Below are 144,179 nucleotides of genomic sequence, written 5' to 3' on the forward strand. Positions count from 1 at the left end.
CATATTGCAATTCGTTTTGGTCATCTGATGACTTTTAAAGTTCAGATATTGCTCATTCATCTTAAATAGTCCCCTGACGCATGAATCTATTCTCTGTGTTGGAGTCCTTGCATCCTTCCGCGCTGAAACCCCACATTCATAGGTCAATTTATAACTATCTGTGAGTGTCTTATGTTCCTCTAAGTGAGGGAGCAAAACGCTTCTGCGCATGTCTAATGCACGAGGTAATCTTGCTGTTGACAACTGAGATACTGCTTTTCCAAGGAGAAAGTTCGCAGGAGAAGACCTGAAACTAGTATTAGTAGTAGGCATATTCAGTTATTCGTTCGGCTGAAATGAAAAAAGGACTTGAGCGACCACTAAATACGATTTCATTAAGCTCAAATTTTACGCAGCAGTTACATTACCCTGGAGGATAAGAATAAGGTGTGTCGAGCAACGACTAGAACAGATTCAGTTTTTACAATGCTAATGTGGATTTATGTATGTAGATTTATGTATCAGGAAGTCGTTTCTGAAAGTATTTGTATGGAGCGTAGCCATGTATGGAAGTGAAACATGGACGATAAATAGTTTGGACAAGAAGAGAATAGAAGCTTTCGAAATGTGGTGCTACAGAAGAATGCTGAAGATTAGATGGGTAGATCACATAACTAACGAGGAGGTATTGAATAGGATTGGAGAGAAGAGAAGTTTGTGGCACAACTTGACTAGAAGAAGGGATCGGTTGGTAGGACATGTTCTGAGGCATCAAGGGATCACAAATTTAGCATTGGAGGGCAGCGTGGAGGGTAAAAATCGTAGAGGGAGGCCAAGAGACGAATACACTAAGCAGATTCAGAAGGATGTAGGTTGCAGTAGGTACTGGGAGATGAAGAGGCTTGCACAGGATAGAGTGGCATGGAGAGCTGCATCAAACCAGTCTCAGGACTGAAGACAACAACAACAATGTGGACCTCACTGACGTTACAGTTATCTACAGTATAAGGAAGTACTCTTACTGACTGAAAGCAACTGTACAATTATTTAGTTAAGATGTTGTGATACGACGTGTATTTGGCCTTTAGTACGATGTGTGTCCGGCCGCTGTAGCCGACCAGCGAGCTGTTACTCGCCAGACCACTGTTGCCAACTACGAGGATATGTCAAATATTATCCGCAAAGTAGTTATAAAATTTTACTGTAATCAAATCGGAAACTTACAAGAACATCATTTTTCGACATAGCCTCCTTGCGTTTCAAAGCACTTGGTCCATCGTTGTACAAGCTTCCTGACGCCCTCATAAATAGAAGGTTCTCGGTTGAGCTGCGAGCCAGGAATGCGCCGCTTCTTTCACTGTTTCGTCCGAAGCAAATCGACGGCCCCTTAATGACTGTTTGAATGGACCAAACAAGTGATAATCAGAAGGGGCCAGATCGGGACTATATGGAGGATTTTGGTAGTACTGCCGTTTCCGCATGCTTTCTTTATTTGTTGTTATATTTTTGCAATTTGCAAGCTACTAGGATAGTTTCGTTATCGCTGCCGTGCTGTTAATCATGGCTGCTCCTCTGTCTATTTGCACCAACGAAGAGCAACGTTCAGTGAGCCGTTTTTTGTGGTCGGAAGGCGTATCAGGGGCCGAAACTCATCGAAGACTTTTCTTACAGTACGGGAAAAGCTTCTTGCCACAAGGGAGTGTCTACGAATCGATTGAAAAATTCCGAAATGGTCACACAAGTGTTACGAACGATGAAGGAGCCGGACGACCGTTTACCGCCACAGATGGAGAACCATTGAGCGTTCACGTTAAATGATTCTCTTGGACAGACGATTAACTATTGACGAAGTGGCACATCGTCTGCAAATTAGTCGCGGTTCTGACTACGAAATCATCCACAACAGACTTGGGTTTCATAAAGTTTGTGCAAGATGGGTCCCAAAACAACTCACAAAGTCGCATAAACGAAGGCGCTTGGACATCTGCAAGAAATATTTGGATCGCTACTTCTTAGACTTCTTAGACAGGGTCATTAGTGGTGACGAAACATGGCTCCATCATTACGAGCCTGAGAGTAAACGGCAGAGTATGGAATGGAAACATCCAAATTCGCCGTGCAAGAAAAAGTTCAAGAGCCGACCGTCCGCCAAGAAAACTGATGCTTACGGTTTTTTGGGACGCACAAGGTCCAGTACTGGAACATTATGGGGAAAGGGGCACAACAATAAAAAGTGTACGATATAGTGAGATGCTTACTGCTAGGCTAAAGCCTTCAGTTCGAAGCAAATGGCGAGGATTGCTGTCAGAATGTGTTGTGTTGTTGCACGACAATGCCCGTCCGCGTGCTGCTGCCCTCACTGCTGAAACACTCCAGGAACTCAAATTTGAAGTACTGGATCATCCTCCATTTACTCCCAATCTTGCCCCTTCTCATTATCACTTGTTTGGTCCACTCAAACTGGCATTAAGGGGCCGACGATTTGCCTCGGGCGAAGCAGTGGAGGAAGCGGTGCATTCCTGGCTCGCAGCTCAACCGAGAACCTTCGACGTGATGGTGCATCCGTAACATGACGTGATCACCAGTTTTCTGCAGCAATTCCGGTGGAAACTGAGCAACGTATATTGGACTTCAGATCAGTTCAAGACCCAGCGTGTCCATGGTAAACACGTTCTTTTAGATATCCCCAGAGCCAATAGTCACATATACTCATATCACGTGATCTTGCAGGGCATGTGTCTGGAAAACCCCTGGGAGGTAACACGTTAGTGGAAGGCAGCGTTAAGCAGATCTTCTGTCTCCATAGGGTATTGCCTGGTCGGATGTAATAAACTTCGATCCGTGCCAGAAGCCGAAGTGCAAATTCAGAATGTTGCTGCGGATCATGACTTTTCAGTTCCTACACCGTCTGGAACTTTTACGAGCACCAGTGTAAATATAGACCTCAAAACTTACCGTGTATTGATCGTGAGATGTAAAAATCTCGCGATGGTGCTTGAGTGCAAGCACTGTTCGGGGCAAGTGCTGCATGGTCATTTAAAGCAACAGCAACTCTTCAGTGACTTCCACCACGATAGGACGCCTTCCTCTTTCATGGGCACCAGCAAGCTCATTCGTGTTTTTCAATTTCATTATCATCTTCTTCAGACCATTTGATAACATCGGGCGTCTCCTCAGACCTGTCAACCAGCGAGGCTCTCTCCATGTAGCACTTCAATCGCTGCCGTCCACTTAAAACAGTTTCACTAACAGCGGTCGGTATCTCTACTCGATAGCCATAGTGTTCATTCACGTTATGGCTGTCAAATAACGGTGTCGATGTCTTACTGTCATACAAAATGTGTACAGCAGTAGATCTACAACTGGTGACCAAAATTGTAACTAATTTCTTCTAGTGTAACTCGGTTCCGCATTAACGCATTAGCATCCCTACAAATATCATTGACATACGGCAATTACGATCCACACTGGTCCTTCGTGAGTAGCTGCGCTTTAATTATAACCACCCGGTAGATGTATATACACCGCAGATGCCTACTAACAAGTTTCAAGATCCGATATTAAATGAGGAATCTAGAAATTTACTACATTTTCCTACGTATCGCTCCCATAGCGACCGCAGATACTGGATTAGACTAATCACAGGGATATTTAAGCAACCATTCTTCCCACTTTATTTTTTTTATTTACACGTCTAGTTCCGTAGGACCAAATTGAGGAGCAAATCTCCAAGTTCATGGAACGTGTCAGTACATGAAATTACAACATAAAAGTAATAACAGATAAAAGTAAATGTTCATGAACCCGAAAAAAGTCAGTCCATAGGTTTAAGTACACGTAATCAACAATACAACAAGAATAAGCTTCATTTTTCAAGGAATTCCTCGACAGAATAGAAGGAGGGACCCACGAGGAAACTCTTCAGTTTCTATTTACAAGCTCGTGAATTACTGCTAAGATTTTTGGATTCGAGTGGTAGCTTATTGAAAATGGATGCCGCAGTATACTGCACACCTTTTTGTACTATAGTTAAGGAAGTCCGATCCAAATGCAAGTTTGATTTCTGCCGAGTATTAACCGAGTGAAAGCTGCTTATTCTTGGGGATAAGCTAATGCTGGTAACAAGAAACGACAGTAAGAAATATATGTATTGAGAGGCCAATGTCAAAATATCTAGGCTCGTGAACGGGGGTCGACCAGAGGTTCGTGAATTTACACCACTTACTGCCTGAACCGCCCGTTTCTGAGCCAAAAATATCCTTTTAGATTGAGAAAAGCTACCCCAAAATATAATAACATACGACATAAGCGAATGAAAATAAGCAAAGTAGACTAATTTTAGTGTCGAACGATCACTCACTTTTGATACCGTTCGAATAGTAAAAATGGCAGTATTAAGCCTTTGAACAGGATCCTGAATGTGGGCTTTCCATGACAGCTTATTATCTATCTGAACACCTAGAAATGTGAACTGTTCAGTTTCACTAATCATATGCCCATTCTGTGAAATTAAAACGTCTGGTTTTGTTGAATTGTGGGTTAGAAACTGTAAACATTGAGTCTTTTTGTGATTTAGCGTTTATTTTCTACAAGCCTTGAACTTAGGGCATGTACTGCACTATTTGAAACCGAGCCAGTGTTGCGCACAACATCCTTTACTGCCAAGCTAGTCTCATCAGCAAATAGAAATATTTTAGAGTTACCCTTAATACTAGATGGCATATCATTTATATAAATAAGGAACAGTAGTGGCTCCAACACTGATCCCTGGGGCATCCCCCCCCCCCCCCCACTTGACAGTACCCCACTCAGATCCACATCACCGTCTTTGTCGACATTGTGAATAATGACCTTTTACTGCCTGTTGCTAAAGTAAGAGGTGAACCAATTGTGAGGTACTCCCCGTATTCTGTAATGGTCCAACTTCTGGAGCGATACTTTGTGATCAACACAATCAAATGCCTTAGTTAAATCAAAAAATATTTCAAGCTTTCGAAACCTTTTGTTTAGTCCATCCAATACCTCACAGAGAAACGAGAATATAACATTTTCATTTCTTAAACGACTTCTAAAGCCGAACTGTACATTTGATAGCAAATCGTGTGATATAAAATAATCAATTATCCTTACAGTCACAGCCTTTTCAATAACTTTTGCAAACACTGATGGCTTAGAAACAGGTCTAAAATTATTTAAATTATCCCTTTCTCCTTTTTTATAAAGCGGCTTTACTACCGAGTACTTTAATCGTTCAAGAAACTGATAATTCCTAAAGGAAAAATTACAAATATGGCTAAGTACAGGGCTAACATGTGCAGCATAGTACTTATATATTCTGTTAGACACTCCATCATAACCATGAGAGTTCTTAGTCTTCAGTGATTTAATTATTGACTCCATCTCCCTCTTGTCTGTATCACAGAGGAGTATTTCAGACATCAATCTCGGAAAGGCATTTGCCAAGAAAGTTATATGATCCCCTGTAGAAACTAAATTTTTATTTAATTCACCAGCAACGCACAGAAAATGATTGTTAAATATTGTACATATATCAGATTTATCAGAGACTCGGATGAAACGAAGAAGCCCAGTACGTAATATAGTGGGAAGTACCCTCTGACATTCATTGGTTTGCAGAATACGGATGCAGATGTAAAAGTAAATAATTCTAAAGTCTTTGTAGCATTATTACGTCAGCACAATGGCTCGTCATGTGTGAAACAGTGCAAGCCCTCGTGAGGTGTGTTGGTTGTTTTGCATTCTTATCAAACAAGGTTCACACAAACTGTCGTTTCCCCAGTTACCGCCCATTGTACGTAGGGACTGCAGAAAGTAAGTTACACATGCCGTTCCACGCTACGACCATTGCGCAACAAGAATGACGCGAAGTCAGAAGACAGCACATCGTCCGAGTTTCCAGCAGACACAGTTCTGCTGTGGTGCGGGAACCAGGTGCGTCAGTGTGGGAGTGACATGGTGCGACAGCTGGAAACGTACACTAGAGTCTAAGTACGCGGGACAGTGCGAATCGTCTAAATCGCACACAAATTCACCGTGAAATTCTGGCGACATGTGCGCCATATTCTGTGTCGCAAGCAGCAGAAGTAAAATGATGTCAACAGTTTCACCGAGGCCTCAGAGACGTGGGTGAGGCTGATCGAGAAGTCAAGATCTAGCACCTTACGATTTCCATCTTTTCGGAAAGAGATTTTCCAGCGATAAGGATGCTGACACAGCCGTTCTCGAATGCGTCCTTGATCAAGGAGCGGATCAGTAGAACGTTACGACCGTTGGTTACAGAGACCTGGTGACTACGTCGGAAAATTGTGTAATGTATCTGTGTCACTCACATTGAAATTTAGTGTAGCAGTCAATGAAAGTTACTTGACCTGTCACATTAATGTGTAACTCGCGCATTTTTTTTCTTTTTTTGCGGATGTAGCCAATAACTGTTCGAAATGTTCTTTGACGTCGTCGTTGATGAGAAGATTTCTTTAACTTTTGCCTAGACATATTCATTGTGCTTACCTTAGACATCTTGTGTTACTGAAGAAGGAATTTTATGTTGATAACAGGAGCCGTAAATGGTCACCATATTGACTGACAGTTTATATGAAATGTGTCTTACGTTTGGTTGTGCCTATTGTTGGATGAATTGTTTGATACAGGTATTAACAACTGAACCTAAGAATGCCTTTAGTTTTAACTCATTCTTCCTAACTAAAATCAGGACTAAAATGAAGTTAGTGGAACGTGGTTTTTGAAGCTTCTTAAGCAAGAACAATTTTAACAGTAAATCTTTGTGATATTCTTTCTTTTTAATTTAGCTGTTTAGCAGTTTCTTTCTTTGTTCAGGGAGGACTTAAAGTACGTCGACTGAACTGCACTCCTTCGATCAAAGAAATCTCTGGAATATGTTGTAATATCTTATTTCTCTATTAGACCTTTCCTCTGCACACCATATGATGAAAACTTCCTTCTCGGAAGAGCTACAGCACTGTTCCTAAGTTAAGAAAGAGTATTTTCCTGAACATGTCGTATTATTTGTTTTATGTTTCACTTCGACACTTCGTGAGCAGTTTACTGCATGGTCTCATGTATATCATTCGTTTTATGCACTGATAACAGGTTTACTACATGGTCGACTGAACGACGTGCGTTCCACGGCGAGGCGCGCCGTTCGTTGACGAATTTGAAGGGGGCCTGCAGCGCGGCCAATGAGCATGAAATAGCTCTGCGCATGCGCGGCGCTCGGTCGCGCGAGCCGGGTTAAAAACACTGCCAGCACGCTCCGCGTGCGTAGTGAAACTGTTCCAGCATCGAAGCAGCATCAGCAGTCGACACCAAGATGGCCGAGAAGAACTTGACAGCCGTCCTGTACAAGGCCAACGACTTGAGGCTGGTGAGTACTAGCCCAGTTGCTGTGGATCCGTACAGAGTCGAACGGCGGTAGTTGCAGTCGTTATATTGATCCCGGGGAGGGGTTGCGCTTCCTCTGTCTCTGTCGCCGTCGCTGCCACCTGCTATGTGCTTAGCATTCGGCGTTCCTCTCTGTCTACTGACGATCATATGTGTCTGTCTTGTAGAAGTAGGAGTGCAGTGTTCGCGTGCCACGCTGGTACCAGCGTAATCGCACGTCGTAAACAGCGTAGAGAAAACATGTACAGTACACGTGTTTCTGTCGTCCACTTTATTCGCAAGATTTTACAACTTTTCTCCATACAGAGGGTTTTAAAATCGTAAAGTGCCTTATAAGTATTTTAGAAGCAAACGAATACTAAGTTTAAGTAAAAATCGTGTTTTCATTTAATACCGTTGTACATTCCGATTGATTGGTGTGAGCACTTTTGCTTCTGCATATATTTCACTCGGACTGTCAGTTATTGTTGGCCGAAAAGATAAGTATCATTTAGAAAGACCGTAACATTTCGTAGAATACCGAAAAATTTAGTCTGTTTTCGGATTAGATTCTACAATTTGCGCTACCGTTTATGCGATAGAAGCGCACATCACTCGTGTTATTAGTGTGGTAGACAATTCGAATCACTGTTTCTTTAAAGCTGTTGCGAGAAAACATAAGTTTTGCTCCTGTAATAATAGTTTATCAATCAAACAATACATAAACCGAATGTAAATTTTGTGTCGAGAATTTGACTTTCTTCATTCAGAGAGACAAGAGAATAAGACATATGGTCTTCCGCTAACATTCTCTTGTGTTTTTAAATTCAAAGGAACTGCTACATACTATTGAGACAAGTTTAAGAACATAAAGAAGTGTAGACCTAAAACATCCTTCAACCACACCAGAATATTTTTCCAGTTGCCCAGAGTGATTTGCGACACGTATGCGATGGAGAGGGGGAATCCCCGTGCTGTCGTGTCTTAATGTCTGTGAAGCTGAATAAAACATCTGATCAGCGCGTCCCCATTTATTATTTTCTTATTCGTAAGTATGTAAACGTTGGATATAAATTTACATATTTCATCGTTCTAACCCGTCAAGCATTTATAGTAAATGCAATGAGGACGACGACAGAAAACACATTTTATACTGAAAAATCTCTCAAAGTAGAAAAGGAGAAGGCAAAAGTAAACCTGTTCTTACTATGACAAGGACGCCTGCCCAGCCAAGAGTGCTACACAATTTATTAATGACGGCAAATCCAAAAAATCAAGTTATTGAGCGAATTGTTAATGTTCACTGTTTGAACAATCAGCTGGCTGTATTAGAATTACACTGTAGCCACCTGAAATGTAGCTTGATGACAGGCGTAATATTGCTATAGGCGAAAATAGAAAAATACTTGCAATGTTTAGCTTGATATTCCAGAAGCTGGCTGTTACATTACTGCCAAATATATAGTTAAGTTACATCATTTCTATGTCTCATCATCTATGTATCATCACCTTGCCATGTAAAACGAAATATGAATATACTGTTACAGAATATCTAGTGTGTCAATGTGTTTGCTTGGGTTTATATCATAGAATAAATACAAGGATTCAGGATTCGAATCCAGTGCACTTTAATATAACATTCCTCTCTGGCATTGTTATGATACTTTGATAAATATGACGAAATGAACTATGATTTCGTTTCCGCGTTAAATTAAGCTTCCCCACACAAACTGGCTCGATTACCCTATTCGTGGGTTGGGAAAAAGCAAGGACATACAATCTCCATTGGAACAATTCGTGTAGTTAAGCTTCGTTGCACTCAGGTCAATCATGGCATTAATAACAGCTTTCCTTACGTAGTATAGACTTGTCAGCACTGAGGAAGTGGAGCATATAGAATAATTTAAGACTCTATGCACAGAAAACATCTTCAGAATATAAGCGAAACATTCAGAATAATTCATAGATCAGTTTCAAATTATTGAGACATCCCTAACATCACGCATTTTAAGACAGCAGTTCTAAAACCACTAACATTTACCCCAGTTACACTAATGGCCATTTGTGCAGTCTCGTTTCACCGTCTACAATCTCGTTCTTCTTATTATCCAATATTCTCTCTGTGGAACGAGATATTACTTACTGAATTGTGTTGTAACACTACATTATTTGGCGAATTCCATTGCTCTCCCATAGCAACTGTGAATACGTCGGTTTACCGTAGTTAAAAGGTACACTTCATTCAGTAAGCTTCTGTGTGGTTTTATCACTGCAAGAACACGAGATGGCTATCCGTAACTATTGCACTAACTCATTTTGTCCTCCCAATCACACATCCATTATTTTTCTGTACGCATACTTCACTCTACTTGTTCATAAAAGAACAAAAAATTTCGATGATTCAATAGACCATTAATCGTCAGGTCCTATCCATTAATCTGCATACTATACTGTCCGACTCTTTCGATGGAATGCTAACCGTTCACTAAATATTAAATTTGAATTCATTCACCAATGAAGTGGTAGAAAGCCGCAGTACTGCCTTATACTCTTCGTAAGATGACTTTTCCTATTGGTCTAATGTAGCTTTAAAAATACGAAGTAAATGGGAAGACGCATAAGATTAAAGATATGCACGATTTTATTTCATCTGATTGGACGAGTGTTTGTTTCAGTTTGGTGCAAAACAATCACAACAACATCTAAATTTCCAAGTCTGTGGTTTTTGCCACGAATATTCATCTGTGGAGAAATGCCAAAGTACGGTACTTGTTATCTGTGGGCGAATACACTGCGTTAACGTAATACACTTACATCCCACTTGCATTATGGTTGTACAGGGCGCTGATGAATGCAGTGGAGTGCCTTCAGATTCACAGCTAACGTATTGGAGCTGTTGGCGAGATACACGAATCCCTTACTCGTGGAGTGCGAGTACGTATTGTTTACCCGCGGAAGTGCGCGCCAAAGACAGCAGCGACCTTGGGTCTCAAGGAAAAGGTGCTACCGCTACGAGAGCCTCGTGGCGAAGTGACGAAGCCGTCGGCTTACCAATCGTGCCAAAGAAGCGAGGATGATTCTAGTGAAGTTTGACGTTGCCCGAAAGATATGTTATTTGTTTATTCTGCTTCACAACACACCCAGCGAATGCCACGTAAAACAGATTAAGCCGAAAACGAGTACAGTACCAAATTGTACGGCTGTTGACAGGAATGGCGTTCTGAGTCCGTGTAAAAGGTGTGTTGCTTGTGGTGATGAGCCAAGAAGAAGAGGTTGTGGCAGCACATCATCTGCTTCTTTCCATTAACATAAGAGGGTGGGGGCATCAAAATTAGCGTTTGGGATCCTACTAGAAGATCACAAGGAATCCCTGAGAAACTGCGGCGAGCATTCGGATGTCAGCTACGATTTTGTAGCGCAGGTTGGTGAAAATTGAAGTAAATCATCATCTCACCTCCCCTGTTCGTCCTTTTTATTCACTACGGATGTTAGAGCAGAGCTCAGAATGGAAAACCTAGAGTGTATAATAGCGACCATGGGTACGGAGGCGGGGTTTTTCATAGGAGATGAAACCTTCGGCAAGCTCAATGAATTAAGGGAACTGTAAGAAAAATGTGATGATACGATGGAGGTTTCTTCCTTTCATTATGTCTAGATATCGAGGTGGTGCAGGTATTAAAACATGGGGCTGCTCCTCAGGAAGGTACTGTATCAGCCATTCCGATTTCGGAGATTTACATATAGCATGAAATGAAAGACGGCAAGACCAGCATCATGGCAGAAACACCAATTTTGTAGGATAGTGTGATTGAGGAATCCATTGAAACAAAGATGGTGGCAACATAATGAACTAGGACAGATCCTTCGAATTTAAACAAGACCTGGTCTCCCGCACTCAATTTATTAAGATCTCCCCGACCATCTTATCCAGCAGAGGAGGATATGCGTTTCACGGAATAACAGCGCGGGCTCAGAAAAAAGAGAAGCATTACAAAGGACGTACCAGGTGCCGGAAGTCGAACTTAGTTGTAAGTAATCAGTAATCAAATAAAAAGTATCAGGCACCCCTGTGCAATGCGGGATTGACCAGTGAACAGTGATCAGGCAGAGCTCCTGTACAGTAGGCTGGAAGTATAATGGTTGTCAAAAGAGAAATAGTGGAATGTGTCGGGCAGTAATGCTCAATGACTGCGAAGGTGGTATAGGCATTGGATGTCGCCTGAGTAACTAACCTCTCAGGGACATTTCAGTTAATCTAAAGTTCTCAAAGTCAATTATTAGTGATGTGATTGTGAAGTGGAAACGCTAAGGAACAACCACCGTGAAAACAGATCAACCAGGCCTCATGTACTGACCGACAGGGTGTACTGCGGGAGGATAGTTGTAAAAGATCGCGTGAATAAGCGGAAAAAATCACTTTTGAGTTCAAAATGCTACTAGCAACCCAGATAGTGCAATGACCGTGTGTAAGGAGTTAAAAAAGAAAAGGATGGAGTGGTCACACGTTTCTGCAGTCTGTGTTAAGCGACCCTTGAGATGATGTTGAGAGCGACACCACTGGACAGTGAAAGACTGGAAACTAATTACATAGAGTTATGAATGACGCTATGCCCTGTGGCAATTCGATGTATGGGTTTGGCTTTGGCGAAAGCTTTGAGGACGTTACCTGTCAGAGCATGTAGTACCAACAGTGAAACACAGACAAAGTGGTGTTAATGCATGGTAATGTTTTCGTCGTTAGGGTGTGATCGTCGTCTTGCGCTTTTAGAAAATGCTGAATGTGGAAGGATAAAACATTTCGCAGCATTTTGTCCTCCCAAGGCAAGTGGACGCTACAGTCACCTGGTGTCGCTCCAATAAAATGGCCCTCAATGCCGCCAAAACCATGGCCATGTATTTCGCTAAGCGGCGCCCTGTACTCCGAAACAAGATCTCAGTCGTGGGCGTCCGGGTCCCGTGGGCCCAAGCTACCAAGTATCTCGGGGTCTGGTTGGATAAGAAACTTCTCTTCCATCGCCACGCAGAATACACCGTCCATAAAGGGTTTAAGTTGACAAAGGCTTTGTACCTGCTCTTCTCCAGCCGAGAGCTGTGGCTGTGGCTGTATCACTGCATTGTCCTACCCTCTGCGTGGGCTACGATTAGTAAGTCCCGGATGCTGACGCACTAACGCCTACAGAGTAAAGTTCTCTGGTGGAGTCTTCACGCCCCTCCACTCACCAGGATTGTCACACTGCATGAGGAGACAAATACAGCCCCCCATCTCAAGACGACCATTCGCCGTAAGGCTCGCCAACTGCACACAAAAGTGGACTGCCTCGGTGAGACAACCGCTGGACTCCAAACCATCGGCACTATAGTTCCACGGCGCTGGCACCAACACCCCTTTCCGCTCGCCATTCTGGAGGACTCGGATTCGGGATCTGACTGACGATAGGCGCAATACGACCACGTTTTTCTGCCTGTTTCGTACAGTCACTAGCAGTGGTCTGTTCACGTCCAGCCACTTTTCTCCTTGACCATCGAGTTGGCGCATTACTGGACCCCTCCTCTGTCCTTCCATCGTCGGAGGGTGGCACGAACTTAAAGCTCCACCACCACACCTTCAACGTGCTATGCTCGGCTGTTATTCAGCCGTTGCTTTGAATCTCCTCTTACTTGTCCACCGAGACAGTTGGACCGGATCTGGACCGGTTATGCTGTGTATTAGTAACCGGAAAAAAAGTAGTGCATACAGTAGAGGAACAGTTCGGAGACGATGCTCGTTTGTATCAGCGTGACGGTGCACATTGTCAACTGTGAGGTCTGTGTACAGTGACATTTCTAAAATGGGCTGGACTGTTTAGAGTCCCGACGTGACCCTAATGGAAAACATGTGGGATGACTTAGGACGTCAATTTCTCTCCAGACCCCAGCATGCATCGTTGCTACCTTCTTTGGTTCACGCTCTTGACGAAGAATGCGCTGTCGTTTCTCCGCAACATTCAGACACCACACTGAAAGTGCCCTCAACAGAGTTGAACCCATCATAAAGACGAAGATTGAACACCCCTCATATTAAGGTCATCTGATAGGTGTCTGGGTACTACTGATCAGACATTGTATCAGCGCGACACCACCAGTAGTCCAGGCAAAGAGTATACGTAACAGCTTGCAGCACCTCAAGAAGACTGTATCAGTCGTTGAAATATTATACCCGAAAGCACAGCATTAATCATACGAGAGAGAACCTGAGAGATCACATCTAACAGAATTTCTCGAGGGACTTAAATGCGACTCTTTTGGCAGTGATGTTTCGTCGTTATTAGGAAAAACTAGCTCCTAAATTTAAAGAAACAGCAAAAAAATGGTTCAAATGGCTCTGAGCACTATGTGACTTAACATCTATGGTCATCAGTCCCCTAGAACTTAGAACTACTTAAACCTAACTAACCTAAGGACAGCACAGAACACCCAGCCATCACGAGGCAGAGAAAACCCTGACCCCGCCGGGAATCGAACCCGGGAACCCGGGCGTGGGAAGCGAGAACGCTACCGCACGACCACGAGATGCGGGCAAAGAAACAGCAAGCGAGAAAGATTGTGCTACAATAGCACACTGAGATGATAAAAGTGAAGTCGATATGCACACATACTGCTGGCGGTAGTATCGCGTTCATAAGGTATAAAAGGGCAGTGCATTGGCGGAACTGCCATTTATACCCAGGTGATCAATATGAAAAGCTTTCCGACGTGATTATGGCCGCACGACGGGAATTAAGACTTTGAACGCGGAATGGTAGTTGGAGCTAGGCGCGTGGTACATTCCATTTCGGAAATCGTTTGGGAACTGAATATTTCGAGATTCACAGTGTCAAGAGTGTGCCGAGAATACCAAGTTTCAGGCATTACCTCTCACCTCGGACAACGCAGTGGTCGACGGGCTCAGCTTAACGACCAAGAACAGCGGCTTTCGCGTAAAGTTGTCAGTGCTAACAGAGAAGCACACTGCGTGAAATGACGGGAGAAATCAATGTGGGACGTACGATGAACGAATCTGTTAGGACGTGCGGCGAAATGTGACGTTAATCGGCTATGGCAGCAGACGACCGACGCGAGTGCCTTTGCTAACAGCACATCGCCTGCAGCTCCTCTCCTGGGTTCGTGATCACATCAGTTGCACCCTAGGCGACTGGAAAACCTTTTCCTGGTCAGATGAGACCCGATTACAATTGGTAAGAGCTGAGGGTAGGGTTCGAGTTAGGCGCTGACCCCACGAAGCCATGGACCCAGGTTGTGAACAAGGCACTGTGCAATCTGGTTGTGGGTCCTTAATGGTGTGGGCTCTGTTTGCATGGTGTGGACCGTGTCCTCTGGTCCAATAGAATCGGTCATTAGCTGGAAGTAGTTACGTTCGGCTACTTGGAGAAAACTCGTAGCCATTCATGAACTTCATGTTACCAAATAAAGATGGAATTTTTTGTTGATGACAATGCACCCAGTCACTGGGCCACAATGGCTCGCAGTTGGTTCGAAGGCCATTTTGTGGAATTTGAGCGAATGATCTAGCCATCCAGATCGCCGACATGAGTTCCATCGAAGGGGGCGTAACCGAGAGGTTAGTTTGTGTATAAAATCCGGTACTGGTAATACTTTCGCATTTATGAACGGTTGTAGAGACAGCATGGTTCAACACTTCTGCAAGGGACCTCTACCGTCTTGAGTCCATGCCACGTCGAATTGCTGCACTACGCCGAGCAAAAGGGGGGAGGGGGGGGGTCCGATACGGTATTAGGAGGTATCCGATGACTTTTGTCCCCTCATTGTGTTTCGCGCGTATAGTTAATGGGAATAAGAAAAGATAGATTGTGGTAAGTACAGAGGCATATAGACAGTCGTGTTTCCCTGAGTGGCTTGGACAGAAAATTGCTAATATTTGTACGAAGTATCGGCCAGCACGCAGAATATAAAAGTAGAAGTAGAGGTTCTCTGTCTCGTCACTAGGGCAGCAAATTGTTTATCTGCGTTGTAACTGCCGGCGCTGAGGCTCGTTCTAATTGGCCGGCCTTGAACGCCAGAGCGTCTGCCGGTAATCAGGCGACCACTTACGTAAGCGGCGAGCCCGCTGTAGGGTCATGTGCCCGGGGTCAGGAGAGTCCCGCCCCCCCCAATCCCGCGAATAGCACACTCAGATAACGAGGCCGTGCGCACTTTAGTGGGCAATGAGGGGCAAGCAGCGGCTCTGTTGACAGAGCTGTTGGCTAAACAGTAAGCTGACGCCCTGTCCGATAAGCGCCGCCGGAATAACACCATCGTTCCAGGGTTATCAGCGGATAACGCAGTGTTGGTTCCAGCGCTTAATTACTCCACGAGGCTCGTAGTGGCTTTCAGTATTCTAAACAATTCCGCCAGATGGAGTGGCGTGAACTTCAGAAACAAGTTGCCCCACTGCTCATTTCCGTAATTATCCACAGAGAAGGAACACCGAACAAGTATTCATCTGTCATCCACATGACACAGATGCACCCACTACGCTAACGAAAGGAGCGATACTGTACCTCGCACACCGTGTTTACCAGGGGTGTTTCAAATCAGCTCTTTCATAAACCGATTTTCCAATTCCAGTTCTGGTTCATCATGTACGCTGTCCAGTATCGGTTCTGGCTGCTGGATCTCAATTTTCACGATCTGTATTAGGTTGTATACCGGGTGGTTTTCGCTAAATGGGGACCAACTGCAGGACGTGATCCCTGAGAGGATCATCATCATCCTGAACAGTTTCGAGCCCCAGGCTGGGTGTGTTTGCAACATAAGCAGACCATCTAGTCATGTTTTCTCACCATATTTCTGTGTTCACTCTGGTCCAGCCCTCGCCTCATTTTTCAACACATCCCTCCACATCTTTCAGCTATTTACCCCTTGGACTTCCTCTGTGTCGTTTCCATCGCATCTCTATTTCATGTATCTCCTTGGGAATCCTCTTGTTTTCCATTCTCTTTACATGCACGTACCATCTTAAGCTGGCTCTGAGCACTATGGGACTGAACATCTGAGGTCATCAGTCCCCTAGAACTTAGAACTACTTAAACCTAAGGACATAACACACATCCACGCCCGAAGCAGGATTCGAACCTGCGACTGTAGCGGTCGCGCGGTTCCAGACTGAAGCGCCTAGAATCGCTCTGCCATTCTGGCCGGCCCATCTTAAGCGGTGATATTGCTATTCTGCTCTCTCAGAAGACCAACCCAGCTTGTGGCAGATGGGAACACCGCAAAGTAGGGCGTGGTCTACAGGGGTGAAGTCCAATGAGGACTTCGAGTAACCGGGGATGGGTACGGTAGCTGTGAACGCCCAGTAGGAACTCCGAAAAGTGGCGGCTGATGGGGCCCTGACGAGGCTGTGATAGGCCTAGGTAGCCAACAGTGAGTCAACAACCAGCTTTCAACAAGGAAACTATCCTCAGAAAGGGTGAATATAAGATAACGACAATGAGAGGATAGAAAGGGTGAATATAAGATAACGACAATGAGAGGATGACGAGCAAAAAGTCATACTGGAATTTGTCCGAAAATTTGTTCCAGGCAATGTACATCCACTTGAAGGTGGAGATGAATGAACTTCGACAGTGTAGGTTTCGATTACTGAAAGCACACTTGAGGAGACTCCAGACAACTTGGAACGTTTTGTCGGAACTAATGTTTTAGCTCCACACTTCAGAGAGCATTGTAATGGAGCACCATCATGCCGTAGGTATATTACCCATCGTACTTTTTTCAGAAATGGCACTCCAGGCTATCACTCCTAGTTGTCGAGGCGTATGGCGAGCGACTGTCAGATTGGTAGCTCACTGCTGTCCAGGGCGTCTCCCGATACGTCACCGAGCGAGGTGGCACAGTGGCTAGCACACTGGACTCACGTTCTGGAGGACGGCTGTTCAGTCCCGCGTCCGGCCATCCTGATTTAGGTTTTCCGTGATTTCCCTAAATCGCTCCAGGCAAATGCCGTTATGGTTCCTTTGAAAGGGCATTGCCGGCTACCTTCCCCGTTCTTCCCTAATCCAGTGACCTCGCTGTCTGGTCTCCTCCTCCAAAAAACTTAACCACAACCCACTTACGTCTTCGCAAGTCATTGGGGCTCAGCTCGAAGCTGGACTTATCACAGAGAACAATTCTAGTTCAGTCAATGAGATTCCAGGCTGAAGACCTGTCTGGAGATGCTCTTGACAGCTGTGAGATCCCAACCTGACTGCCGCCTGCCATACAGCTCGCCAACCAGTAATGATGATCTAGGGTGCTAGTCTATTTCATAGCAGGACCCTTTAGTTGTCATCCGCAGCACCCTTTCAGCACAACGGTACGTCGACGATAGTTTACGCCCCGTTGCCCTTCATGGAAAGCCACCCTGGGCTTACATTTCAGCAAGATAATGTCCGCCTGTACCCAGCAAGAGTTTCTAGTGTGTCTTAGTATTTGCCAAACCCTACCTTCGCCAACAAGGTCGCCGGATCTCTTGCCAATTTAGAACGTTTGGATGCCTTATGGTCAGGACCCACTAACGAGCTCAGGATTTTGCCGACCCAACGCACCACTTGGACGGAATTTGGCACTATATCCCTCAGGAGAAAACCCAACAATCTTATTAGTCAACTCTTATTAACTGCTTGCAAGAGGGCCACAGGTGGACCAACGTTTTACTGACTTGCTCGGTATGTGAATCTCTTTTTCTTGAATTAATCATTCAGCTCTTCTAAAATTTGAATACTTTTTCGTCTGTAGGCATACATCATATCTAACAATTTCTGTAGCTTTCAGATAATGCCTTCGTGATGCGTCGTTTATTTTGTTTTAGAGTATATTTCCAGAGGTCAAAGACCAAAATCATCGGTTTACTGGGGATGAACACGAGAGCTTTTGACCTACAATATGTCACTTTACCACTTCTTTCTGTCTTTGCTTCCTATCTGTTTCTTCGTTGTTTTCTTTCTTCATTTCTGTGGGGACATCCCATGATATCTCTCATATTCCACCGATAAAACCTTTGCTCAGCTTTTTAATACAGAGTCCCATACCGCACAAGATGAACTACCGTGCCTTCAATGATATCTCGGAAAACTAATTCCAACAGCAGTGTGTGCCACTAACAGCAAAAAGTACGAGGCGTGTTTTTTAAGTAAGTAGCGTTTTGAAATTAAAAAAAGACCTGCTAAGATATCTCAATAATTTTATTTTCACATGAAAGCCTGTACCTTAATCTACGCACTGACGCCATTACAGTCTGATTCTTCCTTGTTTGTGTACTGATTGTGTAAGATGCCTCCGATAATCGCCGACAGTGAAGTAGGGGGTGTTATTAGATTTCATAGTGTCAAAGGCCTAAAAGCGATCGATATTCGTCATAAGATCTGTACAGTTTACGGAGAAAACATAATGAATGATGGAAAGGTAAGAAAGTAGCTGAGAGCATTTAAAGGTGGCCTCACAAATGTGCATGGTGAACAACGGAGTGGACGTCCTTCGGTCGTTAATGAAAGTTTGGTGCAGGAAGTGGACAATAAGGTGAGATAAAACAGACGCTTTACGATTTCCTCCTTACGGGATGACTTTCCTAATGTTTCTCGTAGTGTTTTGTATGGAATTTTTACCGAGCACTCGAATTACCGAAAATTGTGCGCCGTTGGGTACCGAAAATGTTGATGGATGAGCACAAGTCCAAACTTTTAGACAGTGCATTGACTTTCCTTGAGCGGAACCATAACTACGGTGATGATTTCTTAAGCCAAATATTTACGGGCGATTAAATATGGGTGGCCTACGTCACACCAGAATAAAAGCAACAGTCCATTGAAGTTGAGCAGGGACATCGTTTTGCTGCAAGACAATGCCCGTCTGCATTTGGCGAATCAGACGAAAGATCTTATCACATCTTTTCTATGGGAAACTCTAGATCATCCTCCGTACAGCCCCAATCTTGCGCCTAGTGACTACCATCTGTTCCTGCACTTGAAGAAACACCTGGGCGGTCAGCGTCTTTAAGACAATGACGATGTCAAAACAGTGGTGATGCAGTGGTAAACAAGTCAGGCGGCAGACTTCTATGAGGAGGGTATTCAAAAACTGGTACAACGTTATGACAAGTGCCTCAATATTGACGGAAATTATGTAGAAAAGTAGATTAAGGCACTGGCTTTCATGTAAAAATAAAATTGTTGAGATATCTTAGCACGTCCTTTATTTCTTTTTAAAATTTCAAAACGTTACTTATTTAAAAAACACGCCTCGTAATTCATATGATTTAATAATAAATCAGCCAGATAAATGGCGTTCTAATGACGACAAATGAGTACAGTTTTCTAACACCAAAACTAGTCCACTCTGCACCGATCTACTACGCCCGGCGGGATCAGTGATTTTCTCTGCCTCGTGATGGCTGGGTGTTGTGTGATGTCCTTAGGTTAGTTAGGTTTAAGTAGTCCTAAGTTCTAGGGGACTGATGACCTCAGATGTTAAGTCCCATAGTGCTCAGAGCCATTTGAACTACTACGCCTCACTGTGTTCCACCAGCAAAGCATTGTCTGCTTTCTCTTTAGCTCCCTATTTCACAACTCTCACTACACTCCCATCACAGAAAGGTTCGCTTAAAGAACTAAAACGGTATTTACAAAACAAGACTTTCATCCAAAACACTGACAGTGGATTGAGAATCGGTGCACCGGCCTGACATTCCAAATGAGGTATGATCAAAAACTGGCTGGTTTACATTTCGCATCGCCTATTGAACTGTTACTAGATGGTTTCTTTTATTCAACGTAGCCACAGTTACGTCCTTTTATAGTCTTAATCAGTATAAGTTTACCATCTACTTCATATAAAAAGAATGCAATTTTCAATCTCGAATTACTTTCATTTAATGATGATAAACTACGTTTTCCATAGACTGTACATTCTCACAGGAAAAAAAATTATCTTGCCTCTTTCTTTGAATATCGCGTGGCATTTACCAAGACCGTAAGTACGGCACGTGGATGGATTAAAAAAAACTTTCTTGATAAGGATACTGCGGCAGACTTTTAGGAATTTACGGAGTAAGTTGTCTAACTGTCTGGCAGGACACTTGAAGAGTTTATTCAAATAGTATTGAAATGACCTAAATATTTACTAAGAAACAAGAAAAATTATATTGTTTGCTTCCGTTATATTAACGTGCGTGATTTTCCGCCTCACACACAAAATATTAATTACAGATGTTCTCTGAAAAGACATAACATCTAACCTCTGAAAAACTTGTCGGATTTTGAAAACCTTCCCTACGATCATGTAAAAAGCAAAAATGTTAAGTAGGACACACGTTCCTGGTGTTTTAAAGTACTCTGAAATAAATATTCAGGGAGGTGTTTCCTATCTACTTCTGTTTACATGGTCTGTCAAACACTGACGTAAAATTCAGTTAATGTCTTAAAATAATTTAATATGCCCCCTCCTCCCACCAATGGGATAACACTAAGTACACAATACAATACGCACCACTCACTTTCCGGAAGAAAAAACAAGTCATGCAATACACAGTGGTAAGATCGTTTACATGGGATAAAATAGAAAAGCTGATGAGAGTTGACAAAGTGAAGCGTAAGAAGCTACAACGTCGCTCTGTAGATAATTCAGCAGAGAGAACGTCTCATTCGCAAACTTGCTATACCCTCATCAACTTCTACAAGAAAATAGAGAGATCTAATTGGTTGAAATTATACGCTCTGACTTATTTGTGACCAGCTTTTAGATAACTGATGGGAAATGTTTTTTAACAAACGTGATCGAAGCTGTTGTTGTTGTGGTCTTCAGTCCTGAGACTGGTTTCATGCAGCTCTCCATGCTACTCTATCCTGTGCAAGCTTCTTCATCTCCCAGTATCTACTGCAATCTACATCCTTCTGAATCTGCTTAGAGTATTCATCTCTTGGTCTCCCTCTACGATTTTTACCCTCCACACTGCCCTCCAATACTAAATTGGTGATCCCTTGGTGCCTCAGAACATGTCCTACCAAGCGATGCCTTCTTCTGGTCAAGTTGTTCCACAAACTTCTCTTCTCCCCAATCATATTCATTACTTCCTCATTAGTTATGTGATCTACCCATCTAATCTTCAGCATTCTTCTGTAGCACCACATTTCGAAAGCTTCTGTTCTCTTCTTGTCCAAACTATTTATCGTCCATGTTTCACTTCCATACATGGCTACACTCCATACAAATACTTTCAGAAATGACTTCCTGACACTTAAATCTATACTCGATGTTAACAAATTTCTCTTCTTCAGAAACGCTTTCCTTCCCATTGCCAGTCTAGATCGAAGCTATATAATGCTTAATTAAAATAAACTGACAATGCAGCAGATATGCTGGTGGGTTTAGCGGGGTGGGAGGTGGGGAGGGGGGAGGTTGGGGAGAGAGACAGGGTGGAAAGTGTAGGGAAGGGCAAAGCACTTAATCGACAGTATCCTCAATTTTCTATATGGCAGAACTGATGACTGGAATTGCGTGACGATAAGTGGTGCATATTTTATTATAAAACTTACTAAATAATATATTTTGTACGACGGACTGACAGGATATTACATAAAAATTTAGTTGTAGATAACACTAATGAAGGAGGCAGCAAATTGAAATGACACAATTTTAATCTTCGGATATATATTTCAACAAAGAATAATGTACGTTGAAAACAAATTACGTAATGTAAGAGGTCAATTTACAGACTGACCTGAACGTATTACAGTATTGTGCTGGGCACGACGGATCGCAGATACGTGCTCGTGCTGTTAGTATGTGTTGGTGTAGCCTTGTGTTTAATGAAACTGAAACCTTATCCTCTCCTCTCATTTCCTGCCGTGGAACAGGAAAAAGTTTCGTGGGTAGCGAACGTCATTGGACGGACAACGGACACACCAGCAAAGTTTGAGCCTTCTTGCTATGTTTGTCGTCAACGTGAGAATAGTTTCTGTTCAAATGGCTCTGAGTACCATGGGACTTAACATCTATGGTCATCAGTCCCCTAGAACTTAGAACTACTTAAACCTAACTAACCTAAGGACATCACACACATCCATGCCCGAGGCAGGATTCGAACCTGCGACCGTAGCAGTCACGCGGCTCCGGACTGAAGTGCCTAGAACCGCACGGCTACCGCGGCCGGCATAGTTTCTGTCCTCGTCCTCTCATGCATTTCGTTTCGCTAGCATACACTCACTTACATGGCGGGCTAAAAATCAGAGATACTGCCAAGGAAAGATAAGACTGAAACTGATAGTGAATAGAAATTATACTAAGGGAGCTAAACTTGTGTAGCCAGGCACTGGTAATAAAATTGTATATATAATTTAAAATAATGTACAATACAGTCAAGTATCTTATTTACTACACCATCTCGTATACTTTTCAAATATGCGGTACTGCATTACGATCACCTCTTCCATAGTTACTTCAGTGACTTTCTGTACCCACCTAACACTGAAACATTGGTTATTCGTTGACAATGTCAATGGGAGATAACCGATCTGTTGATTTAAAACGTGTTGTTAAAAATGTCAGGATCACAGATTTTCTTTATTGATTAGCAGTATCGGCGCACTGTCGAGTCAGCTTCAGATCAATCTAACAATATTTTAGACTGATATATGAAACTATCAGCCTCGACTGCAGTAATGAATCCAACCTTTACCTAGGTTTCAGCCCAACTAATTGAGCCTTCTTCAGAAGATAAACCTGATTCTGTAATGTGTCTACGAGGGCGGGGTCTAGAAATAAAACTAAAACAGCCTGAATGGGCGTCTACACCATGCTCTCGTAGACATATTATAGAATCAGGTTTATCTTCTGAAGAAGACTCAGTTACTTGCGCTGAAACCTAGGTAATGATTGGTTTCATTACCGCAATCGAGGCTGATAGATTCTTATATGTCAGATTATCACAATTGCTGACTGGGCTGCAATGTTGAAAGTACAAAGTTTTAGACTGATAATAAAGATGGCTCGGCAGAGGGCCGAAACCGGCAATCAATAAAGAAAATTTGCGATTTAACATACGATTTTTATCCATACATATTTGAAACAATGGTGGTCAGCATTATAACAGCCACCGCGCCACACGACACTGGATTCGCTCACGCAGAATTATGTACAAAGGACCGATATGCCCCACTGTAATGGCGTCATACGAAGGTTGAGAAAATGTGTGTGAATTTCTAAGTGACCAGACTGCTGAGGTCATCGGTCCCTAGTCTTAACTTAAACTAACTTATGCTAAGAACAACACTTATACCCATGCCCGAGGGAGGACTCGAACCTCCGGCGGGAGGGGCCGCGCAGTCCGTGACATGGCGCCCGAGACCGCTCGGCCACTCCGCACGGTCATACGTAGGTCAGAACAACAAAATAATTGACAAGCGAGCACAGTTGAGCATGGAAGGGAGCTTTGACTGTTAGCCATTTTCCATGTGTGCAGTCCGGCTGCTGCTAGCTTCCGACATTTGCTTCAGACTTTCACCACGGAAGAGAGAGACCCCACTAAAAGGTTTTTCAATGAAACTGGAACTTTTCTCTATGTTATACTTTATTTACAACCGAAAGAAATCATTGCACGAAAATTATATCGTGGGAGATTCATCTCAAAAACTGCCTTTGCGACAACGCACAACTATGCGTTTATGCCCGTCACCCGTCTGCCCTGGCAGACGATCGAGTGCTGCGGCAGATGACGAGTTGTCCGACAAAAAACCGCATAGCGAACTGTATGCATACGAGGACAAGAGTCTTCTCTATTGCTCGCCTCTTTGCCGCTGCTGGTGGTATTATTCCGCAAAACATGCTATATGATGGGTTCCCAACTGTCGGCACTTCCCGCGCAGTCGCCGAGCTTTCCACATGATGAGTGCAGCGATTTAATGTTGATTTACTGTTACGTCTATGTTTGTTATTTCATTATCAGAACTTAACGACTTGCCGTGGTGTTACCAGATAGGCTCACGGCGCTTGAAGGCATCAATAATGAGTCGGTTATGTGTGTCTGTAAGGCGATCAACATTGCACGTTCCCGCGACGCCAGGGAGAATCATTAGGCGAGATTGATACCATACTTCAGAGCAGCATGATTCAGCGGCTACCCCACCGAGAGTGTAGTATCCGCCTTACAGAGCCCGTTATATTAAAAACGAGTGCGGCAAAACCCGCCATCCAAACCACAGCGGCACCACACGTGTGGCCGTTAAAGACTGTAATCCCAAATATGATGAGATTAGCTTCACTTACGCTACTACCGTTCGACTGCTCTTCCAAGTCCTTTGCTGTCTCTGACAGAATTACAATGTCATCGTCGAACCTCAAAGTTTTTATTTCTTCTCCATGGATTTCAATCCCTACTCAGAATTTTTCTTTTGTTTCCTTCACTGCTTGCTCAATATACAAATTGAATAACATTGGGGAGAGGCTACAGCCCTGTCTGACTCCCTTCCCAACTGATGCTTCCCTTTCATGTCCCTTGACTCTTATAACTGCGATCTGGTTTCTGTACAAATTGTAAATAGCCTTTCGCTCCCTGTATTTTACCCCTGCCACCTTCAGAATTTGAAGGAGAGTATTTCAGTCAGCATTGTCAAAAGCTTTCTCTAAGTCTACAAATGCTAGAAACGTAGGTTTGCCATTCCTTAATCTATCTTCTAAGATAAGTCGTAGGGTCACTAATGCTTCACGTGTTCCGATATTTCTACGGAATCCAAACTGATCTTCCCCGAGGTCGACTTCTACTAGTTTTTCCATACGTCTGTAGAGAATTCGCATTGGTATTTTGCAGCCGTGACTTACTAAACTGATAGTTCGGTAATTTTCGCAACTCTCAACACCTGCTTTCTTTGGGATTGGAATTATTATATTCTTCTTGAAGTCTGAGGATATTTCGCCTGTCTCATACATCTTGCTCATCAGATGGTAGAGTTTCTTCAGCACTGGCTCTCCCAAGGCTGTAAGTAGTTCTATTGGAATGTTGTCTACTCCCGGGGCATTGTTTCGACTCAGGTCTTTCAGTGCTCTGTCAAACTCTTCACGCAGTATCGTATCTCCCATTTCATCTTCTTCTACATCCTCTACCATTTCCATAATATTGTCCTCAAGTACATCGCCCTCTATATACTCCTTCCACCTTTCTACGAGGATAATGGAATGTAGTCAAATTAAGTCGGGTGATGCTGAGAGAATCAGATTAAGAAATGAGACACTTAAAGTAGTAAAGGAGTTTTGTTAGTTGGGGAGCCAAATAACTGACGATGATCGAAGTAGAGAGGAGCGTTTCTGAAGAAGAGAAATTTGTCAACATCGAGTATAGATTTAAGTATCAGGAAGTCGTTTCTGAACGTATTTGTATGGAGTGTAGCCATGTATGGAAGTGGAACTTGGACGATAAATAGTTTGGACAAGAAGAGAATAGAAGCTTTCGAAATTTGGTGCTACATAAGAATGCTGAAGATAAGATGGGTAGATTACATAACTAATGAGGAGGTATTGAATAGGATTGGGTGGAAGAGGAGTTTGTGGCACATCTTGACTAGAAGAAGGAATTGGTTGGTAGGATATGTTCTGAGGCATCAATGGATCACCAATTTAATATTGGAGGGCAGCGTGGAGGGTAAAAATCGTAGAGGGAGACGAAGAGATGAATACACTAAGCAGATTCAGAATGATGTAGATTGCAGTAGGTACTGGGAGATGAAGAAGCTTGCACAGGATAGAGTAGCATGGAGAGCTGCATGAAACCAGTCTCAGGACTGAAGACCACTACGACAACAACGGTACTACCTCAAGTCCATATTTTTTTTTTTATTTTGCTTTGATTACTGTGGCAGATTAGCCTCGTTTACCACACCTCAACAACATTAAAAATGTTTGTCCTGTTGTTTTGAAAAGCTGTGTGAACTGATTCCTCACACTCTCGTGTGAACTCGTAACGCCTTCATGAATGGTGAGGATTACCGGACCGACTCGACTGAGAGTGTTTGTTGGTGGACATTTTCATGGAAAGGTACCTTTGTAAATGAGTTCTGTTGTTATTGAGCCTCTTAACGCTCCAATAACGGAAGTGTCTAGTGTCAAGACGTTTTTTCTCACGTTGTTCCCATGCTCTACGCGTTCATTTGATGCTCCAAGCCTAGAAAACTCGCGGCATCCGCCAGTCGTGCTCAGTGGACACAATTATCCACACCTTAATTGTTGCACGCTCATTGGCTCCTATGATTGTTCCCAGCAAGAAGTATCATTTCGGTGTCTGCACGATGTCAGTCCTGTTGTAGCGATCTGCGATTTGATGTTGCTACGATCGTATGCCCAGTAAGATAACGCGCTATTTCTTATGTCACGTTAACCAGTGTATTTTGTTAAATACTTATATTGCGGCCATTGTTGACCTTGATCATGTTGTAGTTGTAGTTAACTATTACATTGCCAGTAGTTAGTAATAATGATTTTAACACTATATTCCTGGATCGAATCATTCTGAATATCCATTTTACCTCCAAGGCAGATCCCATAACAATGCTTCATTCGTGCTCCTTAATTTTAAGTCATCTCCTTATAACCCGCCATACAAATGCGTCGCCGGCCGGAGTGGCCGAGCGTTTCTAAGCACTACAGTCTGGAACCGCGCGACCGCTACGGTCACAGGTTCGAATCCTGCCTCGGGCATGAATGTGTGTGGTGTCCTTAGGTTAGTTAGGTTTAAGAAAATGTGTGTGATATCTTATGGGACTTAACTGCTAAGGTCATCAGTCCCTAAGCTTACACACTATTTAACCTTAATTATCCTAAAGACAAACACGCACACCCATGCCCGAGGGAGGACTCGAACCTCCGCCGGGACCAGCCGCCCAGTCCATGACTGCAGCGCCTCGGACCGCTCGGCTAATCCCGCGCGGCAGTTAGGTTTAAATAGTTCTAAGTTCTAGGGGTCTGATGACCTCAGACGTTAAGTCCCATAGTGCTCAGAGCCATTTGAACAATTTTATAAATGCGTCCGCAAACTGTTGTTTTCACTACTTCACTAAGGTTTATCTCATAATTTCCGTTTTGCAAAAAACGTCGCTAGAAACAAGATAAAAGTGGGAAAATAAAAGAACCGAACGATCTGATTGCATAAGTTAGAAAATTAACGTAACGAAGTCATTAACCGGTTGCTGTTTGTGTTGCAGGAAGAGTGGCCAATCCCGGAGCCGAAGGAAAATGGTGAGTCTCTATCTTCTCTATATAAAAAATTTATGTCGCGTTCTCGTGTCCGTCTGTATACGCAGGCTAATCTGATGAATTGCTGTAAGGAATTGGAGCTGATTTTTGGCTAATAAATACATTGATTCACGAGAAAGGTTTTTATACATAATTTATAAATATTTCCTACAAATTGTCTGAATTACGATGAATAAAAGTTAAGTTGTAAAAACAATGCCATTGCCACCTAGTGAACAACTGCCATAAAACGAGAAAACGGTAGTGCCTCGAGAACGCAGCAAGAGGGGTCTAATTCGCATCTGTTGTAGAGGGCTAGTAGTAGAGTGTGGTTGGAAACCGACGGTTGTCGAATCGAATCCTAGCTAGGTCTCTTTTTTTTTTTCTCACGCCACCTTTTAACCTAACATTCTTCCCTGAATCATGTGGATGTACATATTTCGAAATTTTTTTAATTTTATTTACACGTCAAGCTCCGTAGGACCAAATTGAAGAGCAAATCTCCAAGGTCATGCAACGTGTCAGTACATTAAATTACAACATAGAAGTAATAACAGATAAAAGTAAATGTTCATGAACCTTAAAAAGAGCCAGTCCATAAGCTTAAGTAAACGCTATCAGTAATACAATAAGAATAAGCTTAATTTTGCAAGGAACTCGTCGACAGAATAGGAGTTACCAATGAGGAAACTCGTCAGTTTCGATTTGAAAGCGCGTGGATTACTACTAAGATTTTTGAATTCGAGTGGCAGCTTATTGAAAATGGATGCAGCAGTTCACTGCACACCTTTTTGCACAAGAGTTAAGGAAGTCCGATCCAAATGCAGCTTTGATTTCTGCCGAGTATTAACCGAGTGAAAGCTGCTTATTCTTTGGAATAAACTAACATTGGTAAGAAGAAACGACAATGAGGAATATACATAATGAGAGGCCAATGTCAAAATACCCAGACTCGTAAACAGAGGTCGACAAGAGGTTCGTGAATTCACACCACTTATTGCCCGGACAGCCCGTTTCTGAGCCAAAAATATCCATTTAGAATGGGAAGTTACCCCAAAATATACTACCATACGACATAAGCTAATGGAAATAAGCAAAGTAGACTAATTTTCGTGTCGAACGATCACTCACTTCTGATACCGTTCGAATAGTAAAAATGGCAGTATTAAGTCTTTGAACAAGATCCTGAACGTGGCGTTTCCACTAAAGCTTACTATCTATCTGAACACCTAGTAATTTGAACTGTTCAGTTTCACTAATCATATGCCCGTTCTTTGAAATGAAAACGTAAGGTTTTGTTGAATTGTGTGTTAAAAACTGTAAAAACTGAGTCTTACTGTGATTTAGCGTTAGTTTATTTTCTACAAGCCGTGAACTTAAGTCATGTACTGCACTGTTTGAAACCGAACCAATGTTGCACACAACATCCTTTACTACTAAGTTAGTCTCATCAGCAAACAGAAATGTTTTAGAGTTGTCCGTAATACTAGAGGGCATATCATTTATATAAATAACGAACAGGAGTGACGACAATTTCAGAATTCCAGTTTCTGCTTCCGTCAGATAAGCAATCGCAACTTTCACTTTTAGCTGCAGACTCTTCGACCAATGAGTAGTGAATTTCTAACCTTTTGAACTGTCCTTATAAATATGACCAATAAGCAAAACATACCCACATCTGATATGAGACTAACAATTTGAAATAATCAAATATTTTTATAAATAGAGTACATACAATCGTTTAAGAATAACTTTACAGCGAAAAAAAAAAAAAACGTGAATCCAAACTATGTTGTGATTAATTTTAATTTTTTTCTACAAGTCACAAATAACTTCAGCAACTTTGCTCTATTTACATACAGTACGTTCTTTCACCAGCACAGCAAATGACTCAAGTTTCAGCTTTCTGCCTTCCTTCAATAAAATTTAGATGTGGACATAATTCTATGCGTAGTACGGCGGAAGTAGTCTGCAAAAATGAGTCTGTAACAAAAATTGCGGCAATGGGTCTCACCAGTTCATCACAGGGCGTACTGAGCTTCACAAGAGCAGTATTGTAACACCAGCTAAACACGTAGTCCATGCGCGTTTTTTTTCTTATTTTCTTGTTTTATTTGTGCCACGTCAGCCAGCCTCCGATACATAGTGAATCACGCCCACGCACACACACCCACGATTCGCATTCAATATTTACATTGATTATAGAGCATCACTTTCGTCACGATGTGCCCCCAGAATTGCTTTGGGATCGACAGTTCGATATGCAACACTTTACATTCATGCCTGCAGACAGATCTCCTGCCTTGCGCTGCTTACATCGCGTAAGTTATACGAATTCGATGATACTTTTCACTTAACGTTTTTCTCTGAAATTTAGTCTCACATCTATGGAGTGGACCCCTAAGCAAACTACGCTACGCCACACAAGTCATCTAGACGTCTGGCCGTATATACGCAATGCGTTTTCGTGCGAAGGCGGGCCGGGTTGCTAGAAAATATTAAAATCCAAAATCATTAAAAAATGGATTTTATGAAGGCACCAATATGAATGTGAGGGATGTGGGTGTCGCTTTTGTTCGTTTTTAGGGTTCGTACCTCAGTTGGTAAAAACGGAAGCATTATAGGATCCCTTTGTTGTCCATCCGCGTGTCTGTCTGACCGATCTTCTGCACCCTTTCTCTCAGGAACAGGTAAACATATCAAGCTGAAGTTTGTCACATACTAAGATCTACGACCTGTTGGCAGAGTAAAAAAATTGAAGCTTCTAAGTCAATGCAGTCAAAAGATACGGTCATTTGTCACACATGTTGATACTTAAAAACTCACTCTTCATAACCTATGGGTACTTCCCGTTGAACTATAATCATGAAATTTGGCAAGAAGCAATGTTTCACAGAACAAGATATGAAGAAAAAAAAAACAGAAAATTGTTAATTTGTTGTTACAGAACGCGAAAACGTATTTCTTTTGTCATTTGTTGCTCGACTTCAAACTTAAAATTGAAGCATTCTCGAAACTTTTAGAATCCCCGGGACGGATATCTTGCCAGTATCAAGATCGATAACAGGCAAAAAACCTACAGTTCCTCGATTCTCAGGACAGATGAACTGCCTATGTACGTAATGAAGTTTGTACGGAACCGTCAAAGCGAGAGTCCAATATTCTTACTGGACAATTTATCTTCTATTTCTCACTCCAGTGAACACAGCCTTTTCACGATTGTCATCTCTGAATTACGTTTGCATCATTTCTAAACATTTCGTTTCTCCAGTGATTTGCTTATCAGATGCAATCTCAACAGGAGATACTTGAAAGAGGGTCGCTTATCTGAGACTTTGTCTGCTGCGTATGATGATGAAATCGTTACTTATGTTTCAAAATGCTGTGATCTGTTGGTTACAGATGAGAGGCTGCGTAAGCCTTTCTTAATCTTTTTGCCTCTTGTGCCAGGGGTTTCCGTTATTTTATCAGATACGTATGTTACATAAGTAAAGCGCCTCTCATGGTTGAGCTAATTACTGCTGAATTCATAATCTGTAACACCGCAGCCTATATGGAAAGCTAATCGAACTTCCCGTATTTCGCTAATCTTGTGAACCTTGGTTTGTGTTATAGAGGGCCGGCCGATGTGGCCGAGCGGTTCTAGGCGCTTCAGTCCGGAACCACGCTGCTGCTATGGTCGCTGGTTCGAATCCTGCCTCGGGCATGGATGTGTGTGATGTCCTTAAGTTAGTTAGGTTTAAGTAGTTCTAAGTCTAGGGGACTGATAACCTCATATGTTAAGTCCAGTAGTGGCAGCAGAAAGGGCATCCGGCGACCCCTTTCCACTAACCTTGCCAAAACCGTTCCTAACAATGCCGACCCTCCGCCAGCATGGGACATGGCACCAGTGAAAGAAAGAAAGTGTACTTTACTGCTGAATAATTCCATCTATGCAACAGCGGATTCGGAAATCACTATTAAAATAGACCAAAATAGCTTGTTCCAAGGACTCGTCAGATGCGCATCTTCATTACATGGATCTGACGATAGGGACCTGAACTACAAAATATTTGTTACTCGAAACTCTTATGTCTAAACGTTTTAGTCTGACTATCACAGTTTCAAACAATCAAGTGCAAGTTTAATCCAAATCATACCAACTACCCTCTCTCCCCCTATCCTCCTTTGTCCTTTGTTAACTGACTTTCGTCGTCCACCTTTTTTTAATCCTACTCAATCCTCATTGTAGCTTCCCAGTTCACACATCTATTTTCCTCCAGAGCCTCGTTTCGATAGCTGAACTTTGCTTAACCACAGTAGAAAGTAAAGTGTAAAGTTAGAATGCAGCGCTAACCAGCGAAAGTAGGACAAAACTACAAAAATTTTAATGGCATTACGTGCATGGGTGCTTTGACGACGAATTAAAAACCACTCGGTTCCCGTAATCAGAGCTAAGTTTCCGAAATATATTGCGGTTATTGAATATCAATTTTAGTAATTTATTATGACTGATTTTGTTTTAAAACTGACTGAAAACTTGAGACTTAACGTATACGTGAAGAATTTCTCAATAGGTTTTGACATTTTGTTTGCCTAAGAAATTCACACTTCAGCTGCTACTTGGCATTGTCTTCATCGCCAGACATAAACAACTCCTCGCTTTTCGCAGACGTCAGTTGCTTGCTGTAGAACTTAGCACGTTACAAGCTTTCTAGAGGAGATAAACTATGTTCTGAACATTTAAGAGCAGTTGCCACATCTATAAACAACAAAGGAAGGACATAATTAGGGAATTTCGCTAAGGTGCAGAATTTTTTTAAATCTGAACCGCGTAGTGAAGACAATGTGCACAATATAGTTTCTGGAAGCACACATTGTTTACAATAACAATAGACATTATTTACTGCAAAGCTCACGTTTTCTATTAATAATGTTCATAATTTATTATTAGACAGACCTGGGTGCCATGTGAGACCAATTGAGGAGCTACTTGACTGAGAAGTAACGGCCTCGGTCATGAAAACTAACAACGACTGGGGGGAGCGGTGTGCTGAGTACATGTCCATCCATGTACGCATCTAGTGAGGCCTAGCGTTGAGGGTGACACGGCGGTCGGTCGGTACTGTTGGGCCTTCCGAGTCCTGTTTGGCCGGAGTGTTTATTATATAGAGGAAATAACCATGAGTTTATTGATAGAACCACATCGGAGTTTGCTTGAACTGATGTTATGGAAACGACATAATAACAAAATCAAAATGGTCCAACGAATTTTTTAATCTTGCCTCTACCGGATACCTGCACAGTGTCAGCTGGTTTGGAGTACCCAATTGCAGACAAATCTGACGGTTACCTGGAATCGTAGCCAGCCGTCAATCAATCCATCTTTCAGTGGTTTAGGGCAAGAAATCCTATTACTTACCTTCACTTTGGGTATGTACCCTTCATAACAGAATGACATACATGCGTCCAAAGTTCTCGGGTGTACTGCCGGAGGCAATCGCCGAAAGTCTAAAGATATTTCGGCGAACAACGTTCCGCCATCGTCAGATAGTACCTTCGACGATTGCATCCGGCAGTACACACGAGAATCTTGGAAGTATCAAATAGACCGGGAAAGCCCCAGATCGCAGAATGACATATAGTTTTTAAGTTTACAGCTATAGTCAAACTGACCGATGGAGTTTTTGCAGTACCCTTTGAATCTAGCTCAGCTGAATTTCATTCGGAAAGCAGGTGAAAGAAGCACAGTAAAAATTTAATCCCGCCAGAAATGTGCATAAGCAGATATTGCAGTCGTGGTCGCAGATATAAAGACCCGTGAAGAAAAGTAGGAAGTAGTGGAATAGAGTGCACAAAAGTAGGACTTTATGTCTTTGGACTTAAAACAAAAGTTACAGGCCTCGTCCCACTCTAAGACATTTGTCCAAATAGAGTGGAACATTTTCAGAAGGAAGTATATGTTTTTGATTTTACGCATGCAGAATTCCGCTGTGGTACGGTTTTACAGGTGAATCACATTTTCGAGTGAAACAGCGCGACAACTGCAAACGTACTCCAAAGTTGAAGTTGGCCGGACAGTAAGAGTCTTGTGGGGAAAACGTATAAATTGCACACAGGTTTCCCAACGAAGAGGACGTTCACACTGCGGTACTCAAATGGCTCCATGACCACGGAACGGCTTGCTTTCGTCGCGGAATTGGACGACTGGTAGAACTTTCCGACCATTGTTAGAGATTCGGTGATCCTGTAGTAACGTATCCGTGACGCTGTGAAGCGTAGTGGTGCATTTAATAAAATTTACTTGGAGTGCCATAATAATGTGTAACTTAACTTTCTGGAGACCCCTCGGATGAAGGCATTTTTGACGCCTAGGGACATAAAATCGTTCAGTGAAGACGAAAGGGCAAACAAACTTCGTAGTGAACTGTGAAAATTACGCATAAGTAATGGAATGTGTATGCCTTTACTACACAGATTGCCGTATTAACGTCATTGTTGTAGCAAATAAAGTGGACTTTCGTTTCTTTTTTTCTAATGATAAATGGGAAAATGCAGAAAAAATTCAGTTTAGTAGTGATTAAGGGAGGCAGAAAAGGCAGGGTGGGGTGGTGGGGGAGGGGGTGGGGTGGGGGGGGGGGAGTGTCCCATCTTTGTCTTGGGACGTTTTTTCGCAACGATAAGTCAGGAATATCATTGTAAGATTCACGGTATACAGCCATATGCAATTCTTTTATACACAGTTCTCGTCAGTTATTTGCAGCGTTAGATTCTCCTGACATATAATTGCTTGTTGATCTGATATAATTTCTTGCTAAGAGGTCTGGTTTGTCTTGAAATTATTACGCTACTAATTCTGCACTGAGGCTCGGCGGGTAGATTGACTACGTGGGCAAACAGTCTGTAACTGCAAATGTAATCCGTTCTTGCGCCGCATTACTGAACTGAAATCCACTGCCACATTTGATCAAACCGCTGACAGCATAGGCGTCCGCATGGGGAGGGGGGGGGGAGGGGGGGGAGGACAACAATAGGGGACACACGATAGTGATATCGAGGATGATCCGTAATAGTGTGGGCAGGTATTATGTTTACCACTCGAACACCTCTTCGTGCAACTGTACTGTTAAATCGGCAAGGTTAACTGCTGTCAGGTATCCCGACGAGATATTGGGACCTAACGTGCGGTTGTTGCGAGCTGCTGCGGGCCCACACTTCGTATTTCTGGACGATAATGCCCGACCTCACAGAGCACGCGTGTTTTCTTGGAAACAGAAGATACTGCACGCATGGCGTGGCCTGCTCGTTCCCCCGATTTCAATCCCATACAGCATGTCTGGTAAGCACTTGGAACACGGGTTGCATCACGCCAGCACCCACCATCCACTCTCTGACTTGCGAGCAGCGTTACAGGAAAAATGTACGTTATTGCTTCAACATGAGATTGATGACATGATTCACAGCATGCCCCGTCGTTTGCCATGCCTGTATTGCTGCCAGAGGTGGACAAACCCCGTATTCAGCGCATTAACCAGTAGTCGGAATGTGTGTGTAAATACATTAAGTTGGAAAAAACAAAGAACATTTTTGTCTATTGTTATGCATGTTGCAGCTGTTTACGTTCTGTATTCTCTATATGGTTTCTGCTTTCACATGATTATACTATTTTGTCGCAAAGTAAACGCAAAATTGCAAAATTTCGGCTTGTTGCTATAATTTTGAACACCAGTGTATCTTCTGACGAGATGTTTTCTGTACGATTATGTAAGACTAGACGTGGTCTCATGATTGTTTAGAGCTTGTTTCAGACGGGTTATGAGTGAGGCGAAATTGTTTATCTGGTCTGTGTTGATTTCACTCAAAACAGGTAATTAATTTGGAAGGGGCTGTGGGACTTCCTCGATCTCCAGAAACTCCAGAAATTAAGAGCACACTCGAGTTGCACTGTTCAAAATTAAATCCGACCTTGCATAACACATTAAGACAGCACTAAAATACATGACGTTGTTTGTTGCATTACAAAATGTGATAGAGAGTTTGCATTGATTTTTTTTTGTTGTTGTTAATTCTTCTCTACGTTGTCAACATGCAGTTCCTCCCATCTTTTCTTGACCTTCCGAATGCGTTGATTGTAAAAGTCTGCAGATTTTGCCTTGAAATCACATTTCCACTTCATTAATGGTGTTATCTATTCGTCAAATCGACGACCACAAGTGGATTCTTCATTTCTCGGAACAATAAAAGTAACTTGGCTCGAGATGGGAGGAATAAGGCGGACGCTGCGAGATCTCAACGCCATATACCTTCATTTTATCAACTGAAACGTCAGCTAGTGCGGTGTCAGCTACACGACGAACGCCGCCGGAGAGCATACGCGGCGTTTCTTAATCAGAGCTTCTCGTAACTTGTCCAGAAGATTGCTCCAGTATCTGCCAGCGATGGTTTGACCCTTGGCAAAATAAAATGTGAGGATGGATCCACGACAGTCCCAAAAAACTAAAAGCATGAGCATCCCCAGCTGACTTAGCATTTGGCTCATCTGTCAGGGACACGTAACCAATTTGGAGATTTCTTTTCCACCTCGCAGTAGTGCCATAAGATAGGCAATCATTTCCATAAACAGCTGACATCTCATCACGGATTTCTCGGGCACTGGTAGCTTTCAAATGCAGGAACTTAAACACACCTCCATTTTACACCTCAGCTAAATTTCGCACTCCCTGTAACAAAAAAGGACACAATTAATTGAAATTTTGAACATCATGCCCTGGGCGATCGATGATAATATTGATAAAATTTTATCAAAATAACGTAATAATGTCGGGGAGATAATTATAACTTAAATATGTCCCCTCGTATGTCCAGTGATGTGTTTGTTTGTACTGATTCAGGTATTTTGTCGCCGTTCTTGTCAGTAGTATCAATTAACTTGTAGCATCGACACAACGTATCAGCTAGTGGTTCAGAAAGGCTCCATATTTCTCTCTGATTCGATTTCCAGAGCAGATTTTTTTTTCAATTCTAACATACCTTCTAAGTAAATTGGTAGCGTGACAATGATTTGCTATTGTTTGCCATTATTATTCGTTTGTGGAAGCGGTTTTACATCCTTCTAATGATTTCTTTATGGTGTTGCACTTCCCTCTGCCCAGCGGTGTAGAATCTTGCCGAGCTCATGACGGCTATTGCGTTCGTGACGACATTTACCATTTTTCCCAGAAAGAAGTAAACACCATCTCCCTGCGAAGTAAAAGCAAAGTCTCGTGGAAATTGACGTTTCTGCCTAGGCAGATCACTGTTAGATGGGTACGATGTGGCAGTACATAAAGTGTGTGTGTGTGTGTGTGTGTGTGTGTGTGTGTGAGAGAGAGAGAGAGAGAGAGAGAGAGAGAGAGAGAGAGAGAGAGAGAGTGCGTGTGAGAGTGAGAGTGTGAGTGTGTGTGAGAGTAATATAAGACAACGGTTTTAGTTACAAATGCTCTTACCTTTCGCTTAGAGGTGCATGTACTTAATATATCATTTTTCCGCTGAGCTGACTCCACCTATGGAGTGCGACCTTCATACTCACATACGACGGCATAACCTGTTTATTTTGGTTCGAAACGTGTTACGGAAAAAGTTTTCTTTTGGGGTAGGAATAAGTGAGAATCAGACAAATGTGATGAAAGGGTGGATGACGCATCAAATCATACATCAAAGCCCTCTGTCTGCCAATCATAAAAAGACCTCTGTGAGCAAGTACACAGTACAGAAAAAAGATAATGTTACTTGTTCAAACAAGGCTTCTTCGTTTGTATTTTTCCCTTAAGTCAGAAAGGACAATTATTATTGGTAAACTATATGACAAATTCCCATGATCACAGAAAACACTAGACTTTCCGTTTTCGGTTGTTGAAATTTACTCCTCCTCCTTTGATGTGGGCCACAGCTCCATGATTGCATTTTCGCTTCTCGTACCACATACGTACCAATACCATCCTCACTGTCAAATCCTTGCAGGATAATCGGCTTAATTCTTTTTAAAGAGCCCTAAATAGTGCTGAGAATTCAGTTTCGCATTTGCTATTGGTCAGTATCCAACAATTATGGCACCTGCAGGGGCTTTACAAAAATGTGGAAACACACAAAACACATTACCATTTCTAACACGGTGTAGGAAAGGCGTTGACATTTAAAAACAGCTTCCAGTAGTCTCGGAGTGATAAATATAGGTCCTCTACGGTTTTAAATCGAGTCCTATAGCATTCTTTCAGCAAAATAGTGCCAAGTTCAAGTAGCAATGATGGAGTTCGATTGCGATCACATGCTCTTCTCTCCAAGGTAGACCACAAAGGTTCAATAATATTGAGAACTGGTCATTGTTGCGGCTAGGGGAGATATGACAAGTCATTCTCATGTTCACAAAACCAGTCCTGGACGATGTGAGCTGTATGAACAGGGGCCGTGCAATTATTGGAACGCATCATCAGTTGTACCGTATTATGGACCAGATGAGCCAAAACGGTCACATAATTCTTGGCAGTAATAAGACGTTGCACAGTAAAAATAGGACTCATGGAATACCTCGATCTGGGGTGCTCTGTCACCCAACCCCCGCCATGTTCCATCGTTTGGACGTAAACTCGGCTAGAAGTTGTAAACTGAATGAAAGAAGGCCATCCGTCCAAATTACTTTCTTCCATTACTCCACAGTCCACGTTTTATGGCTTCTCCATCACGTTTTCTTGTTAAGGTATGACCAATTCCATCACTGATGACTGGTTTTGGAAAAACAGCTCGCCCTGCGTATGGAATCCTTTCGTGTTGTTTTTGTGCTGACAGAGTTCTAGAGTGCGACATTCAGTTCTGGAGTAACTTTTGCAGCTATCGTTCCCTTATTTATCTTCACAATTTTCTTCAGCGACTGTGTGTCGCCATCATTCAGCACGCACTTTCGACTGCGTTGTGACTTGGGGACGATGTTTTTCCGCTTTCGATCTTCGAAATGGTGCCTCTTGAAACATCAAACACTTCCAGCCCCCTTGTTTACGGAAGCACGCACTATATGAGCTTAACAGTTTGCCAACGTCCGATATAGAGCACTCATAACCACACAAATACTGTTCTGAACACTTTCTACACAACGCATTGAATACATTTCACAGCTGCCGTTCGTGGTCATTTACAACAGTGCAACCTACAGACTTGATTAGCATCTGCATTCACTGTATGTTCAAGCTTGCTTTCCTCGCGGTTTTTCGATGTTTTTCTCAAAACTCTGTAGCTGCCTGAGGCCGATGTATCTCGTAGTTAGTTTTCGTGTAAAATACGCCACACTCTTTCTTCTGATACGCCTGTAACGTCAGTTATTTCATACACCTTTAGTCGCCGATCGTCCAATACCAAATCGTACGTTTCTTAAGTTTTTTCATCAAGGGGTATTGTTTTGTAACATTTTCAAAGTGGATGAAATTTGGAAATTTGTGTTAAGTTCTATGGGACCAAACTGCTGAGGTCGTCGGTCTCTAGGCTTACACATTACTTAATCTAACTTAACCTAACTTACGCTAAGGACAACACACACACACACACACACACACACACACACACACACACACACACACACATACACCCATGCCCAAGGGACGACACTAAAGTGGATCAATTCTTAACTGAAGTACGGTCACGTTTCAGTCTGACAGCTGTCTTAAGGATTGAAAGTGGAGTAGACTCCTAATAAACCTTATCAAACTTGAGCTGAAGTTGCGGTGACAGTAAACCGCCTGTAGCCAAAATTTTGTGACAAGCATTATTACAATTTATGGATATCGACGAAACACACGCGACATGACTGCTTGAAGATGTCATATTCACCTGACTATTGCGTATAGCTTAGGTAGGTTAAATCATACTTGATTTTCGCAATATGTACCATGACAACAAAGCTCTAATGACCAGCGTCGTCTCTGTGGCAGATCGAGAAACATTCACCTAGCCCTCATGATAACACAGTTCATTCGTGAAACACATTATTAGTACCCGCACATTTCATCAAAGACTAATGGAGTAAACTACCCCGATACATCGTTCAGATTCTTCACATCATTTACTGTCTACTTGTGTGTTTTCTCATAAATTGACAAATTAACCTAAACAGCGAGGATCACACACACACACGCACACGAAACAGTCCTCAGTAAATGTACCTACTACACTGTCGTGGAAATGATCACGATAGTAGATAAGATGTAAATGGATCGTGTTCCCTTAAGTGTGGAGAGGGTTACACGCCCATCAGATTCTTTTACTTCTGCGTTATCTGCGCCAAAATGTTTCTGGTAAATGCCTGATTTCACCTGTTCTTTACAGTTGGCGTAATGAAAGATGTTGTAATCAAACATAAATGAACGTTTATACTAAATGGAAATTTCCCCAGGGTCATTGCTTAAAGCACCTTCTCGCGATAACGCACAATGCTACCGTTCGATGCTGATGTGAGAATAGTGCTCGAGCTGCTTTTTGCGTTATCAGCGATACCTTGGCACAGATTACAGAAGTACTTTCGTGTCACACGATCGTCACACCCCGAAATAATCTGCATAGTAAGTAAATGTTACTTTTCTTCGATAACAGCTCTTCCAGTCGCCAGATAACAACACATAGACATTAAGAATTTGCTTGTCCGTACATGTTGTCTTAATACAGATACCTGTATCGGATTCAGTGCGTTTTATTGGCACTTAAAATCTCATTAACTATGCAATTTTTTAGACTCTTTTAATTAACGAAAAACCAACTTTTCGATGCGGTGGAGAAATTTCTTAAAATGATATAGATTCTGAAGTATACACAGGTTTCCATACTTGGACGAGGCGGGGAGACTCGCAAAAACAGCATTGCGTAGGGATAATCTGGAGTAGATCTCAAGAAAGTGGCGAATATTGCAGTGTTGGTGAACGCCACTGCATATCCATAAATAATAATAAGAAACCAACAGCGCTGCTAATTCACTTGGAAAATTTTTACTTAACGCACATTGGCGTGTTTCAGTGATTAATCTGTGTTGGGAAGGGAGAGAAGACAACCAACATAACTGTGGGGAAATATGGAAAATGTAAAGTTACTTACCAGTAACTTTTTTAAACAGTTACAAATTTTATGTACAGTTGTTTTACGGAGAAAAAAGTGTATCAAACTCTGTCCGTTACCCCGTCAACATTCTGAATTTTTAGGAGCAAAGATTGTGGAAAAGTGAGTTATGAAATAAACATTGTTGCAATCAAAAACGGTGTTGGGTTTAGTTAGATTTCACACTAAACATAAGGAGTAAACTCCCAAGAGTAGTGACCCCGACGTGATCAAGAAAACATGATAGAAAATGAAGACTATAGATACTCCTAACAAAAACGCTACAGCTCTAGGAAAAGTTGACATAGACTACGACGGTATGAAATTGCCGCCATTATGTGTTTGGAAACCCGAAATCTGTTTGTTTTTACCAAGGTGAAGGGCAATTTCTTATCGCCTGGCATAACAAATGAAACTGCACAGTTTAGTTGTTTACGTAGTCAAGTCACATTGTGACCATCTCCTATGTTCGACATTAGCGTGCAAAAACTGCTCACAGAACGCAGGTGGCAGCACTAGTAATGGAGGATATGTGAAGTGTGTGTGGAGTGGGCGTGTGAGGGAAGGGGGGGGGGGGGGGGGAGGAGCCGGGGGAAACATTACAGTCGCTGTCGTAATGCAGAAACGGAGTGATACGTCTGATGTGCAAAAGGGCATGATCGGTTTCTTTTGGGTGAGGGGTGGAAGTTTGTAAACTGTTCGCATGCCGCCCTGGGAACGTGTATTGTACTCGGCAAAATGGTGCTACCCAAAACCGGCGCCGAGACAGCTGTGATGCATCATGGGCCGTAGATGACAGGGGTGAACAATGGCTGTCGAGATGTGTACGGGGACATAGACAGGCTACTGTTGAGCAACTGACCACCCAGATGAACCAAAGGGCTGCCAACAGTGCCTCCTCAACGAGCGTTCAGCGAACGCTGATCCTCTGCTTCAGGCTTCTGGTTCATGCATCCATGCTGACAGTTATTCATCAGCAGTGAAGGCTGTATTTTTGCACACCAATATGGCAAGTGGACGTTCACTGAGTGGCGAATGACGACCTTTCCAGATGAATCAAGTTTTTTGTTCCACCTGACAGATGGCCATTGGCATGTAAACGAGGGAACGTTATGGTCTGGAGAATGTTTTTGTCATACTGGAATGAATCAACACAATGCCTCTATCCTTGGGGACCAAATCCATCCCTACATGCAGTTTGTTTTTCTCTCGGCACGATGGCACCTACCAGCAGGACAATGCAGTGTGTCACGCACCTCATACTGCACATGCATGGTTCGAAGAGCACCAGGATGAATGTATTTCCCTGGCCAACAAACTTCCCGATTTTAATCCAATCGACAGTATGTTGGACTACCTTCCATGGGACCCTTCGCACCTTGGACCCTCAACCGAAAAACTTAGTGCAGCTAGTAACAGCACTGGAGCCGGCATGGCTTCACATTTGTTAGTACCTTCCAGGACCCCACTGACTCTCTTCCTGGAGTTTTCGCTGCGGTCCGCGCTGCAACAGGTGATTATTCAGACTTTTGACAGGTGGTCACATTAATATGTCTGGACAGGGTATTAGCGCAACTGGAGCAACGATTTCGTGTAAACGTATGGGATTTTTCTGCTAGTTCCGAGTGAGTCAAATTAATATTCCTTTGCTACAGAGAGACTCTAAACAGTATTCTGGAGAATGCTGTTGTTGTGGTCTTCACTCCTGAGTCTGGTTTGATGCAGCGCTCAATGCTACTCTATCCTGTGCAAGCTTCTTCATCTCCCAGTACCTATTGCTACCTACATTCTCCTGAATCTGCTTAGTGTATTCATCTCTTGGTTTCCCTCTATGATTTTTACCCTCCACGCTACCCTCCAATACTAAATTGATGATCCCTTGATGCCTCAGAACATTTCCTACCAAACCGATCCCTTCTTCTAGTCAAGTTGTGCCACAAACTCCTCTTCTCCCCAATTCTATTCAATACCTCCTCATTAGTTATGTGACCTACCCGTCTAATCTTCAGCATTCTTCTGTAGCATCACATTTCGAAAGCTTCTGTTCTCTTCTTGTCTAAACTATTTATCGTCCACATTTCACTTCCATACATGACTACACTCCATACAAGTACTTTCAGAAATGACTTCTTGACACTTAAATCTATACTCGATGTTAACAAATTTCTCTTCTTCAGAGAGGCTTTCCTTGCCATTGCCAGTCTACATTTTATATCCTCTCTAGAACTGCAATTAGATGAAATGAAACCAGTTTAACTTTCGTTAAAAATGAAACGAGGTTATACGGGAAAAATGTCAATAAAATATTTTGAAAACTTCATTGTCAGACTAACTTCTCAGCCATATTTTAACTTTTTCTGAAGAAGGTGTAGATAAATTGGCTTTCATGACAGTCTGAGTGATGGGCGTACGATCAGTTAATGAAGTTCAGTCAGTTCCATCACAGAAGTTGTCATCAGCTACAAGTTCTTTGTTACAGTTAGATGAGTTGTGCGTTTGAATCGATAGACAAGAAAGTCAATTAAGAAACACAATGAGAAAGAACACTGTTACTGCCATTTTCCTTTTGGCACTGATTGCAAGCCAAAATAATGTGTCCAGCGTTGCTATCGGAAAAATGGGGTGAACGGGAATGTTTTACCACAGATGTTGTTACATGACGGCAATAATCGCTTGTCTGTTGAAGATAATACTGCAGAGCTCTTGTTAGTGGTAGCCAGCGGAGCAGATGTGTGCCCTACCAGTAACAAAACGATGTTAAGGATAAAGCGGGTGCATAGAAACTGTTTGCAGCAAATAGGTCTCCAATTCCAGTCTGTGGCTTAAAGTTGCTGAATACTGACCTCAGATTAAGACGTTATTGTCAGTGGTCATTATCAGGTACGGTACGCCTATTTTCGCCATAATTTTCACATCGTCGTCGATGTTAAAAACAAAATGTTATTAACAACACTTATTTGGAAACGAAAGGGAATGTAACCTTTATTGAAACAGCTGATTCGCTTAATTTATTTCATATCTGCTGCGACTTTTCCGAAATTTTAAAGAAATTTCTTTGAGTTAACGAAACCCCATGTCGAGCTAAAAGAAGTGAAACAGTGTGTTCAGCATTATATCTCAGTATCTAGTGGCTCTCTAGCCTTCTGCAAGTCTCGTAGATTAGATCCTCACAAACTGTATGTTGCGGAAGAAGAAATCTAGTAAATATGAAGTCACTACATTACTCATCGATCTAAACCGCAGTGTGCCTGTCTTCTAAATGTGGCCACTAAACCAGAGGGCCACTGGCGTGTTTGTGGTGACTGTCGCCGTCTAATTGACTGTACCCTCCCAGATATCTATTCATTTTCACGAATAGGTATCAGCATGGTCCGTCATGGCAAGAAAATATACATATATATATATAAAAAAAGTTTTGCATCACCTCGGTTCCGAGAGTTCCAAAACCTGTACAGAAAATTGGAATAGAGATCAACATAAACATAATTTCCGCCCTTTTTGTTGCTCATGGAAACCACACGTTGCATGTTGTACCTCCATACAGCGAGACCTTCAGAGGTGGTGGTCCAGATTGCTGCACACACAGGTACCTCTCATACCCAGTAGCACGTTCTCTTGCATTGATGCATGCCTGTATTCGTCATGGCATACTATCCACAAGTTCATCAAGGCACTGTTGGTCCAGATTGTCCCACTCCTTAACGGGGATTCGGCGTATATCCCTCAGAGTGTTTGGTGGGGCACGTCGTCCATAGACAGCCCTTTTCAATCCATCCCAGGTATGTACTCTAGGATTCATGCTTGGAGAACATGCTGGCTACTCTAGTCGAGCGATATCGTTAGCCTGAAGGGAGTCATTCACAAGATGTGCACGATGGAGGAGCGAATTGTCTTCCATGAAGACGAATGCCTCGCCAATATGCTGCCTATATGGTTGCACTATCAGTCGGAGGATGGCATTCACATATCGTACAGCTATTACGGCCCCTTCCATGACCACCATCGGTGTACGCCAGCCCCACATAATGCCACCCCAAATCAGCAGGGAACCTCCACCGTGGTGCACTCGCTGGACAGTGTGTCTAAAGCGTTCAGCCTGACTGGGTTGCCTCCAAACACGTCTCTGACGATTGTCTGGTTGAAGGCATATGCGACACTTATCTGTGACGATACCATGATGCCAATCCTGAGCGGCCCATCTGCACTGCACTGCATGGTGTCGTGGTTGCAAAGATGGACCTCGCCATGGACGTCGGGAGTGAAGTTGCACATCTTGCAGCCTATTGCGCACATTTGAGTTATAGCACAACGTCCTGTGGCTGCACGAAAAGCATTATTAAACATGGTGGCGTTGCTGTCAGGGTTCCTCCGAGCCATAATCCGGAGACAGCGGGCACCCACTGCACTAGTAGTTCATGGGTGGCCTGAGCGAGGCATGTCATCGACTGTTCGTGTCTCTCTGTATCTAGTCCATGTCTGAACAACATCGCTTTCGTTCACTCTGAGATGCCTGGACACTTCACTTGTTGAGAACACTTCGTGACAACAAAGTAACAATGCAGTCACGATCGAACCATGGTATTGACCATCTAGGCATGGTTGAACTACAGAAAACATGAGCCGTGTACCTCCTTCCTGGTGAAACGACTGGAACTGATCGGCTGTCGGACCTCCTCCGTCTAATATCTAATAGGGCTGCTCATGCATGATTGTTTACATCTTTGGTTGGGTTTAGTGACATCTCTGAACAGTCAGAGGGACTGTATCTGTGATACAATATCCACAGAGAGAGTCTACTTTCAAGAGTTCTGGGAACTGGGTTTACCCAAAACTTTTTTTGACATGTGTATTATATTTTGGAAGTTAGATTTCTGAAAAGCGTATTATCAGAGCTCACTTGAGGAAGATGATGAACAAACAGCTGCAATTACAACTCCGCTTACCCTCTAAGAATTTAGTTTCATAGCATTAAAATTAAGCAAATTTAAAAGTTGAGCTTTCTGGTTATAGGTAGGCCAATTGGCTCAGCTGAATGCTGTGTCTCCTCTGCCAGTGGCGTTGTTGGGTACAGTATGGAAGGGCATGTGGTCACCACACCACTCTCCCAATGATTTTCAGGCTCTTGACCTCTGAACTGCTACTAATGGGTTGAGTACGTCCTCAGTTGCCCTCACAAGGCTGGAACCATCCCATCCCAGTCTGACCACAAAGAAAAACTCCCTGGTAGCACCAGAAATCGAACCCAAATCCTCCACATGGCACTCAGCCATGCTGACTTCTCAGCTGTGGAGATGAATGAAGCCATAGAAAACATGCTGTGCAAAACCAAGCTCTTCTATATGACTATTGGAAGGCAAGAAAGAAAAATATCAAAATACACATTGACTAGATACCAGAGCAACAGAACAATTTGAAACATGTGGGGAATATATAGCCTGAACTTCCGTACTAAATTTCCCAAGTGTGGAGCATGGACTTGCTTGCATTGTTTGTGGATGCAACAAACTTTGTGTCAGGAGCAGCCTTACAACAGAAACACTATGGAATCTGGAAGCCTTTTTGCTCCTTTTCAATTTTTTCACTTGGCCGTAATAATTATTTAATTCATGATTAAGAAATACTCAGTATTTACTTGTTATCTATAAAATGTTGGATATCTCTTGCAAGGAACAACATTTTCTGTATACACAGAGCTTACGCATTCAACCAGATGAATGAAAAGGCTTCAGCAGTGTGACTAAATCATCTCCAGTATATTTGTGAGTTCATTACTGATTTTCATCTTGATTCATGGTTCTTTACCACAAGACACAAGATAAACTAAATGTCATTTCTATTGATTGACTGAAGCCAGCTCATTTTCTTCCATACAAAGATATAAGATCAAGCTGTGTGTGAAATGTCCTGCCCAGCTGGCAGGCATAATTGATGGTACCCATACATGATGTTGGGGAGTAATGTGGGAATACAGGAAATGTAAACAGTGGCTAAAAAGTAAATTATTTATTTAAAGTGTTTTCAAATCATTTGTTCACTTGTTTGCAAAATAGGTTTTTAAAATAGTGTATGAAATTGTCAGCCTTTTATTATCTGTTTTTTTAGTAGCAAAGATAGTGAAAAAATGAGGAGTGTTGTATGAAATAAAAATATGTCATAGTCAAACAGATGTTTGGTTTAGTTAGAATTTGTACTAAACATAAGAAATAAGCTACCATGACAAACAACTTGGATGAGTTGCATCAAGGTATTAACTAATGGATGAAGAATGGAGAACCCAGACTTCAGTGACCTAGTGGTTGAATACTGATCTTTCTGTTGATCACAGGCTGTGGAAACAATTTTGAAACACAGGTTTAGCCTTACAATTTTAGATGGTCCAGTAATGAATGTCAAGGGATACATCATCCATTGGTGGCTGCTATTTTTTACAATGCACTGAAAGGAGAGGATTGGCTCCATAGAAGGCAAAGACAGTTACTTTGCATGCTAGGTCATGCCATCAGTTTCTTGGGATACAGGTGGCACAATTTTAACTGATTATATTGAAAATGATTAGCAATCAGTGGCGAGTATTATGCAAACTTATTGCTGAATTTGAGTGATGAAATAAAACAAAAATGGCTGCATTTAACGAGAAAGAAAGTTTTGTTTCAGCATGACAATGCACCTTATCACACATATATTATCGCCAAGGTGAAAATCAATAGTTAAATTTGCATTGCTCCCTTGTGTACCCTAATCAGCAGATTTAGTCCCCTCTGATTATTTTCTGTTTCCAGACTTGAATAAATAAGTTAATGGTAAGAGATTTGTGAAAAATGGAGAGATGAAATCCGCAATAGATGACAATTGATGATGTTTATGTTTTGTTGCAATAAATATGTAGTGAGGAGATCCTCCAGGATGTAGAACATGTCAGAGAAACAAGAATACATCATTGTCTCTGTAAACAGGGTATTGAAGCTACTGAACATTGGTGGGAAAACTGTATTGGGCTGAATGGAGTCTTTGTAGAGAAATAAAGATTTTTTTTTCACAAAGTTTTTGTCTTTTCTTTCTTAGGTTGGGTACTTTTGGGACAGCCCTTATAAATTCCTGTTATTGAGGTATATACAGTACTATGTTGTTTGTACATGCATCTTATAACTCCTACCACACATAAATAATTTTTCCTGGGTCTAGCTGATTTTAGCATTATTACTTAGTTCTTTCTTGTGTTGGCGTTAGCAGTCAATATAAGTAATGAAACCGAAAACCCCAAGAAAGCAAGCTGCAAATGCAGACCTAGGCCTGTGAAAATACATTTGTATGAAGATAGTCAAGGAAAGAAATTAAGGGATATAGTTGAGAACAATTCAAGCCACAATATCTCAGCCACAATGAAACCTAGTGCAAAATTTAAAGGTGTTGTAGCAGGTTCTTCATCATCAGAAGCTATGGAACTGGCAATTTTTCTGGCTGGATCAAATGACATAGTGAGAAATGAAGGAAAAGACTTCCTGTCATCATTAAAAAAGAAACTGCCGGGACTACAAAATATGAAAATCCTCATCTTTTCAATATCATGTAGGCATCCTGGTCTTGTGTGAATGTTGAAGTGAGAATAGTAAATGAAGAAAATTTGTAAATAGTTTAAAAATGTGTGTTTTGTAAACATAACTAAGTTAGGTACAAGATTCCACACTGCTCATGGTCTCCATCTGAATCAACTCGGAAAGAAGTATGTGAGTAATGAAATCATAAAAGTAGCCAATGAGTTAGGCATAGCAAAAATTGATAGCTCTGAGTCAATACTACTTAGATTTAGGGAAAACTCTTTTTTAGAGGTAGCAAAGAAGGGCCAAGGCAAACAGGTTTGCCCAGATTCACACTAGACGACCAGATTAAAGATAAGAATAATATAATAAATGTTAGTAACAATAGAGAAAATATAGCAGTAATGATGATTGCCCCCATAAAAAAATTACTCACCAACTTTGTCTCTCGAGATAGGTTATCTCACTATTGAAAGTATAAGTGGAAAACATGTAATTTTAATCTAATTTGCAAATGAGAACTTACTTGTTTCATTATGCTTAAGTGGGCACTGGTGTAAAGAAAATGAGATTTCTTTTCAGGTACTAGATGATTTCTACTTAGCAAACAGCTTTAGCAGAGAGCATTGTATTCATGGGGGTGTATCAATTTACATTAAGAAATAACTAATAAATTGTAGTAATGAACTAGATCTAGGATATCTGTGCAGTGAGATATATTTTGAAGCCACAGGTGTATATCTGTATCATTTAAAAATTGCTGTTGTATCTTTTTATAGATCACCAGACGGAAGTGCACTAGTATTTTTAGAAAAACTTGTGACTGTACTAAATTTCTTTCTTAGTCCTCAGTGGAAGAAATATAGTATAGTGATTGGGGGTGACATCAGTGCTGCATTTTATGTAAACAAAGACATGCACACCGTAAATGAATTTAAAAACCTGTTATGACAATTCAATTTCATTTTTATGAACTGCAAACGCACAAGACACTCCAATTGTCTCGACAACATACTTACAAATGCCAATAGATAGTTACTGTCTTCAGATGTAGCTGTCTTCTATTTCTCAGGCCATGACTCAGTTTGGGTGAAAATATAGGCCTAATATGGACTATAAGGAGTTTACAGAGCCTAAAATAGTCATCACAAGACCAATAACACAAGAAAAATTGTCCAATTTCGTGGTCTCACTCAGTAATTATGACTGGTCACATAATGCCCAGGGCTCTGCCAATACATTGTTCAATAGATGTTTTCACTCTTTCTTAAATATATTCGAGACCAACTGCCCTCAATACAAATGTAAAGTTAACCCTAAAAGTAACAGTAATAGACACAGGGATAAGAATCCATGGTATACTGCTCAACTAACCAATATGAAAAAGAGGTTGTTGTTGTATAGAGATTCTTACAGACTTCAGAAAACTGATATGGCTAAACAAAGGTACTCAAGAGGACAAAAGGAATATAAGTATGCTTTAAATGAGGCCAAAAAACAACATAACCTAGTCAGCATTGTCACAAAAAAAATAAATGCAAAAAAGCATGGACTATAATAAATTCAGTGGCCAAAAGCAAGCAGGAAGCTAAGGTAGAAATTTCAGCAGATGAATTTGATAACTACTGTATAAAATCTGTTAACCAAATTAGGGAAAGCATTGGGAGGCCACAAGAAACTGTAGCTGATCCCATTAAATATCATAATGTAAACTTCATCCTGAAAGATAAATTCCTTTTAACAGAGGTCACACAAGATGTTATTTTAACTATTGTACATAATTTTAGGCCCTCCGATAGTGAAGATATATATGTATTTCTTGTAATATGTTAAGAAAGATAATTTGGCACATAATATATCCTCTTACTAAATGTATAAACAGATTTCTAATTGAAGGAGTATTCCCAGATTATTAAAATTATCCAGGGTAGTACCCATTTACAAGAAAGAAGACAAAAATTCCCATCTAGCTATCGCCCAATATCTCGGACACCTATTTTAGCTCAAGTTTTGGAATCCATCATCAACTCCCAGTTGTGAGATTATCTGACATGTAATAACATTAATACTATGGTAGAATTTGGCTTTAGGAAGGGCAAATCCACAGTTCATGCCATTGACTCCCTGATTTAAAAAAGTGCTTAATGCTTATGAAGGAAAAATTTTGCTCAGGCTATTTTTTGTGATCTTAGCAAAGCCTTCGATTGTGTGGAGCATATTCCACTCCTCAACAAACTAGTTTATTATGAAATCACAAACAGTGAAGTTGACAACATTTTCAAATCTTTCCACAGCAACCATAAACAAATTGTTTGTATTGGTAAACAGAGATCACAGCTAGCTGAAGTTAAGTGTCGTGTGCCACAAGGCTTAGTATTAGGACCTCTGCTATTTAACCTAATGACAAATGATTTACCATCTTACATAAATACTCACTCCATTCTCTATTCAGATGATACTTTTTTCAATATCAGCTTAGACATGGATATGCTCCAAACTGTGGCAAATGGCACAATATCACAAGCACCAGTCTGGTTTCAAGCTAATGGGTTCCTGCTTAATGCGAGTAAAACTCAACAGATTGTATTTAGTTTAAGAGATCTGCCAGGAGCAGACTTCATGGATAGTGTTAAGTTCTTAAATATTGTTATAGACAGTAAATTGACTTGGGAGCCACATATTAAATACATTAGTGCAAGGCTGTCTAGAGTGGTGTATTTGTTAAGGAATGTACCTGCAGCCTATGTAAGACTGGCCTACTTTGCTTTTTTTTCAAAGCATTATATCTTATGGGCTTTTCATATGGGGCAATAGCTCAGGACATTTTGGTACTTCTGAAGAAAGTAATTCGAATTATCACAAACAGTGATAAACTGGCCCACTGCAAACCACTGTTTATCAACTTAAAAATATTAACTGTAATAAAAATGTATAATTATACTGCCCAACTGCATATAAAGAGCAACCTATTAGAATACCAGTGTAGAAGAGACGTACACTCTCATGGGACCAGCAATAGTAGGCATCTTGACATACCTTACTACAGATTATCCAAGTCATTGAAAAGCTAAGAAGTGGTGGGTATGAAAATGTTTAACAAACTGCCCCTATAATGTGTGGAAGCTCCATTTGATGTATTTAAAGACAAATTATTCAGTTGGTTAGCTGCAAATCCTTACTTCAGGAATTTTATGACTGTGTAATATCATAGTGGTACTGGTTTGGGGAGAACAGCATAAATTCTGTAACTGAGATGCAATGTTTTCATATTATTTGATTATAAATATTGTATTTTATGGAAAACCTACACATTCTTTCAAACTGCTCTGAAAAATACTGTATAGATTGACATTTTAGTTTTTCACTTCTTAATTTAATATTTTTTGACAGTTAGCTTTCGTGACAGATGCTGAATAAACAGAAGTAAGGGAAACAATTACTAAAATGTGTTCCTTTTTTTTCCCCAGAGGTACTGCTACGTATGGGTTGTGTGAGCATATGTGGCTCTGATGTGCATTATCTAACAAAAGGACACATTGGCAACTTTATTGTGAAAGAACCAATGATCATTGGTCATGAAGCATCTGGAGTTGTTGAAAAGTTGGGGCCTGGAGTAAAGAATTTGAAAAGGGGTTTGTATTCCTACATGTGTTTTACTTTATTAAGAGTTTTGTTGTGCATACACATTTTTATTAAGTATGTGTGTATTCTTGGCATATAATTAATTGCAATTTACATAATTTCAGTCATTAATGACAACTGCATGACAGTGATAAGATCATAATAAGCATTTAGTAATGTTCTGTTGCCATTGACAGGTGATCGTGTTGCCATTGAACCTGGTGTGCCTTGTCGGACTTGCAACTTCTGCAAGGAGGGACGTTATAATCTTTGCCAGAGTATCTTCTTCTGTGCTACACCACCTGATCATGGAAACCTCTCAAGATTCTATGTTCATGCTGCTGATTTCTGCCACAAGTAAACATGAATTTCTATAAATAGATGTCAGACATATTTTGAAAGGGGAAAAATGGTTGTGCTTTAAAGCACAATTCATAGAAGTTCTATGATATTCATTTTTAGTGTTGTAATGCTATTTGTATGGAAGTGAGAGTTTTCATACACACAGACTGATTTATGGAGACTTTCTAATTCTTCCTCCCTCCACACACCCATCAGTTCACACTTACTGAGAGAGTAATTTTTACCTGATACTGACTATAAAATCACAGGGATTTGTGCAATGCCACACTTCTTGATACATGGTATATAGAGGAAACCTATGCTTTACAATCACAAGATAAAGACTGAATCAATGGTACTTAGATGATGTAACTGTTTCGTACATGGCATAAGAATGCTCTCAGAAGGCCTATGAAATGATGTTAGTGACTTTAAAATATTTGGAACTTAGACATTCAGTTAACTTGACTGAAAACCATCACTTCTTAAGGCAATGAGTTCCTTAAACTGGCTTGTAATGTGACACAGTACATATCTTACAAGATACAGAATTCTTGTTAACCAAATTAGCTACTTTTTTACCTACAACATTTGAGTAATCTTCATGTGTTTGTAACTCATTGCATTTTATTTCCCTGTCCTATCTTACATAGTAAGTCCTGTCATCATAGTCAGTTTGTTTTACATGCCAGTTAATGTGAAATAATTATTTATGGTACCTCCATTCCATATTCCTCAATTAGTTTTCTCATCACTTTTCATGGAAATGTGTACTAATTCCGGAAATGACTGTACCAGCTTCCTTGTAATTTTAATTTCTATTTTGTGCATCACAGGTGGTAGTTATAGCTTCTTACTAGTTAGCCTCCAGATTTTTTGTTACATCTGGTGATAGGTAAGTGCAGCTGCAGAGATTAAAATGTTCATTTATTTTTATAAAGTTTATGCCAAGGTACATTATCTGACTGATCTGTTTGTTTCATGTTAAGAGTTAAATACTATACAGTAGATGCTACCTTTGACTGCAACTAAATAGCAGCACAAGTTGATTGATAACGCTTGGTATTTTCGTCTTTATACAAATATTTCTTAAAGATGTGCTTTTTGGTTTGAAACTAGACATAGTATAAGAATCAGTAGCTGACTCTGTTAATCTCTAAAATTCATATACAGTGAGGCCATTATATTCAGAGTTATACACAAGATTTAGTTTCATTTCATCTTATTTAAGTATTTTCTTTTTGGTTGTGACAGTTGAGAATTATGAGCTTCATCATTTGTTTGTCTTTTAGCTTCTAAGACTGATTTCTGTGTGAATAAGCACTAAATCTGAAGGCCCAGAAAATTGAACTGATATCTGTGAGAGCATTTGGCCACAATCCTTCTGAAATATCTTTAGTACGAATAACTTGCTAGTGAGAATAGCCTTACTTTCCATTGTACTAGATTCTTCAGCATTCTTAATGTAATCATGAGCCAAGGAACATCCAGTCTGCTGTTCTTTTGATGTCCTCTGTGACAACGTATTCAAGGATATTGTGATGTAAAAGTATTTTTACTGTGATAGCATGTGCATCACCACACATGTATATGAAAGCAGGTCTTATCAGCGGTGTTGTATAGCATGTGATACGGCTACACTTGTAAAAATACTGAGTGTGTGGCCTGTTAGTATCAGCCTCCATCCCCCCTCCCCGTTTCTCAGGTATATACACAACAGTGCCACCAACCTGGCCAGGCCTGCAGTTCAATTTGCTCTGTAATATGTACTCTTTCATGTTGTTGTTGTTGTTGTTTTTGTAATCAATCCAAAGAGTGGTTTGATGCAGCTATCCATGCTACTCTATCCTGTGCACACTTCCTCATCCCCAAGTAACTATTGCAACCTACATCTCTCTGATTCTGCTACTTGTATTCATCTCTTGCTCTTCCTCTATGATTTTAACCATCCATGTCCTACCAACTAATCACTTCTTCTAGTCAAGTTGTGCCACAAATTCCTCTTCTCTCCAGTTCTATACAGTACTTCCTCATTAGTTACATGATCTACCCATCTAATCATCAGCATTCATCTGTAGCGCCACATATCAAAAGCTTCTATTCTCTTCTTGTTTAAACTATCTATCATCCATGTTTCACTTCCATCCATGGCTACACTTCATACAAATACTTTCAGAAAAGACTTCCTGACACTTAAATCCATACTCAACATTCACAAATTTCTCTTCTTCAGAAGCTCTTTCCTTGGCATTGCCAGTCTACATTTTATATCATCTCTACTTCGACCATAATCAGTTATTATGCTCCCTAAATAGCAGAACTCGTCTACTAATTTAAGTGTCTCATTTCCTAATCTAATTCCCTCAGCATCACCTGATTTAATTATACTACATTCCATGAGCCTCATTTTGCTTTTGTTGATGTTCGTCTTATATCCTCCTTTCAAGACACTGTCTATTTGTTCAACTGATCTTCCATGTCCTTTGCTGTCTCCGACAGTATTACAATGTCATCGGCAAACCTCAAAGTTTTTTATTTCTTCTCCATGGATTTTAATTCCTACTCCAAATTTTTCTTTTGTTTCCTTTACTGCTTGCTCAATTTACAGGTTGAATACCATCAGGAGTAGACTACAACCCTGTATCACTCCATTCCAAACCACTGCTTCCCTTTCATGCCCCTCGACTCTTATTACTGCTATCTGGTTTCTGTACAAATTGTAAATAGCCTTTCACTTCCTGTATTTGACACCTGCCACCTTCAGAATTTGAAAGAGAATATTCCAGTCAACATTGTCAAAGGCTTTCTCTAAGTCTACAAATACTAGAAATGTAGGTCTGCCTTTTCTTAATCTAATATAATAAGTAGGGTTAGTATTGCCTCATGTGTTCCAACATTTCAATATACTCCAAACTGATCTTCCCCGAGGTTGGCTTCTACCAGTTTTTCCACTCATCTGTAATGAATTTTGTTAGAATTTTACAGCCATGACTTATTAAACTGATAGTTCGGTAATTGTCACACCTGTCAACACCTGTTTTTTTGGGACTGGAATCATTATATTCTTCTTTAAGTCTGAGGGTATTTCACCTGTCTCATATATCTTGCTTACCAGATAGCAGAGTTTTGTCAGGTCTGGCTCTCCCAAGGCTATCAATAGTTCTAATGGAATGTTATCTACGCCTGGGGACTTGTTTTGATTTAGTTCATACAGTGCTCTGTCAAATTCTTCATGCATATCATATCTCCCATTTCATCTTCATCTATGACCTCTTCCATTTCCATAATATTGCCCTCAAATACATTGCCCTTGTATACACCCTCTATATACTCCTACCACCTTTCTACTTTCTCTTCTTTGCTTAGGACTGGTTTTCCATCTGAGGTCTTGATATTCCTACAGGTGGTTCTGATTTCTCCAAAGATCTCTTTAATTTTCCTGTAAGCAGTATCTATCATACCCTAGTGATATACGCCTGTACATCCTTAAATTTGTCCTCTAGCCATCCTTGCTTAGCCATTTTGCACTTCCTTTTGATCTCATTTTTGAGACGTTTGTATTCCTTTTTGCCTGCTTCATTTAGTGCATTTTTATATTTTCTCCTTTCATCAGTTAAATTTTAACATCTCTACTGTTACCCAAGGTTTTCCACTAGTCCTCATCTTTTTACCTAACTGATCCTATGTTGCCTTCTCTATTTCATCTCTGAAAGCTACCCATTCTTCTTCTACTGTATTTCTTACCCCCGTTTTTGTCAATCATTCCCTAATGCTCTCTCTTTCTACAACCTCTGGTTCTTTCAGTTTGTCCGGGTCCCTTCTTCTTTAATTCCTACCTTTTTGCAGCTTCATTTTCAATCTACAGTTCATAACCAATAGATTGTGGTCAGAGTCCACATCTGCCCCTGGAAATGTCTTACAATTTAAAACCTGTTTCCTAAATCTCTGTCTTACAATTATATAATCTGTCTGAAACCTACCAGTGTCTCCAGGCCTCTTCCATGTCTACAACCTTCTTTCTTGATTCTTAAACCAAGTGTTAGCTATGATTAAGCTATTCTCTGTGCAAAATTCTACCACTTGACTTCCTCCTTCATTCATTACCCCCATTCCATATTCACCTACTACTTTTCCTCCTCTTCCTACTATTGAATTCCAGTCACCCATAACTATTTTCGTCTCCCTTCACTATCTTAATAATTCCTTTCATCTCATCATACATTTCTTCAATCTCTTCATCTGCAGAGCTAGTTGGCATATAAACTTGTACTACTGTGGTTGGCATGGGCTTTGTGTCTATCTTGTCTACAGTATTGTGTTCACTATGCTGTTCGTAGTCACTTACCCACTCTCCTATTTTTTTATTCATTATTAAACCTAATGCTGACTTAACCCTATTTGATTTTATAACACTGTATTCACATGACCAGAAGTCTTTTTCTGCCTGCCACCAAACTTCACTAATTCCAACTATATCTAACTATAACCTGTCCATTTCCATTTCATATACAATAAATAATATTGTTACTGCTATTTATGTTCCTCACTCACTATGCATTTGAATTTACTTTTATGATGACTCATGGATGATGCCATGTAGTAGTTACATGATGAACATGTAAATTCCTTTTTAGTATTTCCTACCTTTAGACACCATCAGCTATGTTCTTGTTTTACTTCTTTTGTTAATTACATTTAAATGTCCACATACATACTAGACTATCTGTCCTGGCTTCTTTCACATATAATGTACCCTCTATAGTCTTGTATAGCACTTTCTTGGCTGGCCATCTCTAGCTTACCTCTCCAACTCATTTTCCAACAAGTGGAAAATCCAGCTACTCTTGCCTGCAACTAGGTGACCTGTCCCTGCTTCTGCATTCCGGTCTTAATTCCCTGTAGACCCAAAATTGATTCATATGGCATATAGTAGTGCTTTCTACATCTACTACATGATCAACATCTACATGATTACTCTGCTATTCATAATAAAGTGCCTGGCAGAGGGTTAAGCTAAGTACCTGCAGGCTGTCTCTACCATTCCACTCTTGAATGGCGTGCAGGGAAAAGCGAAGACTTAAATTTATCTATGCAAACCTTGATATCTTTTATTTTATCATGATGATCATTTATCTCTATGTAAGTGGGTGCCAACAGAATGTTTCCGCAATCGGAGGAGAAAACTGATGATTGAAATTTCATGTGAAGATCCCGTCGCAACAAAAAACACCTTTGTTTTAATGATTGAGACTCCAATTCACATCTGTGGCACTATCTCCCCTATTTCATGATGAAACAAAAAGAGCTGTTCTTCTTTGGACTTTTTCAATGTCATCTGTCAGTCCTACCTGATACGGATCCCACACCGCACAGCAATACTCCAGAATAGGGTGGACAAGCATGGTGTAAGCAGTCTCTTTATTAGACCTGTTGCACCTTCTATGTGCTCTGCCAATGAATTTCAGTCTTTGGTTTGCTCTACCCACAAGATTATTTATATGATTATTCCATTTTAGGTTATTTGTAATTGTAATCCCTTAGTATTTAGTAGAATTTACAGCCTTCAGATTTGTGTGACTTACCGCGTAATCAAAATGTAGCGGGATTTCTTTTGGTACTCGTGTGGATAACTCCACACTTTTCTTTATTCAGGGTCAATTGCCATTTTTTGCATCATACAGATATTTTATCTAAATCATTTTGCAAATCATTTTGGTCATCTGATGACTTTACAAGATGGTAAATTACAGCGTCATCTGCAACCAATTTTAGAGGGCTACTCAGATTGTCTCCTATGGCATTAATATAGATCAGAAACAATACAAGGACTATAACACTTCCTTGGGGAATGCTGGATACTACTTCTGTTTCACTCAATTGTTTTCTGTCTGTTACTACAAACTGTGACTTTTCTGATAGGAAATCACTAATAGTCACACAACTGAGGCAATATTCCATAGGCATGCAGTTTGGTTAGAATATGCTTGTGAGAAACTGTGTTGAAAGTTTTCTGGAAATCAACAAATATGGAATCAATTTGACATCACCTGTCGATAGCATTCATTACTTCATGAGTATAAAGAGCTAATTGTGTTTCACAAGAATGATATTTTCTGAATCTGTGCTGACTATTTGTCAAAAAATCAATTTTTCAAGGCAATTCATAAAGTTTGAACACATTATATGTTCCAAAACCCTGCTGCAAGTTGAAATTAGTGATATGGGCCTGTAATTGGATTACTCTTATTTCCCTTTATGGGTAGCATATTGGTATTTTTAATTTTCTTTTGGATTTATAGCTATTCCCTATTTCTTGATTTGTTTAACGGGAGTTTGTTGAAGAAAATTGTTCCAGAAAACAGAGAAACATTCTGATTCTAGACAAGGAAGCAAAGTTTATACAAAGTTATCTCTTAATTATTGTATTGCAGTTGAGTAAATCACACCTCAGTTGGAATTTCAGGTAGTAAAAGATAGCATTTTTCTCTTATCCTCCTAGTGGCTGTGATTTTCCTGTTTAATAGTCTGCACTTGACCCACTGTGGAGCCACATGTTTTGTCTGTGTGACAGTCTGTCTGTGATTGAAGAGCTACACTCTTCACTCACCAACAGGTAGGGCTGTCTTTTAATCTGTCCAGAAATATTTGATGTGGATTTATTACCTGTGTTGTGGATCATTATTATCCAGTTTCATCCTAGATAGCATTCTTAGATTCATCCAGTTAAATGTTCTCCTTTCTGAGCACTAACAATTTTGACAGGTGTGTTAAGTGTGAAAATTTGTCATTGTAGAGTAGATTATCAACCATTTCTCACTGAGTCCTATTGGGTATGGGTCCCACAAAATATTGCTTGAAAGTTTCATACTCTTGTTTGTAAATTGACTGCACTTTTCTATTATCATAACCACTGAACCTGCCTGTGCCACCTGCTTTACCTATGACTGAGCCTATTTCATCATTCCATTTTTATGCCTGCTAATTGCTAAACTCGGGTATTTGTCTGAGCTGATGGATTCCAGTTGTGACTTATTGATACTGTTGCAATAACATACTACTTTTCTGCATTTTGAGAGATGATAAATTTTACATATCTGTACATTTAAAGTAAGCTACCAGTCTTTGCACCACTTTCAGATCTTATAACAAAGCTGTCTCAATATTTGTGTAAATGTTGATAGATAGTTATATCATCTACAAAAGTCTGATGTTCTTGATAATATTGCCTACCAATTTATTGGTGTAGACTATAGTCTATATACATTGCAATGGGGCTCATCTGAAGTTAATTTTACTTCTTTGGATGACTCTCCATCCAAGATAAAATGCTGATGTATTACCTGCAAACAAGATATCCTCAGTAAAGTAAAAAAATTTCATTTGCTAGTAATACACTCCTGGAAATGGAAAAAAGAACACATTGACACCGGTGTGTCAGACCCACCATACTTGCTCCGGACACTGCGAGAGGGCTGTACAAGCAATGATCACACACACGGCACAGCGGACACACCAGGAACCGCGGTGTTGGCCGTTGAATGGCGCTAGCTGCGCAGCATTTGTGCACCGCCGCCGTCAGTGTCAGCCAGTTTGCCGTGGCATACGGAGCTCCATCGCAGTCTTTAACACTGGTAGCATGCCGCGACAGCGTGGACGTGAACCGTATGTGCAGTTGACGGACTTTGAGCGAGAGCGTATAGTGGGCATGCGGGAGGCCGGGTGGACGTACCACCGAATTGCTCAACACGTGGGGCGTGAGGTCTCCACAGTACATCGATGTTGTCGGCAGTGGTCGGCGGAAGGTGCACGTGCCTGTCGACCTGGGACCGGACCGCAGCGACGCACGGATGCACGCCAAGACCGTAGGATCCTACGCAGTGCCGTAGGGGACCGCTCCGCCACTTCCCAGCAAATTAGGGACACTGTTGCTCCTGGGGTATCGGCGAGGACCATTCGCAACCGTCTCCATGAAGCTGGGCTACGGTCCCGCACACCGTTAGGCCATCTTCCGCTCACACCCCAACATCGTGCAGCCCGCCTCCAGTGGTGTTGCGACAGGCGTGAATGGAGGGACGAATGGAGACGTGTCGTCTTCAGCGATGAGAGTCGCTTCTGCCTTGGTGCCAATGATGGTCGTATGCGTGTTTGGCGCCGTGCAGATGAGCGCCACAATCAGGACTGCATACGACCGAGGCACACAGGGCCAACACCCGGCATCATGGTGTGGGGAGCGATCTCCTACACTGGCCGTACACCTCTGGTGATCGTCGAGGGGACACTGAATAGTGCACGGTACATCCCAACCGTCATTGAACCCATCATTCTACCATTCCTAGACCGGCAAGGGAACTTGCTGTTCCAACAGGACAATGCACGTCCGCATGTATCCCGTGCCACCCAACGTGCTCTAGAAGGTGTAAGTCAACTACCCTGGCCAGCAAGATCTCCGGATCTGTCCCCCATTGAGCATGTTTGGGACTGGATGAAGTGTCATCTCACGCAGTCTGCACGTCCAGCACGAACGCTGGTCCAACTGAGGCGCCACGTGGAAATGTCATGGCAAGCCGTTCCACAGGACTACATCCAGCATCTCTACGATCGTCTCCATGGGAGAATAGCAGCCTGCATTGCTGCGAAAGGTGGATATACACTGTACTAGTGCCGACATTGTGCATTCTCTGTTGCCTGTGTCTATGTGCCTGTGGTTCTGTCAGTGTGATCATGTGATGTATCTGACCCCTGGAATGTGTCAATAAAGTTTCCCCTTCCTGGGACAATCAATTCACAGTGTTCTTATTTCAATTTCCAGGAGTGTATGATGGTATTTCCAATAAAACAAATTTTGGTGTTTTACTGACTGTAATGCTTTTTGAAAACCAACAAATACTGCATCCACTTAATTGCCTTGATGTTAAGTTGTCAAGATACTATGTGAGATAAGTGTGAGTTCAGTTTCAGATGACCCTTGTTTAACCATAATACAGCACAGATCCTTCAAACAGAAAATGTTTCCTATTATTGTTGTGCAGGTCCCATATGTCTACAAGAAGGGTAGCAGGAGTGATCAAAACAACTACTGTCCTACATCAGTGACATCCATTTGTTGCAGAAACCTAGAACATACCCATATTCTGAGTTCAAACATAGTGGTACACCTTGTGCAGAATGATGTTCTGTATTCCAACCAGCATAGGTTTAGAAAACAGTGGTGAGGTGAAACTGAACTTGCAGTTTACTCTAATGACATTCTTAAACTCGCAGATAAATGCTTCTGGAAAGCATTGGACTCTGTACTATGCATCACTTATAAATGAAAGTACATCATATCATAAGATACAATTTTTGTATTGAGTGAGTATTTCTTGTTAGGCAGAATGCAGCATATTATCTTGGATGGAAAGTCATCATAAGATGTAGACGTAACTTCAGGGATGCCTTAGAGTACTGCATTGAGACTGTTGCCATTCATGTTGTATAATGGCTTGGCAGACAGTGTTAATAGTAATTTCAGACTTTTTGCAGACAATGCAGTTATTTATAATGAAGTACTACCTGACAGGAACTGGACAAATATCCAATAATATCTTCATGAGCTTTCAAATTGGTGCCAAAACTGACAACTTGCTTTAAATGTACAGAAATGTATTGTACAGTTCACAAAACTGGAATTGGTCAAATCATACAGATGCCCGAGTATAACAACCTGTATAACAACCTGTAGGTACAGGAAATGGAGTCAACACATCTAGTAAGTCATGAGTAAACAAGGTTTGACAGAGAACTGGGAAAATTCCATCAGTCTATAAAACAGATTGCTTACAGAACACTGGTAAGACCCAAACTAACATATGGCACAAGTGTTGGATCCATACCAAATAGCAAAAACAGGGAATATTGAACATATACAAAGAAGGGCAACATGAATGTTGGCAGGTTTGTTTGAACATGGGAAAATGTCACAGAAATGCTGAGAAGCCCTCAGATGGCAGACGCCAGAAGAATGATGACAACTATACTGCAGAAACACACTTACAAAGTTTCAAGAAGCAGTGTTAAGGGAAGAATCTAGGAACAAACTATAGTTTCCTGTTTACTGCTTCTGTAGTGACTTTGAAGATAAGAACAGACTAATTACAGTGCATGCAGATGCACTAAAGTAGTCATTGTTTCCACATTCCGTACATGAATGTAATAAGAAGAAATGCTAATAAGTGGTACATGTACGTGTTACTTATTTTCATGTGTATATACTGGCTGTACTGATAATTAACTCCTGTTGAGTATTGGCTTATCCAACTGTCTGTTTATGAATTTACCAAATTTCTGAATGAAATTTTCCTTTACATACAAAAAAATTGAGTATGTTACTAGTGAGACATTGGGTGAGAAGCTGAATAGCAGGAACCTCATTTAGTTCAGTTACATGTATGTTCCATGGACCATAATTGCAGTCCCTCATTGTGATGTGGAAAGAATCAGTTTATAATTATAATACATTGTATCAGTAATTGTAAATATGTGTAATGTCTTCTACTTATCTAACTTTAAATATTATTGTAATAAAAAAACGTGCATTAAACTGATTTAGTGTATACCTAGAGAATTAACTTAATGTTCATAACTGAATGCACTGCATTTGGATAATTGTTCCTACTGTTAAAATTAATCATTTGAGACAAAGTTTCACTATATTTATTGCTTTTATGTTTTTAATTTTTCTCAGTTGTACACTAGAACACATACTATTTCTTGCATACTTTTAGGTTACCGGACCATGTTTCACTTGAGGAAGGTGCACTTCTTGAACCTTTCTCAGTGGGTGTACATGCGTGTCGCCGAGCTGGTGTTTGTCTTGGCTCAAACGTCCTTGTTCTTGGAGCTGGTCCAGTTGGTCTGCTGACCTTGCTTGCAGCGAAAGCTATGGGAGCAAGTAAAGTGATAATTACAGGTAATTACCCATATCATTAATGGCACATAAATATGAATGGTGACTGTCTCCTTCAATCCTCACAAAAAGAAGTGCAACAACACCAGGAACTGTTGGGTGAGTGGAATGGGGGGCGGGGGGGGGGGGGGGGGGGGGGGGGGAGAAGGAGAGAATGAAAAAGAAAAAGATTGTTGGAATTTCCTGCCATATTAAAACTGTGTGCCACATTGAGACTCTAAGTTTGGACCTCTGTCTTTTGTGGGCAAAGGCTCTCTTTATCTGAGCTACCCAAGTATGACCCACAACCAATAGGTAAAATGCTACTTTCACTGGTATCTCATCTCCTACCTTCCAAAGGGACTGGTGGAAGTAAGGCTTTGAGGACATGTTGTTAGTCATGTTTGGATAGCTCAGCTGGTAGAGCACTTGCCCTCAACAGGCAAAGGTACTGAGTTCAAGTCTCGGTCTCACACATAGTTTTAATCTGCCAGGAAGTTTCATATCAGCGCACACTCCATTACAGAGTGAAAATTTCATTCTAGAACAAAAGTTTTGGTTACATTTTACACATGGTAATCCTTCACACAAGATGGGGTATCCTGCCTGTTCCTAGCAGATCAGAAGCCAGTTTGCATGATAATTCTTAAACAGTGTTTGGTACCTTTCCATAAAAACGAAAGTGATTCACTGAGTTATTATGTGACAGTGGATGAAATCTGTGTTCAGTATTTCACACTAGAATTGAAACAACAGTCAAAACAGTGGTCAGCTCTTCACTTCCAAATGGGGTGAAGACAACATAATTGGTGAGGAAAGTCATGGCAATGGTACTTTGTAATGCAAATGAAATCCTGTTAACTGACTGTAAAATAGGTAAAACAGTAGCTCTGAAGTATTATTGAAATCTTACAATAAATATGGTTGCATAAATTTGGGAAAGACTTAGTTTGTAGAAGGAAAAAGCCATCAGAATAAATTTTCATCAGTAGTGGAGTATGTGCTGATTTGGACCTTTATGTCAGATTAAAACTGTGTGCTGGACTGGGACTTGAAACTAGGTGCTGTGCCTTTTGCAGGTTAGTTCTCTACTCACTGAGCTACCAAATATGATTGACAACCAGCCCTCACAGCTTTATTTCTGTCCATACCTCACCTCATATCTTCCAAAACTTCACAGAAGTTCTCCTGCATACGTTCTGGGACTATCACTCAGATGATAGAAGGTATATTGCAGAGACATAGTTTAGCTACTGTCTTGGGGATTATTTCTAGATGTACATATGCACTCTATAAGCCACAATGTATGGTGGAAGGTACTACTACTTCTACTACTACTACTACTACTACTACTATTATAGCCATTTCTGTTCGTGGGTTGGGTTGGGTTGGGTTGTTTGGGGAAGAAGACCAGACACTGAGGTCATCGGTTCCTGTTCTACTTGTGAATGTAGTAATGGAGTGATGGAAAAGTGACTATCTATATGCCTCCATATGAGCCCTAATTTCTTGTATCTTATCTTTGTGCTTGTTACATGAAATATATGTTGATGGCAGCAGAATCATTGTGCAGTCGGGTTGAAATGCCAATTCTCAAAATTTTCTCAATAGTGTTACTCAAAAAGAATGCTGCTTTCCCTTTAGGGATTCCCATTTGGGTTCCCAAACCATCTTCATAATACCTACTGGTAACTAATCTAGCAGTTCACCTTTGAATTGCTTTGATGTCTTCCTTTAATCTGACCTGGTGCAGATCCCAAACACTAGAGTAGAACTCAAGAATATGTCACACTAGCATCCTATATGCAGTCTCCTTTACAAATGAACCACACTGCCCCAAGATTCTCCCAATAAACTGAAGTAAAGCATTTACCTTTCCTATCACAATTGTAAGGTTATCCACAAGGGTAATGGAATGTAGTTGAATAAAGTCAGGTGATGCTGAGGGAATTAGATTAGGCAATGAGACACTTAAAGTAGTAAAGGAGTTTTGCTATTTGGAGAGCAAAAATAACTGATGATGGTCCAAGTAGAGAAGACATAAAATGTAGTCTGGCAATGACAAGGAAAGTGTTTTTGAAGAGGAGAAATTTGTTAACATCGAGTATAGATTTAAGCGTCAGGAAGTCGTTTCTGAAAGTATTTGTATGGAGTGTAGCCATGTATGGAAGTGAAACATGGACGATAAATAGTTTCGACAGGAAGAGAATAGAAGCTTTCAAAATGTGGTGCTACAGAAGAATGCTGAAGATTAGATGGATAGATCACATAACTAATGAGGAGGTATTGAATAGAATTGGGGAGAAGAGGAGTTTGTGGCACAACTTGATGAGAAGAAGGGACTGGTTGGTAGGACATGTTCTCAGGCATCAAGGGATCGAAAATTTAGCATTGGAGGGCAGTGTGGAAGGTAAAAATCATAGAGGGAGACCAAGAGATGAATACACTAAGCAGATTCAGAAGGATGTAGGTTGCAGTAGATACTGGGAGATGAAGAAGCTTGGACAGGATAGGGTAGCATGGAGAGCTGCATCAAACTAGTCTCAGGACTGAAGACCACAGCAACAACAACAACCACAATCATCACATGCTTGCTCTGTTTCATATTGCTTTGCAATGTTACACCCAAATGTTTAAATGACTTGACTGTGTTAAGCAGAACAATGCTAACGCTGTATCTATAAATTACGGTTTAGTTTTTCATACTGATCCACATTAACTTACATTCCCTGAATGAAGATTCCCTCTGCAGCAGAGTTTGTGCTGAAATGAAACTGTGTATCAGACTGGAGTATTTTTTTCAAACTAAGAAGCAATTGCAGTGTTAGAATAGTATTTTGGATGAACTGTATTAATGTTAAAGAAGAACATGTTGAAAATTAATTAAAAAAACGAAAAAACAGCATTTCTCATTTCCACTATCAGGTAGAGAAATATGTTGGCCATCCTTGCACAGCAATAGATGAAGTACTTTACAACCTGTTTACCACCAGAATTGAGACATTTGCCATATTATGGAATCAACAATTTGTCTTTGTGTCAGGCGTATGCCACATAGTGTGCGAACATTTGGCTGTATCTATTTGTCGCTAGGGAAACCTTTACCAATAACAAATTTCTTCATGTAGAAGGAAAATGGTCTGTGGGAGTGAGATCAATAATCAAACAACTGCCACTACAACTTGTACAGACAATATTTCTCTGATTCATGACAGTACTTACTCAGATAAAGGTCAGAGAACAACTCTTATACTGAGCATAACACACATACTATTCTGAATGGCCTGTCACAGTTTTCAAGTACTTCACAGTAGTGATCAGTGTCCTCTATTTCATCTGTGAATGGGAACCAGTGAACCGAACACCTTATATATCAGCAAGCACATCTATACATTCTGTTTGTATTTGGTCTGTGTACTGTGCTTGGTTTTTCAATTGAAGTGAGCAATCAAATCACAGTACTGGCGCAGAAATGACTTAGCTACATGCTTATGATTTCTGTTCTGGTGTTAGGTACTTCATCACAGAATCCCTGTAGTAATAATGTGGAACAAGGGTAGGATGCTGTTGGGAAATTGTAATAGTATAATGATACTTTTCCACTACAGACCTGCTTAAAGCTCCTAACTGATTGTGGTTGGCTCATTACTGTGTTCTTTTCTATTAATACTAGCTGAAAAACATGTGATTCACCATAATTCATTTTGCCAATTTTGTATTAGAAACAAAACTGGTTTGTTATATAATATTGAAAAAATTTGATTTACATGTATTCATGAAAACACCTTTGAAATTGCAGAACAGTTTTACAAAGAAATACGCATACTGTAGAAGTGCAGTTGCTTTGCATATCTTCAACATGATTTTGTAAACATCCTCATGGCATCTCCACCTCATAGCTCTGTAGATGGATACTTTTTTTTTTTTTTCACCAACAGCCATTTGCTCTTCACAGTTGAAAGCTGACAAAAGCACTGCCCAGTGTCAGGGATTTCCTAAAGGTGACTGGACTGTAGGAGTGACTTAATAGTAAAGAATAAATGTATTAAAACTTCATATCTTCATATATGATGCAGTATTTTTTTTTGTGCATTGCATTGTGTATGATATCATTGCTCCTGAACTATGTGTCACACAATGATATAATTTTGCAGGTGTATTTAGCAGCATATGTGGATACTGTCTGAAAAATGTATTGTGGATAGAGTCAGCATCACAGAAGCAATAAATTTAAGCATCATGCATGATGTGACAGTTTTTCACACCACATTGTTTATGACACCATATCTCTTGAACTGTGATAAGTAGTCAGATCTTACCCTCCCACCCGCAGTGATCATTGCCTGACAATAAGTGATATGTGTACCAAGGTTGGTTGAAATCAGTCCAGTGGTTTAGGAGGAGATGTGCAAAAATCACACACATTTTTAGATATGTACAATTTGAAAACTAGTAGAGAAATGTCTGCACAGTCTCTTGGCCATGATACCTTGTCCAAATACTAGACACAGCTAATGGGAAATTTAGATTGACAATAATGGTCAGAAAAGTAATCAGAGCTGCTGTTTTAAAACATTACAACAATGTTACTATGAATGAACAGGAATTGTCAACTGTCACATACAGAACCCACAGCATTTGTCTCTCATGCATGAATATTCATATTTTGCACTGCATGAACTACAAACTTTCAGTGGTGTTAAAATCTTCCTTCCTCCATAGCCCTATAAGATTGCTGCACGACGTGCAAAACTTGCACTATCATGCGTAAGCAATAGGTTATTCTGAGAAACCAAAAAAATTGGTCCTACATAGAATTACTAAGTGGGTCAAAGGTTTCTACCAAGTCACTCATCGACAAGCCTGTTGCAGTGGTAGGAGACAGTGAAACCTAAGACAGAGTTTTAAATTTTGCATTTAAGAAATGATTCAAACAGTAGGATTGTACAGACATACTATTGTTTGATTGTAGCACAGACTTCCGTATGGAGAATATTGGCATTAAGAAACAACTTCCAGAGTTGAAAATGAATGTCATGGGTGTGGAGGAATCACAATTCAGCTTTACGCTTTATGCATTAACCCCTCACTTAGCTTGCGTTTATCGTGAATCTCTCACCCATCACAAAGATTCAAGCAACTGCAGGAAACCACTGGTAAAAGAACAGATCCACAAAATTATACATCAGTATCATTAATGTTGGTTTGCTACAGAATTTTTGGCCCTCGTCTAAATTACAGTATGATAAACTTCTGTCCATAGATCAGTGTGGATTTAGGATGCATTGTTCATGCAAAACTCAGCTTGCCCTTCTCTCACATGACATCTTATGAACCACTGATGAGGGACAATATGGAGAGTCCATATTCTTAGATTTCTGGAAAGCATTTGACATAGTGCCATGCTGATGGCTGCAATTGAAAGCCTGGGCATACAGAAAATGTTATTGAACATGTGAGTGGCTCAAAGACATTTCAAACAATAAGATCCAGTTTATTGGCCTGGATGGTGAGTGTTCAATAGAGACACAAAGGTATGATGAGTGTTCATTGGAGACAAAGGCTTAATCAGGAAGGGCTTTGCCAGGATGACAGGGACAGTATCACACAGTAAAATGTTATGATAAAATGAGATAAGATCACTCCCTGATTAAGTCAAGTCACTTCAAATTGCTTCATTTGCAAGTGGAACAGGAAGGGAAGTGACTAATAGTGGAACAAGATACTGTCCATCACAATATGGTGGCTTTCGAAGTAGGTATGTAAGCGCAGACAGACATTACCCATATCCCACTCACTGAAGTATACATATACCTCTTTAATGTCTTTAGGATAAATTGCAAAAACGTTTCTTTTTTTTTAAGTTTGCACCTTGGAAACCACTTAAGTTTCTTATTTCTATGTTTTAGACATAGTTGCACACCGTCTGGAATTAGCTAAGAAATGTGGAGCAGATTACACGCTAGTCATTCCTAAGGGTGCTACAGTGGAACAAGTTGCAGAAAGAATCAGAGAGCTGCTTGAAACTGAACCACATATGACGATTGATTGCTGTGGTGTTGACTTCACAGCAAAGCTTGGACTACAGGTACTCAAATACATCTTGTTTAATGAGCAAAAAATTTGTTCTGAAGTAATAACATTCATCAGACTAACAGGATTATTAATTCTGAACAACAGGTTACACGCCCTGGAGGTGTTCATTGTGTAGTGGGCATGGGAGCTGATCAAGTTACTCTTCCAATGGTGAATGCAACATTCCGTGAAGTCGACATTCGCAATTGTTTCCGATATTGCAATGAGTAAGTACTACAAAAGTATCTAATATTTCAAAATTTTTTGATCAAGGTTACCGTACTGGCACACTGTAAATAAAAGTGAGAAGAAAAAGATATGGGTGGCTGTAAATATAAAATTTCTCAAAGTGCCTCATAAGTACTGTTATGGCTCAAGCTAATGGTAGCTAGCTTTAATATGGATTACCTCATTTGATTTCCAAAAATATGTTTCCCTAACAAAGGTTTTTTATTTGCTAGTATTGAACAGAATATTTTTATATGTACTCTAAACTGAAGTCATAGTTTCATCATTAACTATTAACTGATGGCAATTTTTTGTAAGTTCACCTAAATATCAAGTTTTACTCCCATTTTTGAAGCCCTTGTACAAACTTCCAACCACAAAAATTAATCAGTTTATTCTACCAAGTGCTGCAATTTGTTCTGCTCCATGTATAAGAGAGAACAATTTGTCAACATGAATAAAGAATTTTTTGAGTTAAATTTATTTTTTTAGTTACTTAAATGCTTAGTTTGGCTATAATGCTAATGAATTTCTATGCTTTAGTAACGACAACAGTACCAACTAAAAAAAAATTAACACACACTGGCGTGCAAAATTTATGGACAAAAGTAACTTCCACATGGTCACAGTCAAGTAACAGAGCTTGATGATGCTTAGACCATGCATTGAAAGAAGTGCTTCAGTATAATACTGAAGGTAATTGAAAGAAAAATGCAACAAAACAAACAGAAATGACACTTTTATTCAAATAACACTGTGATCAGTGTGATTCATGATTGTTTTTTGGTCATTACCAACAGTGGGACATGGTTTTTAATATTGTGTGTGATCATCATGGATGCCAATACATGTTCTTCCATGTGCTCCCAACTGGCCACCAGGTTGGAAAGGAGTTCTTCTGGTAGGGCATTCCATTCCCACTAGCACAGTTGATAACTGCTGGATGGTCATTGGTGCATGTGGATGTGCTGCAGTATGTCTCTCAAACATCTCCTACACACATTCAAAGAAACTGAATTTGGTGAAACGAACAGGCCAATCAACTTGCATAATATCCTCTCACTCCAATGCCACTTCCTCCTGGGCAGTTTAATGTGGTCATGCAGTGTCATTCATAAAAATAAAGTCAGTGTTGAATGCATCCTTGAAAAGATGTATATGTGGAAGGGGTAGAGTGTCATGATAATGTTGACTGGTGAGTGTACCATATTCAAAGATTTGGAGGTCATTAGACCCATACAATATTATGATTCCCCACACCATAACACATGGAGCACCAAAATGATGATGTTCGACAATGCCAGATACATTCTCATAAAGTGTCAGGTGGGAGGTGGGAACATGTAATGCAGTTATGAACATTGTTGAACAAGATTGGTTAAGTGGTCCAGCTGTTATGGTGTGGGGAGGTATTTGTTTGTGATCCCAAAGTGTTGGAACATGGTACACTCAGCAGTCAGTGTTATCGTGACACTGTACTCTTTCCCCATGTGCATCTTTTCAGGGATGCATTCACCCTTGATTTCATATTTATGGATGACAATGTACAATCACATTGAACAATGCATGTGGAGGAGCTGTAGGAACAAGAGGGTATTTGGTAAATGAACTGATCTGCCTGTTCCCCTGACTTAAATCCCATTGAGCACATGTGAGATGCATTGGTGCACATGGACATGATTTAATAGGTCTCTGTAAAGACCACAGGGTAGTTTTCAACTGTGCTGGAGGTGGATTGGAACATCCTGCCACAAAAACTCATCACCCACATTGCGGTCAGCATGGGAGCATGCTGCAGAGTATTCAGTGTCATCTGTGGTGACCACACTCTTCGTTAAGAACCATGTAGCATCATATGTAATGTCCAGAGAATCATCTTCAATTGCAGTGACTTCAGTGTAATTATTTTGTCTTTGAATAAGTGTCATTTCTGTCATCACCTTTGTGTATTTCTTTCAGGTACCTTCTGTACTATACAGCAGCACTTCCTTCAATGTATGGTGCAATTATCATTGAGCTATGTTACTTGGTAGTGACACATCACACGAAAGCTACTTTCATCCTTACGTTTTGCATACCAGTATAGTTCTGACATAATACAAGGGATAGTCATAAAGCTCTATTTATCTACTCAAAAAATTAAATGTAATTGATGCTGAAGAGAATGTTATTGACCAATTCTGTGAAGATTTGGAACAATTACTGCTGCTGACACAAAAAAATTGTGTCCTGTTCATAGGTGGAGATGGGAACTTTACAGTGTAAGTTCAAACAGTAGAAGATGTAACAGGATAATTTTGTTTTAGTACAGTATATGAAGCAGGACAGAGACACCCAGAAATCTGCCAAGACAGTTTGGTGGTTATTATTACCATACTGTTCCAGCTAAACAAATGACTCCTATACACCTCAAGTTCACCAGACAGCCAATACTGAAGTCAAATTGATTACACACATTGTAATCAGAAGTGGAAGAATACTATTCAGTCAACTGAAACAAGACCTGGACCTGATTGTGGATCAGATGATCGGCTTTTAATTGCAAAATTCTGGCTGAAAATAAGAAAACTGACCAAAGCTCTTCTATCTTGCAGATAGAAGAATACCTTCTGATTATGCAGTAGGAGCCAAGAACAGATTTAATGCATTAGAGTTAGAAGACAAAAGCTGTGGACAGAAGTAGATGGCACTGTCAATGAGGCAGTAGGAAAACACATTACCAAGAAGAAATATAGTAAGAAGGCCAGATGACAATCAGCTGAGGCACTGAAAATTGCTGAAGAATGAAAGGAGACAGATCAGCAATGTTTAAGTTAAATGCAGAGTTTTGAAAATTGGCTATAAGAGATAAGAATATCTTCTTAAATGAATAGTGCAAAGAAGTTGAAGAAAATAGCTGGATGGAGAAAACTGGGGATCTTTACAAGAAAATTCAGGACATAAAAGAAAATCCCAAGTGAAAATTGGGATGATAAAAGATGGAAATGATAAAGATTCAACAGAAGCAGAGTACATTAAAGAACATTGGGAAGAATATTGTAATGACTGAATCATGAAAGGTTGCCAGAAAAAGAGAAATATGACTTAAGTATGAATATTAGCAGTAAGCTTTGTAACTTACATAGAGTTGTACAGTGCAAATTGTTTTCCTTAGTCTTTTAAGAGTTCAAAAACATTGAGCAACTGCTGACTCCATGCCCACTGATTGTGAACTGGAGATAAGAAGTGATTCTGTCAAGTCCTATTTGTAAGTAAACAATGCCAAACAAGGCAGAGTCCAAGAAGAGTTTTCCAGTGAACGATTGTAGCCATGGAAACCCACAGCAGATACTATGTAAGTGAGCATTAAACTCAAATACTTTTGTGCACTGAGAAGGAATTGCAAAAGCTTGCCTATACTTACCTCTGGGATAGAGTTATAGGTTTCCATTGTACATTAGTGTACAAGTATCTATGTCTGTATGCCACTTGTATTATTATCGATACTTGAACCTAATGGTTCAGTTAATGCAATACTATCTGGCAATTTCATAGTTTGTAGTCTGTAACACCACACACTACTATGTACCTGAATCTTAATAAAGCTATAGGCAAGGGTGGCCAGTTGTTCTGACAAATTAGTTTTAAGACTCTTCTATGTTTTTACACTTATTGAAGTTATAAACTAGTATCTGTGCTGTTCTGCATGTTCACTGCAATCATATGAACAGGGAATAGAAAGCAGACCAGTAAGCCAACACAGAGTCTCATTTTATTTATCACCATCATAACTAATTCAGCTTAAAATCTAAGTCTTTCTGTACCATTTCAAACCACAGAGACTTGAAAAATCTCAGCATGACCCCATCACCTTTCACTGTTGTATGCAGCTGCTCATGTAAAGGCTGATCTCAAAATCCCATGTCACCTCTGATATGAGAGTGAGCTTCTAAAGTATGTATGTCGTGACCCACTGCAGGTTGTGACAATATGGAGATCTATATAAGAAAGAACTACATAATGATGATGATGGAATTAATCTGATTTTAGAACCACAGCCAGATATTTTAGAGAGTGAAGTCAAATGGACCCTAGAAAATATTGATAAAAACAAGGCAAGAGGACTTGATGGAATTCCAGCAGAGCTGTTCAACATTATTGGAAAGAGTGCAGTGAAAGTGTTGCATTCAATGTGTCAGAAAATATGGAGAACCCAGCAGTGGCCAAAAGACTTCAAAAGCCCAATGTTCATTGTGATTCCAAAACAGGAACTTCCAAAGACTTCAAATTGCTAAACAATCACACTTATCTCAAGTGCTAGCAAGGTCATGCTTAAAATCTTACAAAATTGACTTCAGCAGTATATAGACAGAACAAGCTGTATGTCATACAGGAAGAGAAATCAGAGATCCTTTTGCCTACATCCAATGAATTGTGGAGAATGCAAGAGAATTCCAGAAAGATGTTGTCTCTGCTATATTGATCATAGTAAATACTTTGACAGGATCAACCACAATAAATTATGGGAAGTATTAAAAAACATGGTAGTGCCAGATCACCTGATTTACCTCATACAGGATCTATATTCAGATGGGTTAAGATTCAGAAAAGAGTGAAGGAAGGCACCATATTGTCACCTAATTTATTCTGTCTGTGCTCAGAGCACAATATGAGGAGGAATGCTAGGTTAGCTGAAGAAGAAACTGGAATTAAGATAGCTGGGATAAATACTCCGACGGAAAAAATCACAACACCAAAAAATAATTAATGTAGAGTAATAAATTTGCAGGAATAATTTTTTTAGGAAGCATGTTTAAGTGATTAACATTACAAGATCACAGATTAATGTAAGCATGAGGTAAGACATTGCAAACGTGAAATTCTTATACATTAATAACCACTGTAACTACCAGAGTGTTAGATGCAAGCATGCATTGTGTTGTACAGTTGCTAGATGTCAGTTGGTGAGATGGAGCTCCATGTCTGTTGAACTTGGTCAGTCAATACATGGATGGTTAATGCTGTTTGTGGATGACTCTGGAGTCATTGTCCGATGATGTCCCACATGTGCTCGATTGGAGACAGATCTGGAGATCAACCAGGCCAAGGCAACATGTCGACAACCTATAGAACCTGCTGTTTTACAGCAGTGGTATATGGGTGAGTGTTACCCTGTTGGGAAAAGACCCCTTGGAATGCTGTTCATGAATGGCAGCACAACAGATTGAATCACCAGACTTATGTCCAATTTTGCAGTCTTGGCATGTGGAATAACCAAGAGAGTGCTCCTGTTATACAAAATCACACCCCAGACCGCAACTCCAAGTGTAGGTCCAGTTTGTCTAGCATGCAGAAATGTTGGTTGCAACCCTTCAACTGGCCTCCTTTTAACCAACACACAGCCACCACTGGCACAGAGACAGATCCAGCTTTCATCAGGAAACAAAACAGATCTCCACCCTGCCCTCCAGTGAGTTCTTGCTTGACACCACTGAAGTTGCAAAGGGCTATGGATTGAGAGAAGTGGAATGCGTGTACAGGGCGACTAACTCAAAGCTGTCAAAGTAATCCTTGTACAGGGTGACTAGCTCAGTACAGTCATTCAATTAAGTGATTTGTAATAGTATGTTGTGTCACTATAGTGACAACTGCCATTCAAATTGCTGCTGCAGATGCTGTATCACAAGCAAGAGTCATATGTCAAACACGATTGTCTCCTCTCTTAGTAGTGTAACATGGCTGTCTGGAGCCTGACTATCTTGTAATTGTAAATTCTCATGGCCACCACTGCCAGCAATCGTGTACAGTGCCTATATTCCTGCCAAATCTTTCTGCAGAAGGAACATCCAGCTTCTTGTAGCCGTCTTACACAACCTCGTTCGAACTCATTGATGTGTTGATAATGGCGTCTTTGTTGCTTTAAATGCTTTCCTGGCTAACATCAACTCACAAAGTCCAGTTTCTAAGGTAGCTAATGTTCATGATTGTTATAACATTTATTTAAATAAACCTGGTTTGCATCTTCATAATGGCACTACGAGCACCACTCTCATGCGATTGATGTAGAAACAAACCTATTAACGTTTGTTTATGTTGTGCAACTCCTCCTTGGTGCTGCAATTTTTTTCCATCAGTGTGTAAATAACCTTAGTTACGTGGATGATACAGTAGCGATGGCAGAAAATGAAAGGGTTGTAGATCCCCATGCTGAGGGTGAAATAAGAAAGCAAATGGCTGGTCCGATGGTGAATATCAAGAAAATGAAAATTACCGCAACTACACTTATCACTTCATGGCATTAAAGAGGAGAAAAAATGGCGGTAGCTTATTTGTTCAATTATCTCTGCTCCCAAATTTCTACTGCTGAAGGTGACTGCAACCAAGAAATCAAGTGAACTTATTAATTTGCCAAAAAGTAATGTGCAACCTAGACAATGTTTTGTGAAGTAAATACATAACTTTTAACAACACAGATCTGTATTGTAAGGGTATTGTCATTCCAGATGTGATGTATCAATGAAGTCTAGGATCATAAGAAAGGCTCAACAGTGTGCAATAGACACCTTTGTTTTGTAGTGTTGAAAGTAACTCCTCAGAGTTCCGTGGACCACAAAAAGAAGAAATAGGTCAGTATTACAGCAAATAAAATCAGATTTCTCCTTGGGAGGTCTGTTACTGAAAGAAAAAAATTAACTGCTTTCATTGGGCACATTATGATAAGATATGATTTGCTGGGAAAGATGTTAATGATGGGGAAGATCGAAGGCACAAGGTGAAGAGAGAGGGCAGCAAAGGAAAGGATGGGTGGATGGCATCACAGAAGTAGAGGATTCCAACCTGGGAAGTCTCCAGGAGAAAGTGCAGCACAGTAGGAATTGCCATGATTTGGTTCATGGGGTCACAGAGAGTCAGAAGAGAGGGGAGTGGGAGGCACATGTCTAGGAAATCTCAATACCATACAACCAGGACTGTGGAAACCTACCTACAAATAGTATTAACCTTATTTATTCCAGGTGGTAACTGAAATTGTGTGTCCTCTCATAATTTTACCCCAAAAATTAATTCCCTATTGATTAATTATCTGAATGTTTTTTTCTTTTTGCTATTTTCAGCTACCCATTGGCCTTGGAACTCGTTGCTTCTGGTAAAGCAAATGTGAAGCCACTCATTACTCACAACTTTACATTGGAGCAAACTCCACAAGCTTTTGAGACTGCAATATCTGGCAGTGGAAATCCAATCAAAATAGTTATTCACTGCAATAAACAAGGATAAGAAAAGGCGTTTACACTGAAACCTGTATTAATTGTTATTATTTTTGCATATTGTTCAATGATTAATAAAATTTTATTTTTATTGACTTGTGTTCTTTTAAATTTTGTTTCATCATAAATTTAAAAAAATACACAAATCCCTATTTTCATCCCAAGTCTTGTAAAATGATGACATACTTCAGTATGAATATGGAATATGTCAGAGCTAGCACCAGACCAAGTGATGGACTGACTGTTTTACCAATTATTTTGGAAGTAAAAGTCAGAGAGAATGATGAGAATGAGTACAATCATTTTAAAAGTTTCTTGGTGGCCTGCTATGGAATTGTAAGTCTTCAGATATGTTGCCCATGTTTTGAAACAAATGAAGTAGGCCTAACATTTAAATAGGTTTCTCTGTTGTTCTGAGCAACCAGATGTAAGTAATTTCTTTAGATTTTGACTAGGCTTTCATATGTAGCAGGTATTATCTTTTCCCATCTGTTACATTAGTTATCAGTTTATATGTCATTCTTAAACGTAGTTGCATTGTATTGTATTTTATTTTATTGTTTGGTCCTGTTGTCTACACAGCAGCTTTTGCATAAGACATTGGACACTGTAAGTATACAGCTGAAAGTCATTTCTAGACATACTTATTTAATATACTTATATGGATATCCATATAAGTATATAGTTATGGCAATACCAGCCATGACCTTCTTCTTCTGTGAATGCACACATATTCCCTGAACTCTTACGGGACTTGGTAAGAATGTCTTCCACAAGTAATGAGTGTGTTGGAGTGGGACACTATGAATGTAGTGTGTGGAAATACAAGGTGAGAATTTGGGTCTCGTGGGAGGCATGCGTGAGATAGTCTCTGCAGTCGCACTATCCTCTGTGCCCTCAGTGGCTTAGATGAATAGAGTGTCTGCCATGTAAGGAGGAGATCCTGGGTTCGAGTTCCGGTCGGGGCACACATTTTCACCTGTCCCCGTTGACATATATCAATGCCTGCAGCTGGATGTATTCATATAATTCTAGTTTCATACTTATTTAAGGCTGCAATAATTTACTTTATACATAAGTATTATATAAAACCTTTGAACATTTAAATATTCTTCAATGGAGTAAAAGCAGTGATGTTGTAAATATGACTTTAGAGATTTTCCAAAGGTATTGACCTCAGTAATAGCTTTTATGTTTTCAGGAAGTTTGATATAAAGCTTAACTCCCAAGTACTTTTTTCGCACAGAGCCATGCTGATTTAGGTTATATGTAAGTTTCTGTTCTGTCTGGTAAAATGATCATGTATATCACGGTGTTTTTGCAGTCTGCAGTCCTTACCTATTACATTTATTTTAAAGAATAGAAAGGATTCCATAATGTATACACATGGTAATGGAGGAATACCAGATTTCTTAAACAGATGTTCACAAGAGTCTCTAGGCTAGCACGCAAACAAGATTCGAATGGTCCTTTTTTTGTAGTTCAAAAGTGCTATTAGCTGTTTTAGAGTTTCTGCAGAAACTGACCCCACATCTATGATGAGAATGAAGGTAAGCATGATATGCATTCATTACTGTTTTCTTACTACAGCATGATTTTAGTGAGGATACAAGGTAACATGTTTTGCTCAGTTCAGCATTGAGATATTCAATATGCATATTCCATTTTACATTGCTCTGCAGCCAAATTCCGAATAATTTGGCTTCAGTACTGTTACCAACTAGTCATTGATAGAGGCCAATGGGATAAACATGCCCTTCTTAGGGGAATTGTGGAATTTTAGTGAAATGGTTTTTTTACTGTTCATTACAAACTGATTATTCTGTCCCCAGTGTTAAGTTGTTTTGTGACCTTGATTACAGTTTGCTGTGAGTGTTTATTGCTGTCCCCTTTTAGTAGAAATGTGGTGTCATCTACAAATACGATTGTTTTATGTGCATCAACATCTAAGTTTAGATCATTTATGTACACAAGGAACAGAAGGGGTACACCACAGTTAATTTGTCTATAATCAGATAAGTGTTCAGATAAAGTTTTTTTTTCAATATTTGTGTGCTTGATGTACACTGTCTGGTTATGATTAGCCAGGAAGGAAATGATCCAGTTGCCTGACAGACCTCAAATACCATAGTTCATAGCTCTAAACAGAAGAATGGGCAATAGTGTGTGGTACCTGAGCAACAATGATATGAGTCTATGTATCAATTTCTCTCTTTGATCACATCCACACATATTGTTATACCTATAGTGAATACTTCATTGGAATGTTTGAATTTGTATCCAGTGAATGTGATTATACTGACTGTTTAATAATCTATGGTTGTTCTGTGCATCAGTTCAAAGTTAAATTTAGTTTCTGATTGTGACCACATATTTGTTTTATATAGCTCTCTACAGCATAATGAACTAGCATTAATTTCACATGAAGAAAAGTACTGCACTATCAGTTACTCATCGAAAAATTAACAGCAGATGCCAATTATGGCCATGATTGGGAATATATCTGAATGCAGTACAATAGTCTGAATTCATAAACATGTAGCAGTGAATAGTGTGTTGTTGTAAGAAACACAAATGACCTTCCACAAGAGCAGGTCAATGATAAAGGAAATTTCATGACATAAGCAACTCAGAATCTTGCATCCTTGGTAAAATCAAAATGTATCTTACTACACTGTGCCACTTGCCCCAAAAAGGAAATATTTAAAAATTAGTATGATTTTTGTTCCAGCAATTTATTAATGTGATCAAATTATTTAGTTAAAAGAACATAATGAGATCAGTGAGAAATATGTCAGTGAGAAAGCTTTCAGATGAGTAATGTTTCTGATTACTCTGTTTAGAATAAACAGCAATTTAAGGATTGGTGACTCCATAGATTGCTGTGTGCACAACGGCCATACGATAAATAAAATTAGAAGGAAGGTCAGCATTGGCCATAATTTTGATGATTTATTAACAGCAAAATCAATTTTCGATCACATAATGATCATCTTCAGTGCTTTGGTGTACAAATTAAAGCTCGAAGGCACTGGTGTCTATGAGCTTTCATTTGTTCACTAAAGCACTGAAGACAATCATTATGTGATCGAAAATCAATTTTGCTGTTAATAAATCATCAAAATTCTGGCCAATGCTGACCTTCCTTCTAATTTTAGCAATTTAAAGCATAGTCTGATATAATTAGATAGTCTTGGTGATAGTTGTATTGTTTAGGGAATAAGTGCCAGATTTCTGGGTTCAGTCTGTGACAATCGCCTGCTTATTTTTTTGTGGCTTGTCCTCAGTGTCAATGTACTGCATTGCTCTGCTGAAACATGGAGTTTGTAGCTTCAACAGTCCATGGGTGTACCCCTGGTCCATAGTGTCCAACGGGCACAATATTTCGGCGATCAGACAGGTCACCATTGTCAGGTGCACTGACGCACTGAACTCCTGAGGGCGGGTGGCCATCATAAATCCCCTTCCCTTTGAGGCATTCTCTCCACGGTCTGTGCCCGCGGCTGCACGTCAGCGGTCACTGAGAGGCTGGCATTGGCCTCAGTGATGGCATTGGTGTAACTGCCTCGTCTGCCATTGTCACTCATTCATTTTCTTTGCTGAGCCTCTTTTTTAATTAGACTCAGTGCTGGTTCCCATGCCTTGCTGAGGTTATAGCCGCATAGTCCATCCCTGGTATGAATTTTGATAGCCTCTCTAATGACACTGTCCCAGTATTTAGATGTCTGTGCCAAGACCCTTGTATGTTGGTAGTCCATTTCATGATTTTCAGACAAACAGTGCTCTGCGACTGCTGATTTGTTGGGGTACATAAGTCGAGTGTGCCTCTGATGTTCTCGGCAATGATGTTCGATGGTGTGCACTGTCTGTCCAATGTAAGTCTTCCCACACTCACAGGGAATCTGGTATATGCTGGCATTCTGCAAGCCGAGATCATCTTTGACAGTTCCCAATAATGCTCATGTTTTATTGGTCAGGCAAAAGACAGTTCCTACTTGGTGTTTCCTCAATATTCGTCCTATTTTCCCCAATAGTGCACCAGTATACGGTACATTGGTGGTGGCTATCTCTTCCTCCGTGACTTCATCCATCTCCACACACTGTACTGTAGAGGTGGGGCAGAGAGCACATCTGATCTGCCATTCCGAGTACCCGTTTTTCTGAAATACAGTGTCGGGGTGTTACAGTTCATGGAGCAGACTCTCTGCATCTGAAATTGTGTGTGCCCTGTGAACCAGTGTTTTTACTACCCCATTCCTCTGTGAAGGTTGGTGGCAGCTATTTGCATGCAAATAAGTGACGGATCTTACAGGAAGATCAACACTGACCCCATAAAGAAGGTGAAGAACAAGACTAGGGCTCTTCTCAAGTACGCGGATTTACCAGAGGGTATCGCCAAGAAATTGACACTTCAAGGACCTGTACCGCCAAGACTTCATGGACTCCCTAAAGTCCACAAACAAGGGGTGCTGTTACGCCCAATTGTCAGCAACATTAGGGCACCTACATATTTGATGGCCAAATACCTGGCAGAACTACTAAGCCCTTACGTGGGTAAATGCCCTCATGACGTTCAGAATTCTATGAATTTCATAAAATGTCTCGAGAACTTCAAGCTGAAAGACTCAGATATCCTGGTGAGTTTTGACATTGTCTTGTTATTCACCAGTGTGCCTCTTGGAGAGTCAGTTGAGCTCATTGCACAGAAATTTGATGAGAAGACGACTGACCATTTCAGGCACATTCTGACCTCCGTGTATTTTCTGTTTAATGGAGAATACTAAGAGCACACAGAAGGAGTCACAATGGAGAGCCCACTTTCACCTGTGGTCGTGAGTTTCTATATGGAGTATTTCAAGGAGGAAGCTTTGGCATCATCCAAACGGAAACCTACTTGTTTTCTACGTTATGTTAATGACACGTTTGTGATATGTAAGGGACAAGATCCTAGATTTCCTTACACACCTGAACTACATACATCCGAACATCAAATTCACTATGGAGACCAGAAAGAAGTTTCCATTCCTGGACATCATGATCAAAGAAGAGCAGATGGCACCCTGGGCCATGGGGTATACAGGAAGAAAGCGCACACCAACCTGTATTTGCATGCAAATAACTGCCACCACCCTTCGCAGGGGAATGGGGTAATAAAAACACTGGTGCACAGGGCGCGCACCATCTCGGACGCAGAGTGTCTGCCCCATGAGCTGGAACACCTCAAAACTGTATTTAGGGAAAATGGGTAGTCGGAATGGCAGGTCAGATGCACTCTCCACCCCACCTCTACAGTACAGTGTGTGGAGATGGAAGAAGTCAGAAGGAAGAGATAGCCACCACCTATATACCATATACTGGTGCACTATCAGGGAAAATAGGATGAATATTGAGGAAACACTGAGTATGAACTGTTTTTTACCCACACAATAAAACACGAGCATTATTGGAAAGTGTCAAAGACAATCTCGGTTTGCGGAAGGCCGGCATATACCAGATTCCCTGTAAGTGTGAGAAGACTTACATTGGACAGTCAGTGCGCACCATCAAAGATTGTTGCCGAGAACATCAGAGGCACACTCGACTTATGTAATCCAACAAGTCAGCAGTCACAGAGGACTCTTTATCTGAAAATCACGAAATGGACTACCAACATACCAGAGTCTTGGCACAGACATCGAAATACTGGGACAGCATCATTACAGAGGCTATAGAAATTCGCACCAGAGCCAGACTCATCAACAGAGACTGCGGCTATAACCTCAGCAAGGCATGGGAACCAGCACTGAATCTAATTAAAAAGAGGCTCAGCAAATTAAACGAACGAGTGACCATGGCAGATGAGGCAGTTACATCGACCTCAGGGACCTCAGGAGTTCAGTTCATCAGTGCACCTGATGATGGCAACATGTCAGGTCACTGAAACATTGTGCCTGTTGGACACTATGGACCAGCAGTACACCCGTGGACTGTTCAAGCAAGAAATATGCCGAGAGAAGTTGATGAATCACATGGAGTTGGTAATTTTGACACTGACTACTGTAAATAATGTAGCCGACAGGTGCACAGTTGTTTCGCAGTTGTTTATTTTCACTGTTCACAACACAGTTATATATGGCTAGTGGTCTATTGTTTAACTTTTGATAAGCCTCATTAATAGGTTGCAGGCGAACATTCACATACTGTTACAATAGTTTACTGTTGAACATCTATGAGCAGTAAAAGCCTAACCACACAGTTCACTGTTCTTATAGGATAATAAGGTATGTATGGAACAGACACTGTCATTATATTAACACATGGCATATTGGTGTAACACTTACTTCACGGTTAATTTTATGCATTGTTGATGATCCTTCTAAACACAGGTTTCTTGTCTGAAACTCGACCGTGGACTGACTGTCTCAGGACCAACAATCAGGCCCTTATATATCCTCACAATAATAGTCACTGAAACTACACATTGTTTGATGTTTAATTTACAGAAATTACAATTAAAACTTAACTAATTTGATTAACTGAATACATAAAAAAATTGGTACTTTTTAACAGTTTCTTCTACTACAAGAGTTACACCAAACTATTTGTTTATATTATGAAAGTAATAAATACAGTTACACAAGCAATGCTTTTGACAAAACTGGTAATTAATTTGGAATTAGTTAACATGTTTTCAAATACAGCCAAATAAATACTTAAAGAATGCTAGTGTTGCATCATCCAAAAGTTAATAATTATTATTGAATTTATATTTGTTTATAAGTCAACAGTTGAAATTAAGTTACAGAACAATTACTGATTTTGCCCTATAATGAAAGATATTAACTAGTAATAGACTAAATAAATTAGAATATCAATTACATGCATAAAACTAAGCACAAAATTAGATCTTGTGTTGTATTCTTTAAAACTGAGGGCCAACCTTTCTCTTTTATGAAAATGCAGATTATATTCATGTATGTTCATGATAATTAGTTAAAGGTGAAAAAATGAATTTCAGGAGGCAGATGGAAAAACAAGGGGGGAAGTAAAATCATCCCAGTTTGCTTCATTACAGCACCCCTCTCATTCAATTGACCAGATAGATATTGCAAATAGCTAACTGGGCAATTCAACAACCGTAAGTGATGCCAGGAATTGGTATTAACAATTTACACACAAAAGAATATTACATAACAAATCTTATCAAAACTACAGTATAAAAGGTTTTTCAAATTTATACTTCCTTGAACTGACCATACAAAAATCCCCATACTAAATATTTACATACAGTGTACTGTACAATGCCAAAAAATATCCACAAGTTGTACTTTTAACAAAAATTAAGCATCTTCATCATATGAGATGTCCTTTTTGGGTAAGTGAAGATTACATTCTAAGGTACGTATCACTTGATACAAGTCCTGTCTTGCTTAAAATAATAAACCTTCATGTGTTTCAATTAGTTAAATTACACTGCACATTGCAGTTCACTTTTTAGACAGAAAATTTCCCTTGTGCAGTGTTCAGTATTTTTCACAAGCACTTTCACTCTTTTAATGGGCTTTTATACATTTTCTCACCAAGTTGTCCATGGCTTCAACAAGTCCAAGTGACAGTTATAAGGAAATGCACTGTGATCAGTTCCTTTTAATGTGGCTCTCATCTGCTGCAGTACATGGAAAAAATTAGAAAAAATACCCTACTTTAGCACACTTACTTTTACTTCTAGTGCAAGTCTGGGGAATAAATGTGTAACACTAATGGCAAATGATAGTCATTACATCATAAATAACTACATTACATAGTTCGCATAACATTACAATAATTAGCACTAAATTTGACTGTAGTACAACATGTGTGTCCTAAAAATGTTTTTTTAATTTAAGTGTGCACTACACCACAAAACATTACTTTAAGTCATAACTGTCTGACACTGGTTAAACTTGAAAGCCTTGGGTCTCTTTCCCATTTGCCAAATTTCACCTTAGTGTCTAAAATATGTACATTACTCCTTGCAAAAACTCAAGATCCAGATAATTAAATCATCATAAAATCACCAAATGTTACAAAATAGTTGACCTGTCAGAATATTAACATCAGTTTAGCACCACAGCTATCAGTTAATCAGCAAACTTAATGTTCTTTGTTCCAGTATTACCACTTTCTTAACTCCTTCATTATCTAATAAATAAACACCTACTCTGCTTATTTAATGCATGATTGATTCTACCGAAAAACACTCCGCAGTAACAGATCCTTATGCTAAGGCAAACTTAACTCTCACTACAATTCACTTTATTTCATCAAATTGCTTAATATTCTAGTCTAAAGGGCTACTCTTTCCACGCACATTGCTCCAGGCAATTATGTTTCAAGTTGTAATTCCTTCATGTTAGAAAAGGCTGTACAATGACACACTTATATACATAGATAGTTATCTCAGTATTCTGACTGCACTGAACACAAACACTTCTATTATACCATAATTAATATTAAGACATAGTATCCAAGATGATTTTACTGCATTCTCTGCTGCTACACCAAATTATACTAACTTCACACATGAGCTGATTACTTCAGATGTTAATTATAGTCCACATATGCTGACACCTTTCACTGTTACCAATTTACTTTCTTCCATCCTCTTATGATTTAATTACTTGTAACTAACACAACATACTATATTACACACAACACTGGAGAGACTTTTTGTAGCCTATCCCTATACTAAAGTGTCCTACTGTAAAAAATCACATAAAAGTCCAAGTAGCATGCCTCTGATTCACTTGTAAACTACAAATAGGATAGGAGAAGAGTTTTACTGTCTCAGGAAACATGAAAAATGAGACTGACACATGGGGTAAGCATTATTGCCACATAATGAATCCAACACAGAATGTTGAGCCACCTACTTGCTAAGTGCACAAGAAATTAGTCTCAAATGTTACATCAATTCTGAGATTTTGAATCACCAACAAATTGCACTCCAAAAATTGTCCCGCCAGTTTCACAGTTAATAGTACCTCTCATTTCACACTCTGATAGCTTACAAGTAGCACCAATAATTTTTATTCCAGACACATGCATCATTACTATACACTCTGTGTTCTTAATAGATTCAAAATTATCTTGTGTAATGTCATTCAAATCACTACCATTGTCCAGTAAACACTTAACATGTATACCTTTTACACTTGCTGTTATTACAGGGTGCCACATTTCCTTTTTATGTATCATGTGATCTTATTCACACAACAAATCCTCGTTAATCTTTTCCCTGAAAAAACTATCATCCTCTAAACAAAATGATTATCAGACCCACTGTCACTATCTCTACGCTTTAGATTATGTACTTCTTTCACCTTTTTCTCTATTTTGGCCAATTTTGAATCTATATTTTCATTTACATTTTCCAGTTTTTCCTCTACCACTATTGCACACTTGGTTTCTACCTTTTTTTCTAATTCATTTCTAATCTGATTAATTTGGTTCTCAAGTTTAACCCTACCTTCACCACATTGTGTTTTCGGAAACCTACACCTTCCTACCATTGTCATCAAAAAGCTTCTTTCTCTCTTCTACACTTTTACTACTCATTAATTTTAATTTTGCATTAGTATTATCACAATCTTTAACTACTGCCTCAAACTTTTTATTTAATTCTGAAAGATTAGAGCTGACTACCTTAATCTCCTTTTTAATTTCTTCCTTCAATTCATCCTTTAAGCTAACCAGTTCTAATACTATAAGTTTTATTTTCCACCTTCTTTCATACACTTACTACTTATAATTTGCCTTAACATTGCTTCCAATTTTCCATCTGCCATAAACTGTTACCCTTGCTGATTTTCACTGCTAGATTCCTCCTCCTTAACCTTAATGATTTCATCCACTTCAGTACTGTTTTTGTCCATTTTGCTCACATCACCACACAACATAGATTACACTTTTATCATTTCATCTACAATAGGACTTTGGTCCCGATTATTCAAAGTTACATTCATGTCTGGTTTATAAGCACTATCGTCTACTGAACCAGACCCCTGTTGTGCCTTGTCTCCCATCACACTGTCTCGTTCATTAAGGCCACTCATTATGTATCACTTAATATGAAATGGCTTTTGCTATGAAATTAGTTTCTTTTTTAATCACTTGTCTGCTGCTTGCTGTTACTGCTGCTGCAGCACTTGTCATCCCGATTTATCATCTGCTGTAAGTTATAATTTTTTTGCCGAGGCATCTTGTTTATCTCTGTCCGTTATGTCCACCTGCACGCTGCTTGGTTGCTCCTGTACGCAATGGCTGCTTCCATAGAACCGCTTGCTGATTGGCTGCTCCCCTACTTTGGCCATGAAACCCCAGGGCCAATTGGCTGTTGCACCTCCTCCATTTAAAACTATACTGCAAACTGTCCAAGTTCACATTTCACTGTCAAAGTTTGTGAGTCCTAATTTATTGTGCCCATGTACAATAGTCCTCACATTGGGGCAACAAATGTGATGATCACTTTATTTTGTTTCATTGATTGTCCTCAGTGTCGACTTGCTGCGTTGCTGCACTGGCTGAAAAATGGGGTTTGTAATTTCAACACTGACTACTGTAAATAACCTAGCTGACAGGGGCTCAGTTGAATTTCATACTTGTTTACTTTCATTGTTCACAACACCCCCCCCCCATATACACAGTTACAAATAGCCAGTGCTCTATTGTTCAACTTTAGATAAGCCTCATTAATAGGTTGCAGGCGAACATCCACATACTGCTACAACAGTTTACTGTTGAACATCCACAAACAGTAAAATCTTAACCACGCAGTTCACTGTTCACAGTAATAAGGTACTTATGGAACACACACTGTCATTGCTTTAACACATGGTATATTGGTGTAAGACTTACTTCATGGTTAAGTTGATGCATTGTTGTTGATCTAACCAACATAGGTTTTTTGTCTGAAACTCGGCCATGGACTGACTGTCTCAGTACCAAAAATCCGTGTTGGGGATGTGTGAACAAACATTTTCCATTATGCATAGTGGCACACAAGATATGATGTGCAGAGTGCATTAGACTCTGTGGAATACACATGTTCCATGTTTGTTCATGGGCAACGTAGTATATTTCCATAGCCAAATGTTTTATTATGTGTTGCGCAAATAAAGCAAAAATTTGTTTTGTCCCTTAAATAGTTGTTACTTGCCATTTAGCTGTGTTAATCTGCATAAACTACAACAATCGGGCCCATATATATCCTCACAATAATAGTCACTGAAACTACAAATTGTTTGATGTTTAACTTACACAATTACAATTAAAACTTAACTCTTTTGATGAACTGAATACATTGAAAAACTGGTACTTTTTAACAGTTTCTTCTACTACAAGAGTTTAAATTATGTAATTAACAAATATAGTTATGCAGACAACACTTTTGACAAAACTGTTAATTGCTTTGGAATTAATTAAGGGCTGGCTTTGCTAACACGTTTTTGAATATAGCCAAATAAATACTTAAAGAAGGCTTGTGTTTTGTCTTCCAAAAGTTAATAATTATTATAGAATTTATATTTGTTTATAAGTCAACAAGATTGATTAAGTTAAGAAAAAATTACTGATTTCACCGTGTAATTAAAGATATTAACTAGGAATAGACAAAATAAATTAGAAAATCAATTACACACATAAAACTAAGCACAAAATTAGATCTCATGTTATTTTCTTTAAAACTTAGGGCCAACCCCTCTCTTTTATGAAAAAGCAGATTATATTACATGTATGTTAATGGTAATTAGTTAAAAGTAAAAAAAAAAAAAACAAATTTAAGGAGGCAGATTGCAAAACAAGAGGAGAAGTAAAATTATCTCCACTTGCTTTGTCACAAGTTCTCAGGCAGTTGGCTCTCAGCTGTGTTGTGAAGCAGGCATGTGCGGGGCTCTTTGTGGCACTGAATGAGCAGGCCATTGTTTATTTGTGTGGGTAGTGGTACTGTAGTGTAAACAAATCACCTTGAATGACGATGGTGCTTCCATACATAAACAAAGGCCACAATAAAATTAATGTTCCATTCCCAGTATGCACAATCTAAGGCATACAAAGTAGAGCATTTCCTGCATGAAGTAATGCATTTTGATCCACAGGAACCCCTTGACATACATCTTTCAATCATCTCCAGCACAGTTTACCTGAAATTTGTCAGTGAAGCAATGTGTGAATGGCTTATTTCCTCATTCTACCAATGGATATCATTTCCTCCACTTGGACAGCTATGTGCCTGTAGGGAGTATCGACCATGCAGACCTCAGAGTTTGGAACATATGAATCTTCAAGCTACCATTAGAACTTCCAGCCATGCTTGTTTTAGACACCTTGTGGTCTTATGGGGAAATGCTAAGTCACGATAGAAGAAAAGTGATACATGTTCAAGACATGTTCTGAACAGAGTGCATCAGGTGTGAATTGAACTGTGAAAACACATCCCATCATACATGGCGTTGGTGGCTGTTGAGTGATAGTCATTTATGACGGTCAACAAGGACTTGTTAAGGTCATAGACAGGAAGGGCATGTTTGCTCTGAAAGCCTGGAGTAACACCTTGTCCAGATACTATGTGCAGACACAATGCTTACATTGCAACCACTGATACTGACTATTACATAAATTAAGGCAGCGAGGAACATGACGGACATGGATATTGTTCCATTCCAGTTACCAACCCTCGTGGGCCAAGTTTCCCCACTCATGATGACACGGCCTGAATCGGTGCCATTGACATGCTCAGCAGTGGTAACCAGGTGTGCACTTGCATCTGGAAGAGGAAGGAGAGCACTTGAAGGTTGATTAAAGCTCAGATACAGATCATGATCCACAGAATGCAGACGTGTTCCTGCATGCGAAAGCCATTCAAACAATGAAAGAAGAGGAGGCTTTCCACAGGAAATGCTTTCCCAAATGGCGACACATCACAGGAAGAGGAAGACAATCCCTTTGCAGCTTAAGCTGAAGACCTCACTCTAATGACACTCAAACCACTGATGAGCCCACTGGAAAATTTTGTGGCTAAGATCATCTGTCACCTAATGTACCATGCATCCAGGTTGGTGATTGGGTGTCTGAGATGGAGGTGGAAAGAATGTCAGAATTGAGTGACATCTTGTCTCAAGCAAACAATATGTTGCAGGAGACAGAGACAGTCAGATAGATGATGTGGAGCTTACTGCCTTAAACAAGTGCAGGATATATCATTGTACTATCCAATGAACCAGGTTTATCAGATAGATACAGTGAACGTCAAAGGCAATAGTTCTGCGTTGAAGGACATGATCGGGTGGCAGACATTGATATCATGTTTTTCCAAGAGGTACTGCCTGATCTGCACCTGCAAGTTTATGGATACATGTCTTGTGCCAAACCAACCACCAACGATGTTGGTTGTGGTACAGCCGTACTACTACACGATGGTGGATAGCACAGAAGCAACACATATTCAGTATTTGCCATTAGGGCGAGGCGTTGCACTCACCATTGGGGCAGTCCACCTTCTGAATCTGTGTGCCTCATCTGGTACTGCAAAGTGTTAAGAGCAAGTGATCTATTACTCTACTGAGGTAGCGCCATTGTTTCAAGGCGCTACAGAACACTTAATGGTGGGCAGCGACTCTAACAGCATCTTATGCCCTGAGGATATGACCCCTCGCCATGTCTCAAATACGGCCATTCATGCGATGGTCAGGGACCTCACTTTTCATGATACATGGTCAATAATCCATGGTGACCGGTGCCAATATACACACTTCACCAGCCAATGGGCCAGCAAGTTGGACAGGATTTAAGTTTCCCGTGGTCTTTGGGCAGCGACTGTTGACGCCGAGCTGTGGCCCACTGCATTCACTGACCATCGTGCTTTCATCTGCTCCATGAGTCTGCTATGACAACAGGAGAGCTGTCCTCGAAGACTCTTAATGTCAACATTCTTCAGGAAGAGGTTTGCCGTCTAGCCGTCACTGATACCTGGCACAAACGTGAACGTTGACATCGTACCTATGACTCTTTGATACAATGGTGGACACTGCACCAAACCAACTATTTGCTTCATTCTCATGGCATATGGGTGTGACAGGATGTTTTGGCATTGATTGACCTCTGAGTTTTACTACATGGTTTTGAGGGCACTAATGTCGCAACGAACTTCCCCAGAGTGCCAAATGGCCATCCACTGGACACAGGCACAGCTTCTGCAGATCACGGTTATCAGACTGGAAGGCATGCAGGTTCAAGCAAGATGGCAAGATTCCACTGCAGAAGAATGTGCTTCCCTTTATCATCAGAGAACAGATACGTCTCAGACGCAACTCATGATGGCGCTTTCTGCAGCAGATGGGCAACATACTAACAGCCACTACCATCCCCTGCGTTCTCACGTGGTATTACTGCACACTCTATCTGGCAGGTCAATGGTCTGACAACAACATGCTGCACATCCTACCAGCTTTGAGTACATGCAAGGAGATGACACATTCTTGGAGACCGTCATGCTGGCAGAAATGCACATGGCCCTGTTGCAGGGCATGAGAATCAGTTCCCCTGGACCTGATGGTCTTCTGCTTGAATTTTATGCACCTTTTCTGAAATGATGGGGGAAGTTTGATGGCAGATGTGTTGTGAACTCCTAGATCTAGACTTCCGCATCTCTCCTCCCTCCCAAATTTTAGGAGGGCATGGTAATCCTTGTGCCAAAACCAAATGTTGGGCAGGGGGGGAGGGGGGGGTGCAGAGGAGAAGACTGCTGGCCATTGACATTAGTGAATTCGGATTACAAGCTGATCGCGTGCATCTTTGTGCTTTCCTCCCACACTACAGTAAAGGACGCCATTTACAATGACCAAACGTGTCTGGTACATGACAGCAATATACACACTGTGTTAAACTCTTACACAGGTGTGATGTTGCTCATGTCGTCTTCATGTCACTTTTGGCAGTTGATATAGACCATGCATTTGACCAAACTGAGCATGATTTCTTGCATTCTGTCTAAGAAAAATGGGTCTGTTTTCCATATCAGCAACTGTGGTTCTCTGTCTCATCCATCAGGCCACTTCCACTGTCTTAGTCAACGCGTACAGATCACCACCAGTCACTATTGAGCATTCAGTGCAACAAGCCTGCCCTATGTCAGCCTTTATTTTTACTGTCACCCTCAAGCCTTCACTTCATGGACTACAGCAGCATTCGGAGGGTATTTGCTTCTGTGGTGTGCATTTTAAATGATGTGCCTACATGAACAATTTACTTTTCTTGGCGAGTTTGGTAGAAGATATATGTATGGTGATCACATGGCTTCAGTGCTATGGTGAGGTGGCCAGGAGCTGTATCTACCTGCAGAAATCACATTACATGGATGTGGGTAGAGGACTGAATATCAGTACATCATTGCCCATTAACACGGCCCTGGCGATGAAATGTTTGGGAGTGGCCTTCCATGGGAGTGTGGGGCTCACAGCAGCAGCTACATATTGCAGGCTATGTGATATGATCAACACACAAGTTCATCTCCATACTTTTTTTTGAACACTTGACTTGGTCATATGGGTACATTTTGCCAAAGTCTACCTCAGCCCAAAAGTTAATCATTACACATACTTCTCCCAATATCCTTTATGTTGGCTGCCAAGTTCCAGGTGGCCTCTAGTCATCTTGTCAGCAGTGGAAGGGTGTTCAAGACATGTCACATGATACTGATGTTGCCCTCACATATGGGTGGCATTGTAAAGGTATACATGCAAATTAGAGGGTTCACTCTCTTTCTGCAGATGATGCATCACCTGCATGCTTCAGACAAGGACACCCTCACTGGTTCACTGATTGAGGAGGTGGCAGTTCAATCCCTCTACCCAGCAATTCCTGTTGGATATAATGCACCACCATTGTGTCACATTTGCACCTATCTGGCATGGGTTATGTTGGATGTCCTGCCGACCATGTGGGCACCTGGACCAAGGATTTCTACCGATACTGTCAATGGACACTGCCTGCTAATGTGATTGAACGGTGACATCTGGTGGCTGGCTGGCTGGAAGAAAGTCTGGAGTAACATGCACTCACCTTTCCTTCCCTCTGCAGTGAGGGACCTGTGGTATTTTATAACTACTGGAATATTCCTCAACTGACAATGTTTATACACCATACATCTTGCTGAGGGCCCTCTCTGCACAGATACGTTCCTCACACATACCATGTTTGCACTGCTACGATGGATGCTCCAGTCCATAGAACCAACTGAACTGATATATCCCAACATCACTTACTACCTCACTATTTGTCATAACACCATGGTGTAGGTTAGAGGTACAGCGTATTTATAGTTTTTTAATGCATAGTTGTTAGATTTTTGGTGCTATTTAATGAGCAATTTCACTGTTTTATGGTACTAGGCACTGTATGCTTCGCTGTTTGTGAATTAATTGGGGTCATTGTTAATGCACCCTCCAGACTATTGGGATGTACCAGGTGTGAGAAGGAATTGAAGATATAGTGTACAATAGACTCCAAGTTCCCATCTCTGGCTGCAATCCTTCTTTCCATCAGTCCTTATACCAGTTTCAAACTGCACAATCCATAGCCCTCAACCACCTAATCCTTCACCTATACATCAACTCGGCCAATCAACACACCCGTCAACTCCTATCCCAAATCAAACTCCTCAATCTTTCCTCTCCCACATCCACACCGACTGTTCATAGCATCCTCCTACAGGCCAACTGCAAATTAGAACAAGGTGCCACCCTCCACCTCAAAAAACTATCCAATCTCCTGGTTTCCCACCTCCGGAAAGGCAACTCACCCACCCTCCACAATCTTTCCAACAAACCTCAACCTCCTCTCATTGCACACAAACCCAGTCTCTCCCAACTACTCAATCTCCCACTTCCAGCTCCACTCCCCCCCCCCCCCCCCCCCAACACCTCAAAATTCTAGTCAACACAATCTGGAACCACAACACCCCAATTCAGTAGTTAACCTTTCCTTCAAACATCTCTCCCGATCCGAAACTTCTGTCCTATCCAAAGGCCTCACCTTCAGCCCCACTGCCAGATTCAACCAAACTGCCCTTGTCAAAGATTTACTGTCCTACACTCGTAGTCTCTGCTGGAAATATCACTTTGCCATGAAGAAAAATAATCCTGATCCCACTCCTAATGATCCAACTCCCCAAGACACTATCCAAATTGAACCCTGCCTGGAACAGATCCGTCCTCCATCACAGCGGGACCCACCTCCTCTTCCTCAATATCACCCTCTCCAAACCTTCCAGGAATTTCTCACTTCCAGCCTTGCCTCTCAATCTTTCTTGAAAAACCTCAATCCTACTTCCAACATCACCACAGCCAAAGCCCAGGCTATCCGTGATCTGAAAGCTGACTGATCCATCATCATTCTTCCGGCTAACAAGGGTTCCAGACCATGGTACTTGATCATTGGGAGTAAGTGGCTGAGGGACTGTGTCAGCTCTCAGACAACTCCACATACAAAATTTGCCAAGGTAATCCCATTCCTGATGTCCAGGCAGAGCTTCAAGGAATCCTCAGAACCTTAGGCCCCCTATAAAACCTTTCACCTGACTCCATCAAACTCCTGACCCCACCAACACCTCGCACTCCTACCTTCTACCTACTTCCTAAAATTCACAAACCCAAACATCCGGGCCGCCCCATTGTAGCTAGTTACCAAGCCCCCACAGAACGTATCTCTGCCTACGTAGATCAACACCTTCAACCCATTACATGCATTCTCCCATCCTTCATCAAAGACACCAACCACTTTCTCGAATGCCTGGAATCCTTACCCAGTCTGTTACCCCCGGAAACCATCCTTGTAACCATTGATGCCACTTCCCTATACACAAATTTCCCACACATTCAGGGCCATGCTGCAATGGAGCACTTCCTTTCACGCCAATCACATGCCATCCTACCTAAAACCTCTTTCCTCATCACCTTAGCCAGCTTCATCCTGACCCACAACTTCTTCACTTTTGAAGGCCAGACATACCAACAATTAAAGGGAACAGCCATGGGTACCACGATGGCCCCCTCGTATACCAACCTATTTATGGGTTGCTTAGAGGAAGCCTTCTTGGTTACCCAAGCCTGTCAACCCAAAGTTTGGTAAAGATTTATTGATGACATCATCATGAACTGGACTCACAGTGACAAACAACTCCAGAATTTCCTCTCCAACCTCAATTCCTTTGATTCCATCTGAATCACCTGGTCCTACTCCAAAACCCATGCCACTTTCCTTGACGTTGACCTCCATCTGCCCATTGGCCATCTTCACACATCCGTCCACATCAAACCCACCAACAAGCAACAGTACCTCCATTATGACAGCTGCCACCCATTCCATATCAAACAGTCCCTTCCCTACAGCCTAGGCCTTCCTGGCAAACGAATCTGCTCCAGTCCTGAATCCCTAAACCATTACACCAACAACCTGAAAACAGCTTTCACATCCCCCAACTACCCTCCCGACCTGGTACAGAAGCAAATAACCAGAGCCACTTCCTCATCCCCTCAAACCCAGAACCTCTCACAGAAGAACCCCAAAAGTGCCCCACTTGTGACAGGATACTTCCCCGGACTGGATCAGACTCTGAATGTGGCTCTCCAGCAGGGATACAACTTCCTAAAATCCTGTCCCGAAATGAGATCCATCCTTCATGAAATCCTCTGCACTCCACCAAGAGTGTCTTTCCGCAATCCACCTAACCTTCATAACCTCATGGTTCATCCCTATGAAATCCCCAAACCACCTTCCCTACCCTCTGGCTCCTACCCTTGTAACTGCCCCTGGTGTGAAACCTGTCCTATGCACCCTCCCACCACCACCTACTCCAGTCCTGTAACCCGGAACGTGTACACGATCAAAGGCAGGGCCACATGTGAAAGCACACACATGATTTACCAACTGACCTGCCTACACTGTGACGCTTTCTATGTGGGAATGACCAGCAACAAACTGTCCATTCGCATGAATGGACACAGGCAGACAGTGTTTGTTGGTAATGAGGATCACCTTGAGGCTAAATATGCCTTGGTGCATGGCCAGCACATCTTGGCACAGTGTTACACCATTCGGGTTATCTGGATACTCCCCACCAACACCAACCTATCCGAACTCCGGAGATTGGAACTTGCCCTTCAATATATCCTCTCTTCTCATTATTCACCAGGCTTCAATCTCCACTAATTTCAAGTTGCTGCCACTCATACCTCACCTGTCATTCAACATCATCTTTGCCTCTGCACTTCCGCCTCGACCGACATCTCTGCCCAAACTCTTTGCCTTTAAATATGTCTGCTTGTGTCTGTATATGTATGGATGTGTGTGTGTGTGTGTGTGTGTGTGAGCGAGTATATACCTATCCTTTTTTCCCCCTAAGGTAAGTCCTTCTGCTCCCGGGATTGGAATGACTCCTTACCCTCTCACTTAAAACCCACATCCTGTCATCTTTCCTTCCCTCTTTCCTTACGAAGCAACTGCCGGTTGCGAAAGCTCGTAATTTTGTGTGTGTGTTTGTGTGTTTTTTTTATTGTGCCTGTCTACCGGCGCTTTCCCGCTTGGTAATTCTTTCAATAAAAAGGAGGGAGTGTAAGTGAGAGAGTGCAAATTCAAAGGTTCTGGGTTTAATCCTTGGGTAGTACCAAAATTTTTGTTTCATTTACCACTTCTTTCACCTCTTTCAATCAATATCTCTGTGATAAATGCCAAGTTACAGCATAGTTCACACTTATAACTGGGTCATTGGTGCCAACATGAGCCATAACTTAACATGAAGGCATCCTGGACTCTCAACAGCCACAGGCAAGTCCTCTTCCGCACCCGGGATGAGGCCCCCTAGTAGACATGCAAAGTGGCTGTTGGTTTTATTTCCAGTCTGGTGCCCTATTTCTTTAAGGACCTCCATAATGCACCTAATATTGTAGCTCCCAAGAATTAACAAACCCATCCCTAGTGACTTCTAACTGGGTAGGTAAATCAGTTCAAAAGATGGAGGACGGCAAGACATAACATGAAATAGGACTACGTGAAGTAAATCATTGTGGTGTCATAGTCAACAGTCTAGACAGTTATAACTGTAACTCAGAAAAACAAAAATTTCTCAACCAAAGTGTGAGGAATATCTTCACAGGTAGTATGTTGTGGTAACATGAACTACCGTTACCCTTGAATATGCTAGTTTCTTTATTTAATATAACTGATTAAAATTAAATTTTGTTTCAGATATACAGAGGAGAGGCAATGTAGCATCCAAATCATTGGAACTTTTTTGTCTACTGGCATGCAGTGATGTAGTGTTAGTCACATGATCATTGTTTCTAGTAGCTTGCATTGAACTTAAGAAGTTTGGTACTGCATATCCATGTCTGAAAGGCAACAGGGCTTGTTTCTGTTTTCTTTCAAATTTTAGTATTGGAATGGCTATGGAGTATGTTTGCTTTGTGTGGCAGGAGGAGCTATCAAGATCACACACAGCTAAAGACACCATTGGCCAAGGTTAGCCATGTTTCTAGCTGCTACCTTGGGTGCACACTTTTGTGGGGAGACCATACTGCCCTCAGGATGAGTGACAGGTTTTATAACGTTCGCATCACTTGAGGTGAAGAGGAAGATGAGAAATAGCCATCTCATCTCTTACATTTCACCTATGACTGGATAAGTCGCTACTGCTCCAGAAGAGTCTGGGTAGGCACTGGGGATGGGTTTCTTAGTTATTGGGAGCTATAATATTAGGTGCATTATGGAGACCAAATAGGGTCCAAGGCCGGAAATAAAACCAATGGTCACTTTGCATGTCTACTAGGGGCCTCATCCCAGGCGTGGAAGAGGTCTTGCCTGTGGCTGTCGAGAGTACAGGATGGCTTCATGTTTAATTTATGGCTCAAGCTTGCATCAATGAGTCCTGTCACTGGGTTCTGAAGCTGTTCTCGGTTTCTCTATGTTGTAAAGCTCTTTGATTCTCTTGTTAATGTTTTTTCTGTTTATTTTGTTGTTTTCAGACAATCAGATTCAAGTATGGGAGCTTTATATACAGAACATGCTTCATTAGCAAATAAACCTGTCCCTGTACCTAGTACAAATGTGTTGTGACGGATTTTTATGTGTGTGCGAGCGTGCGATGCACCAATTGCAATGGATTATACATTGCTGCTGCTGAAATGCAATTTCTTTTATAATTTTTGTTCACCTACCTCTTTACAATGGTAAATCTTCGCATGTAAACACCTGACTGCACCTACTTACGAGATCACAGAAAAGCAGTGTTGAGGAAACTGTAACCTCATAGCTACACATCGGAGGCTGCTATAAGTAAAATTTGCTGAAAATTGTCCATATACTATAAAGAAATGATTCAGAAAGGGGATGTCACTCGTACTTTAAACATGAAGTTCAACTTTAAACCTTCAATAGATCTTTATTGCCGTTAGGCAAGATCATGAGCTCACATTTACGAAAATTACTAAAGTTTCTGCTCACAGTTATCACCATACCTAAAACAGTGAGAACTTTTACCTTCCCAAATTCCAAAACCAATTACTTGTAACACACTCAATGATCGGCCAATTACTTCCACACGTGATATTCAGTGGTTGTCTTTAGTTAAAGTTTATGCTCGCCATAAAATACTCAGTAAGAATATAAACAGTACCGCCACACTATATAATTCAAAGTTCACTCGCGATTTTCATCGGAACGAATTATCACAACACTCTAAAGTTTTTATAAACAGTTTCTGGTCACAACCAGATACCATTAACACTGGACCATAATGCGGAAGTCATCCCAAGACTTCATCTTACACATAATGCGAAAAGCCACATTCAGCATAACTGCCTCCAATCAAAGCTAGCTCGCGACTCCTCTCTCACTCTCCCACACTCAAAACTATATCTCCTCGCTAGGCAGCCAACCGTCTCGCTTCTCATTGGCTGTCAGCACTTATGGCCAATGATAACTCACTTCTAGGGCACGGCTCACACCAAAATCTAGCAAGCACCAACCACTTCTCTAGGCTCATTGATGTCATCAAATTAAGTAACACAAAACTCTCTAATTAAATAAACAAAACAAGATGAGCTATAAGCTTTACTCTACACTCGGAAATTTATTATGTAGTCGTGAATTGGACATCCGACATTCACTAGTAGGGGAACCACTAGTGGATTCATTCCCATGTTACAGATTTGGAACACTTGCCAGTTCCTGTAGAGAATTACATGAATGATTTTTAATAATGCCGAACGTCCCACATACTCTCACGCACGCATTCTCATTCACACGCACCCTAACACACAATACACATATTTACTTAGAATTCTTGACATTATTATTATAGAAAAGTCACAGAGGTTTTCTGAAACTAAAAACTTTCCAAATTTATATATGAACGCTGAAAGTGTTATCAGGCCATCGTACATAGTCACTGAAAGTGAATTAAGTGAATTATTACATCATTGTATTTATTTAAATTCTTGACTGTCGGAAAATTACGTTTTTTTTTTTTTTTTTTTTTTTTTTTTTTTTTTTTTTTTTTTTTTTTTATCTCAGACTTTGACATATTGTTTGTTTTTACAACAGAAGGATGTACATCAAATATGACATTCCTCAGGTTATTCCTTCATTAGTTATTAATATTTTTAGTTTCGTATAATGTAAGTGGCCTGCCAGTGCTACTCCATTGCTTTCACACGCACAGCTGCAACAGATGGTTGTGACGTCAGTCTGCAGGACACAACTCATCCGTTACTGACTGTATAATCCTCTACCAGCTTACATTGCAGCCCACATACATTCTGAAGTAAAGCTTTTAATAGACAAATGGGCGATCGTGCACTAGTTGCGAAGCCACAGTGTGTCTCATATCCATTTCAAATATTAAAGTTAAGGATGCAGGGTACTTTTCTGATGCAATATTATGTAAAGATCAACGCCTATTTCTTTCAGGCACTGTGTTTATAATGTACAGTATATGTTTTACAGATTTTTTCTTGATGTCTGGTAATGCAGCACACTTTCTAAACAAATTAGAAGTATTCTGAATGTTATTTTAACTTCTTAGGGTTATTTAAAAAAGAAATTGATGCAAATTTCTTTTTCCACAAAACATCCTCAAATTGAGGTACAATTTAATTCAATGTTATACATTGAAGGAGACCAAATTTTTACCAGATATGCATGACGTGATGGCTGAGGTTCTAGACCTATTTAATTCCACCTATTATGAATATTACAAGGATAAAAAATATTCCTTTGTCTTGGAGGTCTTCTTTCTGGACTTCTCTCACTGATCCTTGGGTTTATCTGGTTGGGAGAGAATCACTGATTCAGTCTCCGGGACTGAGGATGATCGTGAAGCCCTACAACCAGCTGCTTTTGGGCACTTCATCCACTGCTGGGTGTCATCTTTCCCAGTAGCAAAAACCTGGGAAGGAAATGACCCAACAGACCCCTTCCTAGTGAGAGAAGCCAAAGAAGACTTACACTTCTCCAGCTGAGAAGCGGGGACTGGTGTTCCTGATGGTTGGGTGGACAGTGCTCCCGAGGTAAGTGGTGTGGGACAACAGGGAGGGAAGGGCCTCCACCATTAAGGGGGCAGGTGTAGTCTTCCGGCTCTGAGAGCCGACTGGAACTCGTGGAACTGATGGGGCTACAACTGTTCTCACAGTGGCAGCATAAGAGGCCATAGCCACAGGATGTAGGTGCTCAAATTTCCTCTTAGCCTCAGTGTAGGTCAGTTGGTTCAGGGTCTTGTATTCCATGATTTTCGTTTCTCGCTGTGAAATACCGCAGTCTGGTGAGCAAGGGGAGTGATGCTCTCTGCAGTTGGCACAGCTTGGTGGTGGGGCACATTGAGTATTAGGATGGGATGGACGTCCACAATCTTGACATGTGATGCTGGAAGTACAGCGAGAAGACATATGGCCATAGTGCAGCAAGCACTTGGCAGTCTTATCTCCCAATATGTTCTCCACCCATTGTAGAACCTGCTGCTTTACATTCCGTTACACATTTTCAAGGCATGTATTTCACTATGTGCAGCCAAAATGTCTGAACCATTCATATTGCCCATATGCTGGAACTTTTGACTAGCAGGTCCAGCATATCTGGCTGATCACATCTTCATACATGCTCTGCAAGTCACCATATGGTCCAAGGCAGAGGGTATTCTATACCTCTGTTAGTAATTTCCTTTTCTGTTCCACTTGCAAATGGAATAAGAGAAAAAACAACCATCTGTGATGTCACAGCTAGGTTTAAAAGAAAATTTTCCCCTCATTTAATAAACATTACATATTATATGACTGTGTATATCACGCATAAATGAAATAATATTTAAGGAGTTCATACTTCAGCTGCTGAGAGAACACAAGTGAATGAAAGGGCAGAAAGAACAGAAAAAGAAGAGTATATAGAAACAAAATCTTGAAAGTAGTGGAAGTACCAAACTGGCCTGTGCAAAGGCAACAAATGAGTGACAGCTGTGTAAAGTGTCACAGAGCCAAGTGTTGAGAATGTGCATGTTAATCAAAAATCACCTGTGTGAAGTGCAGGCAGATTCCAGGACTTGAGTAAAAAGTACAACAGAGGTCATGTGTAGAACAGATGTGCCTGTAGTGTGGACCATATATACTAAATGTGTCTGTAAGGTTCCACATATAGCTAATATATGATAGCTTATAGTTTGGGAAAATTGTTAACATGAGCTATGCTATATAGGTAAAATATTTTCTGTGGAAATGCATAAGTAGTGTATTAATTATTATGTAAAATAATTAGTGTTATAACTTGCAAAAAGGTAGAGATCAACACACACAAAAATGAAGTACTTGTTTCAGCAAAATAAGAAAATATTTTATTATGGGGTCAAAATGACCCCTTCCTACCATTTTTAGGAATGTCAGAATCTCCATCACTCTAATAGAATACAATTTCATAAAGGGATCCACCATAACCAAAATATAACTGAAACCCCAGTTTGACTTGAGTAAGAGTCCATAGAGGTAAAGTGCCACAAGATCCATCTATTTCTTCCAAATTATGTTTTGAATATAACCTCTACGCATTTGGTTAGTGACTTTTATATGCTGATCCTATCACAAACAGCAAAATTCTTTCTCACTCTTCTGGTAAGGTTGTAAAAATATGAGAACAACAGTGACTTGCTCTGGCCAGTCTGACCTCAATTTATCATTGTCTGAACTGTTTCTTCTAAGTAATGTTGCCTTCTTTACTTTTTCTTTCCCTGTCTTTCCTAAATAACTGTTTTCAAGCGGCCTGCTTTGACCATAGGTTTGATTCCTCCTTATTTCATTATAAATATTCCTTATTTCTTTTTCTTCTATGATTCTGTTCAGATACGTAACTCAAAATGTCTTTCATACTCCTTACTACTGCCTTCATATCAAAAACAAAGATTACAAGAATTAACAAGTGGGAAAGCGCCGGTAGACAGGCACAACAACATAACACACAAACACACACACAAAATTACGAGCTTTCGCAACCGGCGGTTGCTTCGTCAGGAAAGAGGGAAGGAGAAGGAAAGATGACAGGATGTGGGTTTTAAGAGAGAGGGTAAGGAGTCATTCCAATCCCAGGAGCAGAAAGACTTACCTTGGGGGAAAAAAGGATAGGTATATACTCGCACACACACACACAAGCACACACACACACAAACACACACACACACATATCCATCCATACATATACAGACACAAGCAGACATATTTAAAGGCAAAGAGTTTGGGCAGAGATGTCGGTCGAGGCGGAAGTGCAGAGGCAAAGATGATGTTGAATGACAGGTGAGGTATGAGTGGCGGCAACTTGAAATTAGTGGAGACTGAGGCTTGGTGAATAACGAGAAGAGAGGATATATTGAAGGGCAAGTTCCAATCTCTGGAGTTTGGATAGGTTGGTGTTGGTGGGAAGTTCCAGATAACCCGAATGGTGTAACACTGTGCCAAGATGTGCTGGCCATGCACCAAGACATGTTTAGCCACAGGGTGATCCTCATTACCAACAAACACTGTCTGCCTGTGTCCATTCATGCGAATGGACAGTTTGTTGCTGGTCATTCCCACATAGAAAGCGTCACAGTGTAGGCAGGTCAGTTGGTAAATCACGTGGGTGCTTTCACATGTGGCTCTGCCTTTGATCGTGTACACGTTCTGGGTTACAGGACTGGAGTAGGTGGTGGTGGGAGGGTGCATAGGACAGGTTTCACACCAGGGGCAGTTACAAGGGTAGGAGCCAGAGGGTAGGGAAGGTGGTTTGGGGATTTCATAGGGATGAACCGTGAGGTTATGAAGATTAGGTGGATTCCGGAAAGACACTCTTGGTGCAGTGCGGTGGATTTCATGAAGGATGGATCTCATTTCAGGACAGGATTTTAGGAAGTTGTATCCCTGCTGGAGAGCCAAATTCAGAGTCTGATCCAGTCCCGGGAAGTATCCTGTCACAAGTGGGGCACTTTTGGGGTTCTTCTGTGAGAGGTTCTGGGTTTGAGGGGATGAGGAAGTGGCTCTGGTTATTTGCTTCTGTACCAGGTCGGGAGGGTAGTTGGGGGATGCGAAAGCTGTTTTCAGGTTGTTGGTGTAATGGTTTAGGGATTCAGGACTGGAGCAGATTCGTTTGCCAGGAAGGCCTAGGCTGTAGGGAAGGGACCGTTTGATATGGATTGGGTTGCAGCTGTCATAATGGAGGTACTGTTGCTTGTTGGTGGGTTTGATGTGGACGGATGTGTGAAGATGGCCAATGGGCAGATGGAGGTCAACGTCAAGGAAAGTGGCATGGGTTTTGGAGTAGGACCAGGTGATTCAGATGGAATCAAAGGAATTGAGGTTGGAGAGGAAATTCTGGAGTTGTTTGTCACTGTGAGTCCAGTTCATGATGATGCCATCAATAAATCTTTACCAAACTTTGGGTTGGCAGGCTTGGGTAACCAAGAAGGCTTCCTCTAAGCAACCCATAAATAGGTTGGTATACGAGGGGCCATCGTGGTACCCATGGCTGTTCCCTTTAATTGTTGGTATGTCTGGCCTTCAAAAGTGAAGAAGTTGTGGGTCAGGATGAAGCTGGCTAAGGTGATGAGGAAAGAGGTTTTAGGTAGGGTGGCATGTGATTGGCGTGAAAGGAAGTGCTCCATCGCAACATGGCCCTGGACGTGCGGGAAATTTGTGTATAGGGAAGTGGCATCAATGGTTACAAGGATGGTTTCCGGGGGTAACAAACTGGGTAAGGATTCCAGACATTCGAGAAAGTGGTTGGTGTCTTTGATGAAGGATGGGAGAATGCATGTAATGGGTTGAAGGTGTTGATCTACGTAGGCAGAGATACGTTCTGTGGGGGCTTGGTAACTAGCTACAATGGGGCGGCCAGGATGTTTGGGTTTGTGAATTTTAGGAAGTAGGTAGAAGGTAGGAGTGCGAGGTGTTGGTGGGGTCAGGAGTTTGATGGAGTCAGGTGAAAGGTTTTATAGGGGGCCTAAGGTTCTGAGGATTCCTTGAAGCTCCGCATGGACATCAGGAATGGGATTACCTTGGCAAACTTTGTATGTGGAGTTGTCTGAAAGCTGACACAGTCCCTCAGCCACATACTCCCAACGATCAAGTACCACGGTCGTGGAACCCTTGTCAGCCAGAAGAATGATGATGGATCACTCAGCTTTCAGATCACGGATAGCCTGGGCTTTGGCTGTGGTGATGTTGGGAGTAGGTTTAAGGTTTTTCAAGAAAGATTGAGAGGCAAGGCTGGAAGTGAGAAATTCCTGGAAGGTTTGGAGAGGGTGATATTGAGGAAGAGGAGGTGGGTCCCGCTGTGATGGAGGACGGAACTGTTCCAGGCAGGGTTCAATTTGGATAGTGTCTTGGGGAGTTGGATAATTAGGAGTGGGATCAGGATTGTTTTTCTTCATGGCAAAGTGATATTTCCAGCAGAGACTACGAGTGTAGGACAGTAAATCATTGACAAGGGCAGTTTGGTTGAATCTGGCAGTGGGGCTGAAGGTGAGGCCTTTGGATAGGACAGAGGTTTCGGATTGGGAGAGAGGTTTGGAGGAAAGGTTAACTACTGAATTGGGGTGTTGTGGTTCCAGATTGTGTTGACTAGAATTTTGAGGTGTTGGGGGAGGGGAAGGGGGGGGGGGGGGAGTGGAGCTGGAAGTGGTAGATTGAGTAGATGGGAGAGACTGGGTCTGTGTGCAATGAGAGGAGGTTGAGGTTTGTTGGAAAGATTGTGGAGGTTGAGTGAGTTGCCTTTCCGGAGGTGGGAAACCAGGAGATTGGGTAGTTTTTTGAGGTACAGGGTGGCATGCTGTTCTAATTTGCGGTTAGCCTGTAGGAGGATGCTATGAACAGCCTGTGTGAATGTGGGAGAGGAAAGATTGAGGACTTTGATTTGGGATAGGAGTTTACGGGTGTGTTCATTGGTCGAGTCGATGTATAGGTGAAGGATTAGGCGGGTGAGGGCTATGGATTGTGCAGTTTGGAACTGGTATAATTACTGATGGAAAGAAGGATTGCAGCCAGAGATGGGAACTTTAAGTGTGAGGCCTTTGGGGGTAATGCCTAATGTCAGACAAACCTTAGTAAATAAAATATGGGAGAGCAATCTGGCTAGGGTGTAGGCATGTTTGCGGAGGGAATGTAAATAAAAATTTAATGGGGTTGTTGTAGGGATGTTGTGAGGTTGACATGGTATTAGGAGGTGGAATATATATATATATATATATATATATATATATATATATATATATATATATATATATATATATATATATATATATATATATATAAACAAAGATTCCAAGACTTACCAAGCGGGAAATCGCCGGCAGACAGGCACATGAACAAAACACACAAACACACACACAGAATTACTAGCTTTCGCAACCGATGGTTGCTTCTTCAGGAAGGAGAGGGAAAGACGAAAGGATGTGGGTTTTAAGGGAGAGGGTAAGGAGTCATTCCAATCCCGGGAGCGGAAAGACTTCCCTTAGGGGAAAAAAAGGACAGATGTACACTCGCACACACACACACACACACACACACATATCCATCCGCACATACACAGACACAAGCAGATATATTTAAAGGCAAAGAGTAAGGGCAGAGATGTCAGTCGAGGCGGAAGCACAGAGGCAAAGAAGTTGTTGAAAGACAGGTGAAGTATGAGCGGCGGCAACTTGAAATTAGCGGAGGTTGAGGCCTGGCGGATATCGAGAAGAGAGGATATACTGAAGGGCGAGTTCCCATCTCCGGAGTTCGGATGTGCCAAGATGTGCTGGCCGTGCATCAAGGCATGTTTAGCCACAGGGTGATCCTCATTACCAACAAACACTGTCTGCCTGTGTCCATTCATGCGAATGGACAGTTTGTTGCTGGTCATTCCCACATAGAAAGCGTCACAGTGCAGGCAGGTCAGTTGATAAATCACGTGGGTGCTTTCACACGTGGCTCTCCCTTTGATCGTGTACACCTTCTGGGTTATAGGACTGGAGTAGGTGGTGGTGGGAGGGTGCATAGGACAGGTTTTACACCGGGGGCGGTTGCAAGGGTAGGAGCCAGAGGGTAGGGAAGGTGGTTTGGGGATTTCATAGGGATGAACCAAGAGGTTACGAAGGTTAGGTGGATGGCGGAAAGACACTCTTGGTGGAGTGGGGAGGATTTCATGAAGGATTGATCTCATTTCGGGGCAGGATTTTAGGAAGTCGTATCCCTGCTGGAGAGCCACATTCAAGGTCTGATCCAGTCACGGGAAGTATTCTGTCACAAGTGGGGCACTTTTGGGGTTCTTCTGTGAGAGGTTCTGGGTTTGAGGGGATGAGGAAGTGGCTCTGGTTATTTGCTTCTGTACCAGGTTGGGAGGGTAGTTGCGGGATGCGAAAGCTGTTTTCAGGTTGTTGGTGTAATGGTCGAGGGATTCAGGACTGGAGCAGATTCGTTTGCCAGGAAGGCCTAGGCTGTAGGGAAGGGACTGTTTGATATGGAATGGGTGGCAGCTGTCATAATGGAGGTACTGTTGCTTGTTGGTGGGTTTGATGTGGACGGATGTGTGCAGCTGGCCATTGGACAGATGGAGGTCAACGTCTAGGAAAGTGGCATGGGATTTGGAGTAGGACCAGGTGAATCTGATGGAACCAAAGGAGTTGAGGTTGGAGAGGAAATTCTGGAGTTGTTTGTCACTGTGAGTCCAGTTCATGATGATGTCATCAATAAATCTTTACCAAACTTTGGGTTGGCAGGCTTGGGTAACCAAGAAGGCTTCCTCTAAGCAACCCATAAATAGGTTGGTATACGAGGGTGCCATCGTGGTACCCATGGCTGTTCCCTTTAATTGTTGGTATGTCTGGCCTTCAAAAGTGAAGAAGTTGTGGGTCAGGATGAAGCTGGCTAAGGTGACGAGGAAAGAGGTTTTAGGTAGGGTGGCAGGTGATCGGCGTGAAAGGAAGTGCTCCATTGCAGCGAGGCCCTGGACGTGCGGGATATTCGTGTATAGGGAAGTGGCATCAATGGTTACAAGGATGGTTTCCGGGGGTAACAGACTGGGTACGGATTCCAGGCGTTTGAGAAAGTGGTTGGTGTCTTTGATGAAGGATGGGAGACTGCATGTAATGGGTTGAAGGTGTTGATCTACGTAGGCAGAGATACGTTCTGTGGGGGCTTGGTAACCAGCTACAATGGGGCGGCCAGGATGTTTGGGTTTGTGAATTTTAGGAAGTAGGTAGAAGGTAGGAGTGCGAGGTGTCGGTGGGGTGAGGAGTTTGATGGAGTCAGGTGAAAGGTTTTGTAGGGGGCCTAAGGTTCTGAGGATTCCTTGAAGCTCCGCCTGGACATCAGGAATGGGATTACCTTGGCAAACTTTGTATGTAGAGTTGTCTGAAAGCTGACGCAGTCCCTCAGCCACTTACTCCCGACGATCAAGTACCACGGTCGTGGAACCCTTGTCAGCCGGAAGAATGATGATGGATCGGTCAGCTTTCAGATCACGGATAGCCTGGGCTTTGGCTGTGGTGATGTTGGGAGTAGGATTAAGGTTTTTCAAGAATGATTGAGAGGCAAGGCTGGAAGTGAGAAATTCCTGGAAGGTTTGGAGAGGGTGATTTTGAGGAAGAGGAGGTGGGTCCCGCTGTGATGGAGGACGGAACTGTTGCAGGCAGGGTTCAATTTGGATAGTGTCTTGGGGAGTTGGATAATTAGGAGTGGGATCAGGATTGTTTTTCTTCATGGCAAAGTGATATTTCCAGCAGAGACTACGAGTGTAGGACAGTAAATCTTTGACAAGGGCAGTTTGGTTGAACCTGGGAGTGGGGCTGAAGGTGAGGCCTTTGGATAGGACAGAGGTTTCGGATTGGGAGAGGGGTTTGGAGGAAAGGTTAACTACTGAATTGGGGTGTTGTGGTTCCAGATTGTGTTGACTAGAATTTTGAGGTGTTGGGGGGAGTGGAGCTGGAAGTGGGAGATTGAGTAGATGGGAGAGACTGGGTGTGTGTGCAATGAGAGGAGGTTGAGGTTTGTTGGAAAGGTTGTGGGGGGTGAGTGAGTTGCCTTTCCGGAGGTGGGAAACCAGGAGATTGGATAGTTTTTTCAGGTCTGGATCAGACCTTGAATTTGGCTCTCCAGCAGGGATACGACTTCCTAAAATCCTGCCCCGAAATGAGATCAATCCTTCATGAAATCCTCCCCACTCCACCAAGAGTGTCTTTCCGCCGTCCACCTAACCTTCGTAACCTCTTGGTTCATCCCTGTGAAATCCCCAAACCACCTTCCCTACCCTCTGGCTCCTACCCTTGCAACCGCCCCTGGTGTAAAACCTGTCCTATGCACCCTCCCACCACCACCTACTCCAGTCCTGTAACCCAGAAGGTGTACACGATCAAAGGGAGAGCCACGTGTGAAAGCACCCACGTGATTTACCAACTGACCTGCCTGCACTGTGACGCTTTCTATGTGGGAATGACCAGCAACAAACTGTCCATTCGCATGAATGGACACAGGCAGACAGTGTTTGTTGGTAATGAGGATCACCCTGTGGCTAAACATGCCTTGATGCACGGCCAGCACATCTTGGCACAGTGTTACACCTTCCGAGTTATCTGGATACTTCCCACCAACACCAACCTATCCGAACTCCGGAGATGGAAACTCGCCCTTCAGTATATCCTCTCTTCTCGATATCCGCCAGGCCTCAACCTCCGCTAATTTCAAGTTGCCGCCGCTCATACCTCACCTGTCTTTCAACAACTTCTTTGCCTCTGTGCTTCCGCCTCGACTGACATCTCTGCCCTTACTCTTTGCCTTTAAATATGTCTGCTTGTGTCTGTGTATGTGCGGATGGGTATGTGTGTGTGTGTGTGTGCGAGTGTACATCTGTCCTTTTTTTCCCCTAAGGGAAGTCTTTCCGCTCCCGGGATTGGAATGACTCCTTACCCTCTCCCTTAAAACCCACATCCTTTCATTTTTCCCTCTCCTTCCCTCTTTCCTGACGAAGCAACTGCCAGTTGCGAAAGCTCGTAATTCTGTGTGTGTGTTTGTGTGTTTTGTTCATGTGCCTGTCTGCCAGCACTTTCCCGCTTGGTAAGTCTTGGAATCTTTGTTTTTTTTTTTTTATATAGGGAGAGATAAAGGTGTGAAAAATTCGAAAAAGTGTTGGTTTGAGATGAGCTATGTTGATCCAGTGCGGAACTTATGTGTGAATGTTAGGTAGTTGTGTTGTCTCCAAAACACGTTAAAGGGTGGAGAAATTCAGGAAAATTTTGAAAAAAACTGCGTGTAAATGTATTCAAAGGACTGGTTATGTACTGGCAGATTATGAGAATGAGGCTAACAATTGTTTGACGAAGAAATAATAACGTTCAAACCTGTGGGGAGCTGCCAAAAAATGATCGGTTATTTGGGAAAAACGGGAATGGAAATAAAATCAAAGTTGTTGGAAATAGCTCAGATGGTTGTTTAATGGGTGAAAGGAACTGAAGCTGCGAAATAGTTGTGTTAAGATTAGAAAGAAACTTCCACATGGGAAAAATATATTAAAAACAAAGATTCCAAGACTTACCAAGCGGGAAAACGCCGGTAGATAGGCACAATAAATAAAACACACACACAGAATTTCTAGCTTTCACAACCGACGGTTGCTTCTTCAGGAAAGAGGGAAGGAGAGGGAAAGACGAAAGGATGTGGGGTTTAAGGGAGAGGGTAAGTAGTCATTCCAATCCCAGGAGCGGAAAGACTTATCTTAGAAAAAATGTCTGCTTGTGTCTGTGTATGTGCGGATGGATATGTGTGTGTGTGTGCGAGTGTACAACTGTCCTTTTTTCCCCCCTAAGGTAAGTCTTTCTGCTCCCGGGATTGGAATGACTACTTACCCTCTCCCTTAAAACCCACATCCTTTCGTCTTTCCCTCTCCTTCCCTCTTTCCTGAAGAAGCAACTGTCGGTTGCAAAAGCTAGAAATTCTGTGTGTGTGTTTGTGTGTTTTATTTATTGTGCCTATCTACCAGCGCTTTCCTGCTTGGTAAGTCTTGGAATCTTTGTTTTTAAAATCTTAAGACAACTAGGATCATCTGACAGAGCCTTGCATTTTAGACTAAAAACCATCTGATGTGTTTTGTTGTCATTCAGTAGGTAGCCATTTGCTTTAAACCAATAGAATACTTAAGCTATTGTCTCTGCAAGACAAGTTTGAGGCTACTGAAATCATTACTACAATGAAGTAAAGTTGTATCATTTGCATACAATGAAGTAAAGTTGTATCATTTGCATATAGTACTGTCATGGACTCAATGAATGATGGCAGATTATTAATCATTATTAGGAACATAAAAGGCCCGCAGTATACATCACTGTGGTACACCTATTTTAACTAATTCAATACTGGACTTTTCTTTACCTACACAGACATCTTGCTTGCGATCCTGTAGGTATGATTTTAATAGTTTAAGGCTGTTACCTTGAATGCCGTAATACTCCATTTTTTCTAGGAGTATTTTATGCTCTACACAGTCAAAGGCCTTACTTAGATTGCAAAAGGTGACTTGAGCAAATCATTTATCTTCAAACACTTGATGTGTGTGTTTGACTTCGAGTCTATAGCATCAACAGTTGACAAATTTTAACCTAAAACCATACAGTGATTCGCTAATTATTCCTGCATTTTCAAAGTACACAGGTAACTGTTGGTGTATTACATATTCAAACACTTTACTCAGAGCTGGTACTATGGCAATTGGTCTGTAAGTTCTTTATGTATTGGGACTACCGTACACACTTTTAGCTCATCACCAAAATATCCCTCTTATATACACTTATTTATGCTGTATGTTAAAGAATACACACTACAATCTACTACTTTTTTTTTAGAATGTTACAAGAAATATCATATATGGCTACACTCTCAGATGATTTCAGATGTTTAACTATTTTTAAGATGAGACTAGGTGCGACCTCAGAGAAGGTAAAGATGCTTGTAGTTACTAGCAGTTTACAGACATTTTTTGAAAGAATCTCAGAGCTAATGACAGGTTTGGTGATACCATTTCCTACTTCTTGCACTGATTTAATAAAGAAATCATTTAATTTCTGAGGGCATATACCAATTTTTTTGTTTCTTTCATCTTTAGTAACACTATTTATTAGTTTCCATGCAGATTTGCATTTATTTGTGGAATTCTCAATACTGTAGAAGTTGTGTGCTCTTTTGGCTTCCACGATGGATTCTCTGTACTTATTCCCATATTCAACATAGGCTGATCTGGCATGGTCGGTCTTCAGATTTTTATGTATACTGTGCAACAACATAAAGTGGTTTTTCAGATTTGTTAGTTGTGCAGTGTAGCATGGGTTTTGTTTGTTTATGCCATTACCTTTGGAGCCTTTGTCGATTATTTTGCATTTCTTTATCAGAATGCAGGCACTGAATTGTGTCAAAAATGCTTTGAAAAACCTTTCAAATATTAGTTTCGCTGCCAGATCTTTACATAGACCATAATTTGTGTCCCCAGATCATTGGATTAGATTAGTTTTCATTCCATAGATCCGCGCTGAGGAGATCCTCATGGATGTGGAACATGTCAATATTTCATTTTCTTTTTTCCCTTTTTCTTTTTCTCTAAGCTGAAATAGCAATACTAATAGTATGAATATATACAATACATCATTTGTTTCTATTAAAAAATTCATCAATGGAGTAGAAGGAGTTGGCCACTAGTAAGTCTTCTAGGCTCCTTTTAAACTGATCTTTATTTGTAACTAAATTTTTTATGTTTGCTGGCAAATTATTGAAGATGAGTATTCTTGATTAGTGGACCCATTTCTGAACTAAAGTAAGTGCTTTTAAGTCCTTGTGTAGATAATTTTGTTCCTGGTATTGTAGGCATGAACTGAACTGTTTGTTGGAAAAAGAGATACATTATTTAGGACAAATTTCATGAAGGAGTAAATATACTGAGAGGCAGTAGTTAGTATACCCAGTTCTTTAATGAGGTTTCTGCAAGATGTCCGTGAATTTACTCCACAAATAGTACGTATTACATGCTTTTGGACTCTGAAAACTTTTGTTTGACTTGAAGAGTTATCCCAAAATATTATACCATATGACATTATGGAATGAAAGTAGAGAAAGTATGCAAGTTTTTTCATTTTTATGTCACCTATGTCAGCTAACACTCAAACTGCAAATACAGATTTGTTAAGGTGATTCTACAGTTCTGTGGGTTGCTCCTCCCAACTGAATTTATTACCAAGTTGTAATCCAAGGAATTTAAGACTGTCAACCTCTTCTATCTGCTCTTCTTCATACTTTATGCATATGCAGGGTGGAAACCTTTTACAGGTTCTGAATTGCATATAGTGAGTCTTTTAGAAGTTTAATGCCAGTGAGTTGGCTTTAAACCATTTATTAATATCCATGAAAATATCATTAGCAGATCTTTCTACAACTACACTCGACTTACTATTTATTGCAATACTTGTCATCTGCAAACAAAATGAACTCTGCTTTTGGCTGTGTAACTGATGAGAGATTAATGTACACAAGAATTAATGTATGCAAGAAAGAGCAATGGTCCTAAGATGGATTGTTGTGGGACACCACATGTAATTTCTTCTCATTCTGATGGTGACTGATGACTTAATTCACTAGTCCCTTGCACTGACAATGTTTGTTTCCTGTTAGCAAGGTATGACTTGAACCATTTTGCAGCACTGCCCGTGACACCATAGAATTCTAATTTATTTAAAAGAATATTGTGGTTCACACAATCAAATGCCTTTGACAAATCACAGAAAATACCTGCTGCCTGTAATTTGTTATTTAATGAATTAAGTACATTAAATAGCCTTCTCAATATCAAAACCCTTCAGAAATCCAAACTTTGTTCTTGATAATGTGTTTTTTGGTGTCAGATGGTTGAGAAGCTGCCTGTACATTATTTTCTCTAAAATTTTTGAGAATGTTGGCAAAAGTGAAATCAGTCTGTAGTTTGATGGTATCTCTTTATCCCCTTTCTTGAATAGAGGCTTAACATCTGCATATTTTATCCAATCAGCAAATGTCCCAGTTATAACTGACTGGTTACACAAGTAACTTAGAATTGTACTGAACTCATAAGGAGATGGCTTAATTAACTTTGTTGATATTTCTTTGTAACCACTAGAATGCTTTGTTTTTAAAGATTTTATTATGGAAGTTATTTCTTTTGGTGAAGTCAGTGACATTTTCATGTACCTGAAGCTATTTGTAAAGGTTAGTTTCAGATATTCAAGGGCATTATTTACTGATCCTGACAATCTCATTCTATCAGTAATGGATATAAAGTACTCGTTAAATAGATTTGCCACACTATGCCCATTGGTTACTAACGTGTCATCTACCCATAATACTATTTGCTCCTGTTCCTTTCTGGTTCTACCAGTCTCCTCTTTCACTATATTTCATATTGGTTTTATTTTGTTTCCTGACATTGCCATCTTCTTCTCGTAGTGCATTTGTTTAGATGTCTGAATTACTTTTTCTAATATTTTACAGTATTCCTTGTATTTAGCCAAATCATCAGCATTGGAGCTATGCTTGCTTTACAGGTACATTTTCCTTTTTGTCTTACAGGAAATCTTTATTCCTTGTGTAATCCAGGGTTTTATTATAGACTTCTGTTTAATTTGAGTAACTTTTAGAGGAAAACAGGTTTCAAACATGGTACTGACATTGTTCATGAATTTGTTATATTTTTCATTCATGTCATGAACACTATAAACATCTTTCCAATTCATATCTTTGAGCAGTTTTCTAAAACACTCAATTTTTGGTTGATTGTCTACTCTCCTGTACTCAGATGTAGCAGTCTTGATAATCTGCTTAGAATTTACATCTAAAACAAGGAGCTGCATGTCATGATCTGATAGTCCATTTATTACAGGCTTTATGATATGATTTTGTTCCTTTGATTTGTCTATAAAAATGTTGTCAGTGGCTATCCTTGAGAATTTAGTGGTCCTAGTTGGACAGTTTACTGTGTGAGTTAGATTGAAAGATGACATTACTAACCACAGTAAATGTTTACTGGAAGATTGCATTAGAAAATCTGTATTAAAGTCACCAGCAATCAAAATTTCTTTGTTTCTTCCTGTTAAATAACACAAAAGAGCTTCTAGATGATTTATGAATAGATTATAATTTCCTGCAGGTGCTTGGTAAATAGTTACTATTGTATAGGATTGGTTATGGGACTCTACTTCTGTTGCACCTGCTTCTAGATGCTGCTCTAATCAGAATTTATTAATTTCAATGTTCTTGAATTTATGGCAGTTTTTAATAAATGTGGCAACTCCTCCTCCATCCATATCTACTCTGCAGCAGTAGGAAGCTAGCTTGAATCCTGAAATGTCTAACATATCTATACCAGTGGTCACTTGATGTTTAGAGAGGCAGATTATGTCAATTTGGTTAGATGAATTCATTTCATCAATACAAATGAGTAGTTCATCAACTTTATTTCTGAGTCCTGGTATGTTCTGGTGTAATAAAGATAACTGATACTGCATACTAATGGTATTATAACTGCTTTGGCAAAGATGAACTGGCAGTTTCTGATTACTTTCTGTTAAACATTGTTTAAGTGGAGGCTGTATGCTAAAATCTGACTCCTGTTCATCTGTTTTCTCAAACTCAGTGTGTCTGCCAATGTCTCTTAAAACTTGTTACTTTCCCCCTTCCCTACCGTTAAAAAGGCATCCCTCTGACAGATGTGACCACTGGTATTTTACCACTTGTGACAGTGTCCCCCTTAAGTTTCCTGCAATCAACCCAGACAGTTTTCCCTTCCCTTTCCTATTGAGGTGAAGGCCATGCCTAGTGTAGTCCCACCTATTGATAGCATCCACTGGAATCAAACCAATATGGGACCCTATATCCATCCTAAGCAGCCACTCCAACTCCCAGTTCATCCTCCTGAAGAAAGAGTTCAAATGAGGCTGATCAAGGTGTCTCAACACAGACACAAATCCCACACTTGTATGCTTCCTTGCTGACGCTATCTTCACCAGGTCACTCTCTATGGAATATTCAGTGTCTCTGTCAATGCTATTTCCCGGACCACCCACTATAACCATGGCACCTTCTTTGTGAAATCCTTGCATAGAGAACCTACATCTTCTGTTACCTGACCCAGATCTGCACTAGGCTTGAAAACGTTTGTTACCTGGTACTCTGGACCTAGATTTTCCTGCAGTAATTGGCCAGCACCTCTACAATGGGAGCTGCCTAACAACAGAACTTTCTTTCTCTTTACAAATTTCCCTACCTTTTTCAAGCCCTTGAAAGCTTGTTTTGCCCTTTCTACAGCTTCAGCTACATGAGACTCATCCGATTCTGACTGAGGAAACAGGTCAAATCTATTTTCAAGATGTATGACAAAGCTGTCTGATGCTCTCCTTTCCCTGTTCTGCCTATTACCTGTTGCCACTCCCCACCTATGTTCACCCATCTCCCTCTTAACCTGTCCAGATCCTCCCTTCCCTTGTCTAAGTCAGCTTGAAGAGCTGCAATTTTCCCTTCCTGTTCCGGTATTTTCCTATCTCTACTGCAGATCCTACAATACCACTGGTGAGCCTCATTTATTTCGTCATTTCCCACACCACTATATTCATCCCAATGAAAGAAACTACAGCACCCATCACACCACACCCCAGAACTAATGATCCTATGGCATGTCACACACTTCTTACTCATAGTAAAAACAGAAATCGTATAAACTGATTTAAGTACTGACTAAAACATAAACAAAGGACCCTAGAAACTATTCAAGCAGATATAAATAAATTGAAAGAGTACTGAATAAAAAAAACTGGTGATTACATATAAGTTTAAGTCACTATTTACTTACGATACACAAGCGTGAAATGTAGCCTAAAAACTGTGCTATAGGTGTGAGAAGGAAAATAAACTTCTTACCCTGTTTAATCTTCTTTAACACTTCACTTACACTTCCACTAATGTAACAAAACTTAGATTATATTTATACCAAATGGAAACGTTTACCTATAAGTTTAATTCACTGCTTACTTACAATTTGCGCACGTGAAATTAGGCCTAGGGGGTTGTGCTACAAATGTGAGAAGAAAAATACGTTTCTTACTCCATTTAATCTTATTTTATACTTCACTAACACTTCCATTAATTTAAAAATGGTTAGATTATATTTATAACAACTGTAAAAATTTAAAAACAGCTTAATAACAATGCTTTTTATAATTATGAATTGCAGCAAATACTCGAAGGGTCTGCTTCAACACAGTGTTGCCAACAATCCACAATCACTGGCTAAACCAGTCTCAGTTGGTAAGGGACTTACAAAACCTGTCAGTTTTATCATTTGTGACCGATCTAGTGATTAGCAGTTTTTAGACAGTCATATCATTGTTACTCTTATCAGCACAGAACCTATTTGTGTAATTTAATGCTACAGAATCATGATCTGAGAATGGGGATACTGTCACATCATGTGACTCTTCTGCAGTATTGAAACTGACAACGATACTGTCAAGACATGCTTCATGTCTTGCGGATCTGTTTTGATAAAGTGCAGATTTTACTGTGTTAGAAGATTTTTTAGTTCAGTGACACTGTGTTGGTACATCAAAATCTGCATTCAAATCTCCACCTATTACAATGTCATAATGTAACCATTTTGTCTTTCTAAATACAGCTAACAGCATGTCTAGTTTCTCTAAAAATACACTAATGTTATCTGCAGGTGATCTGTATAAGGCTATTATCACTAAGTTTAAACTGTTTACTAACCATACCAGTGGCTTCACAATTCTGTTCATCACACATATAGTCTAGATCTAACCTATTGATGGAGTGGCTGAGTGACTGGCCAGTATACAATGCCACACCAACCCTTTTATGCACATTTCTACAGTAACCATTTGCTATTTTATAGTTATCAAATTTGATAGCTGTAAGTTCACTCTCTGTTGTCCAGAGTTCAATCAGACAAAAAATATCAAATTTGTTCTCTAGTCTAAAATTATTTACAATAAATTCTTTGTCTTTGACTCCTTGAATACTCAGGTAGCAAATTTTAAGATTAGAACTATTATTGCCTTTAGAATGAACAGTTTCGTTAGGAGCTATAAGATCTTTTACACTACCTATTTTATGGGCTGCTTCATCTTACTGTGTTCCACTAAAAATTGTGTAGACAGAGAAGAGGCACTGTTTTCCACTTACCCACAACACCTGTTACTGCTTCTTCTGCTGTAGTTATCTTCCCTCCTTTTGGCAGGGATGTAGTTATTTTTGCTGGTGTAACTTTTGCTGTGGTTTGTGGAGGTCTTCTATAGCTGATATATTTTCTACTACTGCTTCTGATTATGCCAATAGTAACAATGATGGTTCACATTCTGATGCTAATGTAGGCCTAATGTCTTCTAGAGATGAAGCAAGAGACGTTTCTTCTTCATATGCTGTTGGTGCATGCTCCATTTGTTTTGTCATTGGCAATGAACCTATTATATGTAGTGCAAGTTTTTTGTGCATATCTATCCCTACTGCTTTTATTGCTTGGAGAATTTCTTTTGCCAGGACTTTCTTGTCTAGCTGATTTCTATGCAGTCCATGTCTTGTAAAATGCTTTCTGACAGTGCTGGTTGTCTCAGTGAAAGTTGTGTGGACAAAACTGCTGCAGACCTTTCAGAGGTTTTGGTTTGTTGCAATTATTTCACTATTTATACATGAGTTTTCAATTAAGTCATGTCAGTGAGTAATGCTTACAACAAATACTTCCACTTGTGACATTTTTCCTAGTGATTCTTTCAGTGCTTTTACAATAATGCTACTCTCATTTTTATACACATCGTTATCTCCTCCAATTATGACACAGTTCACACCATCTTTCACTGCAGTTTCACAGTTTTTCAGCACTTCTCACAAAGAAACTCCAGGTTTTTTACTTGCAGTGACTTTATAGTCTGACTGGATATTGTACACGATTGTAGCTAGTCCCTTACCATGACTCATTGATAAAACATAAATTTCTTCTTTTTCCTTCACTGTTTGTTTTTCTGTCTTCCATTCCTTGTTGTCACGTATTGTGGTAACACCATGTTTTTGTTTAACAGGAAATAATGGTAATGAGCTGCCACAGGCACTTTTTTTTTGGTCGATAGACGTGTATGAGAAGTTTCCTGCAGCACTGAGATTTTTTCCATGGCTTTTGACTGTCTGAGTTTAATGCCTCATATCTGTTCATTAGTGGAACATGATACACATTCATATTTAACACAGGGTGGGAGCATTTCTTGTTGTTGTTGTGGTCTTCAGTCCTGAGACTGGTTTGATCCTGCTCTCCATGCTACTCTATCCTGTGCAAGCTTCTTCATCTCCCAGTACTTACTGCAACCTACATTCTTCTGAATCTGCTTAGTGTATTCATCTCTTGGTCTGCCTCTATGATTTTTACCCTGCATGCTGCCCTCCAATGATAAATTTGTGATCCCTTGATGCCTCAGAACATGTCCTATCAACCGGTCCCTTCATCTTGTGAAGTTGTGCTACAAACTCCTCTTCTCCCCAGTTCTATTCAATACCTCCTCATTAGTTATGTGATCTACCCATCTAATCTTCAGCATTCTTCTGTAGCACCACATTTCTTAGGCCTAATAAACACACACTGCTGTTCACAGTTTTGTGTCTCTGTTGGTGTGTCCACATGCTGAATCAAACTTTTCAGCATTTCAGCATATCGTCTGGCTTTAGTTAAGTCGTTTTGTGTACTTATTTTGAGTCTTGCATTACACATATATAAGGCAGCTTCAGGACCATTGCACTCAATCCTGCAATCACACAACTTTTTACTAAGATTTGCTTCCATGAAACATCATGAATGATACCATTTACGTGTTGCTACACTTGTTCTGACACCTTTTATCACTTTTTTTCACACAGCAGACAATTTAATGATGGTAACTTACTGATATTTACTGACCGATTTACCAGTATGTCCACATGTGCTGCCATCTTGAAGACATGCTTTCATATGGCCTGTATTTCCCTTGCTTTGGCTTATTTCTATTCGTAAATTCCCTGTACCCATTCCTGTTCCTGTGATTTTCCTAAAAATCTCTCCTGTCACCGCCTCCTTGAAAACTGCCCCTAAAATTACCTATCCACATTCTCCCATAATTGCCCCCTTTATAATTTTTATTCCAACCCACTTGCAGAAAACCAGCAAATCCACCCTCACTGAAATTATGTCTCTCATTTTTCTAAATGGCCCTGTCAAGTTTTTCCACAAACTTTAGTAGCTATTCAATAGAATCATAGTCTCACATACAAAATCTCATTATACTTTCTCTTGAAATCTCCTTTTAATGCATCTATTTCTGTTAATTCTTTTAAAGGTCTGTTCAAATGAATTGACCGTCTATTTTTTCACAAACATCTTTCATGCTTTCACTTCCTGTCTATAATCTGGCCCTATAGAAATTCACTTTTAACTTGAGCTTGTCCTGACTTTAATCAAAATTTATTAACAATTTTTTTTCAGTTTCACTGTGCATCATATCTGAAGCATTGTGTTGATGTGTACATGACAGTGCCTCCCCAACTAAAACTTCTTTACGAATTTTATTCCAAACATGTCAGTCGTACCAGAAACAAAATTGTAGTAACAACATACAAAATCAATGGGACAGAGTTTATTAGCACTAGAAAAGCTTTTAATGGGTACATTTATCTACATTCCACTACAGTTACTGGCAAAATTCTCCTGGAATTCAAAAAATTTTCTGCTAACGTTACACACATTACTATTGCATGCATCTACATTGATACCAACAATTTTTTCAACTTCTGCAACCTTGGTATTAATTACAGAAATCCGATTATCTATTTTGGATTCCAAATTTGCAAGTTTTTCATCTAGATTTTGCTTATTTAAAATCTTAAAACTTGATTTAAATTTTTTTGCAGTTTTTGCAATTTCATTCATTTTATTCAACCTCTACAATCTCAGTATTTGATAAATTGACTCGAGTCACTGCTTACTTCATTACATTACTCCATTTTGGAGTTAAGTTCTCTTATTTATTTCAGCTATTTTACTGCCAAATCATTACTTAGTTCATTTTTCATTTCAGTGAACATTGTAGAAAGATGTCCATTCAGATCATAATTTCCTCCACCAAACAGATTACTGGTCATAACATTTCGATTTAATGATGCCACTAAAACTCTGATCAACCCTCAATTGTGTCCTATCTCACATTCAAAACTCATCCTTGCTTCATCATTATGATCTGATCTTGCATTGTGTTCAACACAAAAAAATAAAACTGCATGACCTATTGTAGCACTGTAGTCACTGTGATGCAGAAAAATATGTATATAAAAACAAAGTACTTATCTCTTGTCCTTCATAGTAATACAGTCCCATTCTGATATTTCCAATTAAACATTCTGTTTCACTTCTTGACCTTCATGCATTCGTTTCCTAGGCCACTAGTACTTTTCAATGTCCATAAAGGCTCACACTGTCCTTTCAAAAAAATGGTTCTAGGTTAATGTAATGGAATCAAACCTGAAACTAAAAAAACAGTTAAAATACTGCTTCTGATATTTTCAGTGAGATTCCAGCTGACTCCACTAATTTATTGTAAACTGCTTCCCACAGGTTAGGTAGATAATTTTTCTGCTGTAGATCTGCTTTCATTTCAACTAATGTTCTCCAATATTTCTGCCTGTGATTGATGATATTGGTGTTCTAAGATAAGAAATGATGTTGATGGCACATTTTTTAAAAACTTTCGGATACATTCAAAAAACTGATAAGTTTTGGAATGTATAACAACATTGGAAATTTCTGGATGGTACAACATATAAAATAAAGAAAAGGCAACCACTCACCTATTGCTGACTGAACTGTGCTACACAGAAACATGCAACAGAAAACTATTTATATTAGCTTTTGAGCTTTTGCACTTTCTCTAGTGGAAGAGCACACACTCACACTCACAGCCACATATAAACCCAATCACACATGTAAGTGGATGGAGTGGTAGCTTAAGTACTACAATCGACTGATACAGACTACATGTCAAAAAATTTGATCAAGGACTAATCTCTTAATCTTGTTAAAAAGAAAATTGTATGAGCTGAGACAAACAAATGTTATTGTTTTTTCAGTGCCATGTCGTTATGACTCGAGAGAATAGTCCTGTGTAAACAAAGAAATTGGAAGTGAGCAGAGTGATGCTAAAACACCCTTGTTTCAAAAGGATGTAGTGATAACAATTAGAATATGTGTCCATAATTATTTACAATATATTTGTTTAGTAGTATAAATCACAGATATTAAAGAAAATACTTATATGAAATACTATATCTTGCCATATTTGTTGACATTATGAATACTGGAGACAAGTGATCTGTCATAATTTTTATATTGTTGCCATTGTGGTCTTCAGTCAGAAGACCAATATGATGCAGCTCTGCATGTTAATGTGTCCTACGCAAGCTTCTTCACCCTCCGAATAACTATTGCAACTTACATCCTTCTGTATCTGCTAACTATATTTAGCGCTTGCGCTCCCTGTATGATTGTAACCCTCCACATTTCGGCCCACTATTAAATTGGCAAGCTCTTGATGTCTCAGAATGCATCTTATCAATTGATCCCTTCTTCTAGCCAGGTTGTGCCACAAATTTCTTTTCTCTCCAGTTCTATTCAGTACCTCCTCATAAGTTATGTGATGTACCCATATGATCTTCAGCATTTCTCTGTAGTACCACATTTCAAAAGCTTCTACTCTCTTCTTGTCTGAACTGTTTATTGTCAATGTTTCAACATGATACATGGCTACATTCCACACAAATATTTTCAGAAAATCTGTATCTGATGTTCAGTAACATCTCTTATTCATAAATTTTTTCTTGCTATTGCCAGTTTAGATTTTATATCCTCTCTGCTTTGGACATCATTAGTTCTTTTACTGTCCAAATAACAAAACTCATCTACTACTCTAAGCAACTTATTTCCTAATGCAATTCCCTCAGAAACACTTGACTTAATTCAACTACCTTCTGTCATCTTAGTTTTGCTTTTGTTCATGTTCATCTTATATCAGCCTTTCAAGACACTGTCCATTCCATTCAACTGCTCTTCCAAGTCCTTACTGTCTGTGATAGAATTAAAAAGTCATCAACAAACTTCAAAGTTTTTATTTCTGCACTCTGAACTTTAATTCCACCTCCAAATGTTTCTTTGATTTCCTTTACTGCGTGCTCAACGTACAGATTGAATAACATCAGTGATAGGCTGCAATCCTGTCTCACCCCCTTCTTAACCACTGTTTCTGTTTAATGCTCCTTGAAACTTTTTACTGCTGTCTGCTTTCTGTAAAAGCTGTAAATAGCCTTTTGCTCCATGTATTTTACCCCTGCTAGCTTCAGAATTTCAAAGAGAGTATTCCAGTAAACATTGTCAAAAACTTTATATAAGTTTACAAATGCTATGAACGTAGGTTTTCCTTTCCTTGACCTGTGTCCTAAGGTAATTCTAGGGTCAGTATGACTGCACATGTGCCTACATTTCTCTAGAATCCAAACTGATCTTGCCCAAGGTTGGCTTCTATCAATTTTTCCATTCTTCTGCAAAGAATTTGTGTTAGTAATTTGCATCTATGACTTATTAAACTGCTAGTTTGTTAATATTCATATTTGTCAGCTCCAGCTTTATTATTCATTGGAAATACTAATTGTTCTTGAAGTCTGAGAGACTTTCACCTGTCTCATTTATCTTGTATACCAGGTGGAAGAGTTTTCTCATGGTTGGCTCTCTCAAAGACTATCAGTAGTTCTGATGGAATCTCTTCTACTACCAGGGCCTCATTTCACCTTACGTCTTTCAGTGCCCTGTCAGATTCCTCTCACAGTATCATATCTTCCATCTCAACTTCGTCTATGTCCTCTTCCATTTTGTATAAAACTGCTTGCAAGTTTATCTCCCTTGTATAAACCTTCTATACATTCCTTCCATCTTCCAGCTTTCCCTTTTTTGCTTAGGACTGGTTTTCCAACTGAGCTCTTGACATTCATATAGCTGCTTCTGCTTTCTCCTAGGCCTGTAGGTGGTATATGTCTTTCCACTAGCGGCATATATTCCTCAGTTCTTACATTTGCCCTCTAGCCATTCCTGCTTAGCCATTTTGCAGTTCCTATCAGGATAGATTATAGCCAAGATAGACATGAGGCCCATACCCACCACAGTTGTACAAGTTTGTATGCCAAATAGCTCTGAAAAGATTGAAGAAATGCATGATGTGACAAAATAAGTTATTTATATCAATGAAAACAATCAATTTTTGGAAACATAATGTAATTGAAGAGATAAAAAATCAACTCACCAAGTGGCGGCAGGAGAACACACATACACTATGGGATCAAAAGTATCTGGACACCCCCAAAAACATATGTTTTTCATATTAGGTGCATTGTGCTGCCACCTACTGCCAGGTACTCCATATCAGCGACCTCAGTAGTCATTAGCTATTGTGAGAGAGCAGAATTGGGCGCTCCGTGGAACTCATGGACTTCAAACATGGTCAGGTGATTGGGTGTCACTTGGGTCATATGTCTGTATGTGAGATTTCCACACTCCTAAACATCCCTAGGTCCACTGTTTCCAATGTGATACTGAAGTGGAAATGTGAAGGGACATGTACAGTACAAAAGCAAAGAGGCCGTCCTCAACTGTTGACTGACAGAGACTGCAGACAGTTGAAGAGGGTCATAATGTATAATAGCAAACATCTATCCAGACCACCATACAGGAATTCCAAACTGCTTCATGATCCACTACAAGTACTACGACAGTCAGGTGGGAGATGAGAAAACTTGGATTTCATGGTCAAGCGGCAGTCAGAAGCCACACATCATGCCAGTAAATGCCAAATGACACCTCGCTTGGTGTACGGAACATAAACACTGAATGATGGAACAGTGGAAAAATGTTGTGTGGAATGATGAATCATGGTACACAATGTGGCAATCTGATGGCAGGGTGTGGGTATGGCGAATGCCTGGTAAATGTCATATGTCAGTGTGTGTAGTGCCAACAGTAAAATTCAGAGGCATTGGCATTATGGTGTGTTTGTGTATCTCATGGACAGGGCTTGCACCCCCTGCTGTTTTGCATAGTACTATCACAGCACAGGGCTACATTGATGTTTTAAGCACCTTCTTGCTTCCCACAGTTGAAGAGCAATTTGGGGATGGCAATTGCAGCTTTTAACACGATCGAGCAGCTGTTCATAATGCACAGCCTTTGTTGGAGTGGTTACATGACAATAACATCCCTGCAATGGACTGGCCTGCGGAGAATCCTAACCTGAATCCTATAGAATGTCTTCTGGATGTTTTGGAACACAGGCCTCACCGTCCAACATCAATACCTCTCCTCTCTGCAGCACTCCATGAAGAATGGGCTGCCATTCCCCAAGGAACCTTCCAGCACCTGATTGAACATATGCCTGCAAGAGTGGAAGCTGTCATCAAGGCTAAGGGTGGATCAGCACCATACTGAATTCCAGCATTACCGATGGAGGATGCCATGAACTTGTAAGTCATTTTCAGCCAGGTGTCCACATACTTTTGATCCCATAGTTCATAAATGGTATTATGTATACAAGCTTCTGGAGTAAATGGCTACTTCTTCTGGTAGAAATTATTTAGATAGTTAAGGGAGATGAAAATTTAATTGTGATGGGGGATTGAAACTTTAGAGTAGGAAAAGGAAGAGAAGCAAAAGTAGTAGGTGAATATGTATTGGGGGAAAGGAATGAAAGAGGAAGCCACCTAATAGAATTTTGCACAGGGCATAATTGCATCATTGCAAAAACTTGGTTTAAGAATCATGAAAGAAGGCTGTGTTAGTGGAAGAGACCTGGAGACATTGGAAGTTTTCAGATTCATTATGTAATGGTAAGATAGAGATTTTGGAACCAGATTTTAAATTGTAAGACATCTAGGGGCACTCTGACCATAATTTATTGGTTATTAACTGTAGATCAGAACTTAATAAATTCCAACAAGGCAGGAAATTAAGGAGATGGGACCTGGTCATGTTGAAAGAACCAGAGGTTGTTGAGAATATCAACAATGTAGGTGAAGACAGATTGCTACTTACTGTAAAGAAGACATATTAAATTGCAGAGATGCACAATTAAAAGACACTTACATAAAACTTTTAGGCACAGCCTTCATCACTAAAAGAGAGACACACACCATTCATACACACAGGCAAGCATACCTCATGCACACATAAACTGCCAACTCCAACATCCTAGGTCTGAGACTGCAGCTGCACATAAGAATATAGCAACACACAACAGTTATAACAACTCCAGCATTTCAGGCCCAAGATTCTGGAGTTGGCAGTCTTGTATGCATGAGGTGTGCTTACTTGTGTGTATGAATGGAGGGTGTGTCTCTTTTTACTGACGAAGGCTGTGGCTGAAAGCTTTATGTAAGTGTCTTTTAATTGTGCCTGTCTGCAACCTAAAGAGGATTCTTTATGGCAAATAGCAATATGCCTTTTCTTACATTGCTGATATTCCCACCTGGAGATTCCATTGTTAGAGGTTATTGAGAGTTTCAAAGGAAGGATTTAGAGGCAATGATTGACTAGAACAATGGAAAAGTATATAGTAGAAGATGACTGGGTAGCTTTGAGACAAAAAAGTAGTGAAGGCAGCTGAGAATCAAACAGATAAAAAGACAAGGCATAGTAGACATCCTTGTAAGCTACAGGAGGTATTGAATTTTTATACTCAGGACTGAAAATCCTCAAAGTCAAGACCACAAAATTATTTATTTATTTAAATGTTTTTTTTGTTTTGATTACTAGTTTCAGTTATAGATGAGTCATCTTCATATTTAAGATACAAAATTGCACATAAGAATATAGCTACATACACCAGCTTACAGGAATAAAACTTACAGATTCAAATTAAAAAACTACACATAAATTATGGCAAAGTTCAGAAGGATATAAGAAAAAGTAATTACAGAATAAATACTACAAACAATTCTTGTTTAATGTAACTCCCATAATGATTGAAAACATTATTAAAATATATATTTTTTAAAAAAAAGACAACATTCATACAGAATGTATGGGTAAAATATCATTCATAGCCAGTCAAGCACAACGAAGGTCACAAAACTGGAAAATGTACATTAAGATAACAAAGAGGGTGTGAAAATGAGAGTACATTTCTAACTAAGTCAGAACTATCCACCAGAATGAGTAGATATGTAAAAGGTGTCATATTACATAAGGCATTATGCTCTTAAAACTTACAATTTAATAAGTATTTGTATTGGATCACAGGTCAATTATTATTTTGTTTTGCATTTTGGTATTCCAGTTGGTAAGTATTTATTTATTAATTATCACTTTTTGTTTGTAGTTCACTGTTACTATTTGAAATTACATATTATCATTTTGTCACATGGAGATAGTGAGTGGAAATTTGGACACTTGAAAATGGAGTGACAAGTGGAGAAGTCTGAACATTTCTGACATACTGTTCTGTTTGAGTTGAATAGAGGGATCACAACAATGGAGGCAGTCAGAAACATTTGCATTGTGTATGGGAATAATACCAATGGACAGACATGGCAAGAAAACAGTTTTCTCATTTTACGGAGGATCATTTTGAGATTAGTGACTCTTCATGTTCAGGAAGACATTTGGGGTTTGTTGAAGATCATTTAAATGCTTTAATGCACAATGATCCAGATCAGTGTCCTCAAGAACTTCCATCACCAAGTGACAGTCACATATTATGGGGAAGGTTCAAAAATGGGGTATATAGGTATTTCATTCACTAACAAAAATCACAAAAATCTGTCTGTGGTCATGTGCTCATCTCTGGTTGCTTATCATCAATTGGTTCATGAAGAACACTAAACTTTCCTATCCTGTACCATTATTGGTGTCGAGAAATGGTATCGTTATGCTCACATAAGGAAAAGAAAGAAATGGTTGAGCCCAAACAAAGCACCAACTCCCTGTGCAAAGACCTGCACATGTCCAAAAAAAGATAATATTATGCATCTGGCAGAACAATGATGGTGTAGTGTACTATGAATTGTTTCCCCAAGATGTAACCATCACTGCTGACATTTTGTTGTCAACAACTAAGACATATTGCAGACACACACAAAAAAAGGAAGAGTGTGTTAAGTGATATTACTCCACACTAACACCCACATGCATTCTGCTAGACTTACAAAATATGTACAGGAGTTTGTAATCTTACCCCTCCCTCACAACATTTGTTGGCTGTCACTCTTCAAAATAAACTCTTTTAATAAGCTTTGAGAGAAGTAAAATTTACAATAAGCTTTTTAACTTTCTTCTTTTCATGTAATTGGCTCCAATTCTTCATGTCTAGGGGCTGACTCCTGATGCTGAAATCTTTGATATTATTGATTCTCTTGGCTCCAATTAGAGTAATAACTAATGAAGAATTGCCTGTTTTTATATTGATTTTTGTTTTTTCACATTTTTCTCTCTCGCACTGTTTTTACAATTTCCACTTCATTATCAAAAATTACATTGTTATTACCAAACATAAAAACACGTCTGATCACATGAGAGGCATGCTCACTAGTACCTCATTCTGCAGTACTAACAATATTCCAAAGAGTTTACAAATTTTGTTGACAAAGGAATTTCTAGTAATTACTTTTATAATTAAATAAATGAATATAGAAATAGATTTAATAATTAGTGTTAGATTGTGTAATTAATAATGGGAATTTTAAGTGTGCCAAATATTTCATAATTTCTAAAAAAAAAAGAAGAGTAATTTTAACTGTTCATACAGAGTTAGTAAATATTGATCGTAACAAAGTACTTTCTTTTTATACATTTTAGCCTGAAATATATTATATCATATACAAAATCATAGAATTTCTTTTGGTTAAACAGCTGAGATAATATTATCCTGTTTGAAATACACAAAGTATGTTTGGTATTGATTACCTTTATTGAATAAAGATAATGGTACAGGAGAGTGTCCCTTTGCAATATCCCCCTCACAAAATTTGGAAACAATTTGTTTACAGTATGTAGTAACAGACTATAAGGTTTGCCAAACGGTGTACAAAATGATGCCAAAAGATAGAATACAGATGTATAGAAGTATTTGATACACAACATATTACAGAAAACATAAGAAAAATGGCTTCTATACAAGTCATAATCATAGTCAGAATGAGAATTTTATTGTCTCATAACATAGAAGTTAAATCATTAATTTAATGTAAAGGAGCCTTGTCAGCTTATATGATAAATAATATGTTGAATACAATATTTTTATATAATCACAATCAAATCTGATTATTATTTATTATTATTGTTTTTATCCTGCTCAGATCATTAAAAAAATTCATCAACAGAGTAATAACATTTCTGCACCAGAATGCTGTACAATTCTCTTGTTACTGCCTCAGTTTGGACCTCTCCTAAATTTGGGTCTTTCAGTTTATTTTATACTTTCATTCCCATATAATGTGTAGTCTGCGCAAAAAGATTAAGCCTGTGTGTAGACAGCATGAAGCTTTCTTTGTTGCCAAAAAGAGTTTAGGGTTAACACACTTGTGAATAGAATTATTTCATACAGATACAATGAGGGAACACTTAGTATCTTAATATCTGTTAATAATGACCAACAAGATTATCTTGGCTTTGCACTGCATATGTTTCTGTGACTTGTTAATGTTTTTGTCATGTTGCTAGCATTCCCCCAGAAGACAATACCATATCACAGTACCGACTCAAAGTAACTATGGTATACTAATTTTTTTGTGTCTATGCTTGTGACATTTGCTAAGATTGCCATAGCAAAAGCCAGGCTGTTTAGTTTATTTTTTATATAATCTATGTGTGAGGACCTTACAAATACTTTCAGAAACAACTTCCTGACACTTAAATCTATACTCAATGTTAACAAATTTCTCTTTCGTCATAAACGCTTTCCTTGACATTTCAAGTCTACATTTTATATCCTCTCTACTAGCTAGCAACCATCATCAGTTATTTTGCTCCCCAAATAGCAAAACTCCTTTACTACTTTAAGTGTCTCTTTTCCTAATATAATTCCCTCAGCATCACCCAACTTAATTCTACTACATTCCATTATCCTCATTTTGCTTTTGTTGATGTTCATCTTATATCCTCCTTTCAAGACACTGTTCATTCTGGTCAACTGCTCTTCCGAGTCCTTTGCTGTCTCTGACAGAATTACAATGTCATCGGCGAACCTCAAAGTTTTTATGTCTTCTCCATGGATTTTAATACCTACTCCAATTTTTTCTTTTGTTTCCTTTACTGCTTGCTCAATATACAGATTGAATAACATCTGGGACAAGCTACAAACCTGTCTCACTCCCTTCCTAATCGCTGCTTCCCTTTCATGCCCCTTGACTCTTATAACTGGCATCTGGTTTCTGTACAAATTGTAAAAAGCCTTTTGATCCCTGTATTTTACCCCTGCCATCTTTAGAAATTGAAAGAGAGTATTCCAGTCAACATTGTCAAAAGCTTTCTCTAAGTCTACAAATGCTACAAACATAGGTTTGCCTTTTCTTAATCTTTCTTCTAAGATAAGTCGTAGGGTCAGTATTGCCTCACGGGTTCCAACATTTCTGCGGAATCCAAACTGATCTTCCCCGAGGTCAGCTTCTACCAGTTTTTCCATTCGTCTGTAAAGAATTCGCTGTAGTATTTTGCAGCAGTGACTTATTAAACTGATAGTTCGGTAATTTTCACATCTGTCAACACCTGCTTTCTTTGGGATTGGAATTATTATGTTCTTCTTGAAGTCTGAGGGAATTTCGCCTGTCTCATACATCTTGCTCACCAGATGGTTGAGTTTTGTCAGGACTGGCTCTCCCAAGGCCGTCAGTAGCTCCAATGGAATGTTGTCTACTCCCGGGGCTTTGTTTCGACTCAGGTCTTTCAGTGCTCTGTCAAACTCTTCCCATTTCATCTTCATCTACATCCTCTTCAATTTCCATAATATTGTCCTCAAGTACATCACCCTTGTATAGACCCTCTATGTACACCTTCCACCTTTCTGCTTTCCCTTCTTTTCTTAGAACTGGGTTTCCAGCTGAGCTCTTGATGTTCATACAAGTGGTTCTCTTTTCTCCAAAGTTCTCTTTAATTTTCCTGTAGGCAGTATCTATCTTACCCTTCATTAGATAAGACTCTACATCTTTACATTCGTCCTTTAGCTATCCCTGCTTAGCCATTTTGCACTTCCTGTCAGTCTCATTTTTGAGACGTTTGTATTCCTTTTTGCCTGGTTCATTTACTGCATTTTTATATTTTCTCCTTTCATAAATTAAATTCAATATTTCTTCTATTACCCAAGGATTTCTACTAGTCCTTGTCTTTTTAACTACTTGATCCTCAGCCGCCTTCACTACTTCATCCCTCAGAGCTACCCATTCTTCTTCTACTGTATTTATTTCCCTCATTCCTGTCAATTGTTCCCTTATGCTCTCGCTGGAACTCTGTACAACCTCTGGTTCTTTCAGTTTATCCAGATCCAATCTCCTTAAATTCCCACCTTTTTGCAGTTTCTTCAGTTTTAATCTACAGGTCATAACCAATAGATTGTGGTCAGAGTCCACATCTGCCCCTGGAAATGTCTTACAACTTAAAACCTGGTTCCTAAATCTCTGTCTTACCATTATATAATCTATCTGATACCTTTTAGTATCTCCAGGGTTCTTCCACGTATACAACCTTCTTTCATGATTCTTAAACCAAGTGTTAGCTATGATTAAGTTGTGCTCTGTGCAAAATTCTACTAGGCGGCTTCCTCTTTCATTTCTTAGCCCCAATCCATACTCACCTACTATGTTTCCTTCTCTCCCTTTTCCTACACTCGAATTCCAGTCACCCATTACTATTAAATTTTCGTCTCCCTTCACTACTTGAATAATTTCTTTTATCTCATCATACATTTCATCAATTTCTTCATCATATGCAGCGCTAGTTGGCATATAAACTTGTACTACTGTAGTAGGCATGGGCTTCGTGTCTATCTTGGCCACAATAATGTGTTCACTATGCTGTTTGTTGTAGCTTACCCACACACCTATTTTTTTATTCATATTAAACCTACTCCTGCATTACCCCTATTTGATTTTGTATTTATAACCCAAAAGTCTTGTTCTTCCTGCCACCAAACTTCACTAATTCCCATGATATCTAACTTTAACCTATCCATTTCCCTTTTTTAATTTTCTAACCTACCTGCCTGATTAAGGGATCTGACATTCCACGCTCCAATCTGTAGAATGCCAGTTTTCTTTCTCCTGATAACGACGTCCTCTTGAGTAGTCCCTGCCGGGAGATCCAAATGGGGGACTATTTTACTTCTGGAATATTTTACCCATGGAGTGTAGCCATGTATGGAAGTGAAACATGGACAATAAACAGTTTGGACAAGAAGAGAATAGAAGCTTTTGAAACGTGGTGCTACAGAAGAATGCTGAAGATTAGAAGGGTAGTTCACATAACTAATAAGGAGGTATTGAATAGAATTGGGGAGAAGAGGAGTTTGTGGTACAACTTGACAAGAAGAAGGGATCGGTTGGTAGGACATGTTCTGAGGCATCAAGTAATCACAAATTTAGCATTGGAGGGCACTGTGGAGGGTAAAAATCTTAGAGGGAGACCAAGAGATGAATACACTAAGCAGATTCAGAAGGATGTAGGTTGCGGTAAGTACTGGGAGATGAAGAAGCTTGCACAGAATAGAGTAGCATGGAGAGTTGCATCAAACCAGTCTCAGAACTGAAGACAACAACAACAACATGTGTGAAGACCATGATAGGTTTTTGTCCAATTGCATTCCTAAGAATTTAACATGCTCTGCTTCATTTAGCTCCTGGCTTCTGTGCACAATGTGAATACCATTTATTTGAGACTGTTTTGTCTTAATTTTCATCAGCTGCATTTCTGAAATATTTAGCTTTAGGCCATTAAGATGGGACCAAATGTATAAGTTTTCTAGAGTTTCTATGACATTTTTAGGAATTTCTTCTGTGTTTTTATATTTTACCAGTACTGATGTGTGATCAACAAATAAAACTGAACGATAATTTATGTTTATGGGTAAGTCATTTACATAAAAAAAAGGAGAATTGGGTCCAGAATTGAGCCTTCTGGCACTCCCTGTGAGATGGTTCTCCACTTCGAGGAGTATTTCCCTTTGCTTGATATTATGACAACCCTTTGCTTCCTCTCTGTTAGATATGACTTACATCACTGTAAGGCCCTACCCATAATTCCATATTTTTTCATTTTATGTAATAGTAAGGAGTGATTCACACAGTCGAATGCTTTGGGTGAGTCACAGAAGATTCTCACAGCTCTTTGTGACTTGTCCTGAGAGAACTGTATAACATCCTCTTTGTTCTACAAGATGTTGTTATCCCTGTAGTGATCCAAGACTTCTTGGCAATGCCTATATGACTATTTCTAACTAATTTTTTCAGAAAGATGGACTCAAATACAGACATAAATTCATTTAAAAATGAATTGTACTTTTTGTTCACATCTTTTTCCCTATAAACTGGGCTCCAATCTATCTCTTTCAGGCAGTCATTGAATTTTTTAAGGCCCTCTTCATTTACTATCCTAAAAGATTTCCAAGAATGCTCAGAACTGTTGCACACACTGATGTAATTGAGCCTAAGCTTAATAATACAGAGTAATTGAAGATATTGGAGTAGAAATGACAGAACCAATGTAAGAAGCGCATATCAGATTAGCAAATTACAGTTTGACAGTAACTTCTGGAAAAGTATGAATGAAAGTATTGTAAATAGAAGTATTAGCATCTGTAAGAATGTTGAAGAGGTTCCATTAGCGGAGGAAACTCTTTCAAGCCTGTATAATCAGTGTGGTGAAGCAGTTTACAATGGTTCTGATAATAATCTTGATGAGTTTGGGTAAGGTAAATTAATGGAGGAAGAATCTATCCCTGTTAAGCACTTAAGTGATGATACTTTTACTGGTTTATTTGTCAATAATTCTGATGATCATTGTTAAGGGGTTGTAGAAGTGTCTAGTATTGAAGATGATAGCATGTTTAGTAATGTTGATAGTAAAAGTGTCAGTAGTAATGATAAATGGGAGGAAGAATTAGATGCAATGATTGATATGGAGGTTAAAGAAGATTTAATTAATAGTGAAGAAGATAATGCCAGTAGTATTTGTGAAGAATATGAGAACCAGATTGTACCAGTGGAAACTGGAAAAGTATCATCAGGTAAGGAACATGTGTCAGCCATCATAATTTAGATGTGATGTTAGAAACTTTATGGGATACGTACAAGGGTTACAGTGACAGTGTGAAAAGGGTCATCAAGATTATTTGTGAAGAATTGCATTCCAACTGAGAAGGTAGAACCAACCAGCAGGCTTACAGTGAGATCAATTCTGGGAAAAGTAGACAGTGTGTAAAAGAGGAACATGACATGAAGCAATCATCTGATGTAGCTTTAAGTAAAATATAGACAAGTAAGAGAAATTGTGCAGGCAAAAATGGTATAAACGACTTGAACTTTGGAGAGATTGAGGATGATTTGTTGCATGAAGATGAGTAAAGCAGGAATGAAAAAGTTTTGGGATGGCCTTATATACATATAAAAGTTGCAAATTATTAGGGAGTTTGCATCATAGACATGGGTAGTTCTGTTTGTGCCATTTCTGAAAAATTTAGAGACTACATAAGACATAGTTCTGATTTCGAAGAATATCCTGTTATTGGAAATAAAATTAAAGGAGTAACTGGTAGGCATAGCAAAGTTGTAAACAGGCAAGCCTTAATACCTTTCACCATTAGAGATGTACTGTATGACCAAGGATGTTTTGTAGTCCCTGACCTCAATGAAAATATTTTGTTTGGAATGAATTGGATACAAGGAATAAATGCAGATTTTGACTGGAATAACAAAAAGTTAAAACTAAACATCCAAAATTGCCTAGAGAACAATTTTCAAATGAGAAGAGTGATTTGTGTAAATGAAAAGATTGACTTTAACGAGGAAGACAATGAAGAAAGACGAAGTGAGGGTAAGTAAGCTGAATTAGTGGCTACCAAACTAAAGGAAGCTGTAAGTCTAGGTAAAGAACAGACAGATCAATTAGGTAGTTTGTTGAGGGAGTACAAAGATGTGTTTAGTGAGAAACCTGGGAAAGTGAAAAACTATGAATGTAGACTTAATCCAACACCTCATAACCATTTTTTATCAAACCGTATGGTGTAGAGGAAAGCATTTCTGAAGAAGAGAACTTTGTTAACATCGAGTATAGATTTAAGTGTCAGGAAGTCATTTCTAAAAATATTTGTATGGAGTGTAGCCATGTATGGAAGTGAATCATGGACGATAAATAGTTTGGACAAGAAGAGAATAGAAGCTTTCGAAATGTGGTGATACAGAAGAATGCTGAAGATTAGATGGGTAGATCACATAACTAATGAGAAAGTATTGAATCAGATTGGGGAGAAGAGAAGTTTGTGGCACAACTTAACCAGAAGAAGGGATCGGTTGGTAGGACATGTTTTGAAGCATCAAGGGATCACCAATTTCGTATTGGAGGGCAGTGTGGAGGGTAAAAATCGTAGAGGGAGACCAAGAGATGACTACAATAAGCAGATTCAGAAGGATGTAGGTTGCAGTAGGTACTGGGAGATGAAGAAGCTTGCACAGGATAGAGTAGCATGGAGAACTGCATCAAACCAATCTCAGGACTGAAGACCACAACAACAACAACATGGAGTACTGATCTCAAAAAGAAAAGCTGTGGAGAAAGAACTACAAAAGATGGAAGAGTGGGAAGTAATTGAAAGGTGCAGTCATGAATACAATAACCCATTGATGGTAACTTCCAGACGCGACAGTGGAGTAAGACTTGTGCTCAATTCGAGACATTTAAACAAATACCTTGAGAGAGAAACTGATCACTCTGAGAACATAGACAAGTTTATTACACAAATTTGAACATATGAAGTAAATGTCTAGTTTAGACCTAACAGCAGATTTCCATGAAGCATCGCTGGAGATTCAGTCTAGGAAATATACCACATTTTTGTATAGAGGAAGATGCTATTGTTATTGTGTTGTACCATTTGGTCTTAATGTATGGGTTGCAGAACTTATCCGAGCATTAGATTTTGTTCTAGGAAAATAATTGTTAAGCAAACTAGTCCTTTATGTTGATGACACACTTGTAACAGGATAGAGCTGGGAAGAACATATATGTTTGTTGGGTGAAGTATGTTATAGATTGAGACAGGGAGGTATGTCATTAAAACTAGAAAAGTGCAAATTTGGGTTAAACAACTCAAATTTTCAGGCCATACCATCTCAAAAGAAGGAATCTTGCCTGAAGAAGAAGAACCTGCAGCCACTGCAAAATGTCCTGTGCCCAAGACTAAGAAACAAATCGTTCTATGGAATTTGTGGCTACTACCATAAGTTTGTCAGCACGCAAACTTGAAATGCACCATGTTCAAACAACTTGTTGAAGAAGAATACCACTTGGGAATGGGACAAGGATTGTCAGGAGGCATTCAACAACATCAAAAAACAGATGTGCAATAGTAAAATGTTATACAGATCTGATCTTACAGAGCCATTTTGCATCTTGACTGACAGCAGTGACTATAGACTGGGAGCTCATTTGTTCCAAGAAAAGATTGCAGATGGTGTGATAGAGCATAGATCAATAGCTTTTGCCACTAGAACTTTACAAAACCATGGGAAATCATATACTGTCACCGAAAAGGAATTGTATGCTGTCTATTGGGCTTTCACCAAATTCAAGAATTACTTATTAGGACATCAAGTAGCAGTATACACAGACAATAAGGATTTCATCTATATACAAGAGAATATACAAGAGTATATAGATCTGTACCTACAGATTGGAAAATTGTGCAGGTTGCACCAGTGTTCAAGAAGGGTAGTAGGAGTAATCCATTTAATTACAGACCTATATCATTGACGTCGGTTTGCAGTAGGGTTTTGGAGCATATACTGTATTCAAACATTATGAATCACCTTGAAGGGAACGATCTATTGACACGAAATCAGCATGGCTTCAGAAAACATCGCTCTTGTGCAACGCAGCTAGCTCTTTATTCGCACGAAGTAATGGCCGCTGTCGACAGGGGATCTCAAGTTGATTCCGTATTTCTAGATTTCCGGAAAGCTTTTGACACCGTTCCTCACAAGCGACTTCTAATCAAGCTGTGGAGGTATGGGGTATCGTCTCAGTTGTGGAACTGGATTCGTGATTTCCTGTCAGGAAGGTCGCAGTTCGTAGTAATAGACGGTAAATCATCGAGTAAAACTGAAGTGATATCAGGTATTCCCCAGGGAAGCGTCCTGGGACCTCTACTGTTCCTGATCTATATAAATGACCTGGGTGACAATCTGAGCAGTTCTCTTAGACTGTTCGCAGATGATGCTGTAATTTACCATATAGTAAGGTCATCCGAAGACCAGTATCAGCTGCAAAGCGATTTAGAAAAGATTGCTGTATGGTGTGTCAGGTGGCAGTTGACGCTAAATAACGAAAAGTGTGAGATGATCCACATGAGTTCCAAAAGAAATCCGTTGGAATTCGATTACTCAATAAATAGTACAATTCTCAAGGCTGTCAATTCAACTAAGTACCTGGGTGTTAAAATTACGAACAACTTCAGTTGGAAGGACCACATAGATAATATTGTCGGGAAGGCAAGCCAAAGGTTGCGTTTCATTGGCAGGACACTTAGAAGATGCAACAAGTCCACTAAAGAGACAGCTTACACTACACTCGTTCGTCCTCTGTTAGAATATTGCTGCACAGTGTGGGATCCTTACCAGGTGGGATTGACGGAGGACATCGAAAGGGTGAAAAAAGGGCTGCTCGTTTTGTATTATCGTGTTATAGGGGAGAGAGTGTGGCAGATATGATACACGAGTTGGGATGGAACTCATTACAGCATAGACGTTTTTCGTCGCGGCGAGACCTTTTTACGAAATTTCAGTCACCAACTTTCTCTTCCGAATGCAAAAATATTTTGTTGAGCCCAACCTACATAGGTAGGAATGATCATCAAAATGAAATAAGAGAAATCAGAGCTCGAACAGAAAGGTTTAGGTGTTCGTTTTTCCCGCTCGCTGTTCGGGAGTGGAATAGTAGAGAGATAGTATGATTGTGGTTCGATGAACCCTCTGCCAAGCACTTAAATGTGAATTGCAGAGTAGTCATGTAGATGTAGATGTGTACTTTACATCACAGCAGGGTAACCAGGTGCGCACTATTCCTCCAGTAGTTCAACTATAGAGTAAAGTATATAAAAGGTGAAGAAAATCTAATTTATGATGCTCTGTCTAGATTGCCAATGGGAGGAGAAGGTAAAATAACAGTGATTAGTGTGAAAGGGAATTTTGGATTATGTACTTAAAAGGGGTGAAAGATGAAAATGAAATCAGGAAAATTTGTAATGACATCCATAGATATCAGAACTGGGAGGATATGAGAAAGTAGAGCAGTATTATAAAATGCACAAGGGTATACTTTTCAGAAGATACAATGCAGACAGTGATGCTTGGAGATTGTGTTGGCCAGAGCAGTATATTGAAGTTCTGATAAAGTATGTAAGTGAGAGTGTCGGACATTGTGGGACACAGAATTGTATCCAAAAGATCCAAAAAAAGTTATACTTTTACAACAGTGCCAGGAGAGTAGGAAGCAATTATCTACATGTGACATGTGCCAGAGGGTAAAAGTTAGTAATCAAACCTGCAAACGATATATACAAAACATTTTGCTAAAAGAGCAACTACAACTTGTAGCACTTGATTTTTATGGATCATTGCCTAAGGCCAATGGAGGATTTTGTTACATATTTGTCATGGTGGATCTTTTTTCAAAATTCATTAAACTATACGGAAAAGAAAGCAACAAGTAAGAACATCATTTTGAAAATTAGAAGAGACTATTTCACAAAGGTAGGAAAACCAAAGAGCATACTTCCTGACAGTGGAGCACAATTTACTTCTAAACTCTGGAAAGCATTTGTTGAGGATGAGAATGTAAACCATATTCTAATATCTGCTTACCACACATCAAGCAATCCAGCTGCATGTTACATGAGAGAAATATGGAGATTATTTAGAACTTATTGCAACAGAAATCATGTAAGTTGGATAGAGTACGTAGACAGCTTTGAAGATATACTGCACAGCTTACAGCAAATGTCTGCTGGATTTTTCCCATATGAAATAATGTATCACAAGAAACCATGGAATCTGATCAATGAATTAATTGGATTCCCAGCATGTAAGCTATGATTCCACAGGGAAGAGAAGAAGTAGTCAAAGCAATGGAACAACAAGGGAAATTGAGGAATAACAGACATGATAAGAATTTGTAACCTACAAATTTTGCAATTGATGATATGGTCCTGGTGAAGACATATGAAAAAGCCAAGTCTATAAACAATAAATAAAGAAATTCTTAGGTAACTATATTGGTCCATTCAAAATTCAGTCCATGCCACACCCAAATGTATACAAGTTAGTGTATCCAAAATCTGGGTGTGGCTGTGAAATGATGGCTGCATAGTGCTGGAATGGGAACAGGGGGTCTGAACCGAAACCCTATCAGCAAGTGTCAAACGCAAAGAAAAAATAAGATGATGTAAAAGCCCTCAGTAGAAAACCACATCTTTGTGTCAAGTGTGTGGCGAGCACTAGGTCTCCAAGCTGTGTAGCATTCTATTTTCTTCTTTTACTCATCTATAAACCTTTAATGGAGTTGTCTCTTACTGTAAATACTATACATTCTCTGTAGCATAAGTTTTCTTTATGTAATATGAATACTGAGTGACATTATTTGAGGAATAATTTGAAAATGTAAACTGTGTATTAAAACTGACTTTCTTCAAGTAATGATTGACCAATAATTTATAATTATTTTGTAACTCTTAAGATGTGTAAATAATGATCCTTTAAACATTTCAGACAATAGTTACTACTAAAGCAGAAAAATAAGTGAAAAGGACATTTTAAAACTAGTGCATGAGAAATGAGTTGTGTAAAACATAGTGAGAAAGTTACAACAACTTTGTAGAGATGAGGATGATAATAGGTTAAAGTGTGTACTATGTGTATAATAAGTATTCGAAGTATTGTTAAGAAACCAGTTTCTGGCCATCACACCCTGTTGACAATCCATATTAGTAAATAATGTTTACTTTTACTGTGCTTGTTGTTAGCTTTGTGAACCTGTGATGATGTTCAGGAGATAATTAGTGGGACAATGTATAGTTCTGGGAATGAAAGACAATTTTCTAGAGCCATATGAGTGTGTACAGTACAGTGTACAGTAGTCATAGATAACTATATTAGAGAAGGAAAGTTGTTACTCACCATATAGCAGAGATGCTGAGTTGTGATAGGAACAACAAAAAGATTCGCACAATTATAGCTTTCGGCCATTAAGGCCTTTGTCAGCAATAGACACACATACACACATGCACACACACACTCACGCTAACGCAACTTGCACACACGTCTGCAGTCTCAGACAACTGAAACCACACAGGAAGCAGCAGCACCAGTGCAAGATGGGAGTAGTGACTAGGTAGAGGTAAGGAGGAGGCTGGGGCAGGGCGGGGGAGGGATAGTATGATGGGGGTGGCAGACAGTAAAATGCTGCAGTTAAGATGGAGGGCAAGAGAGTCTGCAGTCTCAGACAACTGAAACCACACTGTGAGCAGCAGCACCAGTGCATGATGGGAGTGGCAACTGGGTAGGGGTACGGAGGAGGCTGGGACGGGCTGGGGGAGGGATAGTATGGTGGGGGTGACTGACAGTAAATGCTGCAGTTAAGACAGAGGGCAGGAGAGTTGGTGGGGAGGAGGTGGTAAGTAGCGGAAAGGAGAGAAATAGAAATAAATTAAAAGACAGGGTGTGGCTGTGAAATGACGGCTGCATAGTGCTGGAATGGGAACAGGGGGCTGTATGGGTGAGGACAGTGACTAACGAAGGTTGAGGCCAGGAGGGTTACGGGAACGTAGGATGTATTGCAGGGAAAGTTCCCACCTATGCAATTCAGAAACGCTGGTGTTCCTGGGAAGGATCCATATGGGACAGGCTGTGAAGCAGTCATTGAGATGAGGGGTATCATGTTTAGCAGCGTGTTCAGCAACAGGGTGGTCCACTTGTTTTTTTGGCCACAGTTTGTTGGTGGCCATTCATGCAGACAGACAGCTTGTTGAATGTCATGCCTACATAGAATGCAGCACAGTGGTTGCAGCTTAGATTGTAAATCACGTGACTGGTGTAGTAACACGATTCACGTTTCCGTCGCACTTCACCTAGTGTAGACTGGGAACTGTCTGCTAGGCATGCCCGATGTGAATTGACTGGACATGGCCCGTGCTGCCTGAGTTGTTGTTGTTCCGCCAGCAGAGGGCATGGCCGAACTCTCAAGTGCCCTCTGCTGGACGGGACTTTTCTTGCCGCAACTACTGTCTATGATGCGCCGTGCCGATGTGCACCTCCCACTATCTTTCTGGTGGCTACTGCACTCCTCCTCCTTCAGGGGGTGAAGCCACTTTGACCCACTGCGTCAGAAGGTGGAGCATCGTGCAGTAGCGATGACCTCCACTTCCATTGGAAGTCTGGAGTTGGGGATGACCTGCCAACCCTCGAGCCAGATCCTTCGAATATGGTTGGAAGTGACCCATATGAAGAGGCCCGTGTCGTCCCACCACTGGAGCCCGGGACAGAAAGGGTGACAAGCTGTCACACTCTGGATCTCGGTCCACCTCAGGAGGGACAAGACCCAGTGGTGGGGACGATGGGGAAGGGACGACCTCAGGTGAACCAGCCTCCTGAGAAACCAGGCCTGCGAGGTGGGCCGGCTCTCACTGGGGCATTTCTAAGCAATACAGAAAGTTGAAGATACAAAATACCTGGGTGCTTATATAGACAGCAAATGTAATTGATCAGTTCACATTCTTCATCTATGTAAAAAACTTAGCTTGGAAACATTTGCATTATGGGTAATTTCTTCAGTGGCTGAAGTTGACACCATTAAGGTTGCCTACTTTGGCTACTTCCACTCATTGATGCCATATGCTGTCATATTCTGGGGGCACCAACCACTTGCAAAAAAGTTTTCACTGTCCAAAAAAAAAAAAGCAATCAGAATAATGTGTGGGGTCCATCAAAGACACTCTTGCAGGCACTTGTTTCGGAAGATAGGTATCCTAACAACTGCCTCGCAGTATATTTCTTCCTTGCTGACCTTTGTGAGCAGAAATTATTCTATCTACCAAGACAACAGTAAATTCCATGGTTATAACACCAGAATCAAAAACAATCTACATTTAGAAATGAAACGTCTCACTCTGGTACAAAAAGTAGTATACTACTCCAGCATTAAGCTGTTCAATGCTCTCCCACTACATATCAAATGTGTTCATACAGGACTGTCAAAATTTAAACAAGTTCTCAAAGATTACCTGACAGATAAATATTTTTATACTGTGGATGAATATTTGAAAGAAAATATATACCATCACTAAGCGTATTGTGTCTAGAAGTAGTTCAATTGATTTTATTGTGCATTTGAGCATTAGCACACTTTTGTAACAACAGGTTGGCTGTACCTGTATTTACTCTTGTAGGCTTAATATCTGATTTAACTTTGTGCTCTTATTTTTTACCTTTTTCTGTTAAATGGTTGTTATGTTTTCTAGCTGACATTGTATCTATTACTGTACATATAGTATGTCTTACTTAAACTAATTGCAATTTGGCATTGAATTGCCCTTGTATTTATTGTAAGTTTAAATTGAAACATGTACAATTTGACACGTTCCATATCCTTGTAATTGACTCACTAACTGGATGTATGGAACATGAAATAAATAAATAAATATTTTCAATGTCTCTAGGCCAGTGGTGTTTAGCCTGATTTTGGTACTTATTTCTTGCTTCAAACTGACAGACTCCATCAGTTTAAATTGCCTCGTCTTGATTGGTGATTATCTAATTTCTGTTACTATTCTCCCAAGGTCTCTCCCTGTTCTCATGTCCTGTCTTTCCATTCCCATTACTATGGTTGATCCATTTATTATCACTTCTATTGTAACCACTATTGTTATTCTGATTTTCATTATCACTCCTGCCTTGATTCGTGCTCTGATTCCACCACCCACATGGTTGATGGCCAAATCTGCCATTATTTAACCTCTCATTTCTCTCAAAGGCTCTATCCTACTTATTTACATATCTCAGGAACTGATCCACAGAGCTGTCTGGTCCATAAACCAACTCCCACTGTACTCTTTTTGCTAATCTCCTTTTTAAGGCATTTATTTGTATTAATTCATCAAAAAGTTTGTCTAAGTGTACTAATTTCCTCAGTTGGTTTTCACAAAAACACTTCAAGCTACCATCACTTCCTCTATACATTCAACCATTCAAGAACTCACTTTTAATCCTAGCTTGCTCGGATTCTGACCAAAACTTATTTAAAAACTTTAAGTTCATCATATGACGTGGTAGAATCAACATTCTGATTGGCCCATGGAATTGCTCCTCCATCAAAAAATCGCTAAACAAATTTAATTTTTACATTGTCTGTCATGTCATTACTAAAATTATCCTGACAATGCAGCAAAAAATCAACAGGATGCAATTTCCCACCACCTGGAAAGAATTTTAAAGGTATGCCACCCCATACACAATTAATATTGGTAACAAAATTTCTTTGAGCTACATCCTCTTGTAATTCTACAACTTTCTTATTTAAATCTATAACATTATTTTTACACAAATCTACTTCTTCATCACACTTCAGTTCTTCATTATTTATTTAATTGGTAATGTCTGTAAGTTTTAACTAACCAGAGTTCCTTTTGTAAGCTTCTACTTTTTCTTCTATAATTCTCTTAGTCTGAGCAACCTCTACTTTTAGTTTAAAATTTTCTGCTTCTACATGTTTATCTGGTTTTTCGAATCTCTCCTCATTTTTGGACAACTCTTGTGTGAAATTAGTTTCTAATACATCTACCTGTTCTTCTACCACTCCCACACAAGTACTGAGTTCACCCTGCCCTGTCTCAACAGTAATTCTTAGTGCTGCCAAACCATCCTGGATTTTCCTTATCTGATTAGTATTGTCAATAAGAGTATTCTTTAATTCCATCATTTGTTCACTGAATTGCTGTCTTAACTGTTGATTTTGCTGACTTACCGTACCTGTTGCCTTTGCTGACCAATATCTTGCCCAATCTGTCCCATCTGTTCCTTCAAGTCTTTCATATGCTGCATTAATAACTTTTTTTTAAAAAATAACAGTGATCAATGTGTTACAGATATTTACTATCAAAAACAGTCTTGATCACAATTTATTTATTACGGTGACCAGTTTCTACCACTATTATGGTCATCTTCAGACCAATGAGTAAGTACCTCCTTCTGCTGGAGAATCACTACTAGTGATTCTACAGAAGAAGGAGGTTCTTACTCATTGGTCTGAAGATGACTACACTAGTGGTCAAAACCAGTCACTGTAATAAATAAATTGTGATCAAGACTGTTTTTGATAGTAAAAAAAATTAATAACATTAATAAATTACCTTCACCTACTCTTCCCTGTGTAATTGGAGTACCTGTGGTGACATTTTGACTGGAACCCTTTGATCTACACTTGGATTACTGATGAATGATAGTTCACTGATGCTCGATCCTAGGTCTGAATTGTTTTCTGCAGATTCACAGTCTACTTGCTTCTCTTCATTCATTTTCGTGTACTCATCACGCAACACTATTTAAAATTAGAAAATTAAAAGAACAGTTACTCACCTGAATTTCAGCAGCACAG

At 40.1% G+C, this 144,179-nt stretch overlaps 1 protein-coding gene across 1 annotated transcript; it reads left to right on the forward strand.

The window, feature by feature from the left end:
* Positions 1 to 5,900: 5,900 nt before the first annotated feature.
* LOC126281399 (sorbitol dehydrogenase-like) lies at positions 5,901 to 76,756 on the forward strand. Its single transcript, XM_049980332.1, has 8 exons — positions 5,901 to 7,381; positions 27,576 to 27,609; positions 51,695 to 51,859; positions 52,046 to 52,205; positions 62,954 to 63,138; positions 69,024 to 69,202; positions 69,295 to 69,416; positions 76,509 to 76,756. The coding sequence occupies exons 1-8, from the start codon at positions 7,328 to 7,330 to the stop codon at positions 76,669 to 76,671; spliced, it is 1,062 nt and encodes a 353-aa protein (XP_049836289.1). The 5' UTR covers positions 5,901 to 7,327; the 3' UTR covers positions 76,672 to 76,756.
* The last annotated feature ends 67,423 nt before the right edge of the window (positions 76,757 to 144,179 follow it).

Source organism: Schistocerca gregaria, chromosome 7, assembly GCF_023897955.1.
Source record: "Schistocerca gregaria isolate iqSchGreg1 chromosome 7, iqSchGreg1.2, whole genome shotgun sequence".
In the NCBI taxonomy this organism is placed as follows: Eukaryota; Metazoa; Arthropoda; class Insecta; order Orthoptera; family Acrididae; genus Schistocerca; species Schistocerca gregaria.

Coding starts and splice junctions, on each gene's coding strand:
- LOC126281399 (XM_049980332.1), top strand. CDS start 7,328: ATGGCCGAGAAGAACTTGACAGCCGTCCTGTACAAGGCCAACGACTTG. Junction 27,610..51,694: donor CCCGGAGCCGAAGGAAAATG/GTGAGTCTCTAT, acceptor TTTTTTCCCCAG/AGGTACTGCTACGTATGGGT. Junction 52,206..62,953: donor GCTGCTGATTTCTGCCACAA/GTAAACATGAAT, acceptor GCATACTTTTAG/GTTACCGGACCATGTTTCAC.